Source organism: Antechinus flavipes, chromosome 3 (assembly GCF_016432865.1).
Source record: "Antechinus flavipes isolate AdamAnt ecotype Samford, QLD, Australia chromosome 3, AdamAnt_v2, whole genome shotgun sequence".
In the NCBI taxonomy this organism is placed as follows: Eukaryota; Metazoa; Chordata; class Mammalia; order Dasyuromorphia; family Dasyuridae; genus Antechinus; species Antechinus flavipes.
The window spans coordinates 239,331,524-239,475,702 of record NC_067400.1 but is presented as its reverse complement, the minus strand read 5'-3'; the positions used below and the strand labels follow the sequence as shown (position 1 = coordinate 239,475,702).

At 32.6% G+C, this 144,179-nt stretch overlaps 1 protein-coding gene across 2 annotated transcripts; it reads left to right on the top strand.

The window, feature by feature from the left end:
- Positions 1-43,725: 43,725 nt before the first annotated feature.
- Positions 43,726-101,320, top strand: SAMSN1 (SAM domain, SH3 domain and nuclear localization signals 1). 2 transcript variants are annotated; one of them, XM_051984746.1, is made up of 9 exons: positions 43,726-43,881; positions 73,064-73,129; positions 77,725-77,796; positions 81,062-81,217; positions 83,039-83,168; positions 85,136-85,287; positions 88,724-88,927; positions 93,167-93,317; positions 100,318-101,320. In XM_051984746.1, the coding sequence occupies exons 1-9, from the start codon at positions 43,825-43,827 to the stop codon at positions 100,515-100,517; spliced, it is 1,188 nt and encodes a 395-aa protein (XP_051840706.1). In that variant the 5' UTR covers positions 43,726-43,824; the 3' UTR covers positions 100,518-101,320. The 2 variants fall into 2 exon arrangements, with proteins under 2 accessions (XP_051840706.1, XP_051840707.1); XM_051984747.1 differs by lacking the exon at positions 73,064-73,129.
- Positions 101,321-144,179: the final 42,859 nt, after the last annotated feature.

Genomic DNA, 144,179 nt, shown 5'->3' with positions numbered 1-144,179 from the left:
TCCTTTCTCTCCCCCTCTTTTTCCTTTCTCCTTTGTTTCCTCCCTTCCTTCCTTTTTCCCTTCCTCCCTCTCTCCCTTACTTCCTTCTTTCCTTCCTCCCTCCATCCTTTCCTTCCTGTCTTCCTCCCTCCCTTGTTCCCTTACTTCCTTCCTTTTTTCTTTCTTATAGATGGGAGTGGTGAGACAGAAAAATCAATATTTTTTTTATAATTGGTAGTGGAAAGATAATAATAGGAAAGTGAGAAAGAATCACAATAAAATAGAATTGCTGTGAGAATAACATGTTGGACTTATTGTATATATAATTCTGACTACCCAGACCCTCACTGTCTGAATACCAGGTATATTATATATCATCTCTTCTTCATGGTTGCTTAAAATCTTCAAGGTGATGGAAGTTTCTAAGTGCTTTGTCAGTGGATCTATCCCTCAGTAATAGTGTTCCCAAATTTAGAGTGTGGTTCTCCTCCACTCCACATTTATTTATCTAGTTAACAGTTAAATTAGATTTTGCAAAGAAACATTTAATTAAAAATATAATAAATATACAGTTCACTTCAGTTCCTATAGAACACCCCACTAGTTCCCATTGCAAATCCCTCTTAGAGTTGAGTCCTAGGAATCCTGGTTTCTTAGGTCTTCCCCATCAGGTTAACTTTCTTAACCATCACACTTGGAATTCTCACTTCAAGATCTCTATGCATTCCAAGACAGGAATCAAGACCAAGGAAAACTTCAGAGTCAAAGGATAAGAGAAAATAGAGGAAGGAAGTCTTTCTCTCATCAGTTCAGCTCATGGTGTCCATACTGTAGTTAACTTGTGATCTTCATCTTCTTAATGCTGCAGGGAAAGAGAGCATAGGAAAGAGAGGGAGTCAAAAAGAATGAGGATAACTTTTGGTTTTGGAAATTCACAGAATCTTCTGGCTACAAAATCAATCAAAGGAGGCTACAGTCACCCGCATGATATGGAGAGCCTGAGTGCCTCCTTTTGGGTGATCTGAACACATTCCAAAAGCAATCTCATCTGAAATTCTGTCTTCAAAGTATGAAGACTTTGAATTGATTCCAGTGAAGATCACTATATTCACTTGAAATTGAAAAGAATTCAACATGTAATTTTCATAGTTATCTTCTTTGACTGTGATACTTTCTTTTCTTGCTTTTGTTGTCTTCTATTTACTCTAATTTTAAAATATATTTTATACACACAGTTAGAGAAATTGTATATAATAGAGATCTATAATATATTTTTTTTCATTTTAAACTAAATATATATGGAAATTCCCAGTTTATTGTCATGTCTAACATTTAATATGGTAGTAGAAATGGTAACTATAACATTAAGAGAATAAAAAATAGCTTAGGGAGCAACATAATAATAGAAGAAATACAAAGAAAAGTTTTTGGAGATAATTCTATGAGAACTCTAATGAGCTAACTAAAAGTAATTGAAACAACATTAATAAAATTGTAGGACATAAAATAAGTTTGTAAAAATCATCAGAATTTTTTTTATGGACAATAAAACCCAGTAGGAATAAACAGAAAGATTAATTCTATTTAAAACAACTACAGAAGAGGATTCTGGGAAGATGGCAGAGTAGATTGGTAAATTTCAAACTCTCTAGATCCCCCCACAAATCGAACAAATTTGTGCCTCAAGGCTAATATAGATTGGTGAAAAATCAGGAAGACTTGGGGGCTTCCTAATACCACTTGAGAAGATGTAGAGGAAGCCCCTGGGTTGGGGGAATTAATCTGTCTAAGGTGCAAACACCTCCAGGCTAGTTCCACAGAAACACCAAGTAGGGACCCCTCAGGTTAGCTGGGTGTGGCTGGAGTCTCAGCAACAGAGACTTCTACCTCCCTGATTGTAAAGTTAGCATTTGAGTCCTGGAAGACCAAGTAAACCATGGCTGATTGGGAACACCAGCCGGGGTTCTGAGATGCTGCTCTGAGCAAGATGCACTGGATGAGTGCAGAAGCGGCAGGGCAGTGATGCTGCTGGCTGTGGGCACTTGCAGAAGGATGGAGCTCTTGGTTTGGGGTTCCTGGTCAAAATAATACCTCTTATTAAAAAAACAATGAACCAGCAAAGAAAAAAGATTGAAATTGTTATGTCTGGTTCATCTTTCAGATTCTGTATCTCTTTTTCTAGTTGGTTAACTTTTTTTTTTTCATAATCTTCTTGTTTTTCTTGCATGGTTTTTATTTTATTTTAGTTTAGTTTTTCCTCAAGATTTCTTATCTTTGAATGTTTGAAACATATTATGGGAATAAGGAAGACAGAGGTTCATCTTTAGAGGAGGACACTTTAGTTAAAAAAAATAAATAAATAAGCTTCTACCCCAAAGAGTGATGTGAAATGGCTCCCTACCCAGAGAGAATTTATAGAACTCAAAAAGAATTTAAAAATCCAATGAAAAACATTGAGGAAAAACTTAAAAAAAATCCAACAAAATCAAGAAGATTGTGAAAAAGTTAACCAACTGAAAAAGGAGGTACAGAATCTCAAAGATAAAAATAACTCTTTGAAAATTAAAATTGGGCAAGGAGAAGCCAGTGAAGCTACGAGAGACCAAGAAATTACAAAACAGATTATAAAGAATGAGAAAATAGGACAGAATGTGAAACATAAGAAAAATGATAGATCTCTAGAACAGGTCAAGAAGTGAAAATATAAGAATAATTGGATTGCCAATTTTTGTGTGACCAAAAAGAGAACCTTTACCCAATAATGCAGGAAATAATCCAAGAAAATTGTCCTGGAATGATAGAACATAAGAGGAAAGTTGAAATAGAAAAAATCCACTGATCAGCACCTCAAAGGGATCCTTTGTGGAAAACACATAGTAATACTATTGCCAAATTTTGAAATCCCTAGTAATACTATTGCCAAATTTTGAAACCCCTAGATCAAAGATAACATTTTCCAAGAAACAAGAATAAACAAGTCATCTGCACTGGAGCTAAGATTAAAGTTGTACAAGTCTTATCAGCAGCTACAATAAAAGATCACAGATCCTGTAATCATATCTACTGACAATCAAAAGAACTAGGTCTGTGGCCAAAAATATCATATTCAGAAAAATTATCTATGATACTGAATGAGAAAAAAATGGATCTTCAATGAACTTGGAGATTTCTAAGATTTTCTATCAATGAAACCTAAATTCAACAGAAAATTTAACATATAAAAGCCAATATCAAAGAACAATTTTAAGGAATTCAGCATGGGCAAACTCTTTAAACATAGACAAATTGTTTATGTTCTTTTAATATGGTAAATCTATACTATATATTTAAGATCACATTACATAGGGTAGCTCAAAAGAAAGACTAGCAGAGTTAAGATAAAAATAGTAATCATGTAATGCAAATGAGGTGCAGAAGAATAGTCACAGAGGCACTGGGGCGAGAAGGGCTAGTAGTTCTGAAAAACTACTCACATTGGGAATGGGTTCAATAGACAACACTACATATGTACCATAAAGGATATTATACCCTTTAAAATCTATAAAGAAATAAGTGGGGAGGGATAGGCAGATGGGGAAGCAAAAGGTGAGGGAAGAAGACAAGAGAGGGATCCTTTTGTGGGGGGAGGTTAAGTAATACAAGAAAACTTATAAAGTAAAATTTAATTAAAGAATTAGTGGGGATAGGAAAGATGTGTGTATGTGAGTGTGTGTATGTTTGTACATATCTGCATATGTATACCTATCTTTTCTTAACTATAGCTTGCTTGTAGGTGGTAGAGAGAATGAAAAGGGGAAAAAGAATAAAATGTATAGTAGAGAATCAAAGAACAACTTAAGAAGAAGTAAAGAAAAAATGGATAGTCAGAGATATAATTTCTTCTACATATATGTATACACATACATATATGTACATATGTACATACATACATACATTTTTGATCTCATAATTTGTTGTTATATATTTTGAATAGTCCCTAATGGGGGCATGACAATGTGTTCTTTTGTTTTAATTTATTTTGTTTTGTGTTCCTTTGCTGTTTTTCTTTTTCTTCTTGTTTTTTCAAATAAAAAATACTAGAAAACAAAACAACTATAGAATGCACAAAGTACTTGGATAACTATCTAACATGATTTAAAAAAAATTATTAAAGCTTTTTATTTACAAAGAATATGCATGGGTAATTTTTCTAACACTGACTCTTGCAAAACTTTTTGCTTCCAATTTTCCCCCCTTCCTGCCCATCCCTTCTCCTAACTGGCAGGTAGTCCAATATATGTTAAATATGTTAAAATACATGTTAAATCCAAAATATGTACACATTTGTATTTCTTGCTGTACAAGAAAAATCAGATCAAGAAGGAAGAAAAAGAAAACAAAATGCAAGCAAATAATGACAGAGAGTGAGAATGCTATGTTGCATTCCATACTCATTTCCCACATTCTTTCTCTGGGTGTAAATGGCTCTCTTCGTCACTGAACAAGTGAAACTGGTTTGAATCATCTCATTGTTGAAAAGAGTCATGTCCATCAGAATTGATTGTTGTATAGTCTTGTTATTGCTGTGTATAATGATCTCCTGGTTCTGCTCATTTCATGGTAGCATCAGTTCATGTAGGTCTCTCCAAGCCTCTCTGAAATCATCCTGCTGGTTATTTCTTACAGAACAATAGTATACCATAACATTCATATACCATAATTTATTCAGCCATTCTCCAATTAATGGACATCCATTCAATTTCCAGTTTCTTGCCATTACAAAGAGAGCTGCCACAAATATTTTTGCACATGTGGGACTCTTTCTCTCCTTTAAGATCTCTTTGGCATATAATGCCAGTAGAAACAAAGCTGGATCAAAGGTTATATGCTGTTTGATAACTTTTGGGGCATAGTTCCAAATTGCTCTCCAGAATGGTTGGATCCATTCACAGTTCCACCAACAAGGTATCAGTGTCCCAGTTTTCTCACAACCCCAACCAACATTCAGCATTATCTTTTCCTGTCATCTTAGACAATCTGACAGGTGTGTAGTGGTATCTCAGTTGTCTTAATTTGCATCTCTCTGATCAATAGTGATTTGAAGCACTTTTTCATGTGGCTACAAATAGTTTCAATTTCTTCATATGAAAATTGTCTGTTCATATCCTTTGACAATTTATCAATTGGAGAATGGCTTGAACTATTAAAAATTGAGTCAATTCTCTATATATTTTAGAAATGAGGCCTTTATCAGATCCTTTGATCTGTTTTCCCAGTTTATTGCTTACCTTCTAATCTTGTTTGCATTAGTTTTGTTTGTGCAAAAACTTTTTTAACTTAATATAATAAAATTTTCTATTTTGTGATCAATAATGATCTCCAGTTCTTTGGCTACAAATTCCTTCCTTCTCTACAGGTCTGAGATGTAAACTATCCTATGTTCTTCTAATTTGCTTATAATATCATTCTTTATGTCTAGATTATGAACCAATTTAGACCTTATTTTGGTATACAGTGTTAAGTGTGGGTCTATGCATATGTTCTGCCATACTAGTTTCCAATTTTCCCAGCAATTTTCATCAAATAATGAATTCTTATCCCCAAATCTGGGTCCTTTGGGTTTGTCAAATACTAGATTGCTATAATCATTGAATATTTTATTCTGTGAACTTAATCTATTCCATTGATCAACTTGTCTTTTTCTTAGCCAGTACTAAATGGTTTTGATGACCACTGCTTTATAATATAGTTTTAGATCTGGTACAGCTAGGCCACCTTGATTTGCTTTTCTCTTCATTAATTCCTTTAAAATTCCTGACCTTTTGTTCTTCTAGATGAATTTTGTTGTTATTATTTCTAGGTCAGTAAAATAGTCTCTTGGGAGTTTGACTGGTATAGCACTAAATAGATAGATTAGTTTAGGGAGTATTGTGATATTTATTATATTCACTTGACCTATCCTCAAACACTTAATATTTATCCAATTGCTTAGATCTGACTTTATTTGTGTGGAAAGTGTTTTGGGGTTTTGCTTATATAGTTCCTGACTTTCCCTGGGAGATAGATTACCAAATATTTTATGAAATTTCTTTTTGTATCTCTTGCTGTTTGATTTTGTTATGATACATAAAAATGCTGATGATTTATGTGGACTTATTTTGTATCCTGCAAATTTGCTGAAGTTGTGGATTGCTTCTAATAGGGTTTTTTTTTTTTTTTTGATTCTCTGGGGTTCACTAAGGATACCATCATATCATCTGCAAAGAATGATAATTTGGTTTCCTCATCACCTACTCTAATTCCTTTAATTTCTTTTTTCTTATTGCCAAAATGAGTATTTCTAATAAAATATTGAATAGTAATGGTGATAGCAGGCAAACTTGTTTCACCCCTGATCTTATTGGGAATGCTTCTAGTTTATTACATATGATGCTTGCTGATGGTTTTACATAGATTCTATTGACTGTTTAAGGAAAAATCCATTTATTCCTATACTCTCTAGTGTTTTTTATTAGGAATGGGTGTAGGATTTTATCAAATGCTTTTCTGCATCTATTGAGATAATCATATGATTTTTGTTAATTTGATTATTGATATAATCAATTATGCTAATAGTTTTCCTAATATTGAGGCAGCCCTGCATTCCTGGTATAAATCCTACTTGGTCATGGTGTATTATCCTGGGGATGACTTTCTGTAATCTCTTTGCTAATATTTTATTTAAGATTTTTGTATCAATATTCATTAGGGAGATAGGTCTATAATTTTCTTTCTCTGTTTTCGTCTTACCTGGTTTAGGTATCAGTACCATGTCTGTGTCATAAAAGGAATTTGGTAGGATCCTTCATTCCCTATTTTTCCAATTAGTTTATATAGTAATGGAGTTAATTGTTCTTTAAATGTTTGATAGAATTCACATGTAAATCCGTCTGGTCCTGAGGATTTTTTCTTAGGGAGTTGTTTAATAGCTTGTTCTATTTCTTTTTCTAAAATGGGACTATTTAAGTAAATTTATTTACTCTTCTGTTAATCTGGGCATTCTATATTTTTGTAGGTATTTCTCCATTTCACTTAGGTTATTAAATTTATTGGCATAAAGTTGGGCAAAGTAACTCCTAATAATTGCTCTAGTTTTCACTTCATCGGTGGACAGTTCTCCCTTTTCATTTTTGAGACTAACAATCTGATTTTCCTCTTTCCTTTTTCTAATCAAACTAACTAAAGGTTTATCTATTTTGTTGGTTTTTCCATAAAAACAACTCTTAGTATTATTTATTAATTCAGTAATTTTTTACATTCAATTTTATTGATATCTCCCTTTATTTTTAGAATTTCAAGGTTGGTATTTGATTGGGTTTTTAATTTATTCCTTTTCTAGCTTTTTTTAGTTGCAAGCCCAATTTATTGATCTTTTCTTTCTCTATTTTATGCAAGTAAGCATCTAGAGATATAAATTTCCCCTTATTACTGCTTTGGCTGTATCCCATAAACTTTGGTATGTTGTCCCATTATTATCATTCTCTTGGATGAAATTATTGATTGTGTTTATGATTTGCTGTTTCACCCATTCATTCTTTTGAATGAGATTATATTTAAAAAATGCTTTTTTGTCTGTTTTCCCCTGGCTTTTTATTGAATGTGGCTTTATTGCATTGTGATCTGAAAAGAATACATTTACTATTTCTGCCTTTCTGCATTTGATTTGAGGTCTTTATGTCCTAATATATGACCAGTTTTTGCATAGGTTCCATGAACTGCTGAGAAGAAAGTGACTCCTTTCTGTCTCCATTCAATTTTCGCCAAGGATTGATCATATCTAGTTTTTCTAGTACTCTATTTACTTCTTTAACTTCTTTCTTATTTATTTTGTGGTTTTATTTATGTAGTTCTGAGAGAGCAAGGTTGAGATCTCCTATTATAGTTTTGCTGTCTTTCTCTTCTTGCAACTCTCTTAACTTTTCCTTTAGGAATTTAGATGCTACATTACTTGATGCATATATGTTTAATATTGATATTGCTTCATTATCTGTGATGACCGCGTATTTAAAATCAGCCAGAATCAGGAATTCAGGTTAAGGGGAAAATCTTCAATCTTTATTCTCAGTAGAGGTGAAGAAGGATTGCGATAGCAATATGGGCAGCTGTGACAGGAAGCCAGCTAACAGAGGGGGATGGCAGGTGAAGAGCGGTCGTGATAGCAATGTGAGCAGCTGTGTCAAGACACCAGCCAGCAGTCTCTCTTTTCGCTTCCCTTTCCACTTCCTTGCCTCCACCCACCAAAATCATCATTTCCTATACAACACATCAGGACTTGCACAAAGAGTGGGCGGGGGCCATTCTTTCTTCTAGCATATATATTAATAGAATATGGTCCAATTACTATTTAGCCTCACATGCTTGGGACCTCAGTGCATTAATTCGAGCCTCAGCCCATTACAATTATCTATGATGCCCTTTAGCAAGATATAATTTCCTTCCTTATCTCTTTTAATTAAATCAATTTTTGCCTTTGCTTGATCTGAGATCAGGATAGCTACCCCTGCTTTTTTTTTTTTTTTACTTCACCTGAAGCATAATAGATTCTGCTCCAGTCTTTTACCTTTACTCTCTATATATCATATCTAACAAGATTTAAACAAGAATTGTATAAATGTTACTCCAAAATACCATTTGCATAAATGAAGATAGACCTAACTAGTGAGAGAGATAATTATACCTAATATCATGGTAAAGTATAAATGTATGACTAAAAATGATAATATTACTAATTGTCACTTATTCAGTGAAATACCAATTAAAGGACAAAGATTATTTAATAGAATCAAATAAATAGTTTTCATCTACAGAAATAAAAAGCCAAAATTCTGAAGAGAAATAATGAATTAAAAAGTTACAGGAAAGGAGAATTCATAGTACCAGATCACAAATTACATTACAAAGATACTAATCATCAAACCATTTATTCTTTGTTAAAAAAAAAAAAAAGTAAAGAGTTCAATCAGTGAAACAGATTAGTTACATAACATAGCAAAAGAATTGAACATAGCAGCCTAGTGCTCCGTGAACCTGAAGACTCCAACTACAATGGTAAGGACTCATTATTTGACAAAAATTGATAGGAAAACCAGCAAGTAACCTGACAGAAATTAGATTTTTCCCCATATATCATTATAAACTCCAAATCAATACTTGGACATAAAAGATCATATTGCAAACAAATTATATGACAGAGAAATTACCTCTTAGATTTATGTATAGGAAAAAAGCTCACAATCTAACAAGGATAAAATGGGTCACATGACAAAATGGATAGGTTACATAAAGTTGAAACATTTTATACAAACAAATCTAGTGCAGCTAAGATAAGAAAGGAAAAGAGATACTTGGAATAATATTTCTATAGCAGGTTTTACTGACAAAATTGTTCTTTCAAAGTTATATAACAAATGGATTCAAATATATGATAATGAGGGCCATTATCTAATTGATAAATGGTTAACTATATGAATAGGCAGTTCTTGAAGGAAGAAATCTATGTTATCTAGGGAAGAAATCTAATTTATCTATAGCAATGAAAAAATCCTCCAAGTCTCTAATAAATGGAGTTTCAAATTCAGGCAATTTTGAGGTTTTATCCTATATCTATTAGATTGGCAAAGATAATAAAAAATGGAAAATGACAATTTCAGAGGATATGTGTGAAAGCAGGCATTTTAATGTGCTATTGGAGGAGTTGTGAATTGGTATAGTCAATCTGGAAAGTAATTTGAAACTGTGATGTATAAAAAGTTCCAGACACATAGGTTCCAGGTAATTAATCACTTTATTAATTATTGCTAGCAGATAATTAATAAAAGGGGTTAGTGGCACTCTTGAATGTCAAAGATGGATCATGGAGAATTTTTGATGTTGATATGCCCTTGGAAGAGTGAATGTTCCTGACAGCTTAACAATTAATGAGAAGATTGAATAATATAATGAAAGGTGGACCTATTCTAATGAGGGGCTGAGGTACATGACTAATTATGTCTCTCTTACTCTTACTACTTGCATTCCCAGGCTTGGGCAATCTAGACATAGCATCTAGCTCTCCTTCTCCCTAAGGTTGATTAGAACATTATGGGCCAAAATTCACTCAGAATAGATTTCCTTGAAAACATTTTTCTAGTTGGATGGGGCAGTTCCACATAGATAACATGGTCTAGGTGGGGTAATTTTTAGCCTAGGTCAGAGAAGTCTTTCAAAGATTAAACTTTGAATGAAGAAATAGTAAAAAGGGAGGAAAAATTCCAGCATCTCCCCAGTGCTTGGTTATTTAATAATCACTGTTCTTAGAACTATAGCCTAAAAGTACCTGAATTGCACCTTTTGATTCCACTACCACTTCTATACCATGAAGAGATAAAAGAAACATATGACCTTTATATACCCTTCCTTCTCTCCTATCTCCCTAAAAATAGAGTAGCTTTTCTTTTTGAGGTGAAGAGTGGGAATATTATTTTGTTGTAAAAAATTAAGAGATGGTTTCAGAGAAACCCGAGAAAACCATGAACTGATTCATCATGAAATGAGTAGAATCAGGAGAAAAATTTATATTAATATGCATTAATAGTAATCAATAAATTAAATAATTATATACATTAATATTATCAAAACATCTGACTCGGGTAGGCAGTAATTTAAGAGATAGAAGAGAGAACAAAGGTACTATCTACAATCATCTTACCATATATAAGATCAAAAGAAATGGATATGATAGGCCTAACTTTTTTTTTTTTATGGGCAAATAAAGGTGACTGTAAAAGACTAAGCATAGATAATGTGGTAATTATTTACAGAAATATTTCAAGTACACACAAAGATATAAAGAGAAGGGGGGACAGTACATCAAAGAAAATGTCAGTGAATATCAGAACAAAAAATTTAGCCACAGATATCAGAGTTCATAAATGATGATTCTGATCAAACTTGAAGAAGGGAAGTACTTTCAGATCCATTAATAAGATAAGCTCTGTAAAACTGAGAATGACTTGATGTTTTTATGGAACATGGCACAAAACTAAAATGAACAACACAAAGATGCAAACAGTATCTTTAGTACAAGTTTTAAAAGGAAAGCGAGATTTTAAACTAGAAGCCACACATACTAAATATTCTAGTATATACTAAATTAGAGGTTATACATATTACACACTATACATATTATGCATACTATACATTGATTTTAAGGTGGATTTCTGCCTTTCCCCCACACCCAAGAATCCTGCTATAAAGCTTGGTTAGAATAACAGATGACATTATATATGTCCCAATAAAGGGTTCAAAAGTAGCTGTCTGGTGAATTTAAGCAAAAGTATTGAAAACATCAAATGGAAGGCAGGATAGTTATAATGTTTGAATTAATTTTTTTTAATTAAAGTGTATCTGGTTGTATTTTTATAGTCAAATTTGGACCAGAGATTCCAGCTAAACTGCAGAAATATGGAACGACATTATAAGTAACCATTATCTCACATTTAAGTTGGTGAAAAAAGAAATAAAAATTATTAAGAGAGTGGTAAGGTTTCCAAGTTGCTCCTCACTGACTCTCTCATAAGGAAATATATTATATTGAGAAGAGGGAAATGTAATTGTAAAAATTGCAAGTAATTTGCAGATGTCACTATAGAAGAAGGTGGGAGGGAGTAGACTATATGTAAAAAGAGTATGCAATATGCATTAGCATGAGGTGATAATTCATGGATTTTGAGGGAATAGAAATGAAAGGCATGTCAGCTCCTAAGAATGCTTGGTGGAGACAAAAGTTACGAAAAGACTAAAGTCTTGATACTTCTTGCCTTTGACTCACTTTTGCATATCTTCCTGTTTTGCACCAGAAGTCTACTTTAGTTTAAACATCTGCCAAAATTATTTGTTTTCTTTTTAAGTAAGAATTTTCTTACTTAAAGTAAGCCACTTATTGTGGCTCAGTATATTAAGAGATTTCTAGCCATTAACCCTTTAGGACTCATGTAGAGATATTTTTGTTTCTCCCTTCCAACATCCTGAGATTGACTAAAGTCTTGAAGGACAGTTGTTTCCACCATCCTGTTAACTGATGGTGAGTCATAGTAGAGATATGTTTGTTTCTCCCCTCTAACATCCTGAGATTGACTAAAGTCTTGAAGGACAGTTATTTCCACCATCCTGTTAACTGATGTGTTATAAAGTTTAAAATCTCTGTCATCATTGAATCTTCTTTCTCATCCTGCACATAGAATAATTTGCCAAGTCTTGTTGATTACATCTCCACAATGTCTGTCTGTCTTTCTTTCTCTTTCTTTTTTTTTTCTTTGTTTCTTTTTTCTCTTTGTTTTTTCTTTCTTTCTTTCTTTCTAATTCAAATTCTTATAATTTATTTCTTTCACTAATTCTTATAATTTCTCACTTAGATTGCTAAAAAACTCTACTAGTTGGTCTCTCCACCACCAGTCTTTTCTATATCGAATCCATTGTACATACAATTGCCAAAATCACATTTTTGACCAGGTCATTGCCCAGGTCAGATACTTTCAGTGGATAAACTACTCTTTTTAACAAAGTACTTTGTATAATTTCAACACTACTTGTATTTTTTTACCCTTACTCTATGAATGCTCAGTACAACACCTTTCTCTGTCCTACCCTTATCACACAAGCAACATTATTTCTATTTTATAGATGAAAAAACTAGGCCTTATATAAACTCATACAGTTCCCAAGTGATTTAATCTCAACTCAAATTCAGATCTTTTGCTTCTAAAAACATTTTAGAAAGGGAATGGAACTGAAAAGGGTAAACTAGAAACAACTAGGGTATAGAGGATAGAGCCCTGCAGAGGATAGAATCAGGAAGATCTCATTCAAATCTAGTCTCCAACATTTTTTAACTGTGTGAGTCTAGATTACTTATTGAATCTCTGACTACTTCGGTTTCTTCATCTGTAAAATGTGGAAAATAATAACCTGTCTTTTAGGGTTGTATGAGGTTAAAACGAGATAAAAAAATTTTCAAGTACTTTAAAATGCTAGCTATTCTAATACTATTATCAGAAGTAGGAAAAATGTAAACTTTAGGCTATTGAACAAATTTTGTGTATTTTTAATGGCAAGGGAATAGTAAAAATATTATAATGTTAATAGAAAAAATTCAGGAAAAGGAAGAACAAATGCAAATCAAGCCAATTATTAAATGATACATGTCTTTATCTGTGTACATTTATTTCAACCCTCCTTGAAGGGAAAGACAAGAATTTATGCCTTAGCATTCATGAAAGAAATATGGAAAATGGATTGTTCTTTTTTTTTCCTCCCCTCTATTCACAGAATGATTAAACTGAAGGAAACTTAAAGGCTAAGTCTTAGATTGAAAACTTTAAAATGTTTTCAACATAAAAAGTTATTAATAATTAAATATTGTAAGGTCACATGATAAAGTGAATAAAAGCTGTCACTGAAGTCAGGAAGAATGGGTTCAAGTCTGTCCTCTGGCACAATAATACTTGTGTTCCTATAGGCAAGTTTCTTTAACTTCTTAGTACTCTAGTTAATTTACTTATTAATGGCAAATCATTTTTGTTCTACATTAGTAGAGCAACTTTGCCCCTCTGAAGTTCTCTGAATCACTGGAAATAGAGGTCTGAAACAGCAACATATATTCTATAAAAGAAAGTTGTATCCCCTTTGATCCAGCAGTGTCTCTACTAATTATATCCCAAAGAGATCATAAGAAAGGGAAAAGGACCCATATATGCAAAAAATGTTTGTAGCAGCCCTTTTTGTAGTATCATGGAACTGGAAATTGATTGAATGTCCTTCAGTACAGGAATGGCTGAATAAGTTATGGTATATGAATGTAATGGAATATTGTTGTTCTATAAGAAATGATGAGCAGCCTGGAAAGACTTAGATGAACTGACAATGAGTGAAGTAAGCAGAATCAAGAGAACATTGTACATGGCATATATTTTATACTAATATGTGATAATGAAATGAGATAATTTATATGTGTGCTTTGAAAAAGCATAAAATATCATGTAAATACAAGCAGTAATCATCCCACATTTGGCAAGGGGGATAAATAGAGTTCTCATCTCAAAATTAGGCTTTTATTAATAGAAAAAAATTCAGGAAAAGGAAGAACAAATGCAAATCAAGTCAATTATTAGATGACACATGTCTTTATCTGTTTACATTTACTTCAGCCATCCTTGAAAGGGATGACAAGAATTTATGCCTTAGCATTCATGGAACAAACAATAAACAAACAAAAAGGTGAAAATATTATGCTTCAATCCACATTTAGTCTCCATAGTTCTCTTTTTGGTTTCAGATGGCATTTTCCTTCCCAAGTCTATTGGAATTTCCTTGAATCACTGCATTGTTGAGAAAAGCCAAGTTTACTACAGTTAATCATATACTGTTATTACCATGTACAATGTCCTTCAGTACAAGAATGGCTGAATAAGTTACGGTATATGAATGTAATGGAATATTATTGTTCCTTACTTCAAGATCATAGAATATAATTCCTTTATTTTATAGTTAAGTGACTTGCCCAAAGTCACACACATAGCAGAGAAGGGATGTAAGCTTGGTTCCTCTGATTCCAAATGAAATCTACCATGTATCATATTTCTTTTTCAGTAAGATGAAGTTGAGGGTCCGGGTTGTCTCTAGCCATTCATACTTTATAGAAGTGTGGTAGTGCTTTGTTCATGTTTATAGAAAGTGACATATCTACAAATATTTGTTTTCCATCCCTTCAAAACACATTCTGTTAAATGTGCTTTAAAAAGCAGTGCTCCTACTCTATTGCTCTATTTTTTTTTTCAAGAAGTAAAATTTCAGTATATAATTGTTTCTCACCAACAACACTTCCTCTCTCTTTGCCACTTCCTCTCTCTCACCTTATCAGGATGCAAAAAGTATGACTCAAGCCCTGTAAGACAAAACCAGAAATTATATATTTTTATTTTAGAACAGACTATCCTCTTATGATACATTCAAAACTTCCTAGTTTGATACAGAATCTGTTCTTCCTAGACCAGAATGGCTACTTTTCTGCTTCTAGGATCAGGTGAAAGGCTATAGTGGAGAGGAGATATCAGAAGGGATTAATGAGAAAAGATCTTCCTATTCCAAGAAAGGGTTTGGGGAATTTTTGAATACCGCTTTGTTTATTTTTCTCTTATCAATACAGAGAGAATTATTTTGAGTTAATTTGTAAATTCTTTCTTATCCCAATTCTAATTACTCTTCTCCCAGAAATTTTTCAACTAAATCAATAGTTAAATATTCACTGGAATTTGCTATAGTGAGAGATGCAAAATTAATGTTTTTATTCTTTAGCTGCTTTTTAAAATGACTCTTTTAGCCTTTGAAAGTAAGTAAAGATTTAGTAAAGCAAGGTACTTAATTTTTTTGGGCCTCCCTTTTCTCATTTGTAAAATAAGTTTAAATAAGATGATGTCTAAAGTTGCTTGCATTTCAAAATGCAAAAAATGATAATATAAATTGCAGAATTGTTACCTATCATCTTCTTCAGGATCAAATGCAATTTTTTTTTGATATTTAAAGTTTTTTATAATCTGTCTCTCCACTCCTCCACACCCAACTTTCCACTTTTCTTACTTCTTACTCCCATCCCTATGCACTTCTCAGTACAGTACACTGGCTTCTTTCTGTCCTCAAACAAAACACTCCATCTGTCAACTGTAGTAATTTTCACTTCTGTTTCCCATGCTTGTATTCGTATCCCTTCTTATTTCTGCCTTCTACCTTCTCTGATTTCTGTCAAGTCCTAACAAAAAGCCTTCTGTCTTCAGGAAGCCTTTCCTAACCTTCCTAGTGCCAGTGCCTTCCTTCCCTTGATTATCACCAATTTTTCCTGTCTATATCTTATTTGTTCATAATTGTGTATATATTGTCTCCTCCAATAACCTGTGAACTATTTGAGAGCTTGGATTGTGCTTTGCCTTTCTTTGTTATCTTCAGCACTTAGTGTATTGCCTGGCACAAAGTAAGAATGATGGGGTTTAGATTTGGGGCACCCAAATGAAATTAGGGTTTCTGGTGGTCAGGAAGTTAAATGAGGTCTAGTGGCAGGTTCGGGATTCAGGGAGTCAAATGGAGTTCCCCTCCAACCCCTGTGGATTCGGCACAAGGATAGGTAGTTTTGGGGAACTCCCTTCTGGTAGAGCAAGAAGTTCCCTGTAAAGGAATTTACAGACCCGAAAACTTAGATTGATAAAAGAGGTTTATTATGGGGATTAGAAGAAAGGAAATAGGTGAGGGTAAAGAGAAGATGGCATTGGAAAGAGTATTGCAGTGGGCAGAAGGATCCTGGCTGTAAAGGGCACTGCCAAGGTCCATCTGCAAAAGCCTTAGCTGATGGAAGCTCATTATATTGCTTGTCTTGGTGGGGGTTGGGAAGCCTGAGCAGATCACCAGAATGGGGGCTGAGCCCAAGTTGGCTCAGATCTGATGGGGGCTGGGGCAAGCCGGGATCTCCTATTTGATTTCAAAGGGATGCGTTTGACCAGAATTTGTGAATCAAAGACCCTAGCTTCCTGGATGATAATGCATTAGCCAAGAGGGGTTGGGAATCAGAAAGGAATAAAGCAATCTGAAAGGAATAGTTTCTTAAAGGGACTATAACCTGCTTCAAGAAAATGTTTAATAATTTAATTGTATTGCTTATAATTGCCTATAAATTGTCTATAAATAAAAAATAAACAATTGTTAAGTTGAACTGAGTTGAAGAAAATGCAAATGTTTGAATCTGCCTTGGGTCCTTAGTGAAGTGGACATATTTAGTATATTTTGAAAAATGTAGTTCTTTCTCTCTACACATCATCTTATTTATGTTCTTTAAAAAGCCACATAAACGATTGTGATTACCTTGGAAAATAGGACATTCTGAAGATTGAAGTTATAGTTAATATTCTGGAATCAATCTTATTTACTAAGCACCAATGTCTAAGAAAAAGCAAATTGGAAGATGTCTGTAATATAACTATTTCCCACTTGTTTTTTTTGAGAACGTTTCCCCTTAATATCCCTTTTCTCATCTCAGGAAAGGAGAATTAAATATGGCAAGCTTTATGCCAGATAAGACAAGGCTAAAATATTACATCATTATGTAAACATAATGATGTTTGCGTGGTCTTGAGGGGTTCTCCAAGAAATGAGCATGACTGAGGGTAAAATTAAGCACACTTATCTAATATTTCTTCAAGGTTCCTCCTCCCTCCTCTCCCCCTCCCCCCCCAGTTCCCTGTGTTCTAAATATAATGCCATGGTATATCAAAGACCTGTGATTTTTGTATACTGTATCTTCCAAGAGATAAGGCTATTTTAGTAGTAGTAATGATATAAATTGTATCCTCTTTATACTTTGGAGGGGGTGGGGTCAATGTAAACTGTGTCCCCTTTGGGGGGAATTCCTGACTCTCAAACCTTGGGAGGGATACATCTTCCCCAGACAACTCCCATTCAACTGGAAATCTCAGCTTGGGGCATAGTCAACATCCTTTTGAGTGGCTCAAACTGCTCCCCAGCCCCAGGCCAAGATTTACCCAATACAATCAAGGGTTTGTTAACTGATCTTTGCCAAATTCCAAATCAAGAGCTATTTGCCCTTCTGGACTTAGCCCACTAAGGAAGATATTTTCTTCTCAGTGTCAATCCATCTTTACAATAGTCCTAACAGAACCCTGCCTGCTAAGAAAGCTGTCTTCTTAGCAAGCTGTCTTCTTAGTGCAAATAAATCCCCTTTTGTCACAAACTTTGGGTTTGTAAATTTTTTCACAATGAATCTGGGACATTGACCAGAGACTATCTCTTAGCCTCAATTCTTGTACCTCATCAGTAATAAGTGTCCCAGGTGGGTTCCTGTCAAAGACTCTTTCCCTTTTTCCCTATCTTTCTGTTTCTTGCTCTGTTTCCCTGTCTCTCATCTCTCCCTGTCTCTGTCTCTCTTTTTCTTTTTACCTTCTTTCCCTATTCATCACTTTTCTAGGTCCTTAAAATTGCAGTCCAAGAAAGGCAATTAATTCAAAAGATAATAATTTTTTTTTTCTGCATCAGAAAGAAAGAAGTCAAATTCCAAGGAACACAAAATTTAGTAGCCATAAATGTGAAGGATCACAGAGCTTGGAATATAATATTCAGAATACAAAGGATCTATATCCAAGAATAATGTATTTGACAAAGCTGAGTATACTCCTATAGGAAGGAAAATGTGTTTTTAACAAAATAGAGGATTTTAAAGTATTCATGATGAAAATTCCAGAGCTGAGTACAAAATAACACATATAGACAAAGGATTCCAAAGAAACAAAAAGTTACACATGGGTGAACAATCATAAGGCCACGAGGTAAAAATTTTTACACTTTTTAATGGGGAGAACATCTTGTCCTAGAAATCGGATTTAGGAGTAATTTTGCCATGCTGTGATTTTTTCAATGGAAGAGTGGTTTTAATCCTGAGCCATAGGTAGTTGCCCTAAGCCTCAGGTCTTCTTAACTATTGTTTTCTAAATCTGTCTGGGGCTCAACTTCAGGGATTCTTGCCTTCCTCCATTAAGTCCCAGCCATGCTATCCTGAAAATGTTCTTGCTCCCTATGGTACTGCACTCATGGGGCTTATGTGCACATCTCCTCAGTGGGTGAGGAGATCATTTTGGTCAGCGATGCTAAACTTGACTTCCAGAAACTGAAAGGGGTCCTTCAATTTTCCTTTTCTCAGCCAGTGAAATTTTGGGAGGAGTAGAATGATGTGAAAGTTGAAAGTTGAAGTTTCTTGAGATCTAATCAGTTACCCTCAGGGCCCACTGCTTGTGGATTCAGGGGAATTGGCTTATAAATATTTACAAGTTACTTAACCCAAACCTCAGAATGTGGAGTCTTACCTGAGGTCTTCTAAAGGTGTCTTAGGAGAACAACTATTTTACCCCTTTATTTTTGCTGCTGTATGTTCATTCTGTGGTTATTTTCTGTCTATTTAGGAACTCTGGAGATCCTGGAAATTTTCAATCTACTCCAAGTTATTAAACTATGAGAAATATTGCTACTTGGTCTATTTCCAAAAATAATTAGAGGAAAAGGAAGAAAACCTATATGTTCTAAAAATGTTTTCAGCAACTCTCTTTGTGGTGGCAAAGAACTGGAAATTTCAGGGATGTCCATCAATTGGGAAATGGCTGAACAAGTTGTGGTATATGTTTGTGATAGAATATAAATATGATATTAGAAATGATGAGCTCAATGATTTTAGAAAAATCATGGAAAGACTTGCATGAAATAATGAAGAGTGAAATGGGTAGAAGCAAAGAACATTGTGTACAGTAACAGCAAAGTTGTTTTAAGAATGACTGAGCAGATAAGTTATTTTGACTTATAAATATCTAAATTAATTATAAAGGACATATGAAGAAAGATGTTCTCTGCATGCAGAGAAGGAACTGATGAATAAAAGTATGTGTAGAATAATTTAACATATAAATAGAATAATTTTGTATATTCTTATTTTTATATCTAGATTTATATGCATATGTGATATATATATATATACATATTTGTATACATGTGTATATACATATACATATATACATTTTCCCATTATAGGAATAATTGAGGGCCTTTTGTGCTTAAAATTGTCATAGATATTTGACTGGACTCAGGATTTCATTAATGTAGAGACCTATTTGTAAGGAACTTCCAATGACAATGCAAATTAGAAACCCAGCAACTTGCAGTCTTAGAGAGTTAATTATTAATAGAATTACATATTATTAAGCTAAGAATTCCTCTGGTGGTCCATTAACCATGTGCTGTTCAAATTATTCTTAGTTGGTATATTCATCACTGAGATGAAATTTCTTCTACAATCTATAATCTTGTGAATGTACATATTAAATACTTTCTCTAGCGCAAACTATATAGTTACTTTGGAGGTCCAGCTTTGCTAATACTCTCAGACTAAAGCTGGTACTGTAATAGATTTGGGGATATAGGAAACTCAACTTGTTGTAGAAGTTGAAATAAAATACCCTAGTCTAGAAGGCTAGTTAGCCGCTAGGATTAAATATAGTTCATATGAGTCCAAGTACATGGTGAGCAGGGGGTTAGATAATGAAATAATAAAGCTCTAGATATTAAATCCACTTTCCTGTAGAGAAATATATATGCTTTCCAAATCACTTCTCCCCTCTTTTGTATAGCAGATAGCAAGGATGTTTCTTTCTGTAGATGAGACTTAGAAAGTTTCCTTAAGGTTTCGTTTAATTGACCAGGGACCCTGCTGTGACCTGAATATAAAAGATAAAAAGAAATCAAGAAAAAGGATAGATGAAGGGATAATCAACAATATACAATAATTTGTAAAGAAGGAGACAAAGAAAGGATTCTTGAGATCTATTCCAATCTCCTTCCTTCCAAGAGTTAAAAATTACCCTTTTATGATACCATTGTTTGATTTCCACAACTTACTTTCTAAGACTGTTATTCACTTTTACAATAATGATACAACAGTGGCCTGATGGATAAGTAATTGATATCAGCTAACTAAAGGTCTTTTTTGACTCTCTGGATTCCGTGCATACCTTACTATTTTACTATTTTCACTAACACTAACTTTAAGCCATGCAAAGATATGGGTAATTAGTATTGATTTTTGAAAAGTTAATGGATGGAAAAGTTCATATATATTACCACTCAATAAAAATTGAAAGCATATTTCATTCATGGTGATTGAAATAGATTCATAAATTTTCTACTTAGGATATAGTATTCTTTTCTCTATACACAGACAGCTAATATGTACAAAGATATTCTGATGAATTTGGCAAAACATGAGGTGCTTTCAGAGTCACCCACAAAAAAAGCTTCTAGAATATGATACTTCTTATTATAAAATGTATTCAGTAGGAACATGGAATGATAGATGAAAACCATTGTAGACTATAGCAACAGGGGCAACTGAAAAACTGGAATTCTTTTTGTTTTTAAAGATGCCACTACTTTAGAAAAATATTTGACTTTCATAGGTAGGTGACTTCCTTTAAAAAAAAAAAGCTAACACCTATAAGAAGTGTAAATCATTTATTTTTGTCATGATCATAATATTTTGAGGGTACAAACATCTCCTACTGAGATCTGGGTGTAGTAAATTAAGTTGTTCTCACACAATGATAAATAGATCTCTAAGTGCCATAACAGGAATTCAGTAGTTGTATCAGTTAATGGCATAATTTCCAGTTAAAACAATATTCTTTGGGTTTTGTTGGCATGTTCCCCATAGTATGTGTACTCTTTTTGCAAAGCTAATGTATCACATTTACAGAGTCAACATCATTCCAGGCTCAGTGGATTGAACAGGGGAATTGGAGGCTAGGAACTTGGATCATTTCCTGGTTGTTAGATTTCCTGGTGGTTAGATAAACTGGCCAGGGTTTCTCAAGTAGATTTATCATTCTATAACTGTGCTTTTATACTTTAACAATGTCCACAGATAGTTAACAAAGATTGTAATTAAGAATTAATTACATGTTCCATACTTGAAGAATGAGAAAATGTTAAGGGAATTCATTATTGGTTGCATATAGCTACTAGGGATGTGAATCCTACTGCATTATTTTATTTAATGAGAAGCTTTTGATGAATTTTTGATTTGTTAAGTACTGTAACCTAAAATCTAATATACCATTTCTTTGCTATTTTGGTGACTAAGAATGAAGAATTATTCTAATAAACTTGTTAACAGGCTAAATTTCTCTTAGGAAACAGATGGAGGATTTTCAAATTTCTAAAAACTGTTGGAAAATTGTTTTATCTACTGTGAATATATCTCTTCTTGTTTATGGAATTTACTTTGGTGAATAATATGGGTGTATTGTCATTTTTCTCTCTCCTTTTCCAGTTCAAAGTTCTTGGATTAGTTTTGCAAGACTCTGGGAAATAAAGTCTCACCAGTCCTTATTAGGTTCACTTTGTCTTGGCCAATAGTCTCTCATTCCTTTATTTTAAGAAACTCAGACTCTTTCTATGAAACCATTTTATTTCTTCAAAAAAATTTAATTCATTTTATTCTGAACTTAATAAACATTCCCAATAGTAAGGATTTCTTTAGAAGTAAATTATGGCATATGAAATCATGAATCTTCTTCCATACCTTGCTTTAGTATATATATATATATATACTTATAAATAAAACACACTATCCTTTTTGTGTTTTTTTATAAAACCTTTTTATTCTCAAAACATATGCATAGATAATTTTCAACATTTACCTTTGCAAAATCGTGTCTTCCAAATTTTATTTTCCTTCCCTTTCTCCCACCCCCTTTTCTATATGGCAAGTAATCCCATATGTTAAACATGTATAATTCTTCTATACATATTTCCACAATTATCATGCTGCACAAGAAAAATCAGATCAAAAAGGAAAACAAAATGAGAAAGAAAACAAAATGCAAGCAAACAGCAACAAAAAGTAATTGTGATCCACACTCAGTCTCCACAGTCCTCTCTTTGGGTGCAGATAGAGCTCTTCATCACAAGACCATTGGAATTGTCCTGAATTATCTTGCTATGGAAAAGAGCCACATCCATCTGAATTGAACATTCGATAATCTTGCTATTGCTGTGTACACGGTTCTCCTTCTACACACTTCACTTAGCATCAATTGATGCATGTCTCTCCTGGTCTCTCTGAAATGATTATGCTGATCCTTTCTTATAGAACAATAATATTCCATTCATATATCATAACTTATTCAGCCATTCTCCAACTGGATGGGCAGCCACTCAGTTTCCAGTGAAACTATTTTCTTAACCCCTTATTTATTTTCTTTTGCCTTTTTTATCCCTCATGCTTAGCACATAGTTAGCATTTAATAAGTGCTGATTGACTGATCCTGAAGGTAATAGAGAGCCACTGAAGTTTACTAAGTAGGGTAGTGATATGGTCAGATATGTACTTGGGGAAGATCACTCTGCTAGTTAAATAGGGAATGCAATTAAAGGGGAAGACACTTGAGGCAAGGGGACCAAGTCAATGACTTTTGCAATAGTCCAAAAATGCTTGTACCATGTGGCAGCTGTGTCAAGAGAGAGAGATTTACAATCATGAGGTGTGTTTAGTAAGAAATATGAAGTAAAGAGAGAGCTCTTGGTGAATGGCCTCAACTTTGTCAGCAAAATATGAGGCAAGTTTCTTATCTGAGATAGTGGGAAAAGGGGTGTTTTGGGAGGTTTAAGGAAAGCTTAATGCTCTTTCCCCTCTACTTTGTCTCTTGATTCCCTTTCTAGAGTTAAAAACCTGGAAGTGGAATGGTTGTAGGTAATGTCAATTCCATCTTGATGAAAAACTGAAATTTTACATTTTATCATTGATCTCTTGATTGTCAAATCTAATGGCCTTTTCTCAATTTTCATACTTTTTGGTCTATCTGCAGACTTTCATACTATTTTCTTCTTGATATTTCTTCATTCTAAGTTTCCATACTTCTATTATAGCATGCATTTCCTCCTATCTGGTTCCTCTCAGTCTCCTGGGAGAAGTGTTGGACAAAAGAATTAATGATCAAGTTATGAAAAATATAAATAGTTTTTTAGGATAAAAAGTATGGCTTGCATACTTTTTTTTTAATCTGTACCATTAAAGAGAGTAACCACATTGTGAAGACACCAGAATTATCTAAGTACCTGAAGACCCCAAGATGGTTTCTAGAATCAGATAGGATTAATATAAAGAAAAATATTAGAGAAAAGAACTAAATTTCATTCTCTATGTGCATGCTTTATGCAGTTCCTTTATCAAGGTAATTTTTAGGTAATAGTATTTTATTCAATCCTTTGCAAAAATGTATTAAGACATCAGATAATTCAATAGACATAGTATTTATTATGTTCCAGACAACATGCTAAGCACTGGACTTACAAAAGAAGAGCAAAAAGAAAGATATCTCTTGCCCTTACATTCTAACAGGAAAAGATTCCATATACAAAATGGAGTTGAAAAGTAGGGGAGAAGACATTGTTTTACTGTTCAGTGAGAAGCAAAGCCTGGAGAGAAGATTGGAAGGATTTTCCAGAGTGAGAAGGTCAGAGGTAATCCAAGAATTTACCGGGTGAGAAGGCAATTGGGTAGTAGTTGCAAAATCTGGAGACTAGGAAGCAGAACTAGAAGAAGAATGAATTACAGATGATTTGGAACTTTCCTCAAAACAGAAATTCTGGGAAAGATCAACAGTAGAAGGGAGCTTCAAGATCCAAGAGCTTCCAAGATGAGAAGACAGATGAAATGTGTTTGTCAAATATGTGAAGTCAGAAACAAAGTTAGGAAAGAAAATATAGAAAATTAACATTATCATTATAGATGTCTTATAAATAAATTAAATTCACTGATGTTAAATGGCAAAACAGAAAACAATGACCAAGAAATTTTTATACTCCATTGATTTCAAAATGTGAACACTTGGCTTCTATAATGTAGTTTCCTTGAAAATTCTGCAACACTGGCAAGTTCCTGTTGGTAGCAATTAGTAGACTTGATGGCTTTATTTGCTGTAAATTAATTTGGTTCATCTGAAATAGAAGAGTCTCTATTACTTAAAACCCAAATGAGTTTGAATTAAATCAAAATATCTGCAGTACAAATTCATTCGCTGCCAATAGCTTGTCGACTTGAGCAATTGCTTGGCCTTTGTATCACAATAAATTGTTACAATGGTATATTCTTCAGTTATAGAAATAAAATTTTGCCAAAAGTGCAGTCAACTTTCTTATACTATTATCTATGCCATAGGAAGAAAATTAATTAAGCTGTTATTCTCACTCTATTCACTTGCTCACCTAGCCTTGGAAGATAAAGCAAACTGATTGTATTTTTTTTTATATGATTATAAATAGTCACATAAAAAGTCACATATGAACTTGTCTGTTCATATCTTCTGACTATCAATCAGGGAATGATTTGTATTATAATAAATTTGAATCAGTTCTCAATATATTTGAGAAATGATGCCTTTATCAAAGAAATTTGCTGTAATCTACCCACACCTAAGTTTTCTGTTTCTTCTGATTTTGTTTGCATCTGTTTTAATGTAAATTTAATGTAATTTGAATACTATACCATTTGGTACATATGTATTTAATACTGACATTACTTCATTGTTTATGGTTTCTTTTAACAAAATGTAGTTGTCCTGATTTACTCTTTTAATTAGAACTATTTTTTCTTTTGCTTTTTCTGAGGTCATGATTGCTAGCTATGCTAGAAATATAAACATAGGAATATAAATAGTTTAACCTTATTGAATCCCTTATCATTTATCTTTCATGTTTACCTGGGCCAATTGAACTAAAATCTTAGGGCCTTAACAGAATCCATTTGAGGGACAAGGGATGGAAAGTTAATATTCACAAAAATCCAGGGTTCAGAACACTTGGTAAATATAGAGGATGGAAAGAACCTAGATGGTTCAAAACAGTTTCCCACATAATGGGATCCCAAATGGAATCCCAAATGCTTACTGGGTTTTGGAGTTCTCTAGAAATCATATTCTGCACAGAGTTATTGTGATGGTGTCCATTTACCAGCAAATCTGCCTGTTTTAAGTGAGCCTAGAATAGAATACAGCTTAAAAGAACTAAGGAAGATGAGCCATAAATCTTTTCCCCTAGATCTTTATGAACCAGTGAGACTCGTGTTTTTAGTGTTTTCTGTCTTCAGAGGTAAGGCTGAATAAGACCTTTGGCAGGTATCTGGGGTAACCAGACTAAGCAACCATTAGGGAACCTATGGCTTTCTGAAGTATCTACCCTCTGTCTATTCTTGTTTGGTTTTCAATTGTGTCGTCCTCATGACCCCATGGAGAGTTTTCTTGCCAAAAATACTAGAGTGGTTTACCATTTCCTTCAACAGTGGATTAAGAAAAATAGAGATTAAATGATTTGCCTCAGGTCACACAATTATTGAATATCTGAGGCTAGAGTTAAATTAATATTTTCCTGACTGTACTATATTCTGGCATATTCAAGGTGTTAATGACATTCATGAACAGGTTTCAACTTTATTAGAAATAGAAGCTTCTAGTACAAGCCAAAACATCTTGACTCTGGGCCAAAGAGCCTCTACTGATGAAGCCTTGGCTCTCAAGGAATGTCATTTTGTCTGGCTCTGCCCATTATGAGAGAATTATATGAAACTTTAACAGCCATTTTTCTGTAGCATATTTTCTAAGGAATGGAAATGAATTAAGGGACGAATGGTTGGCATGTAAGAACTTTGAAGGAAAGGATGACAAAGTCTTTATTTACAATTTTTGTTGAATATTGACCATGAGTCTGATGTAATGGTCTAGAGTCTGGATAGAACAAGGATTGTGTTTTGGAACAGGACAGACAGAATTCTGCTACTGCCTCCCACCACATCGAAATTCATGGAATTTTCAGTGTCTATTAGTGACATATTTTAAAATAAATATGTACATTCATGATTTTATGAAAATTTCCCACCATTTCATGACAAGAGATTTATCCTTGCTTCATTGGCTTCACAGTAAGGAACATCTGAGCTCAAATTTAACTTTATACTCTTACTAGTTTCATGATCTGGTGAAGTCACTTAATCCCTATTTAGTTTCCTCATCTATAAAAATGGGATAATAATAACACCTACCTTTAAAGACTGTTGTGAGGATCTACTAGGATAATAATTATAAAATGTTTAGCACAGTGCCTGACTATATATAGTTTAGTAAGCACTATGTAAATGCTAATTGTTGCTTTGTTAATATCATTATTAAGTATTATTATTATTTATTAATATCTATTTCAGTTTCTGTCATTGAAATTTAAACAAACATGTGACCATGGTAATAGTCATTAAAGCTATAAAAAAAAGCTCTTTCTTATGCAATTATTTGCCCAATGACACCTGATTAAGGAAATGATTTCACTTCAAAGAAAGTCTGAGATTGGGACTGTTAAAAAATCCACTGAGTTTTCCACCTCTATTTTAGGCAGTTAGCATTATTGAACATTGAGATGGATTCTTGAAATACCAGCTTTGTCTCTCTGTTCCTAACGAACTTGACTAGGTGCCCTACCTTGCAAAGGCTATGTCTTTTAAGAAATCAACAGTATCCTGAAGAACGACAGAGCTTTTCATTCTAGGAGTTTCTTAAGGCTAGTCTTTAAGAAGACCTATCTGGTAAATATAGATATAGTTCCAGTTGACCTTTTCAAGTTTTACTTCATTTTGTTTACTTTATTTATTTTAATTATTTTATTTCACTCATACCATGGAGTCATATGGACCTCAAGGTCCCCATACTCTCAAAAGGCTCCTTGTTCTGTAGAGAAGTGGCTTAGGTCTCTTTTTGACCCTAGGAGGGTGCAGACAACTCAATCACATAGTGTTCTTGGGGAAGCATAAAGTGAGATTGGTGGAATGAAGTGGTAGGGGGATGACCTGCTTTCTCATGACCTAAGAGATGTGAAATTGTGCAATATGTAGGGTGGAATTTATACTGAAGAAAAGAGATCCTTTTGCCCTCTTGGTAATAATTCTGTCTGAATAAAGGTAAGGAATAGTTTTTACCAAGTCCTTAGGAAAGAAGGAAGTAGAACTTTAACAGAAACTTCTATTAGGGCAACAATTTGTTGCCATCCTACAATGGAATCCCAGCAAAGGGAAGATTTTGATAACTAGGAATTATTGAATAGGTTTACTGGGAGAGACCCAATGTTAACTTGGCTCCTAAGACAAGTTGTAAGTAAGAGACTTATAGCCTCTTAGCTTCTTTACTACAGATAGCCTGATGTATAATGAATCATTTATTGTGATCATTCTGTGTCCTTGATATTCCTGGAACTGATCTTGCTCAGTGATTCCATATCATTTTAGAAAAAGAAAACTATAACTAGAGATATTGTGATCTGTGCAATAACTCTGATATTGTTAGGTCTGCTCATTGCCACCACCTTGTATTTGGAGACCCACTATGAACTTCAAATACTTGGCATTCTCTGTCACATGGACAAAACAGTTGATACCTGAGCCTAGGTCTTCCCAAATAGTAGAGGAAATTAGAGAGCCTAGGAGCTCTGATTTTTGTTCTCTTCTAGAGAGTCATCTAGTTGGCTTAATGGATAGAGTACCAGACCTGAAGTCAGGAATACCTGAATTCAAATTTTAACTCAAACGTTTATTAGTTCTGTGACCCTTGGCAAGTCATTTATACCTATTTGTCTCTGTTTCCTCATCTGTAAAATGGGCTGGAGAAAGAAATGGAAAATCACCCAGTATCTTTGCCAAAAAAAAGTTATGGGGCTTTAAAAGCAGGACATGACAGACCATTACTTTTATTATGATGGCTTTTTCAGAAAGGAGAAGGGACTGTAATGTATTATTGTTGGTTTTTTTCTAATATTTTCCCCTAAATAATTCCCATGGTGGGAAGATTTATTTTGTCCCAACATTGAACCCTAAAAATAGCATAGGTACTCTTCTTTATTTAACATAGTCAAAAGCAGCAAATATATATAAATAAAAGTAAGCATTATTCACAAGGGCAAAACACTACAAGCTTTTCCAGTACAAAGAGAGGGAAAGCAAGGATGGTTTTTTTTCCTACTATTATTTGCAATGTTTTAGTTTTAGAAATGTTTGTCATTGAAATAAGACCAAATATAAATTCTTAAATATGGGTAAAGAATCCTTATTTGCAGAAAGGATTTCAGTATCTGTGGAAAAACAGAGAATTATTAAAGAAACTAATTGAGATGATTAACAGCTCTAGCAAAGTATTAGGAAACATATATATACATATATGTGTTGTGTGTGCATGTATGTATATAAAAAACATGATGATAAGAGAAATTTCACTTCAAATAATTATGAATTGCACAAAATATTTGGAAATTATCTCACAAATTTACACAAATACAATTCTAAAACACCTGATAAAAATTAAGAAAATATTTAAATAACTGAGAAAACTTCACTGCTAATTTTGGACCATTTCTTTACTTTACTTTTGAAATATATCAATGAAATTAGTTTATGTATTTAGTATTATTTAATAGTGATCAAATTTTGAAGAGGATACTTTATAGGATTTGAGAAAGAAATGAATAAAAATGAAGTTATAGGAACAAAAAGTTTGCACTATAAAGGGAAATAATAAGAAAAAGCAATTATAAAGGGAGGTTATTTAGGAAATATCTGATGAATGCATTTTCCCCAGTTTATTTGACAATATTGAAGAATATGAAGAGAAGGTAACAGACATGATGAAGCTTTAAGGTTTTTACTTAGGTATAAGTGAAGTTGTTCCTTTTGAAAATAGTAAGGGTTTAGAACTGAGAACAGCCCATTGGTGGTTTGAATCTTTTAAAAGCATAAATTAGGGTTTGCTACTTTTAAGAAAAGTAAAAAAGTCATTTAATCAATGTCTTGATTAGATAATAGGGTAGCTAGCTACTGACTGACAAGCACTAACTATGCTCCTTCCAAATGGAAAAAGAGGTATAAAAGCTCATGGAAGAAAATAATTCCTTAAAAATTAAAAGTGAGCAAATGGAAACTATATAAAACTTTAAGGGACAATAAAACAAAGCCAAAAAAAATGAAAAAAATAATAGAAGACAATGTGAAATCTCTCATTGGAAAAAAACATGTAACTTGGAAATTAGATTTGGAAATTAGAAACTAGCTTTTGCAATAAGAACTCACTATTTGACAAAAATTGCTGGGAAAATTAGAACTTAATATGGCAGAAACTAGACATTGACCCATACCTAGCACCCTATGCCAAAGTAAAGTAGAAATGGGTTCATGATTTAGACATAAAGAGTGATACAAAGAGTTAGAAGAACAAAGGACTCGCAGGTCTGTGGAGAAGGAATTTATGGCCAAAGAACTAGAGTACATTATGGAATGCAAAATGGATAATCTTGATTATATTAAGTTTAAAAGTTTTTGTACAAACAGAACCAATGCAGACAAGATTAGAAAGGAAGCAGTAAACTGGGGAAAAAAAAATTTCACATCCATGGGTTCTGATAAAGACCTCTTTTCTAAAATATATAAAGTATTGACTTCAATTTATATGAATATAAGCCATTCTCCAACTGATAAATGGTTAAAGTATATGACCAGATAATTTGCAGATGAAGAAATTGAAATCATTTCTAGTCATATGAAAGAATGCTCTAAATCACTATTGATCAAAGAAATGCAAATTGCCAATCTCTCAGATTGGCTAAGGTGACAAGAAAAGATAATGATGAATGTTGAAGGGGATAGGGGAAAACAAAGATACTAATACATTGCTGATGGAGTTTTGAACTGATTCAGTCATTCTATAGAGCAATATGGAACTATGCTCAAAGGGCTATCAAATTGTGCATACCCTTTGAGCCAGCAGTGTCTCTAGATTATAGAGATTATTTTTAAAAAAGGAAAAGGACCCACATAAGCAAAAAATGTTTGTAGCAGCCCTTTTTGTAGTGACATGGAACTGGAAACTGAGTGGATGGCCATCAGTTGGAGAATGTTGAATAAGTTATGGTATATGAATATTATGGAATATTATTGTTCTGAAAGGAACATTCAGCAGAATGATTTTAAAAAGGCCTGGAGAGACTTACATAAACTAATACTAAGTGGAGTAAGTCCAAGAGAACATTGTACACAGTAACAACAAGATTTTGCGATGATCAATTCTGATGGACATCATTCTTTTCAACAACAAGGTGATTGATGCCAGTTTCAATGATTTTGTAATGAAGAGAGCCATCTGCACCTAGATAGAGGTCTGTGGAGATTGAGTGTGGATCACAGGATAGTATTTTCACTTTCTTGTTGTTATTTGCTTACATTTTGTTTTCTTTCTCATTTTTTTTTCCTTTTTGATCTGATTTTTCTTGTGCAGCATGATAATTGTGGAAAGATGTATAGAAGGACTGCACATATTTAACATATAGGATTATTTGCTATGTAGGGAGCGGGAGAAAGGGAGAGAGAAAAAATTGGAATACAAGGTTTTGAAAGGATGAATGTTGAAAACTATGCATATGTTTTGAAAACAAAAAACTTTTAAAATACTTAAAACAAAATGTTGCCTCTATTCACAAAAATGAAAAGGTTTAAAACTTGAATTATGAAAATTTCATTGTGTAAAAAGAGAAAAGAATATAGAGATGTTAGGGAGATAGAATCTATATGACTTGACAATTGGATATGGATAGAGCTAAGAAGGATAAAGAATGGCCCTTGGGTTATGGATCTGAATAAGTGGAAGAATGGTATTATCTTCAACAGAAATAGAAAAGTTTTAGATATGTTAGTTTGAGATGCTTATGAGACATGCAGGGAAAGATGTTTGCCAGGTAGATGGAAATGTAGAACTGAAGTTGGATTCAGAGAAAAGAATTAGAATGTCTTCTAGGTTTAGTGCTAATGCTACTTCTTACATCAGTCTTTTATTTGGATCCTTTCAATTGTTTGGGATCCCCTATTCGGTCACCAATCTGTTCCAAATGACTTTTTAATTTATTTTGTATACACTGTATCAAAAAAGCTCAAATCTCATTTATAAAACAGATTATCTATGTGATATTGAGCAAATAATTTAATCTCTGAATATCCCAGAAAACTCTCAAGATTGAGAAAGAATTTAGTACTGGTAATTTTCCACACCAATTAAATCAAAAGGAACAAACATCTATGCAAAGAAGCAAAGGTACATTCTACTGAGGGAAAAATATACATAGATAAGTAAATAGAAACATAGCCATAGACACATATATAATTATAACTGTATAGATCTATAACCATACATACATATAATATCCTAAGAAGTCTAAGTGTAATGTCATTTTCATATCTTAGTGTTTACATATATGTGTGTGTGTATGTGTATGTGTGTGTGTGTATACGTGTATATATATCCTACCTCGTTATCTAAATATCTATTTACCAGATAGGTGGCAGAGTAAAAAGAGCATTAGTCTTGGAGACAGAAAGACTTAAGTTGAAATATCCTCTTATATACTTATAGCTGTGTGATGTTGGGTAAGTCACATAATTTCTCTTTTGCCTGTCTTTTTTCATCTGAAAAATGGATTTAATAATAACAGCTACCTCCCAGGATTGTTGTGAAGATCAAATGAAATAATAAAATGCTTTACACAGTGCCTGGAACATTGTAAGTACTACACAAATTTTAGCTTTTTCTTGTTATTATCTATTGACCTATTTTTCTATATCTATTCACTTCCCTCCCCTGCTTCAGTTTAGGTTTCATTTTTTTTGTCTTTATGTCCCCAGAGTAGCACAAGTTCCTGGCACAAAGCAGGGACTTAACAAATTATTATAGAATGGATTTGAGATTTCTATATAATGCAGCAAAATACAGTGCAGAGGACAAAAGCTATTAGACTAATCATAATGTTTAAAGATAATTCAGTGAAGTTTTAAAAATATTTAGATGTGTACAACTAAATTTAAATAAAGGCAGAATGGTATTTCCCTAGTAATTGAACTTCCCCTTGCTCTTGACTGAGAGTAGACAAGGTATTCAAATATAACTGCAGCATATGACAAAGATCAACGATAGCTAAAACCACTAATGACATAAATACATTCTTTGGTAATCAGAGGCTGAACTTAGTACTGGGAAGTTTTGTCACACAGTGACCACATCCTTGAGCAAGGGTTATGTGTCTCTGTGTGTGTGTGTAGAAGTAGATAATATATTTTCTTCATGCCACTGTATATTTAAAGTTGTCAGGTAAAACAATTAGAAAAAAATTAAATGTTACCAGCTAGGAATTCCAAGGTGTCATATTACTGTCATAATACTTCTCAAAGTATAACCAAGGAACATTTCAGTCCCCTACTTCTTATTGATATAGAGAATTTACTGAATAATCCTTATGTACAATGAGAACTTTGATGTCAATTATTAACTTTAATCCCAGTATGTGTGTGAGTTCATTCAGTTATATATAATGTGAATTTTATATATAATACATATATATAATGTGAATTATATATACGATATTACATATTATAACTCTATAGTAAAATTATATTGAGTTATGTATTAGGGAAGGCAGTTTTTACTTTTGCTCCTTATTAATGCAAATTGTACACCATAGATAAAGCTATTATTAAAGTGGCTAGAAGGATTGACAGATAGCTTAAATATTCTGTTACTTCCTTCTCTCAAATTGGTTTTATATGCTTTAGAAATTTAAGGCATATTAGAAATTAATATGCTTTAGAGATTTTTGACAAGTTTCTAGGAAGCTGGGACCCATTCTGTCATGTGGCATTCTGGCATACTCCATGTGGTATATATTAGGTAAGGTGAGAGTACTTCTAAGTTTTTCATGTATATACCTAGAAAAGTAATTCTCTTTTGCCATTTTTCCCTAAAATTTGAAGGCCTGTATAATGAATTTTTTTCTAAGAAACATAGTCAGGTAACTGAAATTTTCTTCCAGGACATTAATATTTAGAAGATGAAAAAAAATTTTTTTTTTTTTTTTGCCATATAGAAGATATTATACTAATCCCCTATCCTGCTCCACTGAATTTATCTCAGTTACTTCTTGTATTTTTTTCACATAAAGAACTCAAAATCTGATTCAAGAAAATTATTTATGCTGCTTCTTTAGGTATGAAAATTTCTAGTTATGAAATTTGTTTTTCTAAAGAAATGCCATATATTGGAATTTTCTGTTAATGTTAATTTTATCTACTACATTTTGAGTTAATTGTAAAAAGGTATATACAGTTAACTTGTTAAATCTTATTCCCTGGATTTGGAGGGATAAAATTATGTATAGTATATGTAATAATATTACATTATTGCATATTAATGTCATATGATATATATATCATAGCATTATAACATTTTTATAGTTAATTTTTGTCTCTCCAAACCCAACCATATATAGATACATACAACACATACACATAGACATATACACACCCCAATATCTATTTTTATGGTAGCTTGTCCCCACTCATCTTTTCAATTAGTAAAGTTTTTGTATAATCTTTCAACTTAAATGTAGTCTAAAAGTTTTACAGCCTAATGGTCAACCTTAAGTTTGCCATTAATTTTTTTCTGATAATTGAATAAGAAAATAAAAAAGACTCTTGATGTCTAAGAAAAGCTCTTCTGGGAAAAGGAAATATCCATAATTCTTTGGCAGTTTTATATTCATTATTGCCCCCACCCACACCTTTTTTTTAAGTCAATAAAAATAGGGAATCTTGTTTATAGATCAGGATATTCTGATTTCTTCCAGTGTTTATGTAAAAAGGAGAAAGCAAGTCATCCTAATAGTATATGCATAATTGAGTGAGAGTACATTTTAAAAAGTTATTATAAAGAAATATTCTATGTAAAACTTTAGAATTTATAAAATATTCTAGCAATGTGCAATTATGGCCCAAATTTTATTCATTCAGGGGATGATAGATTTTAGAAAGGGACATTAGGGTGTACCTAGTCTCACTCCCTATTTTTTACATATGAGGAAAATCAGGGGATATTAAGTGACTTAAGTAAAGCCACACAGTTACTAAGTTTCATATTTGAGATTCAGATTCCACTTTGGCCCTACATCTGATGAACAAATTATTTTTGAAGGATCCAGACTGCTGAAAAAAAAAAAAAAAGCTCAGGGTGTTATGCTTGAATTCCTTGACTCTTAACTACTCCATCTAGGAATAATAGAGAAAATTAGTTAATGCTTAGATTCTTTCTAACATATTGGTTCTCCCTCAAAAGGGGAAATAGGATGTCCCATGTAGATGAGGTTACTTGGGATAATGATTTATTTCCTGTAAACAAAATAGATGCTTAACATACTTAGGATTATTAAGAGAAATGCTTAAATAAGAAACCAGAGTAATAAAAAATACTCATGTTATATTCTCCTGGGAGACTGGTATTCAAAATATTAAGATGTTATAATTTGTGAATCTTCTGAATAATTATTTTACATTTGTACCTTGGCTCTACTCTGTCCAACCAATTCCTTTCAGATCCAATGTGTTTTGGCAAAGGAGGCCAGAGTTTGAACTCATCCTTCTGCAAAATGTTTACTTTCTTCTCCAAGAAGTAGTATATATAGGAAAGATCTCTCAAAGTATACCCAGTACAGACTGAGGAATCCAGGAATCATTACCTCACAATACTTCCTCCAAATCTGAAGTATTAGTGGAGAAGGAAACACAAAAACAGAAGAGACAGCCAGATTCCCTAATGATCACCATCAGCTTATCTAGCTGAGTCTCTTTTCTAAAGGCCACATGGGAACAGTTACCATGCTACCCAAGTAATGGTGGACAATCCTAGAGGAAAAAAAAAAAAAAAAACTGCTAGAGTGAGCTCACTCTTTACCAAAAGTCATCTGAGTTGGCAACTCTTCCAGCTCAAGCACCAATTGCTTTGTCACCTCATAAAGTGTCACCTCATTCAGTGATGGGCCGCAAGTGTCCATGACAGTTGCCTGGGAAGCTCAGACACATGGATCAGAATATAGAAAATCTATGATCAAATCTCGTCTTCAGTCACCCAATTACTGTTTGGATGACCTTAGGAAAGTCAGCTAATCTTTTTGTGACCAATTCTTCCTATCTATAAAAGATACAATAGATCAAACTCAAATGAGCAATATGGCAGCCACTTATTGACTTAGAAAAATCACATAGGAATACTGTCTGTTTTATAAGATTTTTATTTATTTTGTTAATATTTCCCAATTACATTTTAACCTGATTCAGACTAGTGCTGCATTGCAGGCAACATATTTAAAATCTCTTATCTAAAAGACCTCTAAGGTTCTTTCTAATTCTAGTTGGGGTAGCTGGGTGATGCAATGGACAGAGTGCCTTCAAATCTAATATTCTCAGTTTAGAGACAAGGAAACCGAGACAAAAAGAAGTAAATTGTCTTGCCTAGAATCACATAATAAATATTTGAGGCAAAATCTGAATCAGTTTTCCTAATTTGAAATCTAGTGCCTTATCCACTATACCATATAGGACAATGAAAACCATCTACTTCTTTATCCTAGGATTGGGCTGAGACTTTTATGTATGTATGTATGTATATATGTATGTATGCATGTATGTGTGTATTATATATATATATATTATATATAAAACACACACACTATACACACATATAAGTATATACTCATATACATATGTATAAGTATACATACAGATACACATATATAATATATATACACATACATATAGAGAGAGATAGACAGAAAGATATTTGAATGTCACCAGCCATGGAGCCACTTCCTTTGCTTTCTAGAGTCATTTACTGTCTAATGTTTGCTTAGCTCCACTTCTACCCATATTTGCCTTTCCCCAGAAAAAAGGACAATAGGGCTTTTGGGATTAATTATTACAGCTAGGTATACATTGGACAGAATACTATCATGGATTCAGGAAAACCTGAGTTCAAAACTAACATCAGACATTTATTAGTTGAATGACCTTGGGCTACTAACATCTACCTCCCAGGGTTGTGAGAATCAAATGAGGTAATTGTAAAGTGCTTAGCAGAGCACAAGGCAGAAAGTAAAAGCTACATACATGTTACCTATCACAGTAAAAACTACTTAAGTACATCTAAAATTTTATTTATTTTTAACATTCTTTTTTTAAATGCTGAATTCCAAATTCTTTCTTTCTCCAACCCTTCCCCCCATTCTTTGAGAAAGCAATATATCAATTATGCAAATTATGCAATATATCAAATTATGCAAAACATTTTTCCATATTTTCCATGTTGCAAAGAAGCAAAAAATAAACAAAATGTAATACACACACACACACACACACACACATACTTGGAGTTTATCAATACTCTTTTTGGGCATGAAAAGCATTTTTTAATCATGAGTCCTTCAGAATTTTCTGGATCATTATATTGATCAGAGTAGCGAAATCTTTCCCAGTTGATCATCCTTATGATATTACTATTACTATATACAATGATCTTCTGGTTATGTTTACTTCATTCTGCATCAGTTGAAATAAGTCTTCCCACCAAATGGTTGGACCAATTTACAACTCTAACAATAGTGCTTTAGTGTCCCAATTTTTTCACATAGCATCCCTCCAATATTTGTCATTTCTCTTTTCTGTCATGTTAACCAATTTGATATTTATGAAATGGTATCTCAGAATTGTTTTTAATTTGCATGTATGTAATCAATAGTGATTTGTAGTATTCCATGGGAATCAATACAACTTATCTCACAATTTATTAACTCACTTTTATTGTTCAACTGTTTTTAGTCATGCCTGACCCTTCATGACCCCACTTGAAGTTTTTGTGACAAAGACAGTTGAATAGTTTGCTGTTTCTTTCTCCAGCTCATTTTACAAATGAAGAAACTGTGGCAAATAGGTTAAATAATTTGCCCAGGATCACACAATTAGCAAATATCTGAGGCCAGATTTGAGCTTAGGAAAATGAATTTTCCTGACTCTACCCTCTGACTGTATCTACTGTGTTACCTAGTTGCTTACTAAGACCACAAAATTCTAGATTCTTTTATGATTGTTTCTATTTTGTCCATTGTCATTAAATTATATATTTTAGGTATTCCTAGTATTTCAAATGGTTTGGTTTTTAGCTTCTTCCTCAACGAGAATAATGTAAATGACTTTTGGATCAATTTCTTGAAGTGTGGTCCAAAACAATTTATATTTAGTTTTTGTAATAGTTCTTTGTGATGGCTGAAGAAAGGATATGAAAAATTGTGACTATCTTCTAACATGAAAGAATTGAAAAGAGTATAAAAATAAGGCAAGTTGAGAATTTGATCCAATATTCCATTTTCAAGAAAATTTGATCTAAAAATCTTTTTATCCATAAGACAGACAGAAACAAATACTTTGAAATCAAGTAAAAACAATACGGACAGAACTGAAACACCAATTTCTATTCTTCATATTAATGTGTCATTTAAAAGAAAACAACTAGTTAACATAAAGAGCTAGTCAGGGATTCAAGAGACCTGCTTTCAATCCTAGCTCTACTATCTGCCACTCTATGTATAACTGTAGAAAAGTCAGTGGACCTTTCTGGGACTCATGTATAAAAAAGAGTACAAGATTAGATGATGCCTCTCAAAACTTCAACTCATCAGAGTTACTAAATTTTTTACATATTTTTCATGTTCCATAGCTTTGTTATTTACACTTTTCTAAATGTACAACAATCATATTTCAATATATTATCTTAAATTCATTTTGATTTTCTTTTCTACTCCACAAAGTAATATTACATTACCTTAAATTAAGCACATTTTTGTTAAAATGTAATGATATTGAAATATTAATCGATGTGAATTGCCTTGATTCCATTTGTATTATAGAATAATATGAAAGTCATGTTAAAAACAAAACATAGAGCTTAATACAATCATTTCACAATTTTCCTGTTTCGAAAAATATCTTAAGCAACTATACATATCTGTGGTTTAAGCATGAAAAAGAGTCAGAAACTTTCAAAGTATTTACCTAATTTCATTCATTTCACTAACTCACCTTAATTTTTGTGGATTAATTTTTGGCAAGTCATTCAATATCTATGTTTCTCACTTTTAAAATATAGGATGTGATTTATAGTAATATTTGCTATCTAGTTATCTCAGATTTTTAGTAGCAAAGAGTTTAAACTTGTTTGGATATAATGTAACTTCAGATCTGTATTTGGTTTTCAGAAAGTATTCTTATTAAGGGAAAGTACAAGGAAAATGAACCCTCAAATCTCATTTTCAGCCTTATTTGGAATGTTTAGTACTTTCTTAATGATTGCAAAAGGTCCCAAATCATTGCCTGGAAGATGAAAATTGTATATGTGTGGTATGATGTTTGTGTGTGTGTGTGTGTGTGTGTGTGTGTGTGTGTGCACATCTACAGTATGAGTTATCAATTACCTAAATATGGTATATTCTTGGATTATAGGAATAGAGGAAAGGGCCTGAATTAACCCCCTCATTTCACATGTAATTAAATGAGATTTAGAAAGATGATTTACATATCTACTATCTTAAGCAAGATTTGAACTTATTTCTTCTAAACTATGCTCTTCTCTCTCTCTCTCTCTCTCATACTCTTTCTCTCTGTCTCTGTCTTTCTCTGTCTGTGTGTGTGTTGTGTGTGCGTATGTCTCTTTCTCTGTGTCTCTGTCTCTCTCTGTCTCTCTGTCTCTCTCACTTTCTGTCTTTCTCACTCTATTTTTCTCTGTTTCCATCTCTGGAACACCTGATCATAGCTGCAATGATTATATAGTGTGGTGATTAAAATAAGACAGAGAAACTATATAAAAACAACAAAAACATTTTTCCTATATGCCTGTTATTAAAAAAAAATCCTTCATGAAAGGCACTATCTTTAATAACATATAATGCAGAAATCATAATTTAATTAAGACTTAATAAAAAAAACTTTAAAAAGAATTAGAAATTGATTGCCAACAAGAAAACTGTTTGGTTCTGCACACATATATTGTATCTAGGATATACTGCAACCCATTGAACATGTAAAGGACTCTTGCCATCTGGGGGAAAGGGGTAGAGGGAGGGAGGGGAAATATTGGAACAGAAATGAATGCAAGGGATAATGCTGTAAAAAATTACCTTGGCATGCATTCTATCAATAAAAAAAGAAAAAAAAAAGAAATTGATTGCCAACATTTATAATGCCTAAGAAAGACAAAATGAAAGTTATTCCTGGCCATATTCCAATTCTTAGATATTCTACAAAATATAAACACAAAATTTTGAAGTGATATGCTTTCAGTAAAGAAGAAATTGCCCAACCTCAGATTTTACTGTTAGCCTTCAATTTTTAAAAAAGATAGCTAAAAAATATGCCAATCATTCAAATAAACCCATTCATTAATTAATTATTTGATTTGGAAGGTAATTTATCAAGCATTATGCAAAGTGGATTCCTTCAAACTCATAGATTTTAATGCCTTTTGTCTTAATTCCACCAGATACCACAGCTAACCAAGGGACCAAATAATGTGGAAAATATGTTCAAGCTATTGATTGTTAGGAATGGTAATCTCCTCAATGGTGATCACGTACTCTTAGGAAACTTTATGTACAGACCAAAGAGTATATGTCAATTCAAGAGAAAAATGAAAAAATGTGTCATAACAGTCTACTCTTTCTGACAAAGCATATTTACCTTATCCTCCATCATTCCTCCATTCTGCTCCCTTCCTCCATTATGTCTCAAGTCTTCTTAGCTATTAGGAAAAAAATGCCTTTTTTCGGGTAGATTTTCAGGAAAAAAGTTATCTTATTTCTACCTGAGAAAGCATAGTTAGAAAGGGAGCTGTAAGGATCATTTCAGAGAGACCTGGAGGGACTTATACGAACTGATGCTAAATGAAGTGGGTAGAACCAGGAGAACATTGTCCACAGCAACAGCACGATTATATGATGATCAGTCCTGTCAGTCATGGCTCTTTTTAACAGCAAGATGATTCAGGCCAGTTCCCATGGCTTTTGAAGAATAGAGCCATCTGCGCCCAGAGAGAAGACTGTGGGGACTGAGTAGATCACAACATAGTATTTTCAATTTTTTTTTGTTATTGTTAGCTTGGATTCTCTTTTCTTTCTCATTTTTTTCCTTTTTGATCTGATTTTTCTTGTGCAGCATGATAATTGTGGTAATATGTTTAAAAGAATTGCATATGTTTAACATAAAGTGGATCACTTGCCATTTAAGGGAGAGAATGGTGGGGAGGGAGGGAAAAAATCTGGAACACAAGATTTTGCAAGAGTGAACTTTGAAAATTATCTATGCATATGTTTTGGAAATAAAAAGCTTTAATAAAAAAAAAAAAAGGAGGGAGCTATACAGGCCTACTTCCCTCCTGCCACATATACATGTCCAACATACCCACTCTTATACCCAGACCCTTTTGTGGTTCTGAAACAGTTCTCAATAGGCTGTTTCTAAGGCAATAACATGTGCATATATGACTAGTAAGAGGCCACACCCCTTTTTATTTAGAGAGAGACAGAATGAATTACAAAGAATGAAAGGTCATGGTTTGATTGTGACAAACTTGCAGATCTTGTTAAATTATCTCTTCCATCTTCCCTCTTTCTAAGCCCTTCAAATTGCGCTTTCTTTTCAAACGTGCTTATTTTTACTGAAGAGAGTACCATTTCCCCATCATCCAGGTTCATCATTTTAGTTTTACTCTTAATTCTTCACTGTCCCTCAACCCATCTAATCTAATTGCTGTTTTTCAACTTTCATAGCATCTCCTGCAGTCATTCCCTTTTGTTTATTCATACAAGCACCACTCATCACCTCACTCCTCTCTTAGATTATTGCAATAGTAATAGCCAGTATTCACATAACCCTTTAAAATTTATAACAGTTTTACTTATCACATTTGATCCTCATAACGTTTTGGGTTTATTATCATCATTATTATCCCCAAGTCATAAGATGAAAAAACCAAGACTAAGTGAAGTTAGGTGACTTGCTTGGAGTCATGTTGTTGTCTGTCATTTGTTCTTGAAGAGGACCATGACATCAAGCTGGAGATTCTATGGCATGACCGTCAAAAATTGGATTTTAGTGATAGAAGGTTGTGCAATGTCACCTGCTTCATTTTCTCTTCCAGATCCATATGGGTGCAGTAGCAAGATATAGATTAGGATGTCAGGAGATGTCTCTGGATGCAATAAGAGACCTTGATCTTTTTAAGTAAAGATCTTTAACAGGTCTCAGTTTTACTGAAACAAATCCCTCCTTTACTTAGTGGGGAAAAAATGAATCTAAGAGGGGAAAACTCTTTTTTTTTTTTAAATAACTTTTTATTGATAGAACACATGCCAGGGTAATTTTTTTACAGCATTATCCCTTGCATTCACTTCTGTTCCGATTTGTCCCCTCCCTCCCTCCACCCCTTCCCCCAGATGGCAAGCAGTCCATATATGTTAAATATGTCACAGTATATCCTAGATACAATATATGTGTGCAGAACCGAACAGTTTTCTTGTTGCACAGGGAGAATTGAATTCAGAAGGTATAAATAACCCGGAAGAAAAACAAAAATGCAAGCAGTTTATATTCATTTCCCAGTGTTCTTTCTCTGGGTGTAGCTGCTTCTTGTCCATCTTTGATCAATTAAAGCTCTCTTTATCGAAGAGATCCACTTCCATCAGAATACATCCTCAAACAGTATCATTGTTGAGGTATATAATGATCTCCTGGTTCTGCTCATTTCACTTAACGTCAGTTCATGTAAGTCTCTCCAGTCCTCTCTGTATTCATCCTGCTGGTAATTCCTTACAGAACAATAATATTCCATAACATTCATATGCCACAATTTACTCAACCATTCTCCAATTGATGGACATCCTTTCATTTTCCAGCTTCTAGCCACACAAACAGGGCTGCCACAAACATTTTGGCACATACAGGTGAGGGGAAAACTCTTAGGGTTTCTAATCAAAACAGAAACCATTGCTATTTACATCACTCTGAGTCAATCAGAGTCCAAACAGTGACCAACTGAGGCATGGTCTAGAACATATTGTTGACATGATCAAAAAATTTTTGTTGCTAAGGCTGCACAATAAAATATACTTGGAGATCATTGTTCTAAAACAGTGACAGCTGGGGCAGCTAGGTGGCACAGTTGATAGAGCACCAGTCCTGAAGTGAGGAGGATCTGAGTTCAAATTTGGTCTCAGACACTTAATGCTTTACAGCTGTGAGACCCTGGGCAAGTCACTTAACCCCAATTGCCTCAGCAAAAAAAAAAAAAAAAAAAAAAAATTAGTTATAGCCAAGATAACAGGTTTCTTGACCTTGAAAATTTCGAGAGCTTCCCAATAAGCTATTGAACTTTTCCTAAGAATTTGTTATTAACATAACCAGAGAATGTTTGATCTTTTGAAATCTTCCTTTGGAAAAGCATGTAAAATTCGATTTATTCAGAACACCAAGAGGACGAGTTATTCTTATTATCTTCAGTTTTTGACTATAACAGAGTTTAAACTGAGTAGGTGAGGGGAACAAATACTATGAAATATTTTATGCCAACTCTAACATGGGACGTTTTTGCATCAGTTCACTTTTCCATCTTATTAAATAGAAAGCATAAAATGTAATTAAATATTTAAGTAATGATCTCACTTACTTTGTTTTAGTCAATGGAGTTTCTGTTGTCTTGGTGAAATGGTTATAATAAAATGATTTATTTCAGTGGCTTAGTTTTAACTTTAGTTTGAATTTCATTAGGACACAATTCTTTTTAGCTGCTTCAAATAATGTATCTCTTTTGTTTTTCATGTGAAATAAGATTTTGGTAAAATTTACCTGGTGAACTTTATTTACATTCAATTTATAATTGAATATAAAAATTACTATCTTTTAAGATTGGTTTCACAAGAAGTATTTGTGGCAGAATCTCTCTCATTAACTCCCCAAATAACTTTAAATATAAGTGAGAGTTGATTTTTTCTTAAGGATTTCACTATTTCTTCTAATGCAAATATCAGGATTAGTTAGAAAACTTTAAGAATAGGAAAATAAAGTTACCAAAGATTTGCTGTAAGAAAAAAAAATATCTTAAAGCAGGTGATGAAGTCACATCCTGACTCAAAAGAGGAACTAGCATCTAAGTGGGGCTGAAACTTTGCTAATGCTATGTACCATACATGCTGTACTATTACATGGGACACTTGCTTCTCTAATATTTCAAAACTCACACAATTTGGAATAAGTCTGAATTTAAAATGTTGAAGAGAAAACCTTCAAATGTTTCAGAAAAGGAAAAACCACAGAGACCAAAGGTAAGTTTATAATACATAATTAAAAGTAAAGAAAACTACTGAAAAGATTAGTGAAGGTGGTTTCTTTTAAAGTTTTCTTTCTTTTTGTTAATAATAAAAAACAAGTAAGGCATACAGTTAAATAAACTATATTAGTAAATAGCAAATTTGTCGTGATTAATACAGAAAAATGGAATTGCAAGGTCTGAAAAGTAATACAATCCAGGCAACTGCTGCTTCCTCTCCATTCATTTTTCCTACTTAAGATAATTTGGTCAATAGAACGGATACTTGAGTCCAGATACTCAACATTAAAGAAATTCTTTAGCTGTTCACCATTAAAGATGTTAATAATAGGAAATTACTATGCATATTTTTCATGACAATGAGTCTGATAATGCTTCTTCGGGAAAATAGAAAATTCTTCTCACCTCTAAGCAGCATATCCCTTTATAATTAATTTTATAATGACAAAGAGAGAGAAACATTAAATATAAAAAGTTATTTTGCCATTTCCAGGGGAAAAACATTGTTATTTATTATAGGGAATAGAGTGTAGAGAAAACATTTTGCATAATTTTTTGAACTAAGTGACATTATTAAGAACTCCAACTATTGATTGTTGTTCTTGTTTTTGGCATAACAAAATGTTTTATATCAATCCATTCAAATAGAAATATTAGCTTTTTATCTTAGTAATAAGTGATTTTAGATATAATTTGAGAATTATGATTTACATAGGAAAGCACAATTATATTTGTAAATATGGACATAAAGTAAACAATTTGTAGTATGTTTGAAGCAAAAATAAGAATAAATTCTACTCTTACTGAAAATTTTATTTATTTGCATTGAATAACTTGTTAATAGAAGGCTACTGAGATCGGATCTGTTTCAAACAAATCATGTTAAAATGGATGTTGAAATTGTTTAACATTCTTCTGAAAGAAAACTTATAAGACTTTTTGAGGATTTAATAGACAAGTACAATATACTATTTAATATTTGACAAATCAGTGGTTGTAGTCCTTAGTAGAAGTTCTTCGAAGACATTTGAATAAGTATTTTCTAGTACTACTTGTTCTTCCAAATAAGAAAATCTTGTAAAACAAAACAGGTAGGCTAACATTGGTATAACTAACATTGTTGATGGAATGATAACAAGATCATAGTTTTCTCTTCAAATGTTTAGCGCAAGCAAGATGTTTCCTTTCTTATGAATTAACCAGGAAATAACAAAAGACTTGCTTGTGGTGTGAAATATGCGTGCACTGCACAATTGCAAAGAGAATAACAACAACAAAATAAGTTTCATTTGAAATACTGGTTAAAGTAAAAATGTTATCTTTTTTTTTTCATGTTTCATCATTTTAAAAAAATTATTAATTTATTTGATATGTTATTATTTGATGTCTGGTTTGAATGTACAGAAAGTTGGGCTAATTGCAAAATGATGTTCTTGTTACTTGGTGAATTAATTTATGAGTAGTATTTTTTTCATGTAATTTCTTCCTTCCATATAAAGGAATAGCACATTAAAAAATAATACACATATAAAAACATTTACCATAGGTAAAAATTCAACTGGAATTTTGCATTGGGATTCCTGAAAATTTCCTTTATAGAAGATAACTCTGGACTTCTTATCCATATCCATATATATAGATAATTCTCATGTATCTGTTTATGTATATCTGCATAAACATATGGGGAGATAAGTTTGATTTCATGCTTTCTAATGCATTCACTCTTTTAAAGTTTATTTAAAAGTGTATTTAATTTTGACTGAATTTCTTTGAGTTAATTGGTTTGTTTCTTAAATAATTTTCTCTTTAAGATGTTTTTATTGATGTCCTCTTTTTATATCGCATAATGGGGAGAGTATGATTGTTCTTTCCATTTAACCTTGTTGTAGCCATTATATACATTGTTCTCTAGGCCTTGCTTATGTTATTTTGCTCCAGTTTATTTCTTTCTGTTTCTCTATATTTACCATATTCATAATTTTTAAGAGCACAGTAGTACTTTATTACATTCATACACTAGCTGTTTACCCATCCCCCAATTGTATATCTACTTTGTTTACAATTCATAACTACCACAAAGGTGCTATTACTATATTTTTGTGTACATTCTTTAGAAAAAAAATAGTTGTACTAAATCACAACTTCACCTTAGTGGATTGTGGAACTCCTCCAATGTTGATTGCTTCCATCTTTTTGTTATCTGTGCCAATTTGTAAGGCAAAAACATCACAGTTATTTTGGTTTGTTTTTCTTTTATTAGTAGTAATCTTTCATGTGGTTTCATATTTTGCAATTCTTTGGAAAGGGGTAACTTCATATTTTTTATCATCTATTGGGGGATGACTTTTGGTTACATCTGTGTGACAGAGAGAGAAAGAGAAAGAGACAAACAATGAGGATTCAGTGGTATCACAAAAACAGGAGAAGAGAATATCAAAGAAAAGAGGGTGATTAACAAAACCTACATTAGTAATGTTTAAGAGAGCAATTTCAGTGGAATAATGAAATAGGAAGTCAGATAATAGTATAAGATTAGAATAAGAGGAAATTAAGTGGAAGCATTTATTGTAGATGATGTATTGAGAAATTTAGCTACAAATGGAAAGAAAGATGAAGGATGATAACTAGTGGGGATAAATACAGCAAAAAACATTAATTTTTGAGGGTAGGAGAAACAGGGAAAAGTCTATAGTGATTAGGGAAATAGGCTGTATAGGGAGAAATTAAAAGTAAGTGAAAGAGCAAAGATGACAAAGGGAGCAATCTCCTGAAGAAGGCTGGATGGAGTGAGATCACTTGTACACAAAGAGGAATCTGTCGTAATTTCATTATATGAAAAAAGAGTGGAGAATGAAATAATTGTAAAAGACATGTGGGTCTTCTGAGATGAGGAACAAGAAAGAAGAGGGAGCTTTCACTAAATGGTCTCATTTTTATTGGGAAAACATGAAGCAAATTTCTCAACTGAGAGGATGGAGGAGGGGAAACATGAGATGTTGGAGAAGATATGAATGGATTTGGAAGAGCTGCTGTGGTGAATAGGACAGTGAGTTAATTTGTTCCATTGTTTCAGTCATATCTGACTCATTATGACAACTTTTGAGGTTTTCTTGGCAAAGATGCTAGAGTATTTTTCCATTTTCTTTTTTAGATCATTTAATAGATGAGAAACTGTGGCAAACAAGGTTAAGTGACTTGCCCAGGGTCACGCAGCTAGTAAAAGTGTGAAGACAGATTTAAACTCAGGAAGCTGAATTTTCTTGACTTCAAGCCTAGCACTGTATTCATTGCTCCACCTAAATGCCCAATAAATTAACAATAATGAGGGCTCAATTGAGATTATGCAATATCAATTTGTAGTGGACCAAGTTGACATGGTTTTGTGATTTTTCTGTTTTTATTCAGCATCATGTGTATAAGAGAAAAGGCAGAACATGGGGAAAGTGGTCCAATTTGTTTTGTATAGCTATACATATTTATAATAGCTTTGTTGTTCTTACCTTCTCACTTGGTGGAGAGGAAGAAGAAAATTTGGAGCTGAAAATAAAGTAAAATTTATTTTTTTAAAGGAAAAAAATACTCCTCCTCCAGCACACCAAAAAAGGAATCCATTTCTTTTCCATGTCTTTATCTCCTCTTTTCCTATTTTGGTTGATTAAATTCTTTGTCTCATCTTTTTGGGGAGAGTGGGTGTCCTACTATACTTATTGGAAAATATAGGAAAATAGGGCTAGCATTGATGGGGGAACCCCAATACTGTCTTGACTTGGGAGGGGGGGACCATGAGGTAAATACTTGAGAATCTCTTTGAAGGGGAGAAATTCTCCTTGAACTTTCAGAGAAGCTCTTCCCTGAGAAAGACCCACCCTGGGGAATCAAGATAAGTAGTTTCATTCTGTTATCCTGGAGGAGACCAGCACACCCTCTATTGATAACACTCACCACTGATTACACCCTCTATTGAGTTGAAGATTAGTCTAGGACTAGTCATTCAATTGGAAAACTTCTATTCAATTTGAAGATCTTGGTCTGATTTCAACTCAAATTGCCCCAACCCCCAGCCAAGATAAAATAAGTTTCTGCTTCCTCATTTCTTTGCAGAGGCCCAAAGCAGGAATATGCCAAGCCAAGGAACCTCTCTTTGGCATAGCTGCCTGTGAGGATCTTCTGCCTGCTGAGAAGACACCCTTTTCTCAGTGTTAACCCCTCTTTATCTCTCTGCCAGGATTTCTTTGCTAAACCTTTACCTTTCTGTCAGGACCTTGCCACTGAGGAAGTTAGCCTTCTAACAAAAGCTGACTTTTCAGTGCCAATAAATTTCTTTTTGCCAGTCTAACTTTTGGGGCTTGTAAATTCTTTTATGAAGGACTTGCACCAACCAGAAGGGGTTCCCACAACTCTCTGCCCTGCTCCAAACCTCATCAAGTCTATTGGAATTTGCCTGAATTACCTCATTGTTGAAAAGTCATGTTCATCAGAACTGATCTTCATATAATCTTGTTGTAGTTATATACAATATTTTCTTGGTTCTACTCACTTCACTAAGCATCAGTTCATGTAACTCTCTCCAGGCCTTTCTGAAATCAGTCTGCTGATCATTTCTTATAGAACAATAATATTCCTTATTACCATAACTTTTTCACCCATTCTCCAATTTATCCCAGTTTTCAGTTTCTTGATCCTATAAAAAAGGCTGCTATAAACATTTTGTATATGTGAAGCCTTTTCTTTCTCAAAGCAAATTCTTCTACAGCTATAAAAGAATCTAGCAAAGTACCTGAAACATTTTAGGCAATATAATAAAGGTTAATCCCACTATCCTTTCCCCTCTACATGCATAACTGATCCTATGTTCCTTTCTATCTTCTCCATTAGTATTCCCCCTCCATCATATGTACTGTGTTACTTATCTTCAATATCTCCTTCCCTTCAATCTGCTTCCCTACTGTCTACAAACATTTTTCTTATACTACAATAATATTCCCTCACAATCACATAGCACAATTTGTTCTGCTATTTCCCAGTTGATGAGCATCTCCTGAATTTCCATTCAGTAGAAAAGAGTTGCTATGAATATTGTTTTTATGTATGGTTCCTTTTCCTTTTGTTTTTTATATTTTTCAGAAGACAGATCTGGTAGTATTATTGCTATATGGTAAAGGGTATGCATTGTTTTAAAGCCCTTTGGGCAAAATTCTAAATAATTCTATAGAATGGCTGAATCAGTTCACGGCTATAGCTACAATGCATTATCTCATTTTCCCTACATCCTTTTCAACACTTCTCATTTTCTTTTTCTGTCCTATTAGCCAATCCAATTTACTGAAAAATGATATCTAGGCTCTTTTTTTGATCATGGATTTCACAAAGTCCAATAATTTAAAAGTTCTCTCTTCTGGATTTATTTTTTCAGCTCAGTTGTTTTTCCAATGAGATATTTCACGTTGACTTTTTTTTTTATTCTTTTGATGTTGTTTTGTTGTTTCTTGATGTTCCATAAAGTTCTTAACTTCCATTTAGTCAATTCTAATTTTTAAAGAATTTTCTTTAGTAAGCGTTGATACCTTCTTTTCCATTTGACCAATTCAGCTTTTTATAGAGCATTTTTTTCTTCAGTGAATTTTTGTGCCTCTTTTCCCATCTGACCACTTATGCTTTTTAAGGCATTATTCCTCTCATTGGCTTTTTATATCTTTTATTTTTATCATTTGGCCTATTCTATTTTGTAAGGGTTTTCTTTTCTTTCTTTTTTGCTTTATTTTGTTTTTGATTTTTTTTTGCCTTCCTTATCAAATTTTTGATTCATTTTTTATGATTTTTTTTGTATCACTCTCATTTCTCTTCCTACTTTTTCCTTTACCTCTCTTATTTGATTTTCAAAATCCTTTTGAGTTGCTCCATGGCATGAAACCAATTCATATTTTTTCTTTGAGTTTGGATACAGGAGCTTTGCTTTTGTTATCTTCTTCTGAGTGTATGTTTTGATCATCCTTGACCATAATAACTATCAGAAATTTTTTTTCTGCTATTTTCTCCTTTTCCCAGACTACTTGTTAAATTTTTAACTCTTTGTTAAAGAGGGGCTCTGCTTCCAGAGTAGAGAGTGCTTCAGGGGTTTTGTCAAATGTTTTCAGAGATACTCCTAGGATCCTGTGAGTTTTCAGTTCTTCTCAGGTGGTATGATCTGCTAGTTTACTATTCTGACTCTGATCTGAGTGACTATAAGCACTCTTTTCTTGCCTGAAACTTGAGGTGGTTTCCCACTATGCTGCAGTGACAAACTCTGTTGTGGTAGTACTCCTCACCCTGGGACTATCACCCAATCCAAGTGTAAATAAAGCAATGGAGAACTGCCTTAGTGCTAGCAGAGATCCCTCTGAATTCCTTCTTATCAGTTGTTTGATCCCCTTACTGTTTATGGGATGAAAGCTCTGAAAGTAATTGTTAATTCACTTTCTCCCAAGGCCTACTCCTGGTTTTCTGGGATTGGATCTGTATTGGATTAGCCTGCACTGGAGTGTAGTCCACTCTCACCCATGAGCAACATATCTTTCCTGATGATGTTTTAAATTGTCTTTGACTGGAAAATTATTTCACCTTGTCCTTTTATGGGTTCTGCCACTCCAGGAATTGTTTCATGGCCTTATTTAAAGGCGTTTGGAGGGGTTTGGAGGAGAGTCAGGCAAGTCACTGTCTTTTCTTTGCATCTTGGTTCTAGCCCAATCAGTCCAATAATCACTTAACCACTAAAATTTATTGCCTTTTCCTCAATCCTCATGCTTCTCAACATCTCTGAAGTTTTTAATATTATAGATCTCTTCTTTTTGATGCTCTCTTCTCTTTAGCTTTTTGTGATCTCTCCTTGTTCTTCTACCTATCAGATCTTCTCCTAAATTCTTCTGACTCTCATTTAGTTATACTAACCATGCTAACCATGGGTGTCCAATAAGGCGGTGTCCTCAGCTCTTCTCTTCTCCCACTATAGGATTTCACTTGGTGATATTATCAGCTCTTCTAGTTTCAATTATTATCTTTCTACCAATAATTCTCATATCTACTTATTCTCCCTAACTTTTTTTTACTGACCTTCTGTCTTGCATTTCCAGGAGCCTATTAGGCATCTTAAACTGAATGTCTGGTAGATATATTAAATTCAATATGTCCAAAACTGAACTCAAAATGCTACCCAGATGTCAAACCATTTTTTCTAAAACAGAAATCTGATAATTTAATCCCCCAATTCCCAGTTAATAAAATCCACCACCAGAACCAAATATAAATGCCTTTCAAAATTGGCCCTTGTTCTGCCATTATAACTTCCTTACAATTTACTCTAACCCATGAACTTTGTGAAATAATGACACTGGCCTCCTTTCTCTTCTTAGAAGATATTAACACTTCTAATTCTACATGCTTTCACTAGTTTTCCCTCATTTTAGATAAGCTCCTCTTTTTTTTTTCTTTCTCTGGTTTCTCTGGCTTTCTTCAAATTCCAGACAAAATCCTACTTTCTAAAAGAAGCCTTTCTTAATCCCTTTTAATGTTAGTGTCTTTCCTCTGTTGATTATCTCCAATTTATTCATTAAGTTTCTTGTTTGTATATGATTGTTTACATGTTGGCTCTTCCATAATTCTATGAGCTCTTTGAGAACTGATATTTTTTTTAAGCTATGAGGAATGTCTTCATTTTCTTCAATACTTAAGATTGTTTTTGCCATATAGTCAGTGCTTCGGAAATGCTTATGTATATGGGTGTGTTTGTCTTTATGATTATATTAAACTATAAAATGAGGAAAATATTTTTAATATTTACTTAGCAGATTTTTTGGGAATGTTACTCAATATTATTGGATGAAAAAAAAGGACTACTATTAGTTAACCTGCTAGGATCTCTAAGCTTCAGAAGAACTGTCACAAAATAGCTCCATCTAATAGCTTTTAAAATCCACTCCCTTATATTTCTTAAGCTTGATTCAGTTTTATTGTTGCTAATTTCCAATACTCTTTTACTTATTTTTATGCTTGTTTTTATCTGTAATTTTGAATTGCATATGTATTTGTATATTGGGACATTTATCAGGAAGGTTCAGATAGCTCTTTTGTTTTGCAGTGATAATAATCAACCTGTTCCCTAACCAATGAATTGATTTAAATAAGAGAAATATGTGAGAAGATCTGTTTCTTTTTTAAAGCTTTTAGAAGTCACTGTAATTATATATGCCTTGATGTCCCCTGATAAATTATTGGGAGAGTAAGGATTTTTTGTTTGTTTGTTTGTTTTTGCAGTAGAATTATTGATACAGGTTTGTAAAGTATCTTAAAATCCATGTAATCTTACTAATATAAGAATGTTTTCTATAATTCTTTGACATTTCAGCATTCAGCTCCAAAACATATCCAGGGACACAGATTTCATTATTTCTTATAGCAACTTCTCATTACTACACAGTTTTAATAATAGAAAAGTCCTTGTTTTGAGTCATATAAACATTTTTGTTTTCACTCTGGAACATTATACAATAAACATTTATACTTTATAAATTTTGTAATAACTGAATGTATAGAAGGGATGACTAAAAAAATTAACTGTTAGAGACCATTACTTACAAAGAAGAAACATGAGGTCTCAGTGAGGTTTAAGTGATTTCCCAGAAGTCACATAGCAGGAGTGTATGGCAGAGCAAGACTAGAAATCAAGACTTCTGAATATTAAGTGTTTTAGATGGTATTTCAAAACTTAGATTTATTTAAGTCAAAATATGCAATTATAAAGCATATATTTCTTCATGAGTTTTGTAACAAGTCTCTGACATTTTAAACTTTTAGTTAATCTGAAATAATTCAGGTATAATTATATATTTTAATATTAACTCCAAATATGAACTAAAATTTTACACAAATTCATGGTTTATTTGAAAATGAATATTTTCCAGAAAAAGATATATGGTAGGAAATTTTAAAACAGAAAATATAATGAGAATATAGCTGGTCTATGCTCTCTTGTAATTCTGTGTCAATAAAATTTAATTAAGCTTTTTTTTTTTTTTTGGTTACTAGAAATTCAGCAAGTATTGTTTGTTTGTTTTTTTGAAATTCTTCTAAGGCAACTTTAGAAATAGTTAATTTTCACCTTTATTTTAAATTGAACTATATAGAATAATTAATGAAATACAATTAGTATCTGATTGCACTAGAGATGACTAAAGTGGCATTGGCTTTCATTTGCATTTGATCTCAGCAATGAGAAGTGATGAATTGGTGAAGAGCTGTTTTCACTGCACTACCTGTTATGCAACTTTATGCTCATAGATCAGGATGACATACTAGCAGCATTAAAATTTTTATCTGTACTTAACAACATATAATTTAACTCACAGCTCACAAAGAAGCCACATTTTATTTGGTCTTTATTTTTCTATGAAGTTAGTCAGGTATATTTTAAAGTATAGAATTAGGAAGACTATTTAGATTACTATTATTACTCTACTGATACTTGATAGTTACTACTGTCCCCAAGTAATTTTTTTCCTTATCTTGTTCCTTCCTTTCTTTTTTCTTCATTCTTTCACATTCTTCCTATTTCTATTCATTTCCAATTTAAGACACTTTCCAAACTCAATGTTATACAACAAGGTATATATAAAACACGACAGAGGATCTGCCACAGGGATAGAGAGAATAAGTACTATCATGTTACTGAGATAAAATGATTAACAAAACTGGGCTTTGAATTTGGCTCTTGAGTTTTGACAGCTAAGGCAAAAAGAAAATCATGTTGGGTTACATAGTTTTCATAATTTAGCAAGGATTTATCTGAAAGTGGCAACCTTCACTATGAATTCATTTTTTAAAAGTTTTAAAGTCTAGCCCCTTTGAGTTCATTTTCCATTTAAGAACAATGTCTTCTATTTTTTTTCTTTGGGGGAAGGAAAGCAATTGGAATTAAATGACTTGCCTAGGGTCACATAGCTAGGAAGTGTAAAATGTCTGAGGCTGGATTTGAACTCAGGTCCTCATGATTCCAGGGTTAGTGCTCTATCCACTGCCCCTAAGAACATTTTCTTTTACAAAATCCATTTGAATATGATGAACAAAAAGACTATTAAAAATCAGGAGATCAAGGCTCTAGTTCCATCTCTGTGATTACTGCAATCCAGTCACTTAATAAAAAAGAGCGACAAAGATGAAGATGTTAGAGTTCTATGATTTTATTTGATTTGCTAGAAGCAAAAAAAGGTATTTGCTACTTTCCTCCTTTGTGCAAAGAGGTGAGAGACCATAGATATGAAAAGTCTGATCAAGTTACTTTATTCATCAGTTTTATTTAGCTGTGAAGGGAGGAAATCAATAAACCACTTTAAAAGAAAAGTATATGTTACAAATAAATACACATATAAAGATATTTGTTATTTCTAGATCATTTAATCCCTTTGTATGATACTCCATATTAAACTTCTGCTGGTTTTTTAAAGCCTATTCTTTCCCAATGATAGATTTGTTGTTATTTAGCTGTTTCAGTCATGTCCAATTCTTTATGACTCCATTTAGGCTTCCCTTGCAAAAGATATTGGTGTGGTTTGCCGTTTCCTTCTCCAACTCATTATAAGATGAGAAAAAATGAGTATTAAATGAATTGTTCAGGATTAAAGCTAATAATTGTCTGAGACCACATTTGAATTCAGGCCTTCTTGACTCTAGATCCAGCACTCCATCTACAGTATTATCTACTTGCCCCCTGAGTGACATAGTCTTTCATATGAATTCATATGATGACAAACTCATAGTAAATATCATATTAGATTTTCATACATAGCTTGTGGAAAGCCAGAGGAACTAAATATTAACTGTGACATGAAGTTGACAGATGCTTTCTCTCTTCTATATTTCTTATAACTTTAATTACCAAAAATTAAGATACATGGGAAATTGTAAAAATTTAATTTACATTTCCAACTACAACAATGAGAAAAGTCATTGTTTTTTGTGACATTAAAGATTCCTGAATTTTAATTATCATTTCATCATTGTCATGGATGGAAAAAAATAATTTTGGGTTTAAACAACAGTTCAGGGAGGGACAAGAAGTTTTAAGCTTTAAGAATGATACTTTTCACTAATTAACTCATCAATTAAATTATTTTGAAATGTCTTCCATGCAAAGCTTTAGCCTTGATATTTTCCAGAATTGTCTTCTGGAGTTTATGCCAGTTATGGGCTGAAAAGACGGATCACATTGAGGTTTTGACACACTGTTGAAATGATATATGAAAAGTTTAGAAGCTATCATGACAGAATCCCATCTATTGTGTTATAATTTGACAATATAAACTCCTTATATAGGAACATATCCTATAAAAAATTATAAAGTCTCTACATAGTCTATTAATAACTAGATCTATTCAAATCAATTAATATAGATTTATCTTTTAAAAATCTTTTTTTCTTTCCTTATCTTGTAGGTAAGCAATTTCATTATACTCATTTTTTTTTTTTAACAATGTGATCAAGTCCCTTTTCCACATATTAACATTTCCCCAAATCACACTTATCAAGGATATTTAACTTTGTTCTTTTCAGGATATTAAAGACTTAGATAGACTGACCTTAAGAAAAATACATTTCCATTTTGCCTTATATCTTAAAACACCAATATTCACTAGTAAGAAATAACTAGAGGAGATAGAGACCACATGATAGGGTAGCACAAAGAAGTACAGTAAGCTCTGTATCCTCCTCTTCCCCACAAAAAAAAAAAAAGCCTTTTCTTTTAATATACCAGACTGAATTTTGATGGGAAAATCAAAGAAACAAATCATAGCAAGTCATTTTTTTCCAGTTTAAGTCAGCACAAGGAAACAAATAAAGAAGTCTGGTGATAGGGTCTAGAGGAGTGCCTAGCCTTAGAGTTCTCTAGTTGTCAATGAGAGACTATGTATCAAAGGCAATAGTAGGTTTCAAACTTATTCCAGGACAACCTAAGAAATAGACCAGAATTGTCTAATATTATGGACAGTAAAATTATCCAAATACAGAGAATTCAGGTCAAAGAAAAAAGTTTTTTCAAGCATCCAGAAACAATCCAAGAACCAAGGAGCTACAGTCCATCTCACTCAGGATTTAGCAGCTACCATAACAAAGGAGTCAAAATGTTAGAATTATTGTTGTTCTTCATTTTCTTTTTTTTTTTATTATAGCTTTTTATTTACAAGATAAATGCATGGGTAATTTTTCAGCATTGACAATTGCAGAACCTTTTATTCCAACTTTTCCCCTCTTTCCTCCACCCCTTCCCCCAGATAGCAAGTTGACTAATACATGTTAAATATGTTAAAATATAAATTAAATGTTGTTCTTCATTTTCAAAAAAGACTAATAATGGCCTGAGGTGATATCTTGACTTGAACATGAATTAGATTTAAGAGAGAGTTATGCAAAGTTGTCGGATTCACTCTCTCTTCCAGAATCATCTACAGTGCAGGACAAAAGCCAACATAACTGGTGATGGCCTGAGATGAAATGGATGATTTTGGTGTTTTCAATGTTTAGCCAATCTTTAAACATTACTTCAACCATCTTCATGTCCTTTGAAACAAATTGTTCTCATCTGCCCATTGCATTGAGGGAAATGTTCCCATTCTTAGGTAGACATCTTCCTAATTCATTAATGGATTTGAAGTCTTTTGGTGTAGCTAGTTTAACTATCTGCCAAATCAGTGTTACTAAGTTGTAGTCACTGCACATTGCCATAGTTTCTTGGAGTCACAAATAAGCACTGGGTGAAAAGTGAATGTGCAGAACTGCTAATACTCTCTGAAGATCTCATACATCTTGAAAAGTTTGGAATGTGATAACCCAGAAAGCAAAGGACAATAGTCTTATAGCCTTGGTAACTTACCAAGAAAAATAAAATGTAATTCTATGTGAGGAAAAAAAGGACCTTCAGTGAAATAGAATATTAAGCAAGTATTCAGGATGAAAGAACAGAGCTTCATAGAAAATTTGAAATTCTTTTAACTCAAAAGAATTAAGAAAGGAAAAAGTGAAAACAAACAAAAAATCATCGGGCACTAGACAAGAATAAACTGCCTGCCTTGAGAAATGATACATGGCTTTTCCTTAAAATATTCAGTAGCATCTATTTAAAACTGTCAGTAAGCATCATATATAATGGGGATAAACTGGAACTATTCCCAATAAGATCAGGAGTGAAACAAAGTTACGTATTATTACCATTATTATTCAATATTGTATTAGAAATGCTAGCTTCAGCAATGAGTTGAGAAAGAGATTAAAGGAATTAGAGTAGGTAAGGAGAAAACCAAATTATCACTCTTTGCAGATGATATGATGGTATACTTAAAGAACCCCAGAGATTGTACTAAAAAGCTATTAGAAATAATCCATACCTTGCAAAGTTGCAGGATACAAAACAAACCCACATAAGGCATCAGCATTGATATATATCACAAGCAAAATCCATCAGTTAGAGTTACAAAGAGAAATCTCATTTAAAGGAACTGTCCAGTGGTATAAAGTATTTAGGAATCTATCTGCCAAGGGATAGTCAGGAACTATATGAGCAAAACTACAAAACACTTTCCACACAAATAAAGTCAGATCTAACCAATTGGAAAAACATTAAGTACTCTTGGATAGGTTGAGCAAATATAATAAAGATGACACTACCTATTCTATTGGTAGTGCTATACCAATCAGACTCCCCCAAAAACTATTTTAATGACCTAGAAAAATAACAACAAAATTCATCTGGAAGAACAAAAGGTTAAGGCTTTCAAGGGAACTAATGAAAAAAAAAATCAAATCAAGGTGGCCTAGTTGTACCAGATCTAAAACTATATTATAAAGCAGTGGTTACCAAAACCATTTGGTATTGGCTAAGAAATAGATTAGTTGATCAGTGGAATAGGTTAGGTTCACAGGACAAAATAGTCAATAACTTTAATAATCTAGTGTTTGACAAACCCAAAGATGCCAGGTTTTGGGATAAGAATTCACTATTTCACAAAAACTCCTAGGAAAATTGGAAATTAGTTTGACAGAAACTAGGCATTGACCTACACTTAACACCATACACCAGAAAGGTCAAAATGGGTTCATAATCTAGGTACACAAAGAAAGAGATTATAAATAAATTAGAAGAACATAGGATAGTTTACCTCTCAGACCTGTGGAGGAAGAAGGAATTTGTGACCAAAGAAGAACTAGAGATCATTATTGATCACAAAATAGAAAATTTTGATTATATCAAATTGAAAAGTTTTTGAAAAAACAAAACTAATGCTGCGAAGATTAGAAGGGAAACAATAAACTGGGAAAACATTTTGACATCAAAGGTTCTGATAAAGACCTCATTTCCAAAATATATACAGAATTGACTCTGATTTATAAGAAACCAAGCCATTCTCCAATTGATAAATGGTCTAAGGATATAAATAGACAATTTTCAGATGAAGAAATTGAAACTAAATCTAACCATGTAAAAAGATGCTCCAAGTCATTATTAATCAGAGAAATGCAAATTAAGACAATTCTGTGATACCACTACACACCTGTCAGATAGGCTAGGATGACAGGAAAAGATAATGCTGAATGTTGGAGGGGATGTGGGAAAACAGGGATACTAATACATTGTTGGTGGAATTGTGAATATATCCAGCCATTATGGAGAGCAATTTGGAACTATGCTCAAAAAGTTATCAAACTGTGCATACTTTTTGATCTAGCAGTGTTACTACTAGGCTTATATCCCAAAGAGATTTTAAAGAAGGGAAAGGGACCTGTATGTGCCAAAATGTTTGTGGCAGCCCTCTTTGTAGTGGCCAGAAACTGGAAATTGTGTGGATGTCCATCAATTGGAGAATGGCTGAATAAATTGTGCTATATGAATTTTATGGAATATTATTGTTCTGTAAGAAATGACTAGCAGGATGATTTCAGAAAGGCCTGGAGAGACTTACATGAACTGATGCTGAATGAAATGAGCAGAACTAGGAGATCATTATATACTTCTACAATAATACTATATGATGATCAATTCTGATGGACGTGGCTTTCTTCAACAATGGAATGAACCAAATCAGTTACATTTGTTCAATAATGAATAGAACCAGCAACACCCAGCGAAAGAACTCTGGGAATTGAGTGTGTACAACTACATAGCATTTCTAATCCTTCTGTTTTTGTCCACTTGCATTTTGGATTTCCAAATTGTACATTATTTCAAAGTCCATTTGTGCAGCAAAATAACTGTATGAATATATATACATATATCGTATTTAACATATACTTTAACATATTTAACATGTATTGGACTACCTGTCATCTGGGGGAGGGGATGCAAACAAAAGGTTTTGCAATTGTCAATGCTGAAAAATTACCCATGCATATATCTTGTAAATAAAAAGCTATAATAAAAAAAAAATATGAAAAAGAAATAATACATGGGCTGCCTCTGAACTATATCATCCTCAAGGGTCTTAGAGGGAATCTAATTAGACAAAAATTTGGAAGTAGTTCTGCTAATATATTAATGTTTCAAAGAAGAATTTGATATACAAAAACATAAAGAAGTGTAAGATCTTTCTTAGATGGCAAAATTTGGAAATCTAAAGGAATGCCCATAAATTGGGGAATGGCCAAAATAATTATGGTTTTAAAATGTGACAGAATACTGTTTTTTTTTTTTTTAAGAGATCATGGAGATAGTTTTAGAGAAACCTGGGCAGACTTTTATGAATTGATATGGAGTGGCTTCAATAGAACCAAGAGAACATTTTAGACAATAACAACATAATGAAGACAAACAGCTTTGAAAGAATTGGGAACTCTAGTCAGTATAATGACCAAACAAGCTTCCAAAATACTAAAGATACTACACAACTTCTAATAGAGAAAGAAATGATTCAGTGCATAATAAGACACATTTTTAGATGTAAAAATTTGTCTCAACAGGCTACATATGGGAAAGTTGGAGGGTTCCAGGGAGAAAGTTTAGGGTGGAAGGGAAAGAAGGTAAATTTCACTGATTGAAAAAGACATAATTTAAAAAGAATTAATTAATATGATTAAAGAAGTTTTTTAAGCTGATCAATATAATAGATGATATTTCTGTAAATGGGTCCATTAATTTCTGCATCTTGCAAAGTACTACCTCTTCCACTATTCAAACTGTTCTTGCAAAAAAAAAAAATGTACCTCCTCCATGAAGATCTGCTAATTGGAAGAAAGGTGATGAAAGTTTCTATGCTATCACCTCATGTAACACTTACTTGTTTCACTGCTAAAATAATCCAAGCACCATGTCACCCTTGCTCTCAGAAATCATCAGTGATTTCCTGTTTCCACTAAGATAAAATATGGACTTCACACTAGCATTTAAAGTCCATCATAATAACATATGGTTTCAATATATTTCCAATCTTATTTATAATATTTCCCTTCATTATCTTTGTCATAACCAAACTAGACTGCTAGCTTTTCTCTTAACTCCATATAGTATTTCCTCCCTGAATCCTACTTCCTTGGAAAGCTAAGTGGCATTATGGATAGAACTTTGAACTTAGTAATAAGAAGTGACTTCAAATTTATCCTTAAATCTATTTCAGCTATATGACTGTGGGCAAGTTAATTAATCTCTGCCTCAATTTTTTCAGTTGGTAAAATGGAAATTGTGAATTTTCAATAATATAATATTTGTAAAGTCCTTAGCATAATGCCCAGAACATAGCAGACACTTAACAAATGTTTGTTCCTTTCTTTTCTGTATTCACAAAAACTATCCTCAATCATTAATGGAATGATTTCCTTTCTTATCTCTACCATTCAGCATTCTTCTCTCCTTTCCAGTATCAGCTCAATTGACAAATTGAGGCTTTTCTTGATTCATTCAATTCCTAATGCTCTATCCCTTGTCAAATTACTTTGTATTTATTTATTTATATTAAAATACAAGCCCTGAAGTTAATCAGTTTCATGATTTTCTTCATATCCCCACTTCTGAGTAAAATGTGTTGACATAGTGGATGTTAATAAATGTTGCTCATGAATTGGACAAAGTAGCATTTTTTCATTTAGCCCTGAATTACTTTCTTATGTATTCCTTTGGATTCATTTCATTGTTTCATTGTTTCAATATGGGGCATTTTCCCATGGCTCTTCATGATTCTTCATGTAATAACACCATGTGCCATAAAATTAGATCTTGAATGAAGAATTCAGATGGTCTCATCAAAGAGAGGGCTCTTGATAATATCAATTGTGTGACCAGTTCTGTGAAAAACCTAAGATACTGGCTTTGATTCACTCTTTAAAGGATAGCATATTCCAAACTCCTTATAAACTGCAATTCAAGTGATTCTGAATCTACAACTAATTATGTATAAACCTTAAAAATTCATCATCTTGTGCTCAACTTCTGACTTCATACTAGTCAGTACAGAAATATCAGTGTTCCCTCAAATGCACTAGGCAGCTATGTGGCACAGTAAATTAAAGCAACAATCACTGGGTCTAAATCAGGAAGATTTATCTTCCTGAGTTCAAATCTGACCTCAAATACTTACTAGCTGTGTAACCTGGGCAAGTCATTTAATCCTGCTTGCCCCAGTTTCCTCATCTGTAAAATGAGCTAGATAAGGAAGATGTGAAGGAAAAACTCTTCAGAAGGAAGTTAGGTCACAGTGAGTACCAGATGATGGAAAGTATAAGAAAAAGTTTAAGATGAAAAAAAAAATTGTTCATTATAAAGTAGACATTGGAGAAAACACAGTGAAGAGGGTGAATGAAACTGTAGTGGGACATTGCATTGAGGAGGGTGGGAATAAGAAAGCAAACAGCTGCTAAGAACTAGGATGTGAACATCTGTGTTCACAGCTAAAGCAGAGTGGAGAGATAGATCATCAGAACTGAATAGATTGAGAAGCAGGGAATTTAATGCATTTAATTCAGCTTTCAATGTTTTTTTCAGTCATTATGGAGTTTCCTTGACCCCATTTGGTGTTTTCTTGGCAAAGATACTAGAGTGGTTTGCCATTTCCTGCACCAGCTCATTTTACAGATGAGGAAACTAAAGTAAATAGGGTTAAATGATTTGTTCAGAGTTATAACTAATAAGTATTTGAGGCCAAATTTGAACTCAGGTTTTTGTGACACTAGGTATAGAATGTTGTTCACTATACTACCTATAGTATTTAGAATTATTCATATATTTATTTTAATTTTTGTGTTCTCCAACAAAAACACTCAGCTTTGTAATTTTAGTTTGTCTCATTAAAAAGTTGTAATATCAATTGTGTAGCTAGTTCTGTGAAAAAAACCTGTGATGTTGTAAAATACTGACATTTATATTTTGATGTATCTTGACAATGTAGGTAAGTTTGCCACATGGGCAGAAATACAGTATTATTGAACAAAATAGCTTTAGTTATTGATTGCCCAAAATAGAGTATTTCTCAATAAATACTATTCAAAATAAAAATCTCCATAAAAATAGAGAATACCTACTTCTATTTAAGAATCCTTTTTGACTTCTGTACAGTGAATTCAACCAGATATACATATATATATACACACACACACACACATATATATATATATATATATACTTATGTATGTAGATAGATGAGTATATATATATATATATATAGAGAGAGAGAGAGAGAGAGAGAGAGAGAGAGAGAGAGAAAGAGAGAGAGAGAGAGAGAAAGCCAAAAAGAGAGAGACAGAGACAGAGACAGAAACAGAGAGGCAGATATCATATGTTAAATATGATATCTAATTTAAAACTTGCATATTGGCCAAATATGACACCTTATTAGAAATTAGAGGTAGTTAACACCCCTGACCCTGTACTTCTTTTCATTTTGAGAATGACATGGTCTCCAAGATTATATTCAAAATCTTAGAACAATTAAGAGAATGACAAGAGATGCCTGTATCTCCATCAAAAATCTACTATCAAATTTTTATGCCTTCCTTATAAGACAGAGGAAGTGAACTTGCAGCTGTTGGTTGTAAGTGGTGGATATGATAAAGGTTTCATAGATCAGTGGATCTGGATTGGCTTTCTCAACACTTCTTCAGTGATATCTTTAATTTAATATATGGACATGTATATGTTATATGTAATAGTTCAAATTTGGCTTCAAACACTTAATATTTCCTATCTTTGTGACTCTTTACAAGTCATTTAACCCCAATTGCCTCAGGAAAAAAAAGTTTTCTTCTTCTTCTTCTCATGTAGATCACAGTCTTAATAGGGGAAAACAAATGCAAACAATTATATACAAACAAGAGAGATTTAATAGGTAGAGAGTAATAGATAAATATACCAAGATTGCCTTAATTTCTAAAAAATTAAATGACCTAGAAGGCCTTCAGTGTATTTACTGTATCTTCTTTTGAGGGAGAACATTAAAAATTATCAAACAATAAGAAAAGTCTTTGATAGGTTTTACTGTGCCAGTATAGTAAAAAAACTTCATTTACATAGCAAATATTGAAAAAATTTCCCAATGAAATATTTTTCATTTTTATTTTTACCATTCTAAAAGTAATATAGCACAATTTATTAACATCTCATTGTGAGGAATCAATAGATCCACTGAAGCAAGACGATTCTAATGCTCTAACCATGCCCCCCCAAATTGAAACATCCACACATTTGATTTGAATCCAAATAAAATAATATGTGCAAAGAAAACTTGCACTATTCATAATTTTTAAAGAAAGTAGTGGGTCTTAAATTTCTCCTCCAAATAACCTAACAAAAGATTTATTTTTATTATTCTTACTCATTCTTTCCTTGTTTAGGATTACAAATTGTATATTTCCCCCATAAACATGTCTAATCTTAGTTAGAAGAAAAAAAAAAAAAGGTTAAATCCCTAAGTCTAGTAGCGCTGGATGATGCCTGAGATGGGAATGTTTATAAGCTCTATGATATTAACTGCAGTACTCAACCTCTGGTGACATAAAGCATGCAAAAAGGGACTTTCTGTCAGTTTTATTATTTCTAAAAAGGTTCCCCTTGAAGCAGAAGAGTGACCTTGCTTTGCTGAGCTGACATGTGCCATTGAATTAATAGCTGAGCTTTGCTGGAAGGAAGCTTCCAGAAACATTACAACTCCAGAGCCTGAGCTTTCAGTGACTATTAATCAGGGATACCAAAATCATGCATCAAGCAGACTCATTTAAAAGTAATAAAAACTACTTTTTAAAAAACTTTTTAAAAAAAGAATTATCTTATTGTTTGTCATTATTTGTGTTCAAGGGTATCACTGTATGGCTAAAATGTGCCTTCAGGAGAACTTTAAAAGGGTTTTTGTGTTTTCAGAGTCTAAGCAAGCATGGAGGACAAATGCTTTTGCCATACTAATTGCCAGGAAATTTTATTAGATAGAACTCATTTGGGGGAAGATTTCATTTTCTTCCCTTTTATTTAATATCCTTTCAAGCAATGGTTTGTAATGAGCTATCACATCTTCTTTGAGATATTTTTCATTATTTCATTAATGGTTTAACTGGTCATGAGGGCAAAAAAGTTTTCAGTATTTTGCATGGTATTCAATGAATTGAGAGTTCATGATTCCTCAGGAAGCCCTTGTTTGTATCCCTACATTGCATGATGAATCAATATATGGAAAGTATTATAGCATCATGGAAAGTACATTCAATTTAAATTAAGAATGTGGAAATTGGAATTCTAGTAACATATATGCTGTGAACTAAGTATGTGATTATGCACAAGTTTCTTATTCTTTTAGTCTCAGTTTCTTCAGCTGTGAAATTTGGATAAAACTGAGTAATGTGCTAGAAAGAGAGATACAGTTGGAGTTCAGAGGTCCAAATCACACTTATTACAATATCTGTGTGACCTGAAGTCACCTGAACCTCTATGAGCAGCAAATTTCTCATCTTTAAAGTGAGGATGTCAGATTAAATACTTTTAAAGGTTCTTTTAAATCTATAAGCTAAGAATTAAATCTCTAAGCTAAAATTCTAAATTCTATAAACTACCTAATAAGCTTGTTAGAAGTCAAATTTGAAAATATATGCAAAATTCTTTAGCTTAGCACATGACTGGCACATAGTTGGCATTTAATAACTGTTGGTTGACTTTATAGATGTAAAGTGCTGTATAAATATAAGCTACTATTAATATTTCAGTAATCTTGCCCCCTTGACTCTTGAAATTGCATTAATCAGTTAATTATTTTAAAAGTACTAACATCTACATTAGCCATTTCCGTGTTTTTTTTTTTCTTTCTGTTTCTAATGAGAAGAAAAAACAAGAGACTGTATTTGAACTATTTGATGTTTCTCAATTCATGTTTTAAGAATCATTTCATATTATTTTGATCATATTTTTTTTCTCTTTGTAGTATATGTATGTGTGTACATATGGTAATTAAATTGTTTATAAGTTAATTCTACTGTGTTTCCCAAAAATGACGTAAATCTTAATATAAGGGCATGAAGGGTGGAACAAAGGAAAGAATCTTATAGCATATATAAGAACACATGCTAGGCTAAAAAGTTTAATCAGAGGGGCCAGACATTTAATATTCAATTCAATGTTCATTAAGGTTTTTTTGATGAGCAAAGCACTGCTAGGCTTTCAGAATACACAGGCAAAAAATCCTCAAAATGATTCCTACCTTCCTAGAGCTTAAGTTTTTCTTGAATATATTATCAAGATAAATTTATATGCTCTTGAATTATGTTAAGTTGTTATTTAAAATAATAATGTTGCTATAATAATAATTATTAATTTTGACACTGGGTCTCCCCATTTTACCTGAGTTGGAAATGTAGCAGTCCTCATGAAGCATTTATTGCTAATTGGCAGAGAAGCTTTGACCTTCTCTGTTCCTAACTTGGGTCAGTCCTCCTTAGGCAGCTTGGTGACTTTCTGCTCCAGGGGTTCATTATGTTAATGATAGATTTAGCAAAGGCACCCAATTCATTTCAGTTTTACTGAAATATAGAATAATCCAACAGTTTTAGCCCTCTGGTAAATGGGATTGCTGGTAAGCGTGCCACTGTGCCCGGCTAGAATATTATTATTTGATGGATCAGAGGAACATGTATATAGCAGAAATAATGGGTTTATTATTCAGTAGGACATGCTTTCTATAGGGGGTTCATAACACTGACAAAAAACAAGAACAACAACCAACCAACCCATAGTATCTGCCTTCTAGCAATTTTTAGACTATCTCTGGATAGTCTAAATTAATAGCACTCCCCCACCCATTCAGTTAACTTCTCATTTATTTTGCATACATCCTATTTTTATTTCTCTGTGAACATATTGTATCTGTCCAGTAGAAGTCAAAGGTCCTTGTAAACAGGGACTGTTTCACTCTTGTATTTGTATCTCCAGTGCCTGACACAATGCCTGAAATGAGGCAGGTGCCTAATTTTTTTTTTAATTCTGTTTCAAATTATGGGATAAAATGAGCATTTTCATAACATATATGTGTAAATTGTTCTATACATACTACAATTTATCAGTTATTACTCTGGATGTAGATAGTTTCTTTATATATCCTTTATAATTAATTTGGGTATTTATAATAGACAAAATAACTTATTTACTCGGTTATTCTTAAAACAACACTGCTGTTATTGTATACAATGTTTTCTTGGTTCTGCTGATTTTGCTTTTCATTATTTTGTGCAAGTTTTTTTCCTTTTTTTTTCTAAAATTATTGAGCTCATCCTTTCTTAATAGCGCAATAGTTGCCATCACAATTTTATATCACAACTTATTAAACTGTTGCCCAGTTGATGGGTACCCCTGCATTTTCCAGTTCTTTTCCATCGCAAAGAGAGCTGTTATAAACATTTTAGGACATATAGATTCTTATTTTCCTTTTCCCCTGATCATCTTTGATAATAAACCAAGTAATGTATTGCTGGGTCAAAAGATATAGGTAATTTAATAACTCTTTGGGCATGATTCCACACTGCCCTTCAAAGAGGTTGTATTGTTTCACAATTCCACTAACAATGAATTAATATCCCAATTTTTTTATATCATCTCCAACATTTGTCATGTCCTTCTTTCATTTTAGCCAATCTGATTGGTGTAAAATGATATTTCAAAGTTGTTTTAATATGCATTTCTTTAATCAATAATGACTTAGTGCATTTTTATGTGACTATTAATTACTTCTATTTGTTGATTGGATGTCAAAATAAGATGAAATCAAATGAAGTTAAGTAACAATTTGAAGTAGTATTAATATGAGTTATTGTTGAATTCGATAGCCACCTTTAGTGCCTGCAAAAAACAGGAACTAGTCTAGTGAATAATACCTGCTGTATGGGGCCACAGTAGGAATACAACATGTACCCAAATACAGTATAAGATGTGACAAGAGAAAAAGAAAGATATATGCAGTGGGTTACAGTAATACTTGAGATGAGAGTTCACTTAGCTGAGAGGTATTTGTAAAAAGCTGATGAGTAAATGATGACACTGAAAGTGATTACAAAGGTAGATTCTAAGAAGTCAGAGAGAGATAAGGAGAAAACCCATTTCAATAAAAGGGGATTTAAACACATGGTGATTTACATATAGATAAGAGAATCTATATCGAATCCAATTTAGCTGCAATGTAATGTACATAAATAGATATAACATGAAATAGGCCTGTGAAGGGAATCTAGCTGCTAGACTAAGGAGTTTATATTTAATCCTTGACATGCTTTTGAAACAAAGAATGAAAAAATATGTATTTGAGGAAGATTATTTTGGCATATACGTGAGGAATAGAGAAGTGAGACATTAAGAGGATGATTAGATTTTTAGGAGATTTGAAGATATGCAAGAGAAGTGTTCAAAAAAGAAGTGTTCAACCAAGTTTTTTTATCTCTTTTCTCCACCACTTAGTAGCAAATGTTCTCTAAATGAGTCATTTTCTGGTACGTCAGAGACCATATTAGTAGAACAAAGGATACTCCACACTCAGAATGTACATAAGCTAGCAAAATTAATTAAAGGATATTTTTATAATAATTTGAGACTCCTGATAAATTATTGATGAATGAAAACATGAGCACAATGTGTTTCTTTTCAGCACTTCAAAATAGAGTGTATTTTATTTTGGTTCAGTAGATCAGATCTTATTTCATCAGACAGAACACAAATGATTTTTCAGTTCCCTTTTTATAGACAGGAACTATTCCATCTCTGACTGTATCAATGATGTTTCAACAATTTTCTTCACTTCCCACAAATTCTACAACGGTGATTGCTAGGGATAGAAGGTTCGTCTGTTTATTTGCTTGAAAATTTTTACTTTGGGAAATTTAAAATGATAGGAAAATAAAGGAGGGAGAAAAGGAAGAGGTTCTGGCTCGCCTCATGGTTCATTATTAGACTTGATCTTAGAGTATTTGCTGGGGTCTTCTAGAGTTTGGGAGGTTCTATTATTTCTCATTCTTTGAGATACTAATTGTCTGCAAAGACAGTCACAATTTGTACAGTCATAACTCATTACATGTTTAGCTAAGGAATCTCAAAGATCATGAAACAAACAAACAAAATCAGCAAATGGGAAAAAATAACAAATTTCATTATGGACTGAATTTGAGCCCATTCTTAACTCTTCCAAGCCACTCTTGAGAGCTACCTAAGTAAGTTCAAAAGGATAAATCACTAGTTGTAGAAACATCATATAAGAATAGAAGAAAGGGTATACAGACAACAGAAACTAGTTAACAGGGAAAATGGGAAGCTGGTTTTATTTTGGAATATGATGAATCTGAGTACTAGCAGGAGATAGAAAATTAGGCAGAGAGGCAAATTCAGAACTCAGAAAAACCATTGGGTATATCTTTGCAGTTTTGTTTTCTAAGTGAAATACCTTCATATGTAGCACAGGAAGGTTGGAGCTAGTGACAATCAGGTTTGTCCTGAAGCATCAGAGATTTCTTCAATTTACTTTGTAGATGGAGAAGATAACCTTGTAAAAAAAAAAATTAGCACTTGAGCTGATTCTTGAAGATTGGATAGGATTTAAATAAGTGGACAAGAGTGAGGAGAAAGGGGCATCCCTAGTAGAGAGAACAACATGAATGCCATATTAGAATGAATAAGTGTAACCTTATCAGAGGACAGAAAAGATATTGCCCTAGTTGGAGTAAAGGGCAAAATGTTGAAAAGCAATAAAGCAAAATTTCTCAATGATAAACTAAAAAATTTAAACTTCTTTCTGCATGCTATTTTAAAAGGGGAGTTGTTAGGATTCTTACAAGGTACTAAGTAAGTGGAATTGAGGAAACAGTGGTTAAATCTAGTTTAGCAAATAATGGTTTCCTAGTGATATAATGATTAGTGTATACTCAGTGTGGAACATATAAGAAGGAGCTGTCAGGGCCAGAAAGGACAAGTGCACTAGAAGCTTTCTGAGGCTGAAACAGATTCATTCAATCTTCCACCTTTGTGCTGGCTGGAGGCTAAAGTAGAAACCTTTGGGATTCAGAGACATTCGGAGGAAGCTAGAGGCAGAAGCTGGCAGAGCAAAGGACTAGAGGCAGGAACTCTCGGAACCAAGGAGAGAGATAGGCCTCTAAGAAAGCTAACCGGGACCCAGAAAAAGAGACAAGACTTTGAAAGAGACAATAAAGGATTTGGACTTTAATACCTGGCTGCATTTGGGGGGATTACTGAACTGAAGCCTTTTAACGAAGGCTGCCTCCAGAAGCCCCCCAAGAAACCTGCTCCCAGAAAACATTATATTTTAGAGAAGAATATAACAGGGAGTAATATGATAAAATTGACATATACATGTTATAATTTACATGTGTGTACCACATATAATTAAAACATAACCATTAGATTTCTGGAGGTAGTATGCAAAATGAATTTAAAAAGAGACAAAAATGGAAGAAGCCAATATGACTATTGAAATCATCTTGAAGAAATTAAAGAACACATGTGATATTTTCACTAATGCTGACATCTAAAGACAAGGACTTCAAAAGAGAAAAAAATAAAGATAATTGTATTATACTTTGGATTTTATTAAAATAACTTAATACATTCTTTTTCTAACCACAATAATTTATAGTTTGCAATTATGATCTTCAATATTACAATATTGGAATGAAAGTTCCATGCGTTGTTTCAAAGGGGAAAAAAATTATACAGGTACCTCATTCATATCTCCAATGTTTTGGAATATACTTACAAAATAAGGCCTTAGTTAACTATCCTAACCCAAATTCTTATTCCTTTTATAAATAATATACAGAAAATATTTTTAGCATAAGCTTTTTAAATTAAAAGTTTTGCTTCAGAATACTAATACTACATCATTAGATAATATTAAAATCTTAAACCTTAATATGCATGACAACCTTTATTCAAAAAATATCCTAGAATTTAATTCTTCTAATTTAAGAATAGATATCTTTTAAACAGTGTGAACAAATTCAGCAAACTATTAAAAATGTGTTAGGATTGCCTCAGTGTTAAATGATTACACCATTTTGTGGTATGGATGGAGGAAGGTAAGCAGAATTACTATTTCTGGAGAAAAGACAGCCTGTGAGACTAATTTTTCTAAAGCAAGTTTTACCATGGCAACAAATTTAATATAATTCAAAACTAAGAAGTCCTGCATTAATTAATTAATTAATTGGCCCTTTGAATCATACTAGGCTAAGGAATGCAAAATCAAAATCTCCAAAGGAGGTCCTAATTCTGTTCTTATTATGGTGCAGGCAGTGGAACAGTATGATGCGATAGTGATACTTGCCCTAGTTAAAACTGTATCAGAGCTTCCATTCTAAAAGTCTACTTTTCAAAAGTTTGTGTTTTGTAGATGTTGAAAGTAGAGTAACAGAAGAACCTTATCTAACAGAAAATAAAGCAAGAGCTCAATATTTGCTATTTTTCATGTTTGTTTATATGATGAATAAAATAGATTACTGTTAAATTTATATCTCCAATTCTAACCTCTCCCAAACACCAATATCATATCCCATATCTTGTACATTTTGGAATAAATATGCTGTAGACACTGTAAACTTAACACATATGAAATCAAACTCATTATTTTCCCCTTCATCCCTCTCCTATTCCTGATTTCCAGTCCTGTAGGCTTGCAACCTAAGTGTCATCCTCCCCTCCTCACTTTCTCTCACCTTCCTTATTCAATTTGTTGCCAAAGCCTGTTGATTTTACTTTTGTGAAATCTCTCACATATGCCCCTGTCTGTCCTGTGACACTGACACCCTCCCTGAACAGGCTTACATCATTTTTCTCCTAAGACTATTTTAATAGCTTGATTGTTGGTCTTTGTGCCACAATGATTTCCATACTCTAGTCCATATTTCACTCAACTGTAAAAGAGATTCCAAACCACATGTTTAATCATGTCACTCTTTAATTCATTAAGGCCTTTTCCATCTTGTCAGCTCTACTAAATATGAAAATTCCTTACCAACAGTTAAGTTAAGTTTAGTTTTTTTCCTTGACACTCAAGACCCTCCGCATTATGATATCACCTTACTTTTCTAAGCTCGGTCTACTTCCCTTCATATACAGTTTGTTACAAAGAATGATAGGGTCTCTTGTATTATAAGAAAAAAATGAGCACTTAATGAGTTTTAGTTGAATGTGGATTAAATTTATTAGTATTATTGAAGTTAGAGATTGAACATACTGTGATATTTCAACTGAAAGGTCCATAAACAAATTCATGAGTTTTGCTTTGGTAGAGTTTCTTTAAAAAAGCTAAAATTATGCTTAACAAAGCTTCTGTTTTGAGTATAATTATTATCACACATTTGCTAAACCAAATATCTATAAATAAAATGCAAGATTTCTGGTACCAAAATATATTTTCATTTATTCTGGACTGTAATCCCAGAAAAAGACTTTACTTAACTATAATTTTATTTCAAATATGAAATTCCATAGGCACACAATTCTAAAAATGTGTCCATTGTTCTTAGTCCATTTATAGACAAGTCAAAAGATATGCAAATAATACTTACCTTATTAAAGGAGTGAATAAATTGTAACTTTTTGGCTATAAGCCATTATTTTAAAATAAATCAATATTTTTCAATAATAAAGATATAATTTAATTGGTTTTCTTAAACTAGAAATGTTTTTATATTAGAATCCTACATTAGCAAGTTCGGTGTCCAACAATTTGTAATGTGATGATTGACAAAAACCAAAAGTAATAGCCCTTTTCTTTCATAGCCCATGGCTCCTAAATTTGCTTTTCTTTATAGATATAATGAGGTTGAATGCATTTTAAAGGGTGGTAACTATTGATTATTTAATGGAAGACGTTAGTATGAGAAATGCTGAAGTAGCTCTATTTAGTGCTCTCCTGTGCATTATGTAAGATGGTAGAAAAAATGCTCTAACCCCTATTAATATTTAATAGATGTGAGGCAGTATATTACAAAACTACCCTTGGTATCTGATCCAACCAGAAGGAAGGATTTTTCAAGCTCCTGGATTAGGAATAACTGATCTTCCTACTCTCACATTATTTGTAAATACAGCAAACAAGACCTGTCCCAACATACTTTCAGAACTGACAATAGACAAAGAAAGCCTTTAAATACCATCATTCCTACTACTCAATTTAAAGTGATTAAATGATATAGAAAGTCATTTTTAGATTAACAAGCACCACATGAGAATATTTAGTATTTCCCACTGTTTTTTTTTTTTAATTTTATTTTATATTTAGCATTTTAGCCCTTTCTTTTTCTCTCATTCTAAGCCCAAAGGAATATTCAGGAGGAATATCAAGTAAGTGTAAGGTGTTGTTGAGACACTTATATCATGTCTGACTCCTTGTGATAGCATTTGGGATTTTCTTGCAAAAATCTGATGGTCTTTTCTTAGTTCTAATTCTTCTTGACCTAATGACCTAACTTACATTTGACATTACTAACTATTGTTATCCCCTAAAAACTCTCTCTTTTTTTCTTCTGGGGAGAGGAGCATTGGGCAAACAAGTATAGTTAAGAAAAAGGTGAAGCTCTATTTAAATTCTCATCTATTCTGTTGATTCATCCTATAGAGCATAGCTCCTAATTGTGCTTATTCTTCTAAAACTCTTGTCTGTCTTCTCTTATTTAAATATATTTTATGGGTGACTTCTATGTACCAGTTTCCTGCCTTATGGGGAAAAGAAGAAACACCAGATAAGGGGAAAGCACTACTTCATCCTATAAAGGTAAACTTTCCTGGTCTTTTTCTCCCAAGAAAATAACAGAGAAAAACCATTCCATTCAACTCTCTCTGCTTGTCTACTGGTCTGGACTGTTGCTATGTACTTGGAAAGGAGGAATAAATGATTCCATTGTGCTTCTTTGTTGGTCTCCTGACCTAGATTGGCCTTCCTGCAGAGAAAGGAGACAATTGTTCTTCCATAAAAATCCTCATGTTGTTCCCCTCACTTGACTTCCATAATAACATGGAAGCCTCTAACCTCATGAAAATCTATAGAGATATTGTTAACCTATTTGAAGTCATTCATTATTGATTGGCAAACTCCAACCCAGTTATGATACCCCACCCTCAATGATTCTGAACCCCAATCTATCATCATTCAATCACCATTCTCTGTCTCCTGCTTCTCAATGTTTTAATTATATCTACATCAGTATAATTCTCCTTTTCCTCATGTCCAAGTCTAAAACTTCTTACCTCTTCTGTTGTGCTCTCTGGAACGCCCAACCCATTTCATTTTAAATATTTGTTTTTCCCATTTCTATGTTCTGCCTCTACTGAAACTTAGTTTCTTCCTAATGACACAACTTCCCTGGCTACACATTCCATTATTAGTTCTTTTCATTCATTTCCTCGAATTTACTGATCAAAATGAGGTAGTACCTCATTTTACTACTAATACAACTTGTAACCTTCTCTATCACTGTCACTTATTAATCATTCCTTTTCTGAAGTTCATTCTATATTTACTATCCAATAAAAATTCTGATAGATATTGTTAATAGCTGTCTAGGATACTCCTCTTTTTTTCTCAATGAATACAATTACTGGCTCATGATCTTTCTTTCCTCCTAATCCCTTGCCACCATACAGTCAGAATATTGCTCTCTAAAACATACTAATTTCCATCTCCTTAATTATTTCATTTCACCTTGCTTTGTGATACCCTTAATCTTGATTATCACCCAGAAATGTACCATTTCTGTGTTCATGAACTCTGAAATTTTCTTATCTGATCACAATCTGTTGTCATTTCACTTCTTCCTCTACCTTGCAATCATAAACCCTATTCCCTATCCATAAAATGATTTCCAATTCCCCGAATTTTCAGTTATTCTGCAGGTGATCACCACTTCACTGATTACACTTTTCACCCATCATCATTTTGATGATATAATTCAATTCTATACTGGAGAAAATCACAAAATCATGTTGACTGAGTGTATTACAAATGGAGATTGCATATTTTGAATTCAGTACTTATTGTAACAACAATAATTTTTTACCTTCCTAGTTGACTCACTAATCCACTAACCACATTCCCTTTTCTCCCATCCTCGAATTTCTAGTGGATCTTCCTCCCCATCATTTCAACTGAGAAACTTGCTTCATATTTCTTCAGAAGAATTGAAGCTAATTGCTGAGCACTCATACTCTCTGGTTCCCTTCTACCTATCTGACCAATCATTTCTATTATCCTTTAATGTATTTTCATCAGGTTCATACCCACAAAAAACCATGTATTTCCAAGGGTTCTGCAGTTTCCATTGATTCGATTGAATTATCACCTCTATACTGATGATTCTCAGATTTACTTATCCAAAGTCCCTACTAACTTCCAAACTTTCACTTCCAAATATTTATCAGAAATCTTGAACTAGATGTCCCATAGACATCTTAAATTCATCCCATCCAAAAGTGAACTCTACATTTCCCTGTTAAGTTTTCATCCCTCCTAACTTTTTATCACTGTTAAGAGTACCACCCTCCTCTCAATAATTTAAGATCAAAACCTATTTGGAAGGATAATTACCCCTTGTATGTTTTGATCCAGTCACACTGACCTCTTTCCTATGCTTTACATATGACACTTTATCTTTAGATTCCAGACATTTTCATGGACATTTCTCCATTTCTAATTTCCTCAGCTCTATTTTCTGGATTCCCTGACTTCCTTTAATTCTCAAGTGAAATCCTACCTTCCACAATAAGACTTGCCTAATATCCTTAAATGCTAGTGCTTATTTGTTTATCTCCATTTCTATCCTGTGTATATAGATCTTTGCATATATTTGTTTTCATGTTTTCTCCTCCTTTAGATAGAGAGCTCCTTGGGAGTAGGAACTATCTTTTGCCTTTCTTTGTGTCTACAGTGCCTAGCACATAGCAGTCACTTAACAAATTTTTGTTAGATGACTTCTAAGTTTTTCTAGGTTTAACTATCTTCACTATGCAAATGACTAACAAATATATATGCAGTTTACTTTCTCCCCTGAGCTCCAGTACTCCATTTTCAATTGCCTATTGGACATTTCAAACTGAATGTCCCAAAGCCATGTCAAACTCAACATACGCCAAACAGAACTCATTATCATCTTATACAAACTCCCTCCTCTTACAAACTTCCCATTTTTCTCAAAGATACTTCTATTATTTGAATTTTTCAAGTTTGTAATTTTAGCATTATCATCGATTTTTTCCTCTCTTCTATCTCTCATGTATAATCTGTTACCAAATCTTGATATTTCTACTGCCATGGGATCTCTTGTAATGTTTGGGCTAGCTTTCTGTCATAGTCAAACCCAGTCTCCTCCTTAGTGCAGGAGGCAGGAGAGCCACCACGATAGAATGTCTATCTTCCAGTCCTTCTTAGCCCTTTTGTACTTTAATGCAATTACATCATTACAGCATACTGAATATGTGTAAACTAGAGAACCATTATGTCACCATGCTAAATACTAAGTATATATGTGACCTAAGGAACAATCATCTCATCAATTCCACTGAGTTAATACCTTGTTTCAAGGATACTTGTTCAGAGTTCAGGCCCTTTACAATCTCTCATTTGCTCTTTCAACATAGCCACCACTTGAATTATCACCCTTCAACTACATTACTGCAACAGTTTTGTAACTGGTTAGTTTCACTTGTGTCTCCTTACTTCAACCCATTTTGCATGCTGTTACAAAAGTTATTTTCCTTCACACAGATATGACAATTTTCATAAACGTATTACTTAATAAAGTCCAATAGTCTCCTATTGCCTTTGGGATAAAATTATCTCTGTTTTGTTTTTAATGTCCTTCATCAGTTGATCTTCACCTTTTTTCCCCCAGCCTAATTATATGACTCTCCCAACAACACTTTTTGAGACAGCTAAACTGGTCTTTCAGTTTCTTGGGTACAGCACAGCATCTCCCACTTCTGTTCCTCTGTACTGGTCATCACTGGCATCTACAATGGATGCCACTCTTTTCACAACTACCTCAACTAATCCTTTCTCCCTTCAAGATATAGTTCATGTGCCAACTTATACATGGAGCCTTTCCTAACCCAACCCTTTCCCCCTCTCTCTCTATTTTGTATTTTACTACTTTGTATTTATTTGTATTTATCTTCTTCATATATATGTAAATACACACATATATCTTTATTTGTTAGTATATATACACACATACATAGCTATTTGTGTTTATCTTCTTCATATGTACATTATATATATATTATATATAGCATATATACAATACATATATATCTTTATTTGTATATATACATACTTATACACACACACACACATATGTTATATAGAGATGTCTTTTTTTTTTTTTTGCTATTGTTCTTCTTTGAGAAAAAGGACAGCCAGCCATATACTATCTACATATACACATATAAACACATATCATGTGTGTGTGTGTATGTGTGTGTGTATGTATGTAAAGGATAGTCTCTCAAGTTTTCTTCCAGATCTAAATCTATTATCTATATCCTAATTCTAAGATCTTATGATAATGAGTTGGAAACATTTATATATTAATCCTTGTAATAGGAAGTGAAACAAAAGGCTCCCAATGTTTAATGCAAAAATAAGATAAATGCATATGGGTTAAGTCTTTAAAGTAAAGTGAGTTTATTCTTTGACTTTAGACAACTGCCACACTTTGCTCTGATTCACTCTGGGCACATTTGATTCATAGCTTTGTATTAGGTAATGGAATTCTTGAGCTATATTCACAAATTACTTGAATACATGTGGATAGCTACCATACTTTGGTTTCTGTAATGGTACAATTGGCTATTAATCTCCAAACTACATAAGAGATTAGGCTAATTATAAGGCATGGACTCTTGGAGAATTAAGCACTCTTTAAAAATCTATTCTCAGGTTACCAAAATGTCTTCATATTAAAAACATCCTTTCTGATGAATGTGAGCACAATTAACAAAAATTCTTATTGAAATGTTAGTTCTGAACTCTGAAAAAATTATGGAGGGGTGGTGATTGAAGTATTTACACATTGAATGTATTTGTTCATTAATTCTCCCACAAAGAGTTAACTATTGGACAGTTAGAATAAATTACTTGGTTTTTAATAAATACAGGCTTTAACATTAAGCTCAAAAATAAATTTTGCTCATTTTATTTATTAGGTGGTAGTAATTCTTTTAATTTGAAACTATTGCATTCATGAGAAGGGGAAAATCATCCTGTTATTTGCAAAAGACAAACTTTCTAATTATAATCCATCTCCTATATAATATTTTAACTTAAAAAAAATTATAGCTGATAAATTTATTTCTGTTTTCCTTTCTCATTTATAGCGTAGCAGCAGCTTTGGGAATTTTGATCGTTTTCGAAACAATTCCATATCCAAACCAGAAGATTCAAATGAGGTAAGAATAATTCAGTATTTCAGTTAATTCACAATCTTATTAATACACTTCACAAGTGCAAATTACAACTTTTTTGCACTCTCATTGCATGTTTGTTTGCTTTTCGTTTTGCTTATGCGATTTTGTAAACCCTTCTCAGAGGATCTACTAAATATATTAAACAGTCTTTAGTTCTAGAAATATTTTGTGGAAACCAATGCACCAATTAGGCTGTTGTTATCTTTCTTTTTCAATTCATAAACAGTTTGCTTATTTTTTTCAATCATATATGTTTCTACATGGTGAATATGCTTGCCAAAAAATAACTTCTTTAATTTATTGAGATTGTTATACAGACACATAATCAAAAATTAAAAAGCCTACAATATTAGCTGGCAGCTTTTGTAAAACACTATAATTTCAATTACCTAAATAAGTATTGGTTGACTATGCATAGTACAAGGCAATTTGCCAGATGATAGCATATAAATACTACAAAAGAAAACTAGGAAACTTTGGAACTGGGGCAAAGAACATAAATTACACCTAGAGTAAGCAGCCTGAAAAATGCACTCAGGAGTGGGATGGCAGGGGAGAGAAAGGTTGAACATGATGGGAAAGAGAGCTACCAGAATACTAGTTCCCATTGATGAAAGGAATGGGTACCTTGAACTGCTCTTGACTAGGTCAACTCAGGAAAAGAAATGCACTGACTTCTTAGTATTCTAAATAATCATTCTTGATAAGTGCATATTAATTTTAATTATTTCTTCACACTTATATGGATATCCAATAGCAGATCCTTTGGGTGAAGAGACTGAAAGAGTGTTTTAAGCAAATCCTCATAAAACTCAGAAATCATGAGAAAATATTCAATCTGTTAAAACTGGAAAGAACCTTAGAGATTACTTTGTTCAAATTCCTTATTTCATATAGAGACCAAGAGTCTTTTAGAATAGACACTAGAATCTAGGGTTCCTGATTCTTAGTCTACTTCTCATTTAGTCAGATTGTTTGAAATTTGATCTTCTGAGATTTTACTACTCATTTGGCTTCCAAATGAAGACCTTCCTGAATAGTGATATGATGACTCAAACAACGTGAATGAATAGGACGGGTGGCCTCTTTGTCTTTGGTACACTCTGACCCCAAATTTATCCTTCCCAAGGAAGATAATCCAATAGACTTTTGGGGAAAAGGAGATTGTACCAGCCCCAACCTTAGGTGGTACAACATGTGTGGAAGATGGTAGATGTATTTTCTCTGTCTCTTCTCTTTCCCTCCATCCTTACCTTCTTCTCCTCTCTGTCTCTCTTTGTGTCTCTGTCTCTGTTTCTCTCTCTCTCTCTCTCTCTCTCTCTCTCTCTCTCATACACACACACACACACACACACACACACACACAGGAATTTTTTTTTCTCCCTTAGACTGTGTTAGAGCTCAGATACTACCAGCCTCTACTCTCTCCCTATCTTGACCTAAAGAAGGGAACTACAATTGATCAGCAATTTTGGTAATTTTCTGGGTGATTTTCACTATATTATATAAAACTCCAAACCTCTAACAGTTCTGCTATGCCTTAGCCTCCACTTTTGCCTTTTTCTTTTAGAGGAATACAATTGCCATCAATGTCTTTTAATTTCCCAATATGAAATAAAACCATCCCATCCTATTTCCAGCTCTAAGACATAGCCTCTGCCCTCAAAAGAACTCATAATACATTTATGGAGACAGGACATGTATGTAAAAAGATAATTACAAGTTTGTATGTAAAAGTCAAATAAGTGATACAGAAAATAAAGGCAAGTGGAATTCAGAGGAGGAGAAACAAAAGAATCGCTTTATTAAGTCTAAAATTAAGTGCAATGGGTCTAAAATTTCACAAGTCCGTAATCATATACAAAATATCAATCTCTGATATAACATACCAGAAAATGCCTTTAAAGATTAAACTGTGAAAATTAGAAATAGAAACACCTTGGTGTTTTAACATAGCTACTTTCTGATATTTTTTATTGTTAAATGTTAAACAGTTTTCTTATAAGGAAACATAACACTGAAGAATAAAAAATTGAATTCTCAAATATGAAATTGTCTAAGAGGCACGGTTGAACCAGGAGTCAGGAAAATCTGAATTCAAATCTGTCTTTTGAATTTCCCAGATTTGTGATTCTGGGTAAGTCACAACTTTTCTCTGCCTCAGTTTTCTGATGTGCAAAATGGCATAACAATAGTACCCAACTCTCAGGGTTGTTGTGAATATAGAATGAGATACTATTTGTAAACTTTAACTGCTCTGTGTAAATGGTAGTTATTATTATTATTATTATTCATTCAGGACTTTTGGAAGAATCTATGAACATTTTTATTAGAATAACTTCAGAGTATAATTGAGACTATAAGAATTAGCAAGTTAGATATTATTTTAGCTTATTGGATTTTGTTAACTCTTCTGTAACATTCATCATAGCCAATTTAGAGTAAATCTTAAGAAAAACTTTAGTACCTTTCAATTATGCTGTTAATTATGTCTTTGAAACTTCCTCTTGTCATTCTTTAGATAGTTCTCGAAAGATAAAATCCCTGAGACTGTAGGTATTCAAATAAGAACAAATGGCCATCTGTCAGGATACAATTAATTTTTAAAGTGGGAGGGATGATAAACTCCAATCTCTAACATCCTTTCCACTTCCCAAATTCATTTTCATGGAACTACATCTGCCATTACATATTTGTTGAGTCACCCTCTCTTAGTGTAACAGGAAAATGGCAATGATTTGTGAGAGGTTTTTAGCTGAATCTCACTTTTTAATCAATGAATGCCAAGACTATCTTGAGCTATGTAAGAAAGAGTCATATATCTTTACTATCCTTTCATAATGAACATCAGTTTTTCACTCTCATTTTAGAAATATTTTCCACTCTTCATACGGATACCATGCTTACTTTGTAAACTGCCTAGAATTTAACTTATCCATCTAAATAGTTTAAAAGACTGAAATGACCAGTTCAAAAATTAGCTAACCATATACTATATACTACAACTATAATGAGGTAATTTCAAGGTATATTCAAGCCTTTAAGTTAAAAACTAATTTTTGAGATTGTTGTATTGATAACTATGGTTGGGACACTTAGAGATGTGTAGGTTGAAATATAATTCCATTTCTTGAAATTTTAGAAACTATCTACAAAAATGTATATACAAATATTCACAAGCTAAAATTTCTAAGTATTGCTTTAAGAGTAAGACTCTTTATAATTGTGGTATTTAACATTTCTTTAGAAATGTGAAGAAGAGGGGATAAATGAAGGTGGAGAGGAAGAATCAGCTAAAACTCCAAATAACAGCAAAAGTCTAGGCAAAAAAATGCGGGCTATTTCCTGGACCATGAAGAAAAAAATTAGTAAGAAGTACATCAAAGCCCTTTCTGAGGACAAGGTAAGTTTAGTCTATAAAACAGTAGTTTGGTTATGGAAGTATTCAATGCACTTTTTTTATAGTTATTGATAATAAAATACTAATAATACCATGTACAGTACTTTGTGTTTCACAAAGTACTTTCACATCTATTTTTCTCATTATAGTCTCTAGACAAAAATAAAAATAAAAAAAAACTAATATACTTTTCAAGGTAATTGAGTCTGAAGAAAATTAAGTAGCTTGTCTAAAATCTCACAGTTAAGGAGAGAATAAAACAGATGTTGCTCAAGTACTAGTGAAAGTATTCATCCCTAATAGCAAGATATTCTAGACTATAAATTCATTTAATAATAATAAGCCACAATTATATAATATACCCATGTTTCCAAAGAACTTTACTCATAATAGTCCTGTAGTATAAGTATTATTTATCCATTTCATCTATTTTAAAAACTGAGGCTTAGAGAAGTGATATATCTTGCCTCTGACTACACTGCTAGTAAGTTTCAAAGACATATTTTAATTTCCACTGTTCTGATTCCAAATCCAGCATTCAGATTTTACTCTTTATTCTTCCATTTTTCTAGAAGAATGGATATTACTACCTTTTGTGAGATAGATTGATTGCCTTGCCTATCATTATACCAAAAAGCTCTGGACCTAACACACACAAGTAGAGGTACAAAAAGAGAATAGGTCAATAGAGGAATTAGCATTCTCTAATCGTATATCCCAAAAGCCTTAGTTTTGCTTAAACTTTAATACCTTAATAGCTTTGAGCTTTAATAGTTTAAAACTGTACTATCTTTGTCCTTTGAACCTAACCTATTCCAAAAAATAAAATAAAATAAAATTGTATCTATGCTTTTGAGACACACTATAGTCTCTGTGATACATTTGTCAGGTTCCTTGAGCATAATTTTTTATGTGCACTAAGAACTGGGAGCTATTTTGCTGACTGGGTACTTAATAGTATCTTTCAGTCAGATAAGTATATAGCTGCAATCAATCCACATAAAAGCAAAATTGGGTGAAGGCACTAGAGAACTTCCTTCACCCAGCCTCTGTTCAAAAATATATTCAAATGGTCTATAGAAATAGATATATATATATATATATATATATGTATTCTATAAGATGAAATTGTATTCAGATAAACATCACAAAGTTAACATTTTATGCAAGTTACATAAACCTAAAAAGTACTTGAGATAATTTCAAGAAAAAGGAAACATATTTTGAAATAGTTCACCTTTCCTAATTTTAATTATGTAAGATTTGATTTTCCCTGGTATAGGTCAAAGATTCAAAGTTTGGGATAAAAATTTTGAAGAGTTCTAGATAAATAGTCTTTCTTAATTGTAAAAAAAAAAAAAAAAAACCAAAACTCTGAGATAAAACAATTAGGAAAAAATTTAAACTTTTTTGAATTCCTGAACTATAGATTGTTGGTAAATAAATTAAATAGCAAAAATGAGGCAACATAAACAGTTTAATTAAGTGTAGTTTCATCAGAGATATGGCTGTCAATACATTTTACTTTTCTATTCAAATATATTTGACAATATGTCAGTGCTAAATTACAACTGCACCATTTGAGTAGGAATTTCATATTAGTACTTCAAATGTATTTCAAACTTTTCTTTTAGGAAAAGAAATTGAGAAATTAATGATAAAGTCATGTTCTATGCTGCTAATATTATATTCTTAAATGTATTAATTTTAAAATATGACTTGATGAATATGTGTTGTGTTTGTGTGAAAGAGGGAAAGAGAAAGTTTGTATATTCTATAGTAATATTTTTCTCTGTACTTACACTGTGATATTTGAAAACAAAGGATGAAGAGGATGAAGAAGATACTTACTCATATAGAAACAGTGACCCAGGAGTTGCCGCTTACACTGAGAAATTTCCTCTCAAAGGCAGTGACTCCATGGACAGTATCTACAGTGGTCAAAGCTCATCCAGTGAGTTCAAAGGAACCAATAAGAAATACTGAATATGTTAAACCTGAGAAGTTAATTTTAATGGCCTTATATATGTGAAGAATTAATTTATTTATCAAATTAACTATGAAAATCATAGATATTTGGTAATGAAATAGAAAAAAATAAAATGTGTTAACTCTACATCAAGTTTCTACTGTTAAAATTATACCTGATAGATTGTTAAAGACACATTTGTTTCAAAACTTATAATGCTATGAGAACATTTTTGTCTTGAAAATTTGTGATTTACAGCTTAAAGCTTTGGAACTTCTTTCCATATTAATTTTCAAATTTCTGTTTTGTATATTTAGAATAGAAACAATTATCTTGAACTATGGCTTTCTCTTTATTATTCATATATAGCACTCAAATGCAGCATTTTTTAATTGGTCATCCCCTGCCTGAAATGCATTCTCTCTCCTCATGTATTCCTCGAAGCATCCCTCCCTTCCTTTAAAAATTCAACTCACGTAGCCAATCTATCACCATTTCCTGTCATTTCTACTTTCACACTCTCTTTGCTATATGTCCATTTCTTTCTATACACAAATTTTCACCTTAAGAAAGACCTTCATCACCTCACATTTGGAATTTTGTCTTCTCCTTGGTCTCCCTTCCTCAAGACTGTCCACTCCAGGCTATTATGCACTTAACTGCCAAAGTGATTTTTCCTAAAGTACAGGTTTGGTTTGACTATGTCAACCAAATATTAAAAAAAAAAAAAAAACCTATAAGATCAAATATAAAACCTTTTCTGTGGCTTTTAAAATCTTTCACAATCTGGATCTGTCTTACCTTTCCATTTCTGATGTACTTTGCTTCTAAGATCCAACAATACTGACTTTGCTATTTCTTGGATAGGATACTTCATCTATACTTGCCTTTTCCTCAGTTGTGCCCAGAACTTGCTCTCCTCCCAAATGATTCTTATCTTCCCTGATTTTATTAACAGTCAGCTTAAATCCTCTTCTAGATAAGGTTTTTCTTCTTTCTCACCTTCAATTTACACTAAACCACTACATAGTTGTGCACATGTAGTTTGAGGTTTTTTGGAACAGGGACAATGTTTTTGCTTTTCTTTTTATCCTCAGTGCTTAATACAGTACCTGCAAAATGCTTAACAAATGTTTGTTGATGTTCTGCTTGAGCTTCATTCATTCTTCCTCCATCCCCATCTCCAGCTTCTACTAACTTTCATTCCTAATTGCTTTGTATTTAACCACTTTGTAGGTATTTCCTTTATATTTATTTGATATATACTTACATATAAACACAGACAAAAATGTGGGAGGTCATGATCAGTAAATATAACATTTATTTAAAGGATAATGGGATAATAAATTTTTGTATGGAATTTTGAAGTGTTTGGCTTGGGCTTTTGTGGATCCATTGAGGATGAACTGATAAACTTTCATGAAGAAAAATCACCCTTTTGTGTTCAATCTATAAAAGGAACTCTACATCTGTCTGAGTCTTTGTTGAAAAAAGAAAAAAATGAGCACAACTCAAAAACTAGTGAATCTTTTTCCTTAAGTGCCTGTACCAATAGATAACAACCAGTCTATCCATAGTTGATCCATGCTATCCCAATCCAATTTGTTTTATCCCGGTTAGATAAAATAGAATAAAAGTACCTACAAACGCTGACAACTATGAAAATGCATCAAATCGATGAAGGAAATCTCTGAACAATAATCCTTTAAACATAAGTGAGTAAATCTTTGGGTTAGTTATTGCAAGAAAAAGCAAAAGATAAGGAAAAAGTAGAAGAAATTTAAATTGTTAGCAGTTGATCTGCTAATTCATAATTAGCAGATAAACTGATATTTCTATCACAAGAAGTTTGTGGCTGATTTTTTTGGTATGAACCTTTTAAATTTGTTCCCAGATGATAGTTAAGAATGTTTATAGCACTATATATAATATATTATCTCTTATTTTATCAGGTGGAATCACAAGCTGTTCAGATGGTACAAGTAATAGAGACAGCCTTAGATTGGATGATGAAGTCCCATACACAGGGCCATTCTGTGGCCGAGCAAGAGTACACACAGATTTCACACCGAGTCCCTATGATACTGACTCACTAAAAATTAAAGTAAGTAAATGTTAAAATCTTTGTAAAATGTTATGGTAAGATTTATGTCTGCACAATCTGGTTTGGTATAGTAACTTCAGGTTCTTTGGATGTAAGATGATCAGAATAAAAAAGTTGAACAAAATACACATGAAAAACATGTATTCAAGCCCAGGAAGTGGTCTTCTGAATGATATTCTTTGAGAGGTGTTATTATTAACAAGCCTTTAATATTATTTGTTGATAAATTTTGTAAGTAATACAGTGATATGAAGGGTCTTGAGGAAGAGGGAAATTACCTTACCCTCTGGTTATTAAAAGCCCCTTCTAACTGCTTGGAAATATTTGATTCCCTACTGCTAATTCCAAAGTTGTAAAAAGGTTTAAAAAATTAAGTAAGGAAATATCTAGCACAGTTGCTACAAAATTTAATAAATGGATGACTTAAGATGAAGATTTCAAACAGAAATTGAAATGGAAACCAGCTCTGGAAGACACAGCATGAAAGAATGCCAGGAAAATTGGGGAAGATGTCACTAAGCAAAATTAGAGTTGTTCCTTCTGCTTGTTTTTTAGTTCATTGCTAAACAGGAGATAGAGGTCCCACTGAAGAAACACCTTTTGTTTGCCATTAATTATCTTGAAGTGTTCCTTCTACTCATTTTAGACTAAAGATTTAATCTTATAGTTAGATCAGCACACTTGCTTTCATACATTTTGTACTTCATTTCATTTTGCTTCTTTCTATTTAAGTATAAAGTTGTAACAGAACTATTAAAAAATCCTTTTGGAGTCTAACAGATATGATCCTCCCCACCTATGGGCACTGCCCTCAATAACAAACAGACAGATGACTCTAGTTGCAGGGGCATATTGATTGAGGGGAGGTGTGGGGAGAAAAAAGTGAGTTGAATAGAGGCACCAAACACTGAACCGTTCACATTGTCATGGATCTTAAGTGGGAGAAATGTATACTGTCAATTGTGTTATCCAGTTTAGAACATATGTTATCCTAAAAATCACTATGCTATGCTAAATTATGCAATAAAAACTATAGGGCTTATGAGAAAAATGGAGCTAGAGGCACAGTCCTGAAAAATTTCATCAGTGAAACATAAAAAAAAAAAAAAGAGAGAAACCATAATAAAATGGTAGAATAGTTTTATCCATGTTAAATGGTTAAAAAATATACAAATTCTCTAATGAATAATGGTTGTATTGGATTGCTGTTTGGCCTGCACCCCTATTCACATGACTGGGGCTGGCAAAGTTGAAATCCACAGGCAAGAGGACAGCTTCAGTGGAACATAGAAAAGACAATGGTAGAAGGTGAGAAAACAGATTAATCCTCCTTTCTTCACATCTCCTATTGAATCTGAGGATAGACAATAAATATAGTAGTTTACCCTGAAAAATGTTTGTTTGTTTGTGGAAGAGGGAGTCAGAAGGGATGCAGATCCTCTTCAATACTCAATACTTCCCTTTAGCATACACGATTTGATGTTTTTGAACCAGGATGTTGGGATGTTGTACGAGTATATTTTTAAATAGAAGATTTCACAAATGTGAAAGAATAGCAAAACACAATCTTATAAGATAGCACACTTAGTAAACTAAGTCATCTGGTAGTTGTCAGGTGCATGCATGTACATTTTGGATATTTGCATTCTTATTATTTCTCACAGATGAAATTGAACATAAGCAAATGCCTTCGTTCTCATTATGCTCAAATGGTTCACTAATATATCAATCACATTGGAACAAATTCTTATTTTCAAAACAAGTGTTTTACATAAGGGATACTTGCTTCCAAACTAGGAAGCTCTGGATTCAAGGCCCACCTCTGATGTGTAAAAGCTGAGTTAAGTTTTTTTTTTTTTTAACTTTTCAGTGCTCTAAGCAATTTACATGAAATTGTAGAGAAATCACTGACCTACATTGGTAAAGGGAGTTTCTTCCCTTAGGATTTTTCTATAACAAGAATTTACGAATCTGACCCCTACTCTTCTACTTTAAAATGTCTCCGGTAAGAGACCGGTAGGTCACTTAGTAACTTCTGTAGGAGGGCAGTCTACCTCTATCATTACTTAGCAACCTATTCCCATTACAATTTAAAACAAATCTATTTCAGTGAAGTGTGCCCTGCCTATTAATCAGCTTTAAGTATGAGTAGATTAGATTCCTAGCTGGGAGTTTTATAAGCTTTTTTCCCCCTTGTATTCAGATTGGGACAGTTGGATACATTTCATCATTTAATATTTATCACCCCAACTTGATCTTCACTGAAATGCTTCTAATGCCATATGTACTAAATTAAGCATTGAGCAATATGGCTGATACTTAATGTTCATAACTTTATTTTTATATTTTTTTTATTCCATGCAACCATATGGTGAATTGAAAGTGTTTAGATGGTTTAAATTTTTCTTTTCCAGTTGGGAAAGATTGAACTAGGTGAACTCAAAACACTGGCATAACAACATATGTTCATCTCACCACCAAAACCACATATGGTTGAGACCAATTTGGAGGGAAGAAGGTGAAATTTTTCTTTGAGGGGAAAACCAGTGCTACCATGTGAGGAGTCTTATATAAAACATTGGTTGTGCTGCTACATATGCAAGGAGACAAACATCAGGCATCAATCAGAAGGTTATCAGTAATAATAATAATGCCTTTAAAGTTTACAAACCACTTTCATACGCTATCTTATTTGAACTTTACAATAACAATGTTATTACATATATTACATCACAATAACAGTGTGAGATAAGTTATTAGAGATATTATGCTTATATTTCATATAGGAAAAGAGTTAGAGATTCAGTAACTGGCCAAGATCAAAGAAAGATATATGGGATCCACTTTTATTGTCTGTAGTGCTGCTACTAACACACATCATAAGTTATAAATGGAGCATAAAATCTTCTGTATCATAAGACATGTTTTTTTAAAGAGGAATCTAATTTTGAAATTTAAAAAAATCAAAAAAATTATCTCTAGTTATCTTATGAAAGAAAAAGTCATTCATATTATTTTATCTCTTACTATATTCAGTGTCTCTATTTGCTACACACACACACACACACACACACATATACATTCAAAATAGGTCTTTATTAGTTATTATCATAAACATTCTTATAATAATGTCTTTTCATAGGTCTTGTGGGGGAAAAAAAAACAAAACAACAAAAAACTGTATTTATTGGATGATATAACCATGACTATCATTACCTTCTACAAATTTCCCCTTTGGTTCTCTTCCTTCACTCTTGTGAAGATTCCTTCACAATCTTATAAGATTGTGTTTTGCTATTCTTTCACATTTATGAAATCTTCTATTTAAAATGAATAACAGATTTCACTGTTACTGTCTCAACTTCTACAATGAAACAAATTCTGATCCACAGTTTCAGAGTTGTTTAATCTGATTTGAAAATATCTTTACTTGCAGAAAGGAGACATTATAGACATTATCTGCAAAACACCAATGGGCATGTGGACAGGAATGTTGAATAAAAAAGTGGGCAATTTCAAATTCATTTATGTGGATATTTTGGAAGAGGAAGCCACACCCAAGAAGATAAAAACATACCCCAAAAGTAAGAAGGCCAAACCACAAACTGTGCAGGAATTCTTAGAAAGGATTTTGCTTCAGGTCAGTAAATATATTTTCATTTGATTATTTTTTTGGCTTATGGATAATGTAGGGATTCCATATTTATGAACAGCTGCTAAATTTAAACTAAATTGAGCAATTCAGGTCCCAGTTAATTACTATTAGTCTATAATGTTGATAATCTACCAAAATATTATCTTCATTTTTGTTTTCCTAGTGATAATATTGCCATGTAAACTCTATTCTTGCCATTCAGATCCTTACTTGCATAAGAATTATATATTCAAACTGTAAATATTGACTCAATTTGGCAGCTACATCTATCTTACTTGAGAAATATGGCAAAATAAACATTTGTTTCCTTTAAGTGACCCTTTGCTGTGATATTTCTGGGATAAATACTGATGGAAGACTGTGTGACTAGAGAAACTCCTGAATATCATAAATAGTGAGAGGCTGAGAGAATGTATAAAAACAAATGTTATTAAGAATAACTGATATTTCTAGATCATGTTAAAATCCACAAAACTATGTATATGTGCATGTGCATATTTGTATGTGTACATATTGTTTATATATATATATATATGTGTATATATATATATATACACACACACACACACACACATGGTTTCAATTTATATATTTTATGAGGTATTTATTTCTTTGACAGATCTATGATTCCAATAATATGATAATTTTTTTCTCAATAGTGTGAGTTTCAATTCATCCACTTCTTATCTTTTGCAGCTTTTATCTATGTCTTCCCCTAAATTCTCCAGAGAGTGATGTTACTTAGGTCTCTTGAAACTATATGTCATCAGTTTTAAACTTTTCACATCAACTGAATTTATACAATTTATTCACATTAATTAAGTTTTATCTATTGAGCAAAAAGTTACTAAAATTATAGTAAATATTTGAAAAAAAGCCTCTCAGAATATTAAAGCTGTCGAAGACTTTAAAAGTCTTCTAGTCTAACTAATCATTTCATCTTTCAAATGAAGATTCTCTGAGGAAACACTTTGCTTTAGTCTACACAGCTAGTTAATAATGCTCCCTAGATTCTGATTTAGGTTTATCTCTTGGCCCTTTCTTTCAGTTATAATAAACTGCCTAAAAGGGTCTTTATTGACCTTTGAAGTTATGGTGATAAATTTTTCTCTTAAAAACTAATTTTTTCTCACTATTTTAATTCTATTACTTTTCTAAATTTGATTCAACTATTCTCTTTTTTTTTTGAAACCTTAAAGTACTGCTTGTTTTTACATTTTCATATGTATGTGTATGTGCATATATATATGGATGTATGTGTATATATGTATACATATATGTATATATAAATATATATTTAAGCTTCCATTATTTTAAGAAAATATAACTGCTACAGTTAAGTTCTTAATCTATATGTATTGCTGTTGTTGAGATAAGTGCCACTTTAAAAGGACTTTTAAATAAATTGGCTCTAGCTTATGAGGTCTCTTTAACAATGAAAATTGTTATTAAACTACTAGAAAAATCATCCTGATATAAGCAAGTATAAATCTGATTAGATTGACTGCTTTTAATGTTTGTTTTTGTTTTGGTGAGACAAATGGTGTTAAGAGATTCACCAAAATCACACAACTAGTAAATGTTAAGTGTCAGAGATGAGATTTGAAGTAAGGTTCTCCTGACTCCAGAGCTATTCATTGCAACATTTAGTTGCCCTTTAGGTTCACTCTTTATTTTAGTTAACTTCTCATAAGAGAAATGAATGTTTCTCTCTTATATTTAATAACTAACTATTGTATTGTATTGGAACCAAGATTTTCCCCCTTTTCTGCTTTCTCATGCAGAAATCAATCTGTATCAATATCTTTAAAAAAGATTTACTTTTGCATTTGCTGAGAAAGGTCTGGGGAAATATTGATTCTCCCTGTTACCAAAAAAGGTGATATGAAAATTGATGTCTCTTTGATCAGGATTTGAGTGACCTAAGTCAAGTACCCTAAGACTCCCACTTTAATAAAGTCCATTTTCCATTGTGTTAAGTAATCAGAGGTGATGGGCATCCTTCAGGAACATCTAGTCTTTGAAATGTATATAAACTGTGAGCCCACTTCCATCAGGGGACTTTAGTCTAAGAAGGAAAGTCAAATGATCATCCTTTTATTAATAACGTACTGGCTTTATTAATAAAATCATTACACAGAAATGTTGTCTCAAACTTTTTAAATCATCACACATAAGATGATCTGGTTTTATGCTACACGAAAGCAGTATATTTACTATTTGAAATTTAGCTCTTTTGCTGCTCTTAAACATTTCTTGCCTAGAAGGGAAAGACACAAGCTTATTGTAACCATAAAATAGTTTATAATAAAAATGTATCAAAACCGTATTTTTGCTAGTCAATAAGCCAGTCAAAGCACAAGTAATTATTAAGTGCCTATCATATCAGGCACTGTGCTATTTATAATTCTCCAAGTCTAAATTGAATAATATTTTCTTCCCTGTTTAAATTCAAATAGAAATGAAATGGAGAAATTAAATTTTAGCTCGTTCCCTAAACCAAGAAAAATTCTTCAAAAAGACAAATTCAAATTGATGCACATATGTAAAAATCCTCCATGATTAATCTTATGCTAGAATTATCCATCCATGTTGATGAAACAGAATAATAAATTAAAATTTTCTATTATTAGATTGTATAAGTGTTTATTGTTAGAATTAAAATATCAGACATAGTTACAAGTAGGTTTAACAATGAAGCATAATACTTTAAAACATATATCATCTGGACAGAAGTAGCTGCACCCAAAGAAAGAACACTGGGAAATGAATATAAACTGTTTGCATTTTTGTTTTTCTTCCTGGGTTATTTCTACTTTCTGAATCCAATTCTCCCTGTGCAAGAAGAGAACTGTTCGGTTCTGCACACATATATTGTATCTAGGATATACAGCGACATATTTAACATATATAGGACTGCTTGCCATCTGGGGGAAGGAGTGGAGGGAGAGAGGGGAAAAATCGGAACAAAAGTGACTGCAAGGGATAATGTTGTAAAAAATTACCCTGGCATGGGTTCTGTCAATAAAAAGTTATAATAATAATAATAATAAACATATATCGTCTTTTCATTCTTTTTCTAATCTCTTGAATTTTTAGCTCTTTTAAAATAAACAAGTTTGTGTACCAGAACTTGTAATCATCATTCTCACTTCTAGATTTTTAGATGCCATTAAGTTTCTCAAAATAAAGTTCAGTTAATCTGATAAAGAACTCTTAAATTCTCTAATCTCATTCACGTCCAAGTTGAGAGCTTACAAGTCATTATTAAAAGTAGCCAACCACATCCCAAATCTCTATAGTATTTCATATAGGTGTACAGGATTTATATATTTCATATATGTTCCATATTCTCTCCACTATATAAAGTTTCAGATAAATCTACTTGAAATCTATCATCTCTACCATTTCCCTTATGGCCATAATATACTCCTTGTGTAATAGAAATACAAAGGGCAGTTATAAAATTCTCATTTGGTACAATAATAGATCTGAGTTCTTTAATCTAGGATTCATATTATTGGCTTTATACAATCCTTGCTCCAAAAGAGCTGCATTCAAAATGAGGTAATTGAATCTATCCCTTGGGATCCTTCACAGGTAATAAAATAAATTATTTTCACCTCAAATCTCTTATGAAATATAATCTACAAATGGTACATTCACATAAAAAGGAAGAAAGAAAAATAACTTCTTTCTAACACATTTGGGTCTTAATCTAGTTTTGGAAATGAAATTGCATGAGATCACAAGCAGAATTATAACCAGTAATCCCAGAATTTAGTACAGTCTCTGACACATAGTAGATGTTTTAATAAATATTCATGGAATTGAACTGAAAAGTCAATTTCATGGATAGCTTGATGGAGAACATGAGCTAGGAAGACTTCAGAAACAGCCATATAGCCCACTTTCTTTTCTACTTCTATATTCCATTGCACTTTTATTCTACTTACCTCTCTCCTGAAATTGGCCTTCTTCCATTGTCCCTGAGGGGTAGGGACTGGCAGAACACTTTGAGGATTTTGAATGACTCGGGAAGAAAAAAATTCCTTTGAATGTCAATTCTACAACTCCTACCAAAACCCAAGAAATCATATTTATACTGTTTATAATCATTGTCTGCACATTCCAGGGATGTTAAGAAATGTGCACATAAAATTACATATATGTACATATATATACAAAAACATACATGCTTAGGTAAATTATTTTTTCATCTAGGAATATATTTCAACACTTTTGCTAAATGGTTACGAGACCCTGGAAGATTTAAAAGATCTAAAGGAAAGTCATTTGATTGAATTGAACATTGAAAACCCAGAAGACAGGATGAGATTGCTATCAGCTGCTGAAAGTCTGTTTGATGATGAAAGTAAGTTACCATAGTTTTATTTAGCTGAAGAAGATAATCATTTCAAAGTAAAGTGGGACATCACTGCACATAAAGTCATAACTGTCTTCATAAGAATCTTGTACATTAATCTTCCCTCTAAAATCCAAACACACAGAGACATTTCATAGTAAAAATAGACAACTATATTTCTATGCTAATGGTGTTTATATATCACTAATTCATTATAATCCAAAACTTATCAATGATCATTATTCTTTCAACTGCTCCCAAAATAAGGAGTCATAGTTCAACATATAAATGGCAGTATAAATGTCTTTTCTTTCCTTTTCACCTTGTCCTTGTAGTTTTCTACCTGTTTGAATCATTTCAACTATCTGGGTCACAGTTTTCTTTATGTAAAAAATGAGGGATTTTGGACTACATAAAAAATAGAATACAATGAAAAACAATAAATAATTTTATTCAATAGCCCTCAAAATTCATTCTTCATATTTGTTGGAGGATCTATGAATCTAATTATGTTATTGTTTCCCAAGTGCTTTTATTATATAACACAGAAAATATCAACAGAATGAAAGGAAATTTTGAAAACACCTTGTCCAAGCAAAAGATCTGGGGTTGCATCCTAAATAACTTGCCTAGCAAAGTTTAGTGTAATCCTGAATGGAAAAAAAAAAGATATTTAACGAACTGGAGGACTTTCATATATTTGTAACAAAAAGGTAAAAACTAAATGGAAAATTCAATATAAAAGATCTGGAAGAAATATAAGGAACATTAAAAATGAATTATAAGGTACAAGTCAAAATCAACATTATCAGTATTCTTAAAACTTTATGATTATTATGATAGCTTGAAAGAAATGGTGAGGCTGAGTTTTGTGTGATGGGATGATCTAAAAATAAAAATTGTGCAGAAAAAGGTAAAGGGGATAATTGTAAAAATGAGGCATGAAAGTAAGAACACAGGAAGCAAGTAGGGATAGAGAACTGGTAATGTTGGAACATTCCTCTCATCCAGGTTGAAGGGAAAACAAGGTCTTCTGAAAATGGAAAGAGATGAGAAAAATGGGAAATAGGGTGGGGGAAGGAATTTTAGAGGAATTTTTAGATTATTAGCATTTAGAAAGGGGAGAAAATGGGGAAGAGACTTTTGGAGGCCTGTGTTGGTTAAGTTAGGAAGGAGGAAGGAAAACTCTTTAAGGGGTTAGTGGAATAGAAAGTGGCAGAGTGAGAAGAGAAGAGAAGGAAACAGGGATAGGATAAAAAGAGAGACTGATCAAGAAACTAATGAGGAAAAATAAGATGGAAGAAATTTCACAAAATAACTTCGAATATAAGTGGAATGTGGTAGCAAATTTTGTGGTGGCAAAAAAAAAAATGGAAATTGAAGGGATTCCCATCATTTGGGAAATGACTATACAAATTATGGTGTATGGTTGTGATGGAATGCTACTGCACTATAGAGAATGATGAATTCAATGAACTTAAAAAGCATGGAAAAATCTGCACAAAATGGTGAAGACCTAAGTTAACAGATTTAATAGAATATTTTATACAATAACATTGTGTATATATTAAGATACGATATTTAAGAATGACTTTGAGCAATTATCATTTTGACTATTGTAAATATACAAATTTTAAATAAAGGGCATATGAAGAAAGATGCTATCTTCATCCAGAGAAAGAAGTGATAAATAGATGTATGCATTGAATAATTTTACATATATGTACACATATATTATATGTATATGTATGTATGTGGGTGTGAACAAATATGTTTGTGTCTAATGAGAAACTATTAAGATATGGTGGGGGAAGAAGGAAGGAAAACATTTACATGATTATTTTATATTTAGAAAGAAGAGCAAGTTGTACATAATAGATTTATAATTTCATGCTCAATTACTTTTTTAATAGTATGGAAATACTTTTTTTAATTCCATAAATTAAAAATAGAATTAGCAATACATTTTGTGGGGGAAAAAGAAAACATAATTTCCTTCTAATTAGAGATGTTTTTCAAATGTTGAACTGTCATTTTATACCTGGAGAATATACATTTCAGAAACAAAATTTTGCTATAACTTGATTTACAGTGGTGTAGAAATGAGTATGGGGAATTTCTTTTTTAATTTGTCCAACACTGTCTCAAAAACATGTCCTGTACTTATACCACCTCTATGTTTTTGTTCATTTTTTCTCTGAACTTTTTCCTTTTCTTCTTAATGCGCTAAATTTCTATCCATCCTTTAAAGTTCAATTCAAAAATCACTTTCTCCACAAAACTCTCCCTTATAATTTTAGTTGCTAATAAACTTCTACCTTCCACCTTATATGTTTTAGGTTGAACTTCTCTAAGACAAATTCTAAGTATATTTTATAGATCTCAATGTTGATATCTTAATTCTCCTAAATTCTTTAATAGCAGGGACTACTATCTAAACTTTCTCTCCCTCAGAAATATACTATGTGTTTTGCACACAGTAGGAGCTTAATAATTATACCTTTAATTGAATTAATTACTACAACAGTCTTCATTTAAATTCACTATAATTGCATATATCTCTTGAAGCTCTCCTGTGCAAAGAAACATATTCTATATAGTCATGTTTTCTCTTTCCACTACTTTCCTTCCACACCTAATTTCTATCTTGACTCTTGAACAAGGATTCTGTTTCTTGTAAACATGGTTCCTTCCAAAATATAGTGGTTTTCTACATTTGAAAATGAGAAATTCCAATTTAGTTGATTTCATAAAACCCTAAACATTTGCTCTAAAAAATCAATAAAGGAAATGTCTAACATTCTGTATTAAAATATAATATATATACACATATGTATATATATAAATTTGTATATGAATTATACAAATACACATATAGTCAAGCTGAAATAATGCAAAAAATGCAAAATGCAAATTAAAAAAAAATCAGATGTAACTACTGTTTGTTGTCAAAAATTTAGCCAAAGAACTGGTATTTCATTGATGCTTAGTCTAGCATATAATCTGAAGTTGTTAGAATATATATGTCAAAAGATGTACATTATATATTAGACTATTCTTACTAAATACCATTTGTCTTATATTAAATTACACTTTCCTCAAAAAATAAATAATGGCTTTCATTTGCTGATAAGATGCTGAGTTCTGATGATTCTGCTCAATGCAACAATAGTATCTACTCTATGTATATCTTATACTACTATGCTAAAGATTAAATATATACCTTTGGTATGACTTTAGGGATAAAGACAGTGAATATATGGCTGCATAAAACTGAGAGGCTGTTTTTAAAGCTAAAGTCAAAAGTTAAAAATAAAGAATTTGGAGAAGTATAGCTCAAGATTTTGCCCATCTATTTTATCTCACAGTTGATCAATACTATTGTTTTGTGAAATTTCTTCTTTTCTTGCTGGTTGATTATAAGAATGTGTTTGCTTTATTGAAAACAGAGTTGTACAGTCTTTTTTGGCCTTGATGATACTACTACTTGAAGCTTTAGGAAAAAGTAAAAAAATATTTAATTAATCATGAATTCACTTAAGATGATTAGCAAGAACTATGGGGTATTAGGGTAGGAGATCATGTGGGGGGGGGGGAGAAGAAAAAAGAAAAATTTGAGAACTCAAAATAATTTATTTTTATTTTCCCACTCCTACCAAAATATATGACATTTTCCCTCACTATAACCTTGAGGATATAAACAGGATGACTCCCCCTGCCCTGTGTTCACACTTTAGGGGGCAAAAGGGGTCATTTCTTGACAGATCATACAGATGATCACATATTAGTCGATAAGAACATTTAATATGGTGTTAGTGCTATTGCAGGATTTAGCTGGAAGAGAGAAAGAATTCTGCCAACCTCCTTTGGGAAAGAAATAATAGTGTGAAATTCTGAGTTTTGCATTTATATTGAATGAATATTAATGAACTTTATTTATTGGCTATCTCATCAAGAAGACTAGTTAAATTTAAGAGAATTTGGGTATTAAATGATACTCAAAGTTTAGTGCAAAATAGACAGTGTCTGGTTTATTTTATATTGCAAATTAATACCAATTTTTTTCCCCTTTTAAACTGGTGAATAATTCACTTGCTTTGATAACACTAAAAGCATCTCATAAATATTCCTGTTATATTACAGTTAGGGCTATTTTCAGGCAATGTAGCATAACAGAAAAAGAGCTATACTTGAAATCAAGGGACTTAGGTTTAAGTCCTAGCTTTGCTACTTATTTAGATAAGCCAGTCATTTAATTAACATTTGTTTAGCATTAGGTGACTCAGTGGATAGAGTGTCATCTGTAGAATTAATTGTAGTTTGTGTGTGAGAGAGACCCTTCATTTTCCTTAGTTCAAATCCAGCTTCAGAGACTAATTTTTTTTTGACCCTGGACAAGTTATTTACCCCCTTTGCATCAATTCCTAATCTGTAAAATGAACTGAATAAGAAAATGGCAAACTATTCCAAAAATAGAAAAGGGAATGGCATTCCTGTCTCTCTGCCAAGAAAATCCTCAATGGGGTCATGAGAAGTCCTTCAAGACTGAATAAAAACAACACTTGCCAAGCATTATGCTAAATATTAGGGATACAACAAAAAATGCAAAATTATATCTTAATGAGAGCATTCTGGGGAAATGATGGAGTAGGTCAGAAAATTCCAACCTCTCCAGATCTCCTCCACAAATGAGATAACATAGTACCTAGGCAATATAGAGCAGTAAAAATAAACAGGAGTAGAGACAGAGCAATGATCTTCCTGGGATAATCGAAAATAATCGAGTTTGGCCATGTGAAATATAAACACCTTTAGGCCAGTTCCATTGAAACATCAAGAGGTGGTACCCAAGACTAGCTGGGTTGAGAGGTAGCCTCAGCCCCAACCACAGAAATTTTTACCTCTTAGACAGTGTGGGGAGTCAGGCATCTGAACAGGAAAAGATTGAGGGAAGGAATTTCTGCTGATGAGACCCTTGGTGAGAAGAAATCAGTACCCTGTGAGAGTAGAAGTAGTAGGGAAGGTATGCTGCTGGCTATGGACACTTAGAGGAGGGTGGAGTTCTTATTTCTGTTTTAGGCCAGAAGGAAGAATTGAAGGAGAACCAGAGGACAGAGACATCATTTTGTAATCTCCAGGATTACAATCACAAGCTTCTCTAAATAAAAAGAAAAAAAAAATGAGCAGGAAAAGGAGAAAAAAAAAATCAAAACACAAAAAGTTACTATGGAAAATAGAGAAGACTAGGGGTTTGTCTTCAAAGGAGGATACTAAAGCCAAAACAAAAAAAGAAAGAAAGAAAAGAAAAAGACTCTTCTACCCCAAAGAGCAATGTCAAATGATCCTCTGCCAAAATAGAAGAATTTAAAAAAAGATGTTAAAAGATCAAAGGATAGAGATTGAGGAAAAATTTTAAATAAGAACAATCCAAAATGAACAAGGTTATGAGTCTTAAAGAAGAAATGAATTTTTAAAAAATTAAAATTGGGCAAGGGGAAGCCAGTGAAGTTATGAGATTAAGAAATAAGAAAACAAAATATAAAGAATAAAAAATAGAAGAGAATGTGAGGCAGCTCATAAGAAAAACAACTGATCTATAGATCAAGAAGAGAAAGCATAAGAATAATTGGACTTTCTGAAAATTACAATAAAAAAATCTTGAGACAATAATACAAGAAATAATTAAAGAAAATTGTCTTAAGTGTTAGAATAAAAAGGGAAAATAGAAATAAGAAAAAAAAAACCATCCATCACTCATTACCTGAAAGAGATCTAATCAGGAAAATGTATAGGAACTCATAGACAAATTCTGAAACCTCCAGGTCAATGAGAAAATATGAGCAACAAGAAAACAAAGCAAAATAAATTCAAATATGGCAATGCCATAATTAGAATCATACATGCCTAACAACAGCTACACTAAAAGACTGCAGGTCTTGGAACAGCATATACTGAAGAACAAAAGTTGAATTTTTTTTTTTTACAGCTGAAAATATCATACCCAGTAAAGTTAAGCATAATCTTGAACAACAATAAAAGAAATATTCAATGAATTGCCAGATTATCAGGATTTTGTCACAAAAGACTTGAATTTAATAGAAAATATAACATACAAGATCAAAGAGAAATATAAGGTAAACATAAAAGGCTAATTACAAGGAACTCAATAAGGACAAACTGTTCATTTTCTATTTGTGAAAATGTAAAACAGATTAAGAGTAATTATACAAATAAGATATGAGAGGAAGAACTGACACAGAAGAATTACATGGGGGAGGAAGACTTACAATTCTGAAACTCTACTCTCTACAGAGATGGGTTAAAGAGTGTATAACATACATATATAGAAGAGTATAAAAGTCCAAATTAAGAAAGAAATAAGATGAAAATATATGAGTGAGGAAAGAATAAGGTAGAGATTTTAGAGAGAACCCTACTCATATCAGATCAGGGTTAAAAAGGAAAAAAAAAAACTATGCTTAGAAGGTGAAGGAACAGCAAAAAAGGAGTTCTTGAAAGGTGTTTAGTTTAAAAGGAATGACATTATGTGGAGAGTAAAGAGAATGGGATAAAGAGAGAACAATATATATATATATGTTTGGAAAGTTATAAAAAGTCTTCTAAATTCAAATAGAAACGAGAGGTCAAGAGAAAGGGTTAGAGGAGAAGATAAAGGAGATTTTCTTGGTGGAAGTAGGTTAAGAAGTAGGAGGACAGGGTAGTAGATAGAAGTAAAGCAGAGTAGTCAAGTGAGATAGGAAACAAGATTCATATAAACATAAAATAAAAAGGAGTAAAATTTATTAGGATAAAAATAAAAACAAGTAAAAATATCTTCATTATCTGATCTCCAGTATCTTTTTTTTGTGTTAACTAAATGCATTGTTTGCTTATTGCAATTTTCCTTTTTTGATAGCAATAAAGTAATAATAATTCAAAATAATGATTACCTCAACCTTGACTCTTCAAAGGTTCAACTTGGTCTAATTCTTGTCTTTTTTATTTACAGTTTTAGAAGAAGAAAGTGAACCTGCATCCCTATCTTTAAAGCCAGACATCACTTTTAACAAGTCACAGTTCAATGACTGTCCAAGAGATTCTGGTTGTTATATCTCATCAGAAAGTTCAGATAATAGCAAAGAAGACCTGGAGTCTGAAAAGCTGTCTAGTATGGTAGACAAAATTACTATCACAGAATCAAATGATTGAGCCTATATTTTTCAACATTATAAGTAAATCCAAAGATAAAAGTAATAGTTAGTAAAGATATTGTGAATTGTGACAGTTTTCATAGTCAATAATCTTTGATGATACACAGCAGATTTTATTATCTTTATGTTTCAAAATTCTGGTTTAACAAAAGAACCTTCATTGTTAAATGATTTGTAGACTATAGCTGGGAAAAGAAAATAACAGGAAAATATGTTTCTTTAAAAAAGCTTTCTACATCAAAAAATTATTATCCTTTATGCATCCCCAATTGTTGTAAATAGCAGCATATGTATTTATTATTTTAAATGCTAGATGTTAATAGCTTATTGTTCCTTATTCTTCATGTCCCTGATGTACATGAAACTTACCTTTAGAAGCATTTTACAAATTCATTATATTAATATTTGACCCTTAAGAAAAAGCAGTACAACCCTCCATGCCTACCAGTTACAAACTGATGTGTGCAATTATAGTAATGAATAGTTATAACACAGACAACTGCTCATAAGCTTAACGATAAATCTCTTGTCAATATTCCTTCTTTCCCTACCCCTACTTCAAACAAGTTGTTAAAGCATTTTACTCGGCATGGTTTATATTTTTAAATGATTTTAATGATCTTTTTAATTGTTAAATATTTACCAATTTTTTAAAAGAACTAAAAGAGATTTTGCAAGCATAACCTTTAATAAAATTACATCTAATGTAAATACCATTGATGTTGTCCTAAAATATTCACACTCGGTATCTTTTATCTCAAAATTGTCTTAATGTTGATAATAAATGGAACTATGTGATAATTATATTTTCCAGGCTGTATTCTTTATAAAAGATTCAGTAATGTTTTGAAATATGCAGAGACATTTTTATAGAAATATGATTATTAAATCAACTTACTGATTTTTCTATCATGCATCCTATATTTCACTTTTGTATCTAAGATATTGTGTTTATCCTTTAAAAAGATTACATGATAGCCTACAACATTTAGTAGAAAGTAAATATTAAATAGAAATAAGTAAGATCTTTAAAAAGGTCATGTGTTGCATCTATACTGAAAATGAAGGAGAGAAATGCATCTATGTTGAAAATGGAGGAGAGAAAAGAAGTCTTCAGAGATTCTGGAAATATTATTTCACTAGTACTCTTTGGTAACTTATTCAAAATAAAATAGGACAAACCTATCATGAAACATTTTGGTGTGTAGCAGGATATGTATGAAACCCATAGCATCTCTCGTTTCCCCATATCTTTCTCAAACAGAAACTGATATGGTCATCCTTAATGGACAAATGGGGTGGCAGGAAATAACTACAATCAGTACTGTATTTTCCTCCAACAATGTTTGAGGAAAGTAACTTTCCTACTTCTACTTTTAGTCCACTCCTTATATCAACTAGACAATCAGGATTAAATTAAACAAACATTTATTATATATATACTGTATGTTCAAGGCATGAAATGAAAACAATTAATAAATTAATTCTTTCCCTGTTGGAGATTATACTTTCACATTTTTACAGTGAATACAACAAAAAACAAATTAAAAAGAGTTTACATGTGCATAATAGAACAGAAAAAGAGGATTATGCATGAAACTGCAAATTTGTTATATGTAAATCTATTTTCTTTTAAAACATGTAAAATTTCCTTTGAAAATATGAAGTAAAGAAACATTCAACAAAGCTCTACTAATATTCCTCTCCAAAAAAATTTGAAATAACACTTTAACTGAAAATCCAAAGTGGCAGAGCTAACAAGGGTCACAGTGAGATTTTTTTTTCCCCATACAAGACCACAAAGAAAGTCAACAAAAGAAATCTGTGATATGGGGGAGTGGGATGTTCTGGAGCCAAATAGGTGGATAAAACACCAGTGGTGAGACTAGAAGTTGTTGATAGAAGCAACAGCAGTTTTGGGATATCTAAAGCTAGAGAGAATAAGACCAGAACTGAGCAGAAAGAGATTACAAAATAGACCTATGCTAACTTTGAACTCAAGACCAAAAGCTGTCTGGCAGTTCTATTTCCTGTATTCACTTCTGAGTCATAATTCAAGGACAAGATGAACTATTTTCAGTCAAGAATAGGTGGATCTCCTGAAGGACAGTATCACTTCTGTTTCCAAGAAAGAAGGGGACATAAGAATTTGTATGGATTGAAATCTCAAGGAATTAGAGGAACTTTCTGGTAGAGGAGTAAAGTGCAGACCAAGAGAGCAGTGAGCACACCTCTCCCCCTTTTATACCATAGTGAAAGAATCAAAAACTTAAAAACAAACAAACAACAACAACAAAAACAACAAAAACAACAACAAAAAAAAAAAAAACCAGAAATAGTTCTGAAGATAATAGTGTGAAAAAATCTGAAGCTTGAGAAAGGAGTTCCTCTTCTACTATTCCCCCCACACCAGGAACAGAACCCAATATTAACATAAAGTTCCAAATCAAGTAATAGAGAGGAAAAAATGAGACATCAACAATAACAACAATAAAAAAACCTAACTATAAAAAGTTATTATGGTAACAGGAAGAATCAAGACACAAACTCAAAAGAAGACAAGCAAAGCCTCAAAGGAAAAAAAAGTGAATTACACATAAGCCCAACAAGAATTCCTATAAAGGCTAAAAATCAAATCAGAGTGACAGAGAAAAAATAGGTAAATAAATGAAAGCAAAGGAATAAAATTATGAGAAGACAATTAATATCTTGGTAAAAGAGATACAAAACATAAAGTAACATCTTAAAAAGCAGAGTTGAACATGCTAATGAGGTTTGGGTTTTTATTCTCTCACCCTGTTTTCTTATTCTGTCTCTTTGCCTACACTGAGCTTTCAGATGTCCTACTTTACCACATTGAAAACATTGACGAGTCTCTCTGGAAATCCTTTGCCAAGAGGGACCCTGCCTTCCCATGTTCTGCATGATAGCCTGGATAAAAAAGGCATTTGTGGCCACTGTAGCACAGCATCTTATGATTTCCTCTAATGGAGCATCCTTATGTAGCCCCCATATAATTCTTCTACAAACTTGATTAGCATTTTCCTTTGCCAGTTGTCCTATCATAATTCCTGCTGCTGAATTTTCTCCAGTCGTTTGTATGACAGCTGTTTGCAAATGTACCACAAAATCAGCAAAAGATTTATTTGGTCTTTGTTCTATTTTCGTGAAGGTTTTCCCTCTATTTTGTTTTCCTGGGAGGGAGCCTCGTGCTTTTATAGCAGCAGCAGCAGCAATTTGCTCATATGCTATAAAAAAAGTAATTGATCTGTGCTAAAGCATCTGCATAATGACCTTTACTTGCTAGGTGGTCAAAGTTGATTTGTATATTAACTCCAGTTTGCCTATTTTGTTGGGCTTGTATTCTACATAGTTCACTACACTCCAAAAGCCACAAGTTTTGTCCAGGTTCTAAACACGTCTTTCCTATAGATTTCCAATCACTAGGGGTTAAAATTTCACGAGCCAAATTCTCTAATACTATCTTAACATAAGATGGTATAGCCCCATAAAGAGTGCAATCCTTTTTTAAATCTTTGATAATTTCCAGATCAAAAGGAGTGTATCTTCTCCTGGTTTGACCTTAAGAATCAAGTTCTTCAACCACAGGGTATTCATTTATCAAATCAAATATATCCTGTCCTTCTTTTTTAGCTTTAACTAGTGCCTTGCTGCTTCCTATGTGGTGCTGATTGTGTCACTGCCCCTTCCTCTCCTCCTCTCTCCACCCATGAAGGGTTAATTGAGGGGGATAGGTCAGGGGATGGGGAATGCCCTAATGGCTCCTGCTGTGAAGCACCACACTCCTTAATTTCATCATAATTGTACTTACTCCATTCTTGTCTAATTCTTCATCCTTTTCACCTAGTTTGTCTGGATGCTCCCTCTCCTGCTCTTTCTTCTTTTTCCTTATTCTATAATTTATATAATTTCCTAAAGCTAATTGCATTAAGTTATATGTATAAAATGTTTCTTTAGGAATTGAATTAGGACCATTATCATTGTAATATTCACATAGTTGCTCTCCTACTAATTTCCACTTGTCTGGATCTAATTCTTTTTTCTTAGAGAAAGGAGACAAGTAGTATACTGTTTCTAAAAATCCAATGCTCTGCACCCAAGTTACAATCAAACCTTGTTTTTTTTATCAGTTTAACTAAGTTTTCAACACATGTTCCTTGAGGTGGAAAAGAAGGCTGTTTTCTAAACATTAGTCCCATTTCAGCTGACACACTACTTTAGCCCTTAACAAAGTTTCCTTCTTGTCTATTTTTGTACTCACTCTAATTTCTGGGTCATTGAGACTTTTCCACTGAACTCAAGATTATGTCAATCTGGACTGCTGATTGTAAATCCTTAGTCCCTGTTTGGGAACCAAAATGTAGTGTTCTTGTTGGTTTTCTGGAGGTTTGGCACCAGCCTTCTTTTCAATAGAGTAATCACCATGAGAATAGCCAGGTGTTAAAGTCCAAAAGTCTTTATTGTCTCTTTCACAATCTTGTCTCCTTTCCTGGAGCTTGGGCTAGCTTTCTTAGAAGCTTTCTGGAGTTTTGGTTTCAGTGGAGAAACGAAGGAGGAGAGCCTGCCATCAAGGAGGTGTGAGATGGAGTGAATGAATCTTGCTCTGAGTCTGAGAGCTTGTGCTTCAGCCTCCAGCCACCACAAAGGTGAACAATGAAATTAATCTGCTCTCAGTCCCTGCTGGCTGTTATATATGCTATTATAATTACATTATCATAGATGTGAATCTTGTGGAACTATATTAAGCACTAAGTACATGTATTGAACTAGAGAACTATTAATCACCACGCTAAACTAGATTATCATTGTATTATTAATTCCTTGTAAAAATCCTTGTTTTAAGTACAAAAGTTCTGGCTTGTAACAGATGTGAGAAAAAGAGATTCCCTGAGAGAAATGAGAAATGAGAGGAAGAATGAGGAAAATTATCTCACATAAAAGAGGCATGCAAGGAAGATCTTTTATAGTGGAGAGAATATGGTGGCAGGAGAGCAGGCAATGCTTGAACCTCAATTATATCTAAAGTGCTTAAAAGTGGAAAAATATAAACATACATACATTATATACATGTGTTTATGTATGTATGTATATACACAGACACATACCTGTGGAATTGATAATAGAAATCTATCTTACCAAATGGAAACTAGGAAAAGAAGAGGATTGGAAAGCGGGGGAGATGGTAATAAAAGGAGATAGACAAAAGAAAGCAGTGATCAGGAGAAATAAAATAATATAATCTTAAAGATTATGAGTAGATCCAAGAACAATCATAGAAACAATAATTTCTTTAAAGATAATGACAACAATGAAACAACATGAGATGCAGCCAAAATAGTATGTAAGGGAAAATATATATATCTTCAAAAGCTTATGTCAATAAAATAGAAAAAAGGGATAAATCATTACTTTGGGCATGTAACAATAACAACAACAATTCCACTCAAAAAAGAACAAATTAAAAATTCCCAATTAAAACCTAAATTAGAAATCCTGAAAATTAAAGAGATAAAATTGAAAGCAAGAAAACTATTAAACTAATAAATGAAACTGTTTAAAAAACAATAAAAAAGATAAACTTTTTGTTAATTTGATTTAAAAAATAAAGAAAACCAAATTACCTGAATCAAAATTTACAAGGCAAAGTTGCAGGATACAAAATAAATTCATATAAATCATCAGCATTCATATATGTTACCAACAAAATCCAGCAGCAAGAGATACAAAGAGAAATTCCATTTAAAATAATTGTAATCAATATACAATATTTAGGAGTCTAGCTGCCAAGACAAAGCCAGGAACTATATGAATACAATTACAAAACACTTTTCACACAAATAAAGTCAAATAGAAATAATTAGAAAAATATCAAGTGCTCATGGTTAAGGCAAGCTAATAAAAATATGATAATTCTACCTAAATTAATCTACTTATTCAGTGTCATACTAATCAAACTGCCAAGAAATTACTTTACAGAGCTAGAAAAAATAATAACAAAGTTCATCTGGAAGAAAAAAAGGTCAAAGAAGAATAAGAGTACATTATGAAATGCAAAATGGATAATTTTGATTACATTAAGTTATAAAGTTTTTCTACAAACAAAACCAATATAGACAAGATTAGAAGGGATGCAGAAAACTGGGGGAAAATTTTTCATATCCAAAGATTTTGATAAAGGCTTCATTTCTAAAATATATAGAGAATTGACTCAAGTTTACAAGAATACAAACTATTCCCCAATCGATAAATGGTCAAAGTATATGAACAATTTTCAGATGAAGAAATTAAAATTATTTATAGTCATTTGAAAATCACTCTTGATCAGAGAAATGCAAATTAAGACAACTCTAAGGTACCACTACACACCTCTCAGATTGGCTAAGATGAGAGGAAAATATTATGATAAATATTGGAGGGGATGTAGGAAAACTGGGACACTAATACATTGTTGATGGAATTGTGAACTGATCCAACCATTGTAGAGAGCAATATGAAAATACAAGGGTCTATCAAACTATTCCTACCCTTTGGTCCAGCAGTATCTCTACTGGGCCTGTGTCCCAAAGAGGTCATAAAACAAGAAAAAAGAACTACAAGTATAAAAATGTTTGTAGCATTTTTGTAGTGGTAAAGAACTGGAAGCTGAGTGGATGGCCATCAGTTGGAGAATGACTGAATAAGTTATGGTATATGAATGTTATGGAAAATTACTATTTTATGAGAAATGATCAGCAGTATGATTTCAGAAATATCTGAAGAAACTTATATGCATTCATGCTAAGTGAAGTGAATAGAACCAAGAGAATACTGCATACCGCAACAACGAGATTATGTAATGACCAATTCTGATGGACATGGCTCTTCTCAACAATGAGGTGATTCAGATCAGTTCTAATAGACGTGAGGGAGAGAGCCAAATGCATTCAGAAAGAGGACTGTGGGAACTGAATGTGGATCACAACATAATATTTTCATCTTTTTTGTTGTTGTTTCACTGCTTTTTATTTTTTCTCATTTTTTTTTCTTTTTGATCTGATTTTTCTTGTGCAGCATGATTGTGGAAATATGTATAGAAGAATTGTACATATATATTGGAAGGAGAAAAAAATGTGGAACATAAGATTTTGCAGAGGTGAATGTTGAAACCTACTTTTGCATGTATTTTGAAAATAAAAAGCTATTATTTAAAAAAATGAACAGGGTGAATTCAACACCAATGAATATGAAATTATAGCACATATTTGGAACTAATTTGCTCAATTGTGTGCCAATAAATCTAACAATTTAACTAAAAAGGATGAAAATTTATTTTAAAAATAAATTGTTCAGATTAACAGAAGTAGAAAATAGGATACTTAAATAACTCAATCTTAGAAAAAGAAATCTAATACGTCATCAATGAGTTTCCCAAGGGAAAAAAAAATTACCAGGGTTAGATAGATTCAAAAATGAATTCTACCAACACTTAAAGAATAATTGATTATAATATCATATAAACTATTTAGAAAAATAGGTAAGAAAGGAGTCCTACCAAACTCCTTTTAGGACACAAATATTATTCTGATACCTAAAACAGGAAAAGTAAAAACAGGCAAAGGAAGCTGTAGATCAATTTCCTTAATGACTATTAATTTGAAAAGTTTAAATAAATTACTAGCAAGGCAATTACAGCAACATATAATAAAGATCATGCATTATGACAAGGTAGGATTTGGATCAGGAATGCAGGCCTGCTTGTTGTGATTAAAATAATGATAAAGTAAGGCAATAGTGTTCCAAAAGTGATATGTTTATTAGCAAGACTAGGGGTTAACAATAGTAGGCAATAATAGAGGCCCCCTAAGGAATCATGGACATTCAGGACAGTAAAGGCAGTTCTTTTAAAGTCACAAAAGAGAAATATCAAAAGGACAAGCAAAGTCATAAGGGTCCATTAGAGACACATGTCAAGAGGTCAGAGTTGCATCTATAGGAATCTGAATATGATCAGATTATAAAAGCCATGATTGAGGCACCAAATTTATAGCAATATGAGCATTATTCAGTTATAATTAGAAGAATCATGCTGTTTGCACAATTTGGAAAACACCAACTTGAGTTTCATGGAACAACTTGACACCAGCATTTCATCAAATATACTTGACTTTTCTTTCGATCATGCTTTTAAAAAATGAGTGGTAGCTGAATTTACAGCAATAGAATATGGCGACTGAAGGGCAATGAAAACTACCTGAGTAAGAAATTTAAATTCACACTGAAGAGAAATTAACAATATATTATTATTTGATCAACCCTTAGCAAAATAGAGATTATCAGTTTTCAATTTTATGATTCTCCCTTTGATCCTTTGAGGAAGTGTGGTACCTCAGTGGATCAACTATAAAAATAATACAGCCTTCCTTAAATGAAAGTTGTCATGATGATTCAAAATTATCAGGACAGGGGCATCTAGATGGCACAATGGATAAAGCACCAAACCTGAAGTCAGGAGGACCTGCATTTGAATCTGACCTCAGATATTTAACACTTCCTAGTTGTGTGACCCTGGGCAAGTCATTTAACCCCTATTGCCTCAGCAAGAAAAAAAAAAGCTTAAAATCTCTAATATGAAGCATTTTATATTTTGTATTTTATAGAGCAAAGCAACAATCACAGAAGCGAAAAAGTTAGGTAAAATATAACTTTGGGAAAAAACCCAACACAAATTGATCAATTTCCATAATCACCAGAAACTAACTTAGAAAAAACTTCAGTGCTACAAATAATAAAACAGTCAGTATCTAAGCAGAAGATGATTATGAGACTTAGGACAAGAGAATATATTTAACCAAAGACATGAATATCCCATTCCTCACCTTTAAGTCAAGAGAACATCAAATAAAATCAAGATAAAGGGTCCTTCTAGTTATTATTACTTGATGTGATGTGTTTTATTAGCTATTTGTTGAGTGTCAGATATAATACATTGGAACTGATAAAAATATATAATAATTTCTACAAACAGATTGATATAAGAATAGGATTTATTAATAACAGCACAGATTCCAGCTTGGGCAACAGTGAGAACATCTAACACTAAGTGTACTTGGAGAACTGTTTCTGCCAGAACTTTAATCTCTATTTGGAATAAGATAATATTACTGGAAGTTTCTGAAAATGCCTGGAAGAATTAGATTTTTTTACTTCTGAAGAAGTATTTCTAAAAGTTTTCATTCAGTGTATCTTGCTAGAATCTGCCAATACCAAGACTTGGAACAATTTAATACAAGTTTTGAGGGCCTGATTTGGAAAATTAGTCTTTCTGTCTTAAAATTATCAGATACCTAACAGGAAAATAATTTCAATTCAATGTTTCATATAAAATCCTTAATCCAATTTTTAGAATTTCTTGCTAAAACGAGGCCTATAAATCTTACAAAGCAATTTCATACCTACCATCCCCCATACATACACCTCTAACACACACCCCTAGATTTTAGAGAAAAAAAAAAACAGTAAAATCTTGAAACTTGTTCAAAATTTACTACTCAATCTAATTAGTAAACTTGAAAATCTCTTAGGATATATTCAGATCTTTGCAACTTTTCTGATATCCTTGTTTAATTTCTCCCTTAGGAATATACTATTCTTATATTATTTTGAAAGAAATGGGTACTTCAGGAATTTAATCTTAGAACCAATTTAATCTTAGATTAATCAGCGAGGGGTTGATAAAACTAGGAACTCATCAAACTCATATTGAAAAAAGATTTTCCATATTTGTACCCTGCTGGACTAACTCAGATATTTTAATAGTATCCTATTAATAATAGTAGATATAGTATTACAAAAACTTTCACCTGTCTTGATAATAGAAACTGGAAAAAAAGTGAATGAAAGAAAAAAGAGGGACACAAGTTATAACAATTTCAACACTGTCCCCTCAAGTATAGAGACTGTCCTGACACAAGTCATAATAAGGGAAAAAAAGGAAAATAACTCTTTTAATTATCTTTGATTTCAGGTACAAGTCATATCTGACTCAATCAGATAATAACATTCCATAATATTTGTAGGATATAAACCAGGCTCACAATAAAACCAGGTGGGAAATTCTCCTATTCAGAAAGGAAATAATATAATCAAGAAACTGAATCAAGATAATCTTTCCTTTGCTTATGCATGATTGTACCTCAATTTTACCCTCATACTCAACATTTACCTGTTGCAGTTCAGTGTACGACTGCACTCCCTTTGGGCAACATATGGCACTGATCTTGAATTTTGGGGATTTGGCTTTCTGACAATTCAGAGAACCATATTTGAAATCAAAACTCAGAACAATATCGAAATTACAATGCCATAAGATTTTTACCTCCTATAACAAAGTTTTACTAATTACAATTTGGGGCTAAGTTATTATTCTGCTTTTCATGTGGTATAAATACGGACATTTCATTTATAAATTAAGAATAATCATTGTCTAGAGTTGTATACATATAGCAAACACTGATTCACACATATGGGGAATAATTGTTCAGGAATGTAGCTTCAGTACAAATTAACTATTAATAGAAACAATTTCATGATTTTTCAAATTATTCAAGGTGCAACTTACTCTTTATGCAAAGTTAACTAGTAAATTTTTCCTTTTGGCTAAAGTATGGAACTTCTAGCGTTTTATACCATGTTGTCAGCAGAGCTGATAAGTACTATGACCTATCTCAAGTAGGAAGTCCAAAGGAACCTTCCAGAAAAGATTCTTTTAAAAGGATTTTGCTAATCTTTTCTTCCAACAGTGAGTCATTATTATTATTTAATTTAAAACAAAATACACTCCATTAAATATTTAACAACTTTAAACATTTTTACCATATACTTAATAGTCAAATTTACAATCTAAAAAGTATGTGATGTTTAACAGATATTGCATTACTTGCTGTTTAGGGGAAAGGGTGGAAGGAAGGGAGGGAGAAAAAAAATGGAACATAAAGTTTTGCAAGGATGAATGTTGAAAACTATGTATATATTTTGAAAATAAAAAGCTTAAAAATAAAAAAGTATGTAAATTAAAAAGGGAAGTTATTCTTGTAAGTGTGTATTTCACAATTGAAGAAAAATTTCACATTTAAAATGTGATATATCTAAAATAAGAAAACTCATTTGATTTAGGTGACAATAATTCAATGGAATTCATTTCCAATTTATAGAAAATCACTTTTGGTGACCTATATTGATTGCATTCAAGAATAATGTTCTTAGGATTTCTTGACATTTTTATACAGTTTTTGCCACATGCCATGTTGTTTTTGAAACTTTTCCCAGCTTTTAAAACTTAAAGAATTCTAGAGCACTGAATTCTGTAGTATTTTAAAATGTTTAGTTTTTTTTTTTATTTATTTATTAATAATACATTTCTTAAAAGCTTCAACACAGATATTTGCTAATATATCACAGGGCAGTTATAAGTAACAAAACTGAAGTTTATAAAGAAAAAATGAAATGTGGACCATCATTGTAAAAGATCAAATGATAATAGAGTCAATGCCAATTTAGGAAAAGCACTCTTTAAACAGCAGATTATTAAAGAAATATTTGTCCAATTGTATTCCTATAAAATCTAGACATTGCATTGTTCATGCTGTGCACAAGCAAGGTACTTCACAATCATAATTCCTAACAATTAGGTATTCTCCCAACAACCCTGGGAGATAGATGTTTTTATGTTTCTCACTTACATAAAACCATATTATATTTCAGTTTTAGAACAAAAACTGTAATGAATTCAGTTTTGGATTTATTTAAATCTCATCTTTCCCCTCCCTCACCAAGAATCTGCTAATTTTGGTTGGCTCATATTCAAAAAATTGATGGTGGCAGTCCTAGCTCCCCATAGTTATTCTTTTTATTTGTTTTAAATCATCCAAAGAGCCAAATCAATTCCTTATCTTTTTCTAACCTAACCTCACAAAGATACCTTCAGAAGGTAGATAAATGGGCAAATCTTTCAGTACCTTGAGGTTCCTCAGTTGTAATCCCAGCAGTAAAAGTTATTAATTTTTTTTTTTTTTTACAAAGGCCTTTAGCATAACTATTTACACCAGACTAGAGAAAAGAAGCGAGGTGACATGGTGGTTAGAGTCCAGAGCCTGAAGTGAGGAAGATGCAAGTTTAAATTTGACCTCAGACACTACTTAATAGCTTTGTGATCATGGCCAAGTCACTTAATTATACAAACCCATTTGGGGTTTTCTTTGCAAAGATACTGGAGTGGTTCACCATTTTCTTCTCCAGCCCATTTTTACAGATGAAAAAGCTGAGGTAAATAAGGTTAAATTCTCTAATCTCTATCCTGCCTCAGTTTCTCCAGCATTACAAGTTCAGGAGAGTTGAGTCCTTGGAAACTATTTTAAAACTTTACCTTTTTACATCTTTTATCAATACTTTTTTTTTTTTTTTTTAAGAATTACATGGTCACTACAACATAGAAAATTTTGATTATATCAAATTGAAAAGTTTTTGTACAAACAAAACAAATGCAGACAAGATTAGAAGGGAAACAATAAACTGGGAAAAATATTTTTACAATCCAAGGTTCTGATAAAGGCCTCATTTCCAAAATATATAGAGAATTGACTCTAATCTATAAGAAATCAAACCATTCTCCAATTGATATATGGTCAAAGGATATGAACAGACAATTCTCAGACGAAGAAATTGAAACTATTTATAGACATATGAAAATATGCTCCAAATCATTATTAATCAGAGAAATGCAAATTAAGACAACTCTGAGATACCACTACACACCTGTCAGATTGGCTAGAATGACAGGGAAAGATAATGGGGAATGTTGGAGGGGATGTGGGAAAACAGGGACACTGATACATTGTTGGTGGAACTGTGACCACATCCAGCCATTCTAGAGAGCAATTTGGAGCTATGCTCAAAAAGTTATCAAACTGGGCATACCCTTTGATCCAGCAGTGTTTCTACTGGGCTTCTACCCCAAAGAGACACTAAAGAAGGGAAAGGGATTGTGCCAAAATGTTTGTGGCAGCCCTGTTTGTAGTGGCTAGAAACTGGAAAATGAAAGGATGTTCATCAATTGGAGAATGGTTGAGTAAATTGTGGTATATGAATATTATGGAATATTATTGTTCTGTAAGGAATGACCAGCAGGATGAATACAGAGAGGCTTGGAGAGACTTACATGAACTGATGCTAAGTGAAATGAGCAGAACCAGGAGATCATTATATACCTCAACAACGATACTGTTTGAGGACGTATTCTGATGGAAGTGGATCTCTTCGATAAAGAGAGCTTTAATTGATCAAAGATGGACAGAAGCAGCTACACCTAGAGAAAGAACACTGGGAGATGAATATAAACTGCTTGCATTTTTGTTTTTCTTCCCGGGTTATTTCTACCTTCTGAATTCAATTCTCCCTGTGCAACAAGAAAACTGTTCGGTTCTGCACACGTATATTGTATCCAGGATATACTGTAACCTATTTAACATGTAAAGGACTGCTTGCCATCTGGGGGAGGGGGTGGAGGGAGGGAGGGGACAAATCGGAACAAAAGTGAATGCAAGGGATAATGCTGTAAAAAATTACCCTGGCATGCGTTCTTTCAATAAAAAGTTATTTTTAAAAAAATAGAATTACACGGTCACTTTCTCAGGCCAAATAGAGGATTTATCAAGATTTTTGCTTTGAGAATTCCTTGATACTCTTGCCAAACCTGAAGAACTCTGACTTCTTTACAATCTGATACTAGTCTCCTTAATCTATAAGAGAATTGACTGAATTCCTGAATGAGACAGTAGTCTGTGAAGGAATTTTAACAGATCCCAACCTTGTGGGGAATATTGTATTCTTTTGGGATTTGGGGATCTCTGAGATTGAAAAGCAAGACTTATTTGGCTCTAATAATTTGGGATTAGTATGAGGGTGGGGTACTATCCTCAAGATACTCCTCGATGGAAGAATACTTGGTGAAAATTCTCCACCAAAATTCTCTTGGGAGCCATTTCCAGAGACAATTTCCAAGGAGCTGGGGATCTGCTCCCAGTTCCCGGCTGACTCATCAATTGTCATAATTGAAACAATGGTAAACTGAGACAATAGAGTTCCAAATACAATCAATTTATTAGTAAACCTTTTGGTTGTGAATACATATGTCCAAGCCTTCTCAGTAACTGAGTACACTGCTGACAGTCAAGGCGATTGTTTTATAATTGTTAAGAGAGGAACATTAAAAGGGAAAGGAAAGTCATAAAAGTCCATCAGAGTCACAAGTCAAAAGGTCAGAGTCATTCTAGAAACCTAAGTGTGACTGAGGAACAAAATATATAGCAATACGGATGTTATCAGGGTTATGATTAGAATAATCATGTTCTTTGTACAATCTTGGAGAGCATCAATTTGAATTTCATAGAACAATCTGATATCAGCATTTTATAGAATAGACAGCTTTCTCTCAAACATAGTTATCTGAAAAATGGGGGGGGTGTATTTACAAGAATAGAATAGGGTAACTGAAGAGCAATGAAAATGACATGAGCAAGGAATTTAAATTAACTTTGAGGATGAATAACAAATATATACTAACTTGATTAAGCCTTAACAAAATAGAGAGGATTAACAGATTTCAACTTTACATGATTCAATATCAGGAAAACTATAGAATGATTGACCATGTCAATAACAAAAATATCAAAAATGATATGACTATTTCAATAGATGCATAAAATATAAACTTTTTTTGACATTCCTATTAAAAAAAAATAACTCCAGGATACATAGGAATAAAAGGAGCTTTCCTTAAAAACGATACGTAGTATCATCCTAAAACCAACAGTAAATATTATCTGTAATAAGGATAAACTATTACAAAAAGATCAGGAGTGAAGCAAAGATGCCTATTTTCACCCCTATTCTTTAATATTATACTAGAAATGCCAGCTATATGTTTGGATAGATATAAGATGGACAGATATAAGAGAAGAAAAATAACATTGAAGAAATTAGAATGAAGAAATAAAACTATCACTCTTTGAAGACAATATGATTGAATACTTAGAGCATCATAGTGAATCAATTAAAAAACTGGTGGAAATAATTAACAACTTCAGCAAAGTTTCTGGATAGAAAATAAATCTACATAAATTCTCAATATTTCTATATATTATCAATGATCAGGAAGAGATAGAGAAATTTCATTTAAGGTAACAGCAGACAATATACAATGCTTGGGAGTCTACCTTCCAAGACAAACACAGAAACTATGTGAACACAATTACAAAATGCTTTTTACACTAAATAAAATTAAATCTAAGCAACTGGTGAAATATTGATTGCTCATGGGTAGTGTAATGCCAAAGAAACTGAGCAAGACAGAGGTTAGAGACCAATTCAATACTTTAATAAATGGAGAGAGATACTGGGACCAGATGGATCTTGGTCCCAGGGCTGTATGAGACTATCATCTCAAAGAATCCAGCCCTGGGATAACAAGAACAACCACACAATGAGGAAGGTACCTGGGTGGGGATAACCTAATGGAGGGGAGGCCCCTAGGACGACACAATGGAGGGAGGTTACTGATATTCTAATGACATCTAAAATGGATAAAGTTTTATCCTGTCAAACATTAAGAAGGAATGTCTATAACCTAAAGATATAAAACTTTTATCTCATCAACCATTTAAGAGGGAATGATTATAGTCTGGGGTTTTGGGGCAGAGCAACTGAGGTAGACCTTTATCTCATCAAACATTAAGAGGGAAAGGTTATAACCTGAGGCAGAATAACTAAATAGGACAATTGGAGAAACTGGGTCACGACATTAAAAGAAACTGGGTCAGGACATTAAAAGGGAACTTTGGTACAACAGTAGTTTGAGCCAATGTAATGAAAATGACAGTTCTACTTACGTTAATTTACTTATGTGTGGGTCAGAAACCATTTAATAAAAAAAAAAAAAAAAAAGACTGGAGAGATCTCTAGAAGCAAAGCAAAGTTTATTATACATTCTCCCGAGAATCGGAGTCCAACCCATAGAGCACAGTAGGGGGCAGGGTCAATGCTTTTAATCCCTAACGCAAATTCCCCCTCCCACAACTGACCCTTATCCTTATTGGCTGAGGATCTTACATTCTAAACACAGGAACTATCCAAGAAATTGAACTTGACCAATAAGTACATAGTTGCCCATATTTGGTTGAAATAGAGAGGATAACAAGAAGGGGACTTAAGTATGCCCTTAGGGGGATAACAGGGAGGGGGCTTTAAGTATGCCCTTAGGAGAATAGCAGGGAGGAGACACTTTAAGTCCTTGACTTAATGCTTAGTCATTCAGGCCTACTCAAACTTTGAAATAGATGAAGCCTTACTCGATTTTCACAACTGTCTTGAAAGATCTCACCTTATCTGGTTCACTTATTTAGTACCATACCACTCAGAGTATCAAAAAAACTATTTTAGAGAGCTAGAAAAAATAATAAAATTTTGGAAGAATGAGAGATCAAAATTATTAAGGGAATCAGTCTAGAAGCATTTGTTTCCAAAGGAATCAATTTGAAAAATCATATAAAAATATAGGCTAGTAGTACCAGATCTTTAGTATTGAAAGATACCTCTTTCGAAAGAATAGCATTGCCAATCATCCTTTTCAGCATGAGTTGCATTTTCATTTGAATTCTTTGATTCACTAGTTGTGATGGAGGAGTTGTAATATCTTTTGCTTCTTGTTGCTACTTCCAAACTCTCCTTCCTTGTTGACTAAATCTCAATAATTTCTCCTCTAAAATGCATTCATTCCATTTTTGCTGTCCAAATGAGATTATGATAACTGTCACCCACCAATCCTCCAAGACACTCTAATTTCTTCCTTTATGAGTTCTATGCTACCTCATGGTTTTTCTTTCCTATATTATGAAGGATTTTAATATCCAAACAGAGAATTTTATATTTGACCCAAAAATAATGGGGAATCACTGAAGTTTATTGAGTAGGGGACCTTAGAATAAATATTAGGAAAAGTCATTTTAGCAGCTTAATGAGGGATGAACTCCTGAAAAGGAGGAAAACAATCAGTTCAAGTTACTTCAATAGTAGAATATGAGGAAAGAGACTGCCATAGGATGGTGGCAATATCAGAGGAGATAAAGGGAAGTATTACCCCAAAATGATTCAGAGGTGAAATTGACAAATCTTGTTGTCAGATTGGATATGTGGAATAAGAAAGAGAGAGGGAAATTGAGGATGATACCTAGTTAAAAGTCTGGGGCACTGGGAAGCTGGTAGCCTGAATAGTAATAGAGCAGTTTGAAAGGGAGAAAGATAATGAGTTAAATTTTGAATATGTTGACTTTAAGATGTTTATTAGATATCCAGTACAACATGTCTGAAAGGCTATTAAAAGTATGAAGACATGCAGACTTGGAACATTCACACTTGTTTTTTGTTTTTTTGTTTTTTTTGTTACACGGTTTCAATTTGGGCCTTTGCTGAAGTAATGAATCTTTTTTACATATCCCTAATTGATTCATTATTCCATTTACCATGGAAGACAGGAAGTGAAAAATTCCCAAGGCTTGTTCAAGGAATAACATGGAGACCAATGTCATGTCATTAAATCAAAGAGCATGTGGAGAAATGGGGGTTTTTAGAAGACAACAAAGGTTGGGCAGAGTTGGTAGTGTTAGATTATGGATGGCTTGGAACACAAACAGGATTGTATGTTTGATTCTGAAGGCAATGAGCCACTGGAATTGATTAAATAGGAATGGGGATGGTGTGGAGTAAAGAAGAGTGATATGGTTAGTTCTGTGCCTTAAGAAGATCACTTTGACAGATGAATGGAAGATGGACAGGAGTGTAGAGAGTCATGTGTTTATAGCTTATATCTATTGATATCCAGGAGTGAGGTGATGAGGGTAGTACCAATGTCAGAGAGATGGTATATGTGAAAGATATTATGAAGGTAAAATCAACCCTTTGGAAACAAATGGGATATAAAGAGAGAGGATAACTGGAGGAAGCCTTATTCAAATATCTAAGTCACAATGTATGAACACAGAAACCAAAGATTAAAATGATTCTAAAATGACTATATTCACAGAACCTGTGAGATCTAAGGGCTTTTTCAAGATCTACTAGCAGAATATTGTCCATATCAATTGAGTATTTATTGTTCCTATTTTACATCTACTATATTATAGACATCGTAACAGAGCCATGGAAATATAAGTCCAAAGAATTAGAAAACCCTTATTTACAAAAAGGAAATATAAGCAATACAAAAGCTATGTGCAGCATAGATATAAAGTAAAGTGATACAAATATATGTAAATTAGTTAAATGTAAGGTAGTTTATGAAGGATGGTAATAGAAGTGGGAGAAATCAGAAAACTCTTCATGCAGAAAGTGATTCTTGTGATATGTATTAAAGAAAGGGATAAACTCAGTAAGGTGAAGTAGGAAGCGAATGTATTCCATGTGGTCTGATGTGAAGACATAGATCCAGGAAATGGGATGTTGTGTTTGAGAACCAAAGAGAAAGGAAGTTTGGCTGCATTGAAGAAAGGAGTGGATGTAATTCACATTGAAATTGTATTGATAATAAATTGTCTTTAAATGTCCCCTGACTTTCTATGGAACTATTCTATAGATAAGCAAGTTATCTATCAACTTGATATGGAATATCATTCCATTAGTATATTAACTTATTTGTCTCATAAACATCAAGATTTCTTGACAAAATTTTGTGTTCTTGTTGGAGATATTGACAATGAATTTGGGCATCATACTTTTTTTTTTTTTTCCTGCTAGAGCTCTTCTGAATATGGATTGTTCTTAGCTGTTAAGATTCTTTGATTGCATATGTTAGCTGGAATGCATTATTTCAGTTCTCTAAAACATATGTCAATTAACAGGTATGGTTCTTACCAAAACATTTACAAATATACTATGAAATCTGTTGCAACATTATTGATAGAATTATATTTTTGTAGTAGAAATGCCATTTGGCACCATTGAGAATTTTGTTCAGAGTTCTTAACACCTTCAAATGCTCAGGGTTATATTATAAAAAATTATATTATAAAAATTTTTATTATATTATAAAAAAGAAGAGAACACCACACTGAACCATGCTAAATTAGATAATTATTGTCTCTATCAATTCCACTGTCTTAGTACCTTGTAAGAATCATAACAGCTCAGAAAAATATTTCTTCTAGAATGGTCTACCAACTATGAAAATTTCTTATTTTGGGTGAGTTATGTTTGTGAATATCTGGCAAATTGATTAGTCACTATTAAAATATGACATGCCATTGCTATTTTCCCCAATATATAGAGTCAATAAAGACATATTCCAAAATTTGGCCTGTGCTCATTCATATATATATCATGACCTATAATAAATGCATTTTATATGTTTCATCCTTCTTTGTGAGATTAGTTGTCATCTTGGGCTAGTAAAATCTGTTTATTGTTATCCATAGGATCCTTTCTTAACCATATTACATAAAATCGGTATATATTAATTTCAAATCCATGAAGTAGTATTAGTTTGAATCAACCGTTTCCTGTAATACACGTGGGATCAATCATGAACTCATATAGCACTCTGGTGAACAATTCCTATGTCTACCATTGTCTAATCAGTAAGATTACTTCAAGCAAATGGAATTTGAGTTTCAGCATTATTTCTTTACTTCTTGGTTTATATCACTTCTTTCAGTTTTTTCTTTTGTTTTGTTTTCTGTTGCTGCCAGTCACCCACAGATAAATTGAAGCAAAGCAGATTGGTTCAGTAAAACAAAACAGCTATCCTGAGGATGTGTAATCTGGTGGGAGTCTCAAGCACTCAGATATACTCCCATAATGATTATATCTTCACTCCCTGGTTATCACAAATCCTCACCTTTCTATTATCTACATGGCTCCAGTGTCATGTGTTCTTTAGTATAAAATACACATTAATCTTCTATGATTTCTCACTCCAGAGATGAATAGCAGTTTCTATCCTGACACTGCTCAGAATATATGAGTTATTTATTTTCAATATACACTTGGGATTTTGCTCCATATACACAGGTTTTGTTTGTATTATTTTGTTTATTTTTCAGTGACAGCACACTTCAAAGCCAACAAGTTTTTGTATGGGATAAGTCTCAATATCAGTTAACTTTTCTGCTGGAATTACACTGCGTTTCTGGTGACTCTCATTCTCTTGGTAGAGAACTATTTCCTAATTCTTCAGGTTAGTATCTATAAGGCCTTATATAAAATTTTTCCTAGATCATTCACACGAAGTTGAGAATTCAGTAAGATGGATTCTTAAAGTTTATCCTCAGCCACATTCCACATTTCATTCATGAATAGAGAATCCATATTTGTTTTATGAGCTTCATGAACATATTTATGAGCTTCTTGCCTCAAGAACTATTTTCATTTTTCCAGCACTAGGAGTCATCAAAGTCAAATTTTCAGCATCTTCTGAATTTGAAAGCTTGTGCTTTCACAATATTCACTAACAATATTGGTTTCTATTCTTCTTTAGACCTTAGCATATATGATACAGATGGTTAAAATATATAGCTACTGTGTACCAGATGGTTTGGTGTATCTTTCCGATATCTTAAACAGGTTGGAATTGGCTCTAATCAGTGTTAAGATTCTAGTAAAAGCTGTGAAATCTAGTATTAATTGTCTTGTCGATAGAAACAACTTTTTCATTGACATTTTTTGTTTCTAACATTGCCAGAGCTATCCCCATTATTCCCCTTCCTTCCCCTCCCAGAGAGTTATCCCACATGACAAATGGTATTTTTAGAGAGGGAAAAAAAAAGTGCAAACTGATTAATACATTGAAAAAGTCCCAATATATGTATAATAAGTAACAACTATGGGTCTCCCTCCTCCACAAAGGAGCAAGATGGGGGTGACTTCTCATATCTCTTCATTTTAGTCCTGCTTGATCTTTATAATTTTGTTGCATATACTTTTGATTTTCCATTAAATTGTTGTAGTTTCTTTGTGTATTTTTTTCTTGACTTCATTTAGATCTTTCCATGCATCTCTATATTTATCACACATACCATTTCTTATAGTACACTGTAATATTTTCTTAAATTCATGCACTACAATGCACTTAACCATTTTCTAGTTGAAGGGCATCTATTTTATTTCTGATTCTTAATCATTAAAAAAGTGCTGCTATAAATACTTTGAAGTATATTGACACCTTCTGATTATTGATGGGCTCCTTGAAGTATAAGTCCAGTAATATAGTCTATGGTTCAAACAGTATGAACATTTTTAACATTTTATTTGTATAACTTTAGATTACTTCCCCAAATGTTTATACTTTTCACAGCTCTATTTATAGTAGATTAGTGTGCCTATCTTTTCACAACTCCTTCAATATTGATTTTTGTCATCTTGGGGGGGGGTATCATTTTTGCCAATTTGAATAGTGGGATATGAAACATCAGCGTTTTGTTGATTTGCCTTTCTCTTATTATTAGCTATTTGGAACATTTTTTCATTTCTTGTGAATATTTTTCATTTCTTATAAGAACTGTTGGTTTCTGTTCTCGGATCATTTATCTATGGTGTAATGACTATTAATTGTGGATATACGTTGGATATTAAACTTTTATCAGAGAAATCTAATAGAAAGATTTCCCCATTCAACCATCACCCCTTTTTATCCCAGATGAATTAATTTCTATAAGTGGAGAAGCTTTTCAGTTTCAAATAATCAAAATTGTCTATTTTATCTTTGGTAAGATAGCAATTTAAAAACTTCAATAATTCGTCAATCTTTGTCCCTCTGTCTTCTAAGACTAAGCCTATTCAAGTGCTGTATGTATCCATTTTTTCAATATCTCTCTTAAAATATAATGAGATCCAGGGTCAAGGTCAGAGATACAATCGTTTCTTCAATCTTCACCTTTAGCTCTATGTGGGATCCTATGAACCTAGTTGTAATAGAAGGAATCAAATATGAGGTCATGTTACTGTTGTGGGCCTTCTCTCCTGATTGTTAATTTTTACTGTTGTTCAGTATTTAGAACTCAGTATACCCAGTCCGGGATTTTCTCTCAAAGATAGACATCAGTTGTGTGTCTTTTTAGGGTTTAGTTGATGCAAAGGATAATTCTTCTGGATATGATTCCTGCTGATAATGTTCTTGCATCAGGACTTTGTGGTTTACATTTCTCAATCCTTTATTTTTCTAAGGATGACTATTTTGGTCACTCTTCCATCTCTTACTAGATCTTCTGTAGATTTCTTCCTTTGAAACTGTATCTTCTGCTATGTGGCTAGCTTATTTTCTCCACATGTGAAAAAACATTTCTGGATCAATTGAAGTTAATATTTTTCTGAATTGGACCCCTCTTTGCAAAAGTATTACTGTCCCCTGTTACCGTTCATATTTTCTTTGTCTCTATCAACTGATGATGAAAGCCATGAATCAATATTATTGACAGGTCTATATCACTTTGAATTTCTATATTTAATGCTATCTGACTAACTGGTTTTAAAGATCTTGGACTGTAATTAGACATCTATATATAAAATCAGACTGCTTTTCTCTTTATATTGAAGAATAAAATAGATAAATATAATTATGTTTCTACTTTTACCTTGACTTTACTAAATATTTCTTTTCAATTTCAAAAGAATATTTTAATGTCAATTTCTACTTGTAATATAAGGAGATTTCCATACTTTGGCTCCTATAACACTTCAACACATTTCAATCAATGCAGTATCTGTGAAATTTAAAAAATATTTCAGGCTTAAAACATACAGCAAACCAATTATCTAGGTATCTTTCTATACACACAAACATACACAATAGCAATAATTCTCACAAGAGGAGAAAATATAGATTTTTTAAAAAATATAGTTTTTCAAAATTTAATTCCCAAGGACAAAACCCACATCTAAAACTATTAGCAAGCAAAGCTAAAATTTTCAACTAAAGAACAAGTGCACTAATGTGCAGCTGAAGTGCCTCTCTTTCAGCAGCAGCAGAAGCACTGATGCTTCAAGTCAAAATACCAGAAATTCCTAGAATCTAAGGCAAGGTTAAAAGTGAATTCCAATCTCAGCTGCTCCAATGATTAAACTCCTAGAATTTGCTCTGAGGGATTGTTTACTATGTAGGTTGATAATTGCCTTAATGGCCTTCCTAACTAGTATAGGATATGATTGTATACATTTGTATGCTGTATCTCTCTTGAAGGGATATAGGAGTTTTCCTGTCTCTATTCTAAGGTTTTAAAGGAAAGAAGCAGTATTTGTTTTTTTCAAAGCAAAATAGGCTTTCTCTCCCAATCTCTATGCTATCTGCCACAAAGGCAGAACCAACTTCTGCTTTAATTACTCCACCTCTATGGGAGGGAGGAGAGATAGAAATTGATTAAGATGAATAGTGAACAAAAGGGAGAAATTGGAAATTAGGAAAGGTAAGAGGTCATGGAAATAGTGTTTATGTGTTTGTCCCACCATCTCACAGAATGTCTCAAAAACTTAGGATTTTTAAAAATGATCACATTGAGAAAACAATTAGGCCAATCAGAAATAAAAAAGTACCTACAATTTCTCTGATTCTCTATGCATAGACAGGGTCTACCTAAAGTCTTAGTGTGATTTTGATCTATTAAGCTACTAATACTTAAAACTACACTAAGATTTTGGGGGACATTCTGTATGAACAAATATAAACATACATATGCATATACATATTTATATATACTTATAAACTGAATATGCATGTATGTACATTTGTGTACTTCTAGTCTCATCACCTTTATCCCATTTTAAAGATAAGTTAACAAAGATTCAGAGAGTTTAAATGATATGCCTATTGCCACAAAAGTAAGTTAGATAGGCAAAAACGTCAATAAATTCAATAAAGCAAACATTTATTAAGTACCTATTACACGCCAAGCAACATTATAAACTCTGAAAACATGAAAAGAGGCAACACAGTCCCCCGAGAAGCTTAAAATCTAATAGGGGTGACAACATTGAAGCAGGAAAAAACTAGAATTAAGAGGGTCTGAGATGGTTTCTGTATGAGGTGGGATTTCAATTGGAGTTTAAAAGAAACCAGGGAGTTCACTAATCAGAGTACAGGAGAGATTTCCAGATATGGGGGGCAGCCAGAGAAAATGCCCAGAATGAAAAGATAGAGAACTTAGTAAACTGAGTCAATCTTATAGTGTCAGATTCACTGATGTCATATTCAAGCCTTATGCAACACCTTGTGAAAGGTCAAACAGATATCTTTTTTAAAATGTTATAAGATCTCCTAATTTTGCCCTGGGGTGTTGGATTATAAAATGAGACATTCAGACAAATCCCACTTTAGCCCATTGCTTTTTGATAGGGCCTAAAAAAAAAAAAAACCTATACTTCATTTCTCTATACTTTTATCTTCTCCTTCAATGATTTTTGCTGAAAACTACACAAAAACTGTTAATAATAAATATTTTGCATTCAGGATTTGGAATAAACACCGTCTATCTGAATTTCAGTTTACCATAATCCAATTTGACACCCTCTCCAGAAACAAATGTTTTCTCAAAGCAAAAACACCTTAATTATCCCAAACTCATGAGAATAAAGTCATATCCCCAGATGAAACTGGATTTTCAAAGTGAATGGTAATGTGTTTGTGATATGATAAAACTGGTAAAACTGATAATAACCAAGCACAGTGTGGGCTATCATTCCTTGGGTCAACTATCACTGCAACACTGAATTAAAGTGACCAAATATTTCATTATGATCTAATCTTATCAAAATCAGAAGCAACTAAAAGATCTTCAAGTTAAATGTAGATTCTTACATCTTTAAAAGATTTATGCACAAAAGTTTCTGAAGAGCTACAGGGAAAACAAAGTGACTGATATTTTTCACAAAGAAATCTCCTTCCTATTTTTCTTCTGTCATTGTACAACCCCGTATTTCAACTATACTATTTAAGATGTCGGTAAAGCTGTGTGCTGAAATTTATATATTAAGAAGTTATGTGGTTAGAATCTGAATTTAGCATCTGTTTTAATGTACTCAGTGATTTCTTTGACCCTCAAAGACCCTTAGTTTGCTAGAGTGTAAGGCACAATTTCTGTGTGAGGAACAGGTGGAAACCTGGATCATAAAGCTAATAAGATAACTTCTCCCTTCAGTTCACAGGCAGTCGTCCAAGTGAGTGGGCAGGAATCATTCCATTTGCAATGTAAAACAGAGTGGAAAGCACTTCTGGCACACTGTATCCATATAAATTATACTTGTTTGCAATTCATCAACTTCTTTTCTCTTTTATGTCCATATGCAATGTAAATGATCATCTTCTCTATAGCTCCATAATGATGCCCAGCTTAAAAATATGATAGAATCAGCTGAAAAGAGAAGAGACAGGTTTTCTCCCTCAATAGCCATATTAAAAGAGAAAGAAATAGAGACAGAGAAGAAGAAAAAACTCATCAAAAGGAGATGCAAAGTCTTCTATAGGCTGTGGGCATTATGGATTTATGTAGTGATGATTTTTGCAACTGTTATTCTTGGAATCTTAAATCATTTCTCCCACAGCAGAGAGTGTAAATTGGGAGAAATATTATATCTATTGTTTCTATCAAAAATATCTTTTTCTTTGTATTTTGTATTTTGAAAAACATTTCTAGAAATAAAGCAAGTATACTTAAACAAGCATTATATACAAAACAACATGAAAAAGGATTTCAATTTGGTTTTAATAATATAAACTACGAACATTTAGAGGCATAATGTTCAATTGATACCAAAATGGAAAATCCAAGTGGTGTCAGGCAGTGTTTCATTAAGAGGAGATATCTAGCAACTCCAGAAAGTTAAACTAGCTATCTAGGAGTCAACATCAAGAATGCTACTGTGAAGTATGTTTAGATCACAAATGGGATAATGAAGATTTATTTGGTTAAAAAAAAAAAACACACAGTAGAAATAGATAATATAGATACATTCCTCCTCTCCCCCAAGGCAATTGGGGTTAAGTGACTTGCCTAAGGTCCCACAACTAGGAAGTGTTAAGTGTCTAAAATCAGATTTGAACTCAGGTCTTCCTGATTTCAGGGCTGATGCTCTATCCACTGCATCATCTAGCTGCCCTAAAATAGAATATATATTAAAGATAAATTTAGGCATAATAATGAAAGCAGAGATAATCAAAAATCTAATTAGACATTGTTGGAAAAATCTGACCTTTTAAAAAAATCTTGTCAGTAGGAATTATGACTTCTTGTCTGTAACCTATATCTCCACGTTCCCTTCAACATATGGTGTCAACAAGTTTCATAGATTTTTTTCCCTTGGATTCAAGATTGAATCCTTTTTCCATCTAGGACAAACTCCAGAGTCTATCATTTTATGTAACATTATAGTTATTAATTTTAGTACTCTTCATTCTTCTAGTTCTCAATTACCAGTGACCTGTGCATACCATGAATCATTCCTATCTTTTATTTACTTTGTTTTTATGCTGAGTATTCTAATGGGAAAATAAAAAATAAAAATCCTCCAAAACCTGAAAATTATAGCACAGCTCCACCTTACTTGATTAGGGGAGGAGGAGGGCGGGAAGAAAGCTTCATTGTTCTTTCTCTACTGACTTCCAAGTTTGTACACCTATAACTTGGTATTCATTGCTATTTATATTGCAATAAAACCCAAGCCAATAAGAACAAATAGTTCAACTGTACTATTCCCCATAGATTTGGAAAAATAAAGATAAATCTCCCTAGATCCTTCTTGCCACTGAAGACATATCAATTGGGAAACATGACTCTCATGTTTTTTTTTCCCCAGTTCCAAAATTCTTTGAATTTCTGATCATCAATCTTTGTGCTCTAATCTCTTTTTTTTTTCCCTTATAGCTTTTTATTTACAAGATATATGCATGGGTAATTTTACAGCATTGACAATTGCCAAACCTTTTGCTCCAATTTTTCTCCTCTTTTCCCCATCCCCTCCCCGCAATGGCAGATTGACCAATACATGTTAAGTATATTAAAGTATAAATTAAATACTAAATAAGCATACATGTTCTAACAGTTATTTTGCTGTACAAAAAGAGTCGGGGTTTGAAATCGTGTACCATTAGCCTGTGAAGGAAATCAAAAATGCAGACGGACAAAAATAGAGGGATTGGGAATTCTAAGTAGTGGTTCATAGTCATCTCCCAGAGTTCTTTCCCTGGGTGTAGCTGGTTCAGTTCATTACTGCTCCATTGAAACTGATTTGGTTCATCTCATTGCTGAAGATGGCCAGGTCCATCAGAATTGATCATCATATCGTATTGTTGTTGAAGTATATAATGATCTCCTGGTCCTGCTCATTTCACTCAGCATCAGTTCATTTAACTTTCTCCAGGCCTTTCTGAAATCATCCTGTTGGTCATTTCTTATAGAACAATAATATTCCATAATATTCATATACCACAACTTATTTAGCCATTCTCCAGTTGATGGGCATCCACTCAGTTTCCACTTCCTGGCCACTATGAAGAGACCTGCCACAAACATTTGTTGTGCTCTAATCTCTGAAACATGTCACAAAGTACTAATAGTGGTCCCTGCTGCATAAACCTTGAATTCTTTGTTCTCCAAAGGAAAATGTGTAACCAGATAATTTCCAAGATTTATGAAAATATGTTGTATTATTATATTATAAATATTAATTAATAATATAAATATTATATGTAAACATATAAGATGGTTAGCATTCAATAGGATTCCTAACAGAAGTTTAAAAAACTATTAAAATGACTGATGAATGTGCTACCATATATTAGCACTCAGAGCACTAGCTGTGCTGTAGGAGGACATTTATGTACCTTCTAAGTCTTTACATTTCAAAAAAATTAAACTATAATTCTGCCATTCTGAGTTACTTATAATTAACAAAAGTATAGGCCTAGAAAATGAATTCTAACTTTTTGTCATCTTTAAACTAAACACAAACTTAATGGAAAACTTTTAATGGTTACAACTGTTCCATGAGCCACCTGCTTTTGTGATCCAAATGACTTTGTTTCAGCAGATACAACTCTCCTAGTGAATTGAAATAGGAAATTTCTCCAAGAACAGTCATTTCTTCTTTTCTGTATTAGTTTTATTTTTATGACCTGGAGTGGAAGCAATTTTCTAGGTCATTCAGAAATGGAACTTCTTGGTGAATCTTTACAGGGTGGGAAATGGAACAGCAATAAGTAGGATCATTAAAGACTTCTATTATGTCTATTGGGACAACATTTATCAATGAAATCTACCTAGGTACCAATTTCCTCTCTTAATCACACTAAAGGATGGGAGAATCTAGAGATAACTGCCTGAAATGGGTTTCTTTTCTCTGTGGGATAAGCACAAGCAATATTAAAGCAAATGAAGCACAACCAGCCAGTACTATTTCCTGATGAGAATAATCAACAATATATGTTACATTTCAATAAGCACTTATTAAGTGCTTTATCATAAGTCAATCATTATGCTTAGTGCTAAGGATGCAAAATGAAAAACAAGAGAGTCCCTTCCTCATTCATTCTATTGCTATTTAGGGAAAACAATATAGATGCAAACACACACACACACACACACACACACACACACACACACAATTTCTGGGGACCAGGGAGGTCATTGGTAGCAGGATAGATCAGAATAGGTTGTCTATGGGAGATGGCACTTGACTTGAATTTTGAAGAAAGTTAGGAATTCCACAAGTAACAAGCATTATACAGAGTGATATGAGTGTATGGGCAAAGTAATGAAGTTGGAAGAATGTGTCTCCACCATCTGGTTTTAGCCTTTTAGATTCTTTCTAGCTTATTAATATCTTTCTTAAATAGTGGTGCCCAGAAATGAAAACAAGATTCCTGTTGTGGTCTGTTTATAGCAGAGCAGAGATCCTCCTTATTCTTGAAATCTATCTTTCTCTTTAGGAAACCCAAGATCTCATTAGCTTTTCTGGTTGCCATATTACATAGCTAACTCATATGTATTTACAATTCACTAAAGATTACACACACTCACAAACATACATATATACATATGTATAATATTAAATATATAAGATGTTAACATTCAATAGGACTAGATGGAGAGAGGTTGGTGGAGAGCTTGTGGCAGTTTGTCTGTCTCCTTTATTTCTCCCCCTAAAGACCAAGGACTTTTATTTATCCTGACTCCAGCTGTTCCTGAGGCCTCCAGGGAGCTAGCCCAAACCTTACACACATATCTTTTAATTTATTTTTTATTATGAATTTGACAACATACACATTTCAATTATATAGAATAGAAAAAAGATGAAACTATAAACTCCTATTATATACTGAATTTCATTTGCTTCTTTAATTTATTTTTAATTTTTAATAATGTCCTTTTATTTTTAAAATATATGCAAATAGTTTTCAAAGTTTACCCTTGCAAAACCTTGTTTTCCAAATTTTTATCCCTTTGTTTCCTCCCACTTCCTTCCCTCTCCTCCCACTTCCCTCCCTCTCTTACATAGCAAGTAATCCAATATAGATTGAAGACATCCAATTCTTCTAAACATATTTTCACATTTATCATGCTGCACAAGAAAAATCAGTATATACTGAGTTTTAAAGTAGTGTCAATTTAACATGGTAGCAACAAATCTTAGCTGCTTGTCAATACCATTTTGAACTTCCTTATGTTCTCTTCTGTTTGTTTTTAATATCTTACAGATGCTTTGCCTTTTGTTCCCCCCCCCCATTTTTTTAACAGCTCTATCACTATTCTTCAATTTCTCTTTAAAACTTTCCCTCCTTGGAAAAGGGACCCACATTTACAAAAATGTTTGTGGCAGCCCTTTTTGTAGTGGCAAGAAACTGGAAACTGAGTGGATGCCCATCAACTGAAGAATGGCTGAATAAATTGTGGTACATGAATGTTTTGGAATATTATTGTTCTATAAGAAATAATCAGCAGGATGATTTTAGAGAGGCCTGGAGAGAATTACATAAAATGATACTAAGTGAAATGAGCAGAACCAGGATTTCATTGTACACAGAATGGCAAGATTATATGATGGTCAATTTTGATGACTCTTCTCAACAATAAGATGATTCAGGCCAGTTCCAATGATCTTGTGTTGATGAAAGTCATCTACACTTAGAGAGAAGACTGAGAACTAAGTGTGGGTCACAACATAGCATTTTTACTTCTTTTGTTTTTGTTTGCTTGAATCTTATTTTCTCATTTTTTTTCCCTTTTTGATCTGATTCTTCTTGGGCAGCAAGATAATTATATAAATACATATGTCTATATTGGATTTACATATATTTGTACCATGTTTAACATATATTAGGTTATTTGCCATCTAGAAGAGTTGAGGGGGTGAAATTGGAACACAAGATTTTGCAAGGGTCAATGCTGAAAAATTATCCTTGCATATGATTTGGAAATAAAAAGTTTCAATTAAAAAAAAAAAAGAAAACTTTCCCTCCTCCAAGGGAAAACCATCCTTCATAAAAATAAATAAATACATTGATTCAAGCAAAACAAATTTACACATTATTTGTGTCTTTTACCTTATTCTGCACCTCTAATTCACTACCTCTTTGCTAGTAAGACTGATTCATTATCAGTTTCTTGCACTCATAATTGGTCATTTTATTGATCAGAATTCTTAAGGTCTTTTAAGTTATTTTCCTTTACACTATTATAGTTATTGTATAAATTGTTCTGCTTATTATGTTTACTCACTAGGTGTTATTTCATAAAAATTTTCCATATTTCTACAAATTTACATCATTGAGTAAATATTATAGGAATTACCTGGAAAAAACTGAGAAAATATTAGATGTTATTTTATAAAGGCTTTCATTAAGTATTTAATTATCTTTAGTCACTTCTTTTACATTATATTGATATATCATAATTTTTTCATCATTCCCAATGGATAGCTATTCATTTTGTTTCCATTTATTTGCTTCTTCACAACAAATGTTGCTATAAATATGATTATAAATATGGACATTCCCCTTTTGTCTTTGACTTCTTTGATGTATGTAACTACTAATAATGTCAGTAAATTAATGACTATTGGAATAATATTTCAAATTGTTTTCCAGAATGGTTGGATAAGCAACATGTCAGAAAAATAATTCTAGAGGTAAAACCAAGATGGTAGAGAGAAGTTATGAAGTTGCCTGAGCAGTCCCCATTTTCCAATGAAAACAATGTTAAATTAAACCTCAAAAATGGATTCTGGAGCAACAGAAACCAATCAAACAGACCATCCCCAAAACAAAAAACAAAAATAGAATGAAATAATTTTCCAGCTTAAGATAATTTAGAAGGACTTCAGGAAAGATTTATCTCATTTAGGTAAAAGGGGAGCACAGCCTACTACAGATGGTGTCTGGGAAAGCCAACAGGCTCTTAGCCACAGAAAAGATTAGTATCTGAGGCCTCTTAGTCCCACGTCAGCAGGCTAATGGCACAGCAGGTCAGCTTAGAGAAAATCCCATCACATAAGGCAAACTCTTACAACCCAAACCACAGCAATACAAGCATATCTAAACCGGGCAATTCAGTGGACAAGCAATGGTTCAGGGGGCTCCATTGCAGAAAACCAGTGATTAACCCCTTCTGTCCCAGTACAAGAAGCTTGGGACAGTGCTCTCTGTTCCCCAGGAACAAAACTAAATTTTGAAAGTCATGAAACAGACTAAAAATTGAGCAAAAGGAAAGAGAAAAAAGCCCTGACCTTAGCTACTATGGCAATTGGGAAGATCAAAATACAAACCCAGAAGAGGACAATAGTGTCAAAATAACTACATGTGAAATCTCAAGAGGGAATATAAATTAGTCTCAAGCCCAGAAAACCTCCTTGGAAGAGGTCAAAAAGGATTTAAAAATAAAATAAAACAAATGCAGAAAAAATTAGGAAAAGAAATGAGACCTATGCAAGATTAGAAGAAGAAGGATAATTAATTGAAGAAAACAAATCCTTAAAATATACAATTGGCCAAATGAGAAAATAAATTAACTGAAGAAAATAACTTCTTAAAATGTAGAATTGGCCAAATGGAAAAAGAGATACAAAAGTTAACTGAAGAAAATAATTGTTGAAAAATTAGATTTGAGGGGCAGCTAGGTGGCGCAGTGGATAGAGCACCAGCCCTGAAGTCAGGAGGACCTGAGTTCAAATCTGATCTCAGACACTGTCTAGCTGTGTGACCCTGGGCAAGTCACTTAACCCCAATTGCCTCAAAAAAAAAAAAAAAGAAAAGAAAAAAAGAAAAGAAAAGAAAAAGAAAAATTAGATTTGGGCAAGTGGAAACTAAGGACTTTATAATAAGCACCAAGAATCAGACAAAGCAAATTTTAAAATATAATTCAATGTAAAAGATCTCATTGGAAAAACAAATGACCTGGAAAATAAATCTAGAAGTGATAATTTATGAATTGCTGGGCTACCTAAAAGCCACGATCAAAAAAGATTCTGGAATCTTTCAAGAAGTTATCAAAGAAAACATTCCCAATAGTAATCTATTGTTCAATAAATTCAAAGACTACTGCTTCTGGTATAAGAGCTCACTATTTGACAAAAAATGCTGAGAAAACTGGAAAAAAGTATGGCAGAACTTAGACATAAACCAATATTTTACATCATATACCTAAAAAGGATCAAAATGAATACATGATTTAGATAAAAAGAGTGATACCATAAGCAACTTAAGAGAGCAAGAAATACTTTACCAAATTCACATTAATTAGAGAAATTAAAATTAAAACAAATCTGAGGCACCAGCTCACAGATATCCAACTGGCTCATATGATAGGAAAGAAAAATAATAAATGTTAGAGAAGATATGGGAAAATAGGAACATTAATGCATTGTTGTTGAAGTTGTAATTGATCCAACCTTCCTAGAAAGCAATTTAGAACTATAACCAAAGGGCTACAACACTACTACTAGATATGCATCCCAAAGAGATCATAAAAAAAGAAAAAGTATCCATATGTACAAAAATATTTATGGCAATTCTTTTTTATGGTGACAAAGAATTGGAAATTGAGGAGATGTTATCTATTGGGAAATGACTGAAAAAATTGTGGTATGTTAATGTAATGTAATAATATTGTGCTAGAAGAAATGATGAGCAGGTGGATTTCAGAAAAATCTGGAGTACAAAGAACATTGTACACAGTAACAGCAATGTTGTGTGATGATCAGCTATGATAGATTTAGCTCTTTATAGCAATACAATGAACCAAGACAATTCTAAAAATTCATGATGTAAAAGGTTATCCACATCTAGAGGAAAGAACTGTGGAGATCAAATGCAGATTGAACCATATTGTTTTCAATTTTTAAATTTCTTATGCTTTTTCCCTGTTGTTTTTATTTTTCTTTCAGAATATAATTAATTTGGAAACATGTTTAACATGATTGTACATGTATAGCCTATATCGATTGCTTTCTGTCATGAGAAAAGGGGGCAGAGGGAAAGAAGAGGAAAAAAAAATGGAACTTGAAATTTTATACAAAATGAATTTAGAAAGCTATATTTACATGTAATTGGAAAAATAAATTACTATTAAGTGGGGGGAAAGAATTGGAAATTGATTGTAATGAAATATTATTGAGCCATAAGAAATGACAAGCAGGATATTTTTAGAAAAGCCTGGAAAGACATGAACTGATACACAGTGCAGTGAGCAGAACCAGAAGAACATCTTAAACAGTAACAGTAATATTGAATGATAAACAACTATGAATGACAACTATTTCCACCAATACAATGATCTAAGATTCATGATTTAAAAATGCATCCAAAGAAAGAAGTGATATCATCCAAATACTGATTAAAGAACATTATCTTTCATTTTCTTTCTCTTTTTTTCTGTTTTGTCTAGTTTTTCCCCACAAAATGACTAATATGGGAATCTTTTACTTCAGAGGGATTTACAACAATCCCCTGAAATACTAGTTTAGCAACCCTATCAAAAAAGAAAGAAAGAAATTAGGCTAGTGAGACAGCCTGTTCTATGATGTTTTTTTTTTTTCCTGGAGTATTCAACTAAATACAAAATTGTTTCATGAACTATCCATTATGTGAAAGATTTTGTGTTTAGAATCTAAATCTAATTAGCTTATGTCAATAATGAACTTACATTCTGTTAAGGGATAATGTACATACTAAAATATTAGAATATGAATTGTTGAGTAAGGAGGAAAAATCAAAGGTTTTTCAGAGAAAGTGGAAACCTGCTATAAGCTTCTAAGATAGTTAAAAATTTTGAGAAACTGAGAAGAAATGAATTACATAGTTGTGTGATAACTTGTGAAAGTACATGGAGGTAGAAGAAAAAAATGCTTAGGTCAAGGGAAAAAACTAATAGGCTGGCTGGTTTGAATCCAGTATACCTTAAGGGGAGTAATTAACCTGGAAAGGTAAATTGGAATTAGATGTACCAAAACTTCAGATTAAAGACATCATTTTAGAAGCAGTTAAGAGCCACCAAAGATTTTTAAAAGTCAAAGTCAGATTGCGTTTTAGTATTTTGGTAGCCAGAATTGAAAAGGAAGAAAATAGAAGCAGTATAATCACTTGGAATTCATGAAAATAAACCAGGTAAAAGATTATGTGAGGCAGAATTAAGATGGTAGCATTGTAAGAAGCTGAGATGTCATAGAGATAGAATCATTGAGACTTGACAACTTGAGTGAATATAGAGGATGATAGAGAAGGAAAAATCAATAATGATTCTTAATTTACAAACTTGAGTGACTGGATAAATAGTTGCATTACTATTATGGACTTAGTACTAAAGATTGAACCATATTTTGAAAAGCCTCTGAAAAAAAACCTGAAAGCCTGAGTTCATAGAATTATCTTCCATTCTAGTAGGGAAAATAATTCCTGAATTTCTACAATAATGTGTATTTAATTAATTTCTTCCCAATTTTCTCAGACACCAAAGAATTAATGTGAAGTATCTGAAAGATGGAATGCCCTGATAACCAGGGCTCCGTACAGTTTGAAAAGAGCTTTGTTTTCAACTTGTGATTTGTAGTAGGAACACAATTTAATGCATTATAGAGGAGAAGTTTCTTACTCCTGTAGAATGCTAGGCAAAAAGATAAAATAAAAAAATTGATCATCTTTGCCAAGGGGATGTTCAAATTTACAGTAGATATAATTTAGCAAAAATAGATTCCAGATAATAGGATTACAATTTACAGTACAGTTTCTCATAATTTCAGTAGCAACTACATTTACAATACAGCTCATTTAATTAAAACCTGTTCAACTGTAACTTCCATTTGTTTGATACAAATGTTTATCCTATTTATACCATCAGTGAACTCTTCACAAGTAGCTAACAATAAATTGTGGTAAAAGCACAATGAATAGCAATGAAAACATGTTACTCTCCATTCACTTTATGCTAAATATACATAAAGACACAATACTGTTTTTCTGTGGTAACATCGACTTTAAAAGGTCAATTAACCTTAGTTTAGTTTATGCACTAAAATTACTATTTCTGAATTACCATTACTGAAATCACACTTCATCATAGAAGTAGACATTTTAAATCATAGAAGTAAAAATGATAAAGCATTAATAACACAATATAGGCTTTAAAATAATTTTAAAACTTTTTTATGTCCAAAATTTAGATTTCTTCTTGAACTTTGATTCCATTACCCTTCTGTCAGGTAGCATGTTCCATCATAGGTGATCTGGAGTTGAAGTCTGTCATTCCTTTGATCAAAGGTCCTAAGTCTCTCAAATTTTTTTTTTCTTTGTTGATGTATAAATTGTTCTCCTGGTTCTGTTTACTTCACAACGTATTATATAATTCTTAATGGGTTTCTTGGAATCTGTCTCTTTCCTCATTTTTTTACAGCACAATAATATTCCATTACATGAGTAGATCATATTTTATTTATCTATTTCCCCAAAAGTAAGCCACCTCTTACTTTTCAGTTGTTTGGGTCTTTTTTAGCAAAAAGATATAGTATATATATTTTGTAAATTGTGTGTATTTTATTTTACTAAATTTATTTTATGCAATTATTTTATAATTATATTTTTATTTTATATATTATTTTATATTATACTTATTTTTATAGTTATACTATAAGTATTTTATAAACAAACAGTTTTTATTTTAGGACTTTAACAAAGGTTATATTTTATATGCATGAGCTAAAGATAGCCATGTATATACTTCAAAAGTTTGATGTTATTGATATAGATATTACTTCTTTTGAAGCAAATCACAATTATTGCGTGACTTCAAAATCTATTTATGATCAGTTTTGGGGAAAACAAAAAACCCCTGAAATTCCCAATACCTTTTGGACAATGGTTTATTGATAAAACTAGATTTTGTTATGTTAGTCTTCATCTGACAGGCTGCTAGTTGGTACAGTGGATAGGGGACCAGAGTAAGAACAATTACTTTTTTCTGAGTTTGAATATAGACTTAGACACTTATTAGCTTTGTGACCCTAGGCAAGTCACTTTGCCTCAGTTTCTTCATCTGCAAAATGAGCTGGAAAAGAAAACAGCAAACCTCTAGGATTACAAAGAGTTGAACACAACTGAAAAGATCAAATAACAACAAAAGTTTTCACATAATAATCAAAAAGTCCATGTGTATTATATGGGATGTCTTAAAACTTATACTTCACTGTCAAAGCCTTTAAGGATCCAGAATTATCTCCACATAATAATTAGGCTTTGGACTGAGATGTTAATGAAAGAGTTAATGTTGCATTTACCTTTTCCTATCTGTTGCTGAGGAAATTTTCATTTAAAAGCATTTTAGGATCAAAAATTGCCATATGTTGAGGTTTTTTTTTTTTTTTAATCTTTCCCTATCCAAATGACCAACTATGATTCAGATTTAATCTATCAGAAATATAAGGCAAAGTAGCAAGACACTCAACCTACTCAAGTGAAGAAGTGATATAGTGAGGGCAGTTGGAAATCTTTCCTGGATTTAGAAATGGAGTTAAGTGTAGGATTAACATAAAATAATCCTACATTAATTGGCTCCAGGAACAGGATTTCCAAATCAACATGCCCTTCCTAAAGCAAAATGCAGAAAAGAAAGAAAAAAGGCTGGATATTGAGGGACAGGAAGACCTGCCCTACAGCACTTTAGCAAAAGAATGGGCTAAAAGAACCAGCTCCTGTAAAGATTAGGGAAGTCCTATTGAGAACAGCTGAGACCTCTTAGGTTACAGGATGTATAGAAATCATCCCAATGAACAGTTAACACAATTTTCTGTGAGATCTAACTTATTTTATTGTTTATTGAAACTAAAAGTGAAACATCTTTAACATTTGTCTCTACTGTGTGTCCTGTGGCACAGACATGTTTTCTCACATGAAAAGTTGCTAGCCAATATCCTCTCTACATTTCATACCAGTCCTAGTGGACTGGTCTTTCTATCTCAGATTACCCTAACCTCGATTTGTTAACTTTGTTTTTTATTCTAGATTTGGTCATTGACCAGCTTCAGGGATCTGAATCAACTCATTGGATTCTTCAATCAGTTCCAGTTTACCATGTCCCCCAAAGTGGGATCCTGTAGGGTGACCCAGCTCAACGCCTCAGCAGAAAGTAGTTTCAAAAGAAGGATTATTGCCCTATGCCCCCAAAGAATTTTGGGCCCCTTGGTTTGAGGAGGAACTGGAACTGGTTGGTGAATGGAGTCCAAATTATCCACTGTCTGAGTGAGTCCTCTATTACAATATATTTGGAACTTAGGATGGGAAATGTTAGATTAAGATTTGGGTAAAAAAAAGTATGTACCAGTGACAATTCAGTTTGGTGTTTGTCAAATTACAGAATGTGTATGGAGAAAGAGGATTTTATAGAACTGCCTGAACAATTTAGAATAATGCCTGTTTTGTTACAAGGACCAAACATCTAAGAAATACAAAAGCTACTTAAAATTATGCTTAAAAACTCAATTTGTACTCCCAAAAGGTATGTCTTTTTGTGTTATATTCTCCACATATAGTAGTATATGAAGCTCTTGACATCCAAAATAAGACTTTATTGAATGTTGCCTCCACTATAGTTTATTACTGCCTTAGTCCATATGTTAATTATGGGTATTGCAGATTTGGAACTTTATTGTTCAAGTGTATAATCATTCAATATCTTCAGAGTCCACTTCTAGATACATTTCCCACAAGAAACAGGGATCTTAGAATAATTTTTTTTATGATAGGTGCAAAAAGTAACTGCTTTTCTAATATTCTGGGTGGGATATAGATTATGAAGTTATTTTAACCAATATAAATGCTGCTATTGAGCAGTTTGCAAATGAAATTGCCTAAGGCTTAAAAAGCCTCCAGAAATCCCTAGACTCCCTAGCTAATATTGTCCTTGACAAATGAATTGTCTTAGATTACTTATTACTATAGGAGGAGTGTGCATGATCATAAATATCTCATATGTTTATTTTAATAAATCAAGTGACATTAAAACTAATATACACAATATTAATGATATTGCACATTGGATGCATGAGATTGTTTCCTCAATTTCAATATGGAAATACTTCCCTTACCTATACCATATCATTTTAATGTATTTATTTGAACATTATATTATGAATTGCCTTTTTAGACTTTTTTTAACTACATACAAGTGATTAGGTGAGAATGATTATCATATGAAGCCCTGTTGTTTTATTTGCTATGTGTAAATGATTATCAATTCAAGCCTTGTTGTTTTGTTTGATCAAATTGGGGACATTCCTGAACCTGGGGCTGAATTATAAGGGATTCTAGTGAGGAATCCGGGTGAGTCTCAGGTAGGTCTTTGTGTAAATTTGCTTGCTGAGAACTTTGGAACATGCTCACAGATACCTGATAGAATCTCAAGAATCATTAGAAGGGTCAGCCACCCTTCTGGTGCCTTTATTAAAGTATCTTTTATGGTAGGCTTGTGTTTAACCTGAAAACCTGGCCAGTTCCTGGAGTAAATATAATCCTCCTAAAGGTATGAACACATATTCTCCTTGGTTGGCCTCTTGTGATAGAGCATCTGTGACTGAGGGAGCTGCTTTGTCTTGATATAATTAAAATTTTCTATTTTGTGGTCAATAGCGATCTCTAGTTCTTCTTTGGTCATAAATTCCTCCCTCTTCCACAGGTCTGAGAGGTAAACTATCCTATGCTCTTCCAATTTATTTATAATCTCATTTTTTTATGCCTAGGTCATGAACCCATTTTGACCTTATCTTGGTGTATGGTATTAAGTGTGGGTCAATGCCTAGTTTCTGCCATACTAATTTCCAATTTTCCCAGCAATTTTTGTCAAATAATGCATTCTTATCCCAAAAACTGGGATCTTTGGGTTTGTCAAACACTATATTATTAAAGTTATTGGCTGTTTGTCCTTTGAACCTAACCTATTCCTTTGATCAACTAGTCTTTTTCTTAGCCAATACCAGATGGTTTTAGTAACTGCTGCTTTATAATATAATTTTTGATCTGGTACAGCTAGGCCACCTTCATTTGATTTTTTTTTTCATTAATTCCCTTGAAATTCTTGACCTTTTGTTTTTCCATATGAACTTTGTTGTTATTTTTTTCTAGGTCATCAAAGTAGTTTTTTGGGAGTCTGATTGGTATAGCACTAAATAAATAGATTAGTTTAGGTAGTATTGTCATCTTTATTATATTTGCTCGCCCAATCCAAGAGTATTTAATATTTTTCCAGTTGGTTAGATCAGACTTAATTTGTGTGGAAAGTGTTTTGTAGTTTTGCTCATAAAGTTTCTGATTTTCCCTTGGTAGATAGATTCCTAAATATTTTATTCAATCAGTAGTTAATTTAAATGGAATTTCTTTTTGTAACTCTGTAACTGTTGGGTTTTGTTAGTGATATATAAGAATGCTGATGACTTATGTGGGTCTATTTTGTATCCTGCAACTTTGCTGAAGGTGTGGATTATTTCTAATAACTTTTTAGTAGAGTCTCTGGGGTTCTCTAAGTATACCATCATATCATCAGCAAAGAGTGATAATTTGGTTTCCTCATTGCCTATTCTTATTCCTTTAATCTCTTTCTCAATTCTTATTGCCAAAGCTAGAATTTCTAATACAATATTAAATAGTAACGGTGATAGTGGGCAACCTTGTTTCACTCTTAATCTTATTGGGAATGTTGCAGTTTGTCCCCGTTACATATGATGCTTACTGCTGGTTTTAAATAGATGCTCCTGATTATTTTAAGGAAAAGTCCATTTATTCCTATATTCTCAAGAGTTTTTAATAGGAATGGATGTTGGATTTTATCAAATGCTTTTTCTGCACCTATTGAGATGATCATATGGTTTTTGTTAATTTGATTATTAATATGGCCAATTATATTGATAGTTTTCCTAGTATTGAAGCAGCCCTGCATTCCTGGTATAAATCCTACTTGATCGTGGTGTATTATCCTGGGAATGATTTTCTGGAGTCTTTTTGCTAATATCTTATTTAAGATTTTAGCATCAATATTCATTAGGGAGATTGGTCTACAATTTTCTTTCTCTGTTTTCAACCTACCTGATTTAGGTATCAGTACCATGTCTGTGTCATAAAAGGAATTTGGTAGGACTCCTTCATTTCCTATTTTTTCAAATAGTTTATAAAGCATTGGGGCTAATTGTTCTTTGAATGTTTGGTAGAATTCACATATGAATCCATCTGGTCCTGGAGCTGCTTTGTCTTAAGGGTCACATATTAAATGAGAATATTTAGCATAGTACCTTCTTTGTTCTCAGCCTATAGAAACTTCTTAATGGAAAGAAACTTTGAGAATTCAGTTAGGAAACCTTTTATACCTTGCCTAACAAAGCCTCCCACTTGAGACTTTAAACAAGGAATTCAGATGTTGGTGCTTTCTCAGTGGTGATAATGTATGCTATATATTGTCTGTTTCTTATATTGTCTTGGTGATCACCATATTTGTTATTGCACATTACTTTATACTATAAATTTCATCTTTTCTTATATCTTGTTTAAATTAAGGGGAACAGTAATAAACTTCTGTATTTTCCCCTTTTAAGTCTGTGCCTATTGAATGTGAATTCCTCTAAACCTAGGTTAGTCCTACAGAAAGAAGAGTTGGGAAGGAAAGGAATTATACTTCCAAGCATTTCACTGAATCTTAAGAATATATTTATGAAAACCTGAGTATGAGAACACTAAAGAGCAATGTTACTTAAAAAGAAGATAAAACTGTTTAAAAAAAAAAAAAAAAGGAGAATGTTATCTTTCTGACCTTCCTCATTACTAACCTTTCCCCAACAGTCTATCATGCATTATATCCAGTTCAGCATTACCAAGAATTTAATTAAGACAACTATTTGGACGATATTGTGTAAGGCATTCCTACAGCATATTGTTTTAAGTGATAATATTTGCAAAGGTTTGTCCATTCTCAGGACTTGTATCATTATAAGCTATTTCTACCCAGCAAAGCCTTAAAGATTCAAAGGAACAAAGTGATTATTTAGAGTGACAGAAAGAAAGGTTGATTTGGAGGGCAAGAATCCCCACCTGTGCTCTTTTCAAATTGCATCACAAAGGTAACTCTACTCATAAGGCCAGCCCTTCCTGCCAAAAGCCAAATCATATAGTGAAGTGTTGAGCAGACATCCATTAAATCAAAACCATTCTGAACCTTACTCTTGAGAAACAAAAATTTTACATTATTGAAAGGTTAAATGGGAGAAGGCCAACGTGCTTAAAATAATGGCAGTAGTTCTCGCTTTGGCTGCAGAAAGTCAGCATTTATGGGAAAAAGTCGATCAAGTGCTTACTGGATCTGCTTAATCAAGCATAATTGTCATCATGTTACAGCAGTTATTGGAAGCTCCTTTGTGAAAGAGTGCCAGGACCATTTTGCCAAGGAACTACCTATATTTTAAAAAGAAAAAAGAAATAGAAAGTTTTCCTGTATTGGAAAAGACTTTGTGAAATACAAACAACATGTATTCACATTCACTTTAAACATCATAGTTTAAAAAAAAAATAGAAGAAAATCACTGAGATCTCTCATTTTTTTCCTTTATACAATAATTGTATTTATCTTTAAAATGTTTATTGATACCTTCTAATTTTATAGTATATTGTTTTCCAAAGATATCTCTATCCTTCCTTTTATAAGAGAAGCTGCCTATTTTTAACAAAGATTTTTTTTAAATAGAAAGAAAAAAAAGCAGCTCCGCAAAACCAACATATCAACTAAGTTCAATTAAGTTCATTTCCTCCACTTTTGAAAAGATGGAAGATGAACTTTATTTACTTTTCTCTGGATCCATTCTGTTGATCATCATAATTAGTGTTCATTTAAAAAGATATTTCATAAAACCACTTAAAAGATCTATCAACAATGTCATGGCGCCATTAATAATTATTACTGAAAATAATGCTTCATAGAGGCACAGAATATTTTTCCTCTAAAATATATATATCTTTGTTCAAGCTAAATAATATTGATAGTAGGTGTTCAGTATTGTCCAAACTTCTTTCCAATAGAAACATATACCCCAACTGTCCAAATACTAATAACATAGGTAGGAAACAGTATTTTATTAAATTTCTATAAAATCTTGAATAATTTACATGAGAAGAGACTGGTAGAAGGATCAGTAATCAGATACCACATTCATAAAAATAACTATATTAATATTCTGATTGCAACAAAACTTTACACTTTTAATGATGACCTCTGTCAAAATCTTTGCTTCTCAAGTAGATGAAAGAATGATTCAATTTACTTTTGACCTTACATAATCTAAAACTATGAAACAAAGCTATTCTGAATATATATGATTTTAGTCATGCAATCATAGGATTATAAATGAATAGCTAGAAGAGTCCTTAAAGGTCATCTAATTCAACCACTTCATTTTACAAATGAGAGAGAGTACCAGACCTGCCCAAAGTAACATACTGGCAGAACTTGACTCCAGTGTTCTTTCTTTTTTTTTTTTTTTTTTTTTTTTTTTCAGTATGATTTTACTTTATTGGCAAGCATAGGACCGTACACACATATATACACATAGATATACTACATACATAGACATACATAAACTTATATATGCAAATACATACAAATACACACATATATAAACATATCATATAAATATCTCTATTTATATATGTATTTGTAAATATAAAATAAAATAAAATTTGTAACCCCTTGCTTAGTACATTGCACAAAATGGGTAGTTGACAAACTTTTGCTGAATCGAGTTAGAAGGGACTTCAGCATCCATCTTGTTCAACTAATCCACATTAAGAATCTCTCCTCTCATCCAGCTCTGCATGAAAAGCTCTAAAAAGAGGGATACCCTACCACTCTTGAAACACTCTCTTCCATGAATAAGTCTAATTGTTCAGAAGTTTTTTCTTCCTGACATCAAGCTTAATTTTTTTCTCTTTGCAACTTCGTTAGCCCTCTGGGACCAAACATATCATATTTAATTCTTTCTTTACATGACAGCCCTTTAAATATTTGAAGACAGTTATCATATCTTTTTGAATCTTTTCTTGGTTAAACATACCCAATTCCTTTAA

Excerpts from the sequence above, each read along its gene's own strand:
- SAMSN1 (XM_051984746.1), top strand. The coding sequence starts at position 43,825 with ATGTTGAAGAGAAAACCTTCAAATGTTTCAGAAAAGGAAAAACCACAG. Across the intron at positions 43,882-73,063 it reads AAAAACCACAGAGACCAAAG|TTTCCTGCCTTATGGGGAAA; the intron begins GTAAGTTTATAA and ends TCTATGTACCAG. Across the intron at positions 93,318-100,317 it reads AAGTCTGTTTGATGATGAAA|TTTTAGAAGAAGAAAGTGAA; the intron begins GTAAGTTACCAT and ends TTTTATTTACAG.